The 121896-nt window shown below is 36.5% G+C and overlaps 1 protein-coding gene across 50 annotated transcripts; it reads left to right on the top strand.

The window, feature by feature from the left end:
• Positions 1-16005: 16005 nt before the first annotated feature.
• ptprc (protein tyrosine phosphatase receptor type C) lies at positions 16006-56590 on the top strand. 50 transcript variants are annotated; one of them, XM_067396232.1, is made up of 53 exons: positions 16006-16267; positions 16356-16450; positions 21803-21838; positions 22177-22227; positions 22885-22938; positions 29796-29855; positions 30317-30328; positions 31634-31696; positions 35278-35298; positions 35446-35508; positions 35982-36038; positions 36477-36548; positions 36650-36724; positions 36826-36900; positions 36997-37071; positions 37168-37242; positions 37344-37418; positions 37520-37594; positions 37700-37771; positions 37875-37949; positions 38051-38125; positions 38409-38480; positions 38584-38655; positions 40688-40759; positions 43940-44023; positions 44444-44536; positions 44640-44654; positions 44763-44999; positions 45675-45851; positions 46129-46230; positions 46357-46497; positions 47002-47130; positions 47386-47535; positions 48077-48285; positions 48398-48458; positions 48638-48740; positions 48841-48872; positions 48936-49066; positions 49153-49243; positions 49338-49405; positions 49484-49520; positions 49737-49834; positions 50114-50239; positions 50423-50580; positions 50685-50820; positions 52095-52241; positions 52336-52426; positions 52582-52712; positions 52975-53109; positions 54676-54798; positions 54903-55069; positions 55153-55288; positions 55683-56590. In XM_067396232.1, the coding sequence occupies exons 2-53, from the start codon at positions 16396-16398 to the stop codon at positions 56010-56012; spliced, it is 5070 nt and encodes a 1689-aa protein (XP_067252333.1). In that variant the 5' UTR covers positions 16006-16267; positions 16356-16395; the 3' UTR covers positions 56013-56590. The 50 variants fall into 50 exon arrangements, with proteins under 50 accessions (XP_067252333.1, XP_067252335.1, XP_067252337.1 ...); XM_067396233.1 differs by having other exon boundaries at positions 16010-16267; positions 48966-49066; positions 55683-56588; XM_067396234.1 differs by lacking the exon at positions 22885-22938 and having other exon boundaries at positions 16007-16267; positions 55683-56589.
• Positions 56591-121896: the final 65306 nt, after the last annotated feature.

Here is a 121896-nt window from a genome sequence, read left to right as displayed (position 1 = left end):
CAGCAAAGTACGTGTCCACTTCGGATTCTCTAAAGTGAGGCACCAAAGCGATTTGCTTACTAATATCGAATGTAGTGGTCGAATCACTACAGAATTTGCCGAATTTACTGACGCAACAACAGGGCTAACAGGATTAAGCCGCGCAGTTCGGTCAGAGACAGCCTTCGCTGATTCTAACTCGAGCTGTCGCAATTTCACCTGCGTCTCTGCCTCAATTTCCATTTTACGGATCTCTAAGCGTAACTTCATTTCAGCTTGGCTGCGTCTCAGCTCGCTCCTGCACTTCCATCTGGAGTCGGGCTATGCGAACCTTAAGTCGCGCGTCACCCCAGACTCTACGGAAGACGGAGACAGTGGGTAGAAGGGCGGTAAGACAGCCTTGGGCTCGGCCTCCGCCTCCACCTCAGCATTCTCACCTGTTGCCTCCTCCAAATTCCCCACGCTAGGCGTACGCTTTTCCACAGCCGAAGTGTCAGCTCGCTCACTTTCCGCATCTGAAATAGAAACACTTTTAATTCGACCAAACGTTTCAAAATCTCATTCTTAATAATACGCTTAGAGACTGCCTCACCACAGGAATGCGATAGTGGTCAGCTATCTGCAGCAACTCATCTTTTCTACATCGCTCAAACACTTGCAAAGTTGGATTAGCAACAAATGATTGCAAGTCAAAAGTACTATTGTGTCCAATTATCACTATACCACTTCACAATGCACCAAACAATGCCCTTTTCATTGCCATTTCCTGCACCATACAAAAACACACACATACAACTATCCTCCGAGATATTGAAAACAATATAAAAACTTGAGATCCCTTTCCCCAAAAGAGAAAGGGATCCCGGACGAGCCCCCAAATATGTTACGTCCCTCGTTAATTAGATGTAGTTTGTCTAGGAATATTATCAGACATAACAAAACAGTGGCAATGTGTATAATGGCAGTAACAGGATGGCAAAAAGAAAAGGGACAGACAAACCAGCAATTTCGTTGCTAAGGTTTAATTTCAGTAAATATAAGTGAAGTAATATAATAATAATAATAATAATAATAAAGTAGATATTTACAATATATACAACGTAACAAGAATAAACAAACAGCAAAAGATCTGGAGGAGAGGAAGGAGTGAGAGAGTGGAGCTTAAATCAAAGAACTAAGTATAACAAAACAAAACTAACTAAAGTTAAAGGGCTAAACTAACTAACAAAAGAAAATGCAGAAAGAAACATCTTCAACGTTCAAAACGCTATAACTAAACCACGCTGTCTAACCAAACAAAACATACAGAAATAGCACCACTGTTAAGGCTAGCGTGTCTAATACATATTTCTTCTGCGTGTGTAAATGTAGGTCGCGACCTGCTTACCTGACTCGCAACCTCTCCAGCCAGGCTACATAGCTTTAAAACAGAATATGAGATGAAGGTTTCACGGGTCAGCTTTGAACCGGAACATGAGATGAAGGTTCCGCGAATACAGCGGTCATAAACAATCGGCATCCTAGATAAAGCATGTATCGAACACACGAGCACAAACGAACATAAGCACTCCCAACACAAGAGAAACTGACCCAACTGCAAGGTAATAACAGCAGTAAAGTCGCAAACACTGATCAGTCTCTCAAACTGGTCTCTCGAACGAGAAAACCATCCTCACAGAGAATGTCCTATCTCCCCAACCCAGAGTCTGTTTTCGAGCTGCCGCCATTGAAGTTTTAAGCTGCTCACAAGCCGCTCCGTAACCCACGATTGGTAGCGCGATCCCTGACGTCAGACCCTTACGCCAGCAGATTGACAGACGGATCGTCCAATCAGAAGTCACACCTGAAATGGAGTACAGACACGCACATATATGCAGCGACATGAAAAAAAACAATTACATAGCGCAGCGTACGTAACATATATATATATATATATATATATATATATAATATGAAGAGTTTCGTTGCAAAACGAGATAAATCCATTTTTTTAATTTTTCAAAAATCTTTTTTGGTTGTGCATTCCAATTAATATTAATTCAACTGCAGTTGGTTTGTTTTGATTTAAACCTTCATAACTTAAAAAATACAGCTAAGTAGCACCATAATACAAAATAATAACATGATAACATAATAATAAACATGTTTTGACAAAAATGTTAAAAACGGATTTATCTCGTTTTGCAACAAAACTCTTCATACATATATATATATATATATATATATATATATATATATATATATATATATATATATGCGCTAATATACACACAGTAATGCTCTTAGAGAAAATAAATGTTTTATATATATATATATATATATATATATATTACATTTATTTTCTCTAAGAGCATTACTGTGTATATTAGCGCATATATATATATATATATATATATATGACATTTATTTTCTCTATTTGATCATTAAATATAACTTTTCATACAAATAAGAACAATAGCATCTATGCAATACACAATATTAGAGGTTAAAAACTGTAGCTGCAGTTTTCCCATGTTGTCATCAATCAACATTTCCTTCTGTTGCTTTTTAACACCTGCTTATTTGTGTACATGAAGTGTAATTTACCCATGTTAAAATGTGCAAGCAGGTCTGGATACACAATGACACTTTGACAGGTCTGTAGTTTTTTCCTCTTGTCTGTTTCATAGCATGCAGCCAGTCAGAGGACAGAGGAAGGTGTTTTAATGGCTCTTTATCATCATATCCACCCTGATGAGAAATGGTGAAAGTTCATATGTAATGTCACATTTATACCCATCTGACTGTGTGTGCCGGTGGAACAAGATAAAGACAAACACATCACACGCAGCCCTCTGGTGCATCATGGGAGAGGAGAGGGGCTTCAGGGCGTAACTCCTTCGCTTTAGGCTGTCCTTGTTAGGAAGCTGTCAATCAAAAAGACCTGGCGAACTTGCCCCACCATGTTGTAACCTTCGGGAAGAGAGAGATCTAGGAACGTATATAATATATATTTCCTAAAGAAGCCGATTTAAGCACAGTCCTACTTAATAAGCTCGGGCTTCAAGAATGGAAAACGTAGCTGATGACCCTTTAAAGGGCGAATGACAGAGTTCATGCCGACATGTAAAAAGCACAGGTCACCTTTTTCTCAGAGGCATACAGGCAAAAATTAGTCGAGGTAAATGAATAGAAGCTGTCATGGATGCACACTGCCATCCAGTGGTGGAGGTAGGAACTTCACTATCATTTAGGCCTTTTTATATCTGCTATTAAGATTTCATGTGAAGGGTCTAATATTTTTTTTTTGTTTTGTTTTATTGTAGTTTATAAAAGGCAAAAAGTACTGAAGCCATTTTGTGCATGTATATGTATGAATTTTTGTAATTTTAAAAGATGCATTCTTGTTTTAGTTCAGTGGTTGATTGACCAGTGAGTAGGCCGTCATTTGATGTTGCATGGGACATATCAGGACAAATTAAAGTCTACATTAATCCGATGTAGTCACCTGCTTTTTTTCATATAATTAAAGCCTATGTGTTTCACCAGTGACTGATTATTTTGAGGGCAGAGGCAGGAAATGGATATTTTCAGCCTTTGTCGTCACATCTCACAATATCTGCGGGATAGTTGATGTATTTGTTTGATTTTAACGTTTTTTTTTTATAGAAAGATAACTGTGAAATAGTGTCATCTGCTAATTGGCGTTGTCACGTGCAATCGCGGATTGCCCAAATTAAATGGACGTTAAAAATAGGTGTTGAACGGCTGCATTATGGGCTTTATCTACATGCTGGGATTAAAAAAAAATATATATATATATATATATATATATATATACACACACTAAAAAGTCCTTGGTATAGTTAGAAACAGATGTCCACATGCTGGAACTTTTGTTCCTATCAAACATTTTATTGAGTGAGGAAGTGAAACAGCTTCTGTCCTCGCGTCACCATTCGAGTTCTTGTAAATGAACAAAACTCTGAATGCAAATAGGCGTCCAGACATTTTCAACACAGATAATGTGTTAGGACTATAAAACAAATGAAATTTCACACATAGTTTTACATCTCACACTCTCACATCTGTTTCCTCATTTCTGTGAACTTCTTATATTCTTCTTTATCAGGCCCAGTTAGGCTATTTGTTTGACATAAAATGATAACTAACACATAAACTACAACATCAGGAGAAACTAATTATTTTCACACTGAGCAGTTTATGATATTTACAGTAGTTTGACACTTTCGGTTAATCTATATTGTGTTTTGAATATGGAGATGTTTTGTTTCCATTAATATGAAAGGAATGTTCTGGATTTGATACAGAGATGGTCCAAATATTGAAATATATAGTTAATTACATAGTGCAGATAAAACGTCTATAACACAGGTATCCTATTAGCAGTGTTTGCCAAGACAGGCATCACTATTACATTTTTATTATTGTTTGAAAAATTACTATACGCATAAAATCAAAAGTTCAATATTAAATTTACTGCAACGGCTCGACCAGTGCTAATTTAGGAAGCTAAAAGCTACTTGCTTAATGTTTCATGGATCAGTGCAGAGGTGTTGAACATGAGGGTTATTGTAGTTCTAAATGTGAGCATTTACTCATCTCACTTGCACAAAAACAGATTCTGTATTCCTCAAAATGAAATAAAAATAACCGTGAAATGCAAACTCAGGATATTATGCAAACTTGCAATGATTAAATGTTAACAAAAATATTTTTATTTAATCTCACTTCCTTAACCAATGTATTTGCTGCTAACCTTCGATAATCCAATTCAACCATACTAATAAGCAAAAACCGTAAAACATCACATTTGTGTTTTATTCTTTTTTTGTTTTTACTGCTCAAGTAATGCTGTGTCCCAATTCAGAAGCTGCATCCTTTGAAGGACTCGGACTTAAGTTCATTTGAAAAAACAGGTAGCTCCATTTTTCTCACAAATCATGTTTTTATTTTATTTTATTTTTTTTATTGTGCATTCCAAGTAATATCAATCAAACTGCAGTTGGGTTGTTTTGATTAAGTAATAATAACTCCAAAAATACAGGTAACTTACAAAATTAAAGTTCATTGAAAGTATGTTATTTTACATATTAAAAGTTTGTTTTTTAGCAAAAACTCCACATTTCATGTTTCAGAGTTAAACCGAAACCAAGTAAATGCTTTGTAATTGCATTTAAAACTCAAACACATGTGTACACAAAAACACACACACAAACGCAAAGGCTTCCTGAAGCATTGTTTTGAAATCGGCCATCACTATGTAAATCGCTATTTATTTATTTATTTATTTTGGCGCACCAAAAAAATTCTGGTCACTTTATAATATTAATATTGAACCACTGTACTCACATTAACTGATTTAAATATGTTTTTAGTACCTTTATGGATCTCGAGAGAGGACGTGTCATTTCTCCCTGTGCAGCCCTCGCCATCGGATTTCAACAAAAATGTCTTAATTTGTGTTCCGAAGATTAATAAAGGTCTTATGGGTGTGAAACGGCATGAGGGTATAATAAATGACAGAATTTTCATTTTTGGGTGAACTAACCCTTGAAACTCCCCTCAGCTAGCGTGTCTTTTTGAAGTGACTAGTAGCCTTGCACCTGACCTGAATAAAGCACGTTGATTCGCTACAACGTACTTATCGGTTTCTGTACACAAAAGCTGCATTCACGTCACCTTGTATTTACCGGAATCTTGAAATGACAATACGATTCGGAGTTGTTCGCGTCCTTTTGGTCCTTGGACTGTGAATAGAGGGTATGCATGTGACGTCACCGTCGACCGTTAGGACTGCAGTCACGCACGCTGAGTGGCAAAAGGCTGAGCAGCAGCATTGGTTTTTAGATTTGACACAAACCCTGAGGTAAATAATTTAAAAATTAGAGAAAGCAACAGAAAAGAAGCAAATGGATCACTGCAATTCACAGAAACAGCTGGACTCCAGCAGAGAAACATGGATTTGCAGTTATCATTTTGTGTCGAATTGTTGGATTTTGAGGTAAAATCATACCTTATATATTGTATTGTTATATATTATGTTGACGACTCATCAATTAAATATTTTCCATCTTATATTATGCATAATTGGGTGTTTTTAAATAAACAACACTGTCAAAAACTATACTATAAAACTATATATGTTTTAGGGCTGGACAATATGACAATATAAAATTGATATAAGTGATTAAGCAGATTTAAACCTACCGATATTGTCGTTATATAAAATATTCACAGCCAGATTTTCTTTATGTATTTCCCCGGCGTCAAATCAGGCACATATAAATGTCAGGAAATACGACTCCTGGCTGCATGTCAATATCCATGGATTAGGTTTATTCGACAAGTTGTAAGAAACACTTTCGAGTCCAACCTTTAGGGTAATTCGTTAGTTTTACTCGCATTTTCGCCGTTTCTCATATTAATCCAGTGATGCAGCAGTTCTTTTGCCACTCAGTCCAGCTGAGGGAGCGCGTTTTCGGCGGGAAAGTGACGTCGATGCATACCCTCTATTATGCGTTTCCATGGCACCGCTATCAACGCCTAATAAATCAATCTACAGCGGTTAGGTGGTATAGCGGCCACGTGGTACATGTGGGAGCTTTCAGAAAACTCCCAGCTTAGAAGCTGTAATTACGAGCTCTACGAGGACGTGAACGCTTTTTACAAGCAGGAATCTTGTAACAACAGGAATTACGAGGCCGCGTGAACGCATCTAAACAACAAGGGCGCTTGTCGGTTTCTGCTATAAAGAACTCGCGATGTCTTGACAATACCAGCTTTTTGACAAAACGTATTTAGGGTTCAGAACGTGCTATATGTGGAGAATAACGCACAGCAGTCAGTTGTTTTTTTTTAAAAGTGCCGTTTATTTTTTATTTTTTGCAAATGAACTCTTTACGTGTAATTCGGCAATTTATCTTTTAAAAAAAATGCATACACAATGAATTCTGGGGTAGGTAAGGCCGTGAAGGATCCATCTGTTGTATCCTTCATTTTACAGGAAACGAAGGCCACATTTGGAGGCCGCATTTGAAGGAGACTTAAAATTGGAACAGCCTTCGTCGCACCGCGGTGACTCGTCGGCCTTCGAATGCGGCCTTCGAAGGATGTGGCCTGAGTATTATGAACTTTATTCTCCTGTGCCTTAAACTTCTTTAAAGGGGCTCTATATAGGAATGACACCCAGTGGTCGAAGACGCAGATGGCCAGTTTGAGGACATGCAACTAGAGGGAGCGCAAATGACAATGAAAGTTGAGGAGACTTACATAGTGTAAGCTGATGAGTTGATTTATCTGTGTTTTAATATGCTGTCATTCATAGAGATTTTTAGATGGATGCAGAGGATTTTTGGGTCAGGTAGAATCTGCGATTCTCTGACCCAGTTTGTTTGCTGGTTTCCATGGCTGCAATACGCGGTGTTTTCCACCAACTGGCAACCTTTGATGTCGAAATACTATTGGATAAACTGGCAGCACGCGGTTTCGCACAGACCAAAACAAAGACAGACATTCTGACACGGAGCATACATTTCAAATTAGAATGTCTGGCTGTTGCATTGATTTGCTGAGAAACAAGTAGGTGAACTTAGCATGTTTCCTAAATATCTGCAAACATATCGGGGTATTTTTATGCTTTATTAAAGTGAAAATCTTACATATAGCCCCTTTAAACCAGAATGGCAGCACAGCTGAAAGGTTTGTTTGAGCTGTGCCCTGTAATATGCAGGCGTGAATTTGCATTTCCTTCCACCTATGCGTATTCACATAACTTTTGGCGTGAAAGGGACTGAACATTTGCCAAAAATAGATTTTTTTTTTTAATTATCATTATATATTTAAAAAAAGCCAAGGTGAGAAAATGTTACACAAAAGTAAAGTAACACAGTTGGTTACTTTTTTTTTTAGGGAGTTATGCAATATTGTAACACATTATTTATAAAAGTAACTCTCCTCAACACTGTCATTGACTCTCTCCTAAATTGCCATATTACTTCTTTCAACAGAAGTTGTCTGCATTTGCTGTTATGACTGTTGTGGTGCTCAGGTTTTGTGGGTGTCCCAGTATGTGTTTCACCTCCTGTCATGACCTCCATTCTCCACCTGACCTCATAATGATGCCAGCTGCACTTTCAGGAACATCCAGATGTCTTTGGTAGGTAAGAAATTAAGTATAAAATAAAAGCCAATAAATAAATAAATCTGATAACATAAAGATGTCCACATTAGGGGTCATTGTCATTGTCTGTGGGATCCTAATAACTGTTTTAGGTAACAACTGAACATTTTTACTTTCCACAGTGTAAATCCAGAGATTTCACCATGGAGAAGCATAGCAAAGAGGAAGAGTGCATGGTTTGCGTAATTTTGTGGTGCGGCGTTTCTCAGGCCTGCCCCTCCCGCTCATACTGCAGCTGCAGCACGCTCAGGTCACGCCCATTTATTTTCTCATACTTAAATGCTCCTTAGTTTAAAAATAGACATTTCATCAGCTTCCGACACATCAGTGATCAGGAATCTGTGAGATTTTTTTAAACATAAGAATAACCAAGCTAGCATAGATCATATGCTGACCATACAATGAGGAAATAGCTGTAAAACAGGATGTTAATAATACTGATAATTAATTTCCTATACCTACACCAAACATTAAAAATAAGCCATGTAAGGGAAAGTACATTGTGTTCTTTGAGGGAATAGTAGTACATATTATGTTATTAATGGTACATACTTTTATATGTGCGTCCAAAATCTCTTGCTGTCTGATGTACTACATCTGATGAGGAACAAACTTTGCAACTATTAAAAAGTATGTTCTATATAATATGAATGAAATCTGGGCGTACTTACTATTGCATTGTAAAGTGTCCACTGAATGCCTACTGCAAAATCTCAGTGGAAGTAGTAGGCCATCCAGGTACTTTTTGTCTGTTTCGTGAATTTTGACTTAATACTAATTTATTTACACTTTTTTGCCTACTATATGATAGGAAAGTAGGCATATTAGGCACAGCATCTAGCTACATTCTTTATAGTAATTCTGAATATTATATATACAGTATATATATATATGCACTGCCCTCCAAATGTTTGGAAATGCCCTAGAAAAGTGGGGTTTTGGACAATATTGGCATGAATTATTTTTAATTTGTGATAATTTTCCACTTATAAGGGACAGCACAAACTATGAAAACATATTGTATTATATAAACAGTTCATACATGGAAAAAAAACTTAAATTTTCGATTCCTCTAAATATCCACCATTAGCAGCTATCTGACTAGGGTTGCCAACCGTCCCGAATTAGGCGGGATGTCCCGCATTTTGGGCCTAATTGATTTGTCCCGTACGGGACCTCACTTGTCCCGTACGGGACCTCACTTGTCCCGTACGGGACCTCACTTGTCCCGTTTTTTTACTACTTCACTGATCTAACCCATAGACTGTAAAAAAATACAACAGCAGTACTGATCACGACACTTGAGAATGATCACCGACACGGCAACACACACACACACACGACACCTCACACCTGACCTATCATCATCATCCAATCACAGCCCCCCTCCTCTCACGCGCATCAGTATACGTTGTAAATGCGCCAATTCCTCCACACACACACACACACACACACACAAAAAGTCGATAATCGATCTGGCATGTGGGTAAAACTGCAAATATGGATAAACCTGCAAAAAAGAAAAGACTGTGCAGCTACAATAAAAATTGGGAAGTAAAAAACATATGGATTAAGCCCGTCAGCGGTGATTCAACAAAAGCCTTCTGTAGTTTATGTCGCAGGGAATTTTCAGTTGCCCATGGAGGTGAGAATGACTTGACTAAACATGCTTCCACAGAAATGCACAAGAAGGCCACACTAGCTAAAGGTGCAAGCAAAACTACAGCATACATAAGATATGTTATTTTTAGTTTGTCACATGATGCAAGATTAACATGAGTTTTTCTAACATATAGTGCAGGCGTCACAAGTGTTTTGTCTCAGTCCTTTAATTGAACCATTACCTATTACCTTTACTATTTGTCTGTGTTAATGCTGTTGTAAATGAACAAACTATTATTAAACCTACTGTACCTTGCCAAGGCATGAGAGTTATGTATTAATATTTTATTAAAGGCATAGTTCACCCAAAAATGAAAATTCTGTCATCGTTTACTCACCCTGAAGTTGTTCCAAACCTGTATGAGTTTCTTTGTTCTGCTGAACACAAAGGAAGATATTTGGAAGAATGTTTGTAATCAAACAGATCTTGGTCCCCATTGACTTCCATAGTATGAAAAAATATATACTATGGAAGTCAATGGGGACCGAGATCTGTTTGGTTACAAACATTCTTCCAAATATCTTCCTTTGTGTTCAGCAGAACAAAGAAACTCATACAGGTTTGGAACAACTTGAGGGTGAGTAAACGATGACATAATTTTCATTTTTGGGTGAACTATTCCTTTAAATTAGCTATCATTATGACAAATGGCTAAAAATCATACACTGTATTTTCGCACAAAACCAGCCCACCTTTTGTCCCTCATTTCATAGTGACAAAGTTGGCAACCCTATATCTGACCTAAACCTGGTTCTAATTGGTTCATTGTATTCTAAACTTAATTGGAAATCAGTTGTTGAAGCTATTAAGGTGTGCTGACCCAAAAATCTTTTACAAACCTTGGCCAAGTTTAAACCAGTAACCAGGCATCACAGCTGGCAAAGGGGCATGTCTGACTTTGACATGTATATATTGGCATTATGTAATCAAAATGAAAATTATTATTGCTGGTCTTCAATGATAATTTTAAGTTATTGTAATGTATTTGCACCAAAAAATGATAAGGATTTATGCTGATATCGTCCAAAATTACACTTTGCCAGGGGTGTTTCCAAACTTTTGGAGGGCAATGTGTATATATATTATATATAATATGTGTATATATGTGTGTGTGTGTGTGTGTGTGTGTGTATAGGCCACACACACACACACACACACACACACACACACACACACACACACACACACACACACACACACATATATATAGTGTACTATATACATATAAGTGTACTCTCTTTAACAAAATTGTACTTTAAAATGTCGAATTCAAAGTTTTACTTTAAAGTACATTTTAAATAATTGTTTTAATGATCTTTTAATGTGCTTTAAATAAGTACACTCATGTTCATGTGTTGCCTAACATGCTAAATCACATGTAAAGTACTTGATGTAAGTGTGTTATATTTAGTTCAGTTTTATTTAACCCAACTATTGTTTAAAAATGACTATATGGCTGGCTTAAAATTAACCCAAAATAGGTTGGAAATTGAAAATTAAACACATAATTACTAGAGGCAACAATAATAATCAAAAGGTGAACATTTATTAGTAAACAATTTAATAAATGCTTATTGTTTGATTATTATTCATTAAACTTATTAATAAATGTTAATTTCCAAAATACTTTGGGTTCATTTTGAAGAAGCAATATAGTAATTTTTAAACAATAGTTTAAATAAAACTACCCAGCAGGTTAGGCTAAAATTTAACCCAAATTTGCTGGGTTTGTCCATTTTTAACTAGGGTCATTAGTGCCTCTAAATACAGTTTTTGGTATAAGAAATTTTCTATGATTATGTGTGCAAGCTCCTCTCCTTGTTAAACTGTACAATTTTCAATAGAAATTAATCTTGCATACCATATAGGACAGAATTGGGATGCGGTCATCGTTAGCACACAACGCCATGCCCCTGAGATGTTTATGCAAGCAGGCGGTACACCATTGTGTGGACCAGTGCCAGACAGCCATGAAACATGATAAATATGGTTGCAAGTGCAACAAAGGTTTCTTTCAGGTCAGAGGGCTAGTTTTATCCTGAAGCAATCCCATGAATAGTAGAAAGGTCAGAGAAAAACAGGGAATGGTAACCAGCAGAATTAATTGGTACATGTGTAGTTATTTTCTGTCCACACACAGGTAACAGCTTTCAGCCCAGATTAGACTGAAGATTTTGGTCAAATGACACTTATCTTAACATAATTTATATTAAGCTGAATATTAAGATTATTTCTGTCAGCAAGGCACTTAAGACTACAAGGTCTAAAGAATAAAATATAGTTCATGTTGTATAAATAAAATGGTTATACTAAAGCATGAATTAGTGTTGTTTGCTAATGCTAGTGTCACTATTTCTGTTGCAACATGAGGTTATAAATATTTGAACTAAACTACCTCAGAGATGCCAATACTTATCTTAGTGATCCGATTAACAAATTATAAAATGGCGGAAAATTCCCATAAACTTTATTCAGTGCCTGATTTAAAATCCCACACAATGTCTTTTCGTCTGAAATGTTATACTAATTCCTCTTCTAATTTGTTATATGTAATAGTAACCAAAGCTATATAGACTAATAAATGAAACACTCGCGCTTTATTTATTTAGATTGCTTATGTTTTGCAAACTAACCTAGTTTTTTTATTTATACATTAATTCTTGAAATGGTGTCACATTTTTCTCTGTTGAAAAAAACAGCATATGTTGGTTAGGTATGTTTTGAAGCATGGAAGCCAGTTTATGCTGGTCCTTAGCTGGTTTAAGCTGGTTTATGCTGGTCATGAGCTGGAGCTAGTTGCTTAGGACCAGCATACACCAGCTAATGACCAGCATAAACCAGCTCATACCAGCATAAACCAGCTCAAACCAGCTTCCATGCTTCAAAACTTACCTTCACCAGGGTTATCCATATTAACTCCTATCTCCTCGCTAACTCTCAAGGATGCGAGCGAGATTTTCTACTCGCATTTTCTTTAGAAATGTAAAAATATACATTCATTTTATTGTGAAACACACAATCTCAACCACAGTCAACAATGTTGAAATTCCAGGTGCTAGAACATGTGCTGTAATGTGCCACATTTACATTGTTTTTAGTAAGTTCACTTGTAGTGAGTCGATTTTTTGCTTCACACCACAGTACTAGAATTACTCATCGGCCTTTGCAGTTTGTATAAACGTGTGTGTAGTTGACGTGCCTGATATGTATTTGCTTGTGCACAATTGCAAATGTGCTTTTGATACAGAGAACAGACTTCCGGAAGTGGTTGATCACCCTTTGAAGCAGGCAACTACCCACCGCCTACAATTTAATTGTAGGTACAATGACTGTTTGAGTTTTTTTTTCCTTGTTTTACACTTTCAAAACATTAATTTTCTTCAGTTTGACCAGCTGTAAAGCAAACTTCAAGAGATGAAACGGTGCAAAAAAAAAAAAAACCTGTCCCTCATCAAAGCAGATATATTTAGCCTATATTTAGCCCATGAACATTCACACTATACTTGGTATCAATGGCACAAGCTTTGGCAGGAAGTTGATTTTATAGTCTCCGGCACATGTCTTCTGAGCAATAAGTGATGTGAGTGGAAAAAAAAGTGGAAGAAATGATTCATTTTGCCTACAGTTTCTCTTAGAGTACTAAAGAGAAGTAAAGAAAAGAGGAATTTACACACGCACGTAATTCTCACAGTACTTTTATTGCATTGTTTTGGATTTGGTCTAAAAAATCTCTGAATAATCGATCTCTTTGAATTTTCTTCATAGATAATTGATCCCTCAGATATTTGAAGTTCATTACTGTCTGACTCTGTTCATGCAGTAGGTTGTCAGGTCGAGTTTTCATCTTTGCACGCCTCTTTGTCTCTGTGCTACTTCCTCAAACAGGCGGGAAACCAAAAAAAGTGAGGAGAGAAAAAAAAAGAACAGGCAAGGAAGTGGTATCTTGCAGCGCTGCCTACATGCAGGGCTTGGAAAGTGAGAAATAGTGAAAAAGCAACACAGCTCAAGTTTTGTAAGCTGCGTGAGTCATTTATAAAATATCAACATCACAATGTTTAATGAAACTTTTTTAAGTGTACATAAGGCATGTTTTGTTCAAAACTGTCTCTTTTCACAATATGGCTTCCAGTACCGTATTGTTTTTATAAAATATTTACAGCATAATAAAACTATTAAAGACACAAAGTGAAAGCAAAATGTTATTTAAGAAAAAATGGTAAAATATATAATACTTGGTATTTCAAAATGAGGAAACAAAGTCACATCACTAAGTTTGGGGTTTATTAATAGTGACCTTTTCGGATCGTAAGTCAGATCTTCAGTATATACTGCAGGTATCATAAAGCTTGCATGCACAGGGATGCGGGTGCAGAATTCATTTAAAAACCCTAGTGGTTGCTAAAACCCTCATCGTTTACAGATAGCAATAGTTTCTAACTAGCCCATCTAATGTTATTCAACCAATTTGCGGACTATTTTTGGACCTGATATATCATGTCTTGTGTGAATTTTTGCTTGTATTTAATCTCCCTCACATTCATACCACACTTTAAGATCTCAGTGAAAATGCAATAACAAAATTTGTTTTTTAAACACTATTTTATCTCATATTTTGAAATGTTTCTTGGTGTAATTTGTTTTCTGTGTTTATAATGTCCTCATCTAAAAAAATTTACAAGGCACCACCCCTGGAGAAAACGCCCTTTTTTATGGTACGGGATGTTCACCAAGGTTAGTAGTTGGCCTTAGTGAACATCTCAATATACCTAGGGTACATTTACATGACAACAATATAGTGTTTGTGTTTTTGAAAAGTTTTGCGTACAGACGGATCTGTGAAAATGATTAAAAGCACTGTATTATTCATGCCAGGCCAGTAGTTGGCGATGTCACATTGTAAAGAAACACTATGCGCCTATAGACTGAACACATGCGCATGACTTCCGCGTTTTCATGTTTGGGTTTTTTACATGGAGATGATGATGGTATCATTTTCAAAAAACTTGCACTTTGAATCCCATTTTCAAAAGCTTGAGTTTTCAGGCCCCCAAAAACGCAGTTGTCATGTAAATAAATGAGTTTTCAGTTTTTAGTTAGACCGTGTAAACGGCCCCTTAGTGATGACCAATCAGAAGCCAGGATTTGTTTTAATATATAAACTAGTAAAGCGAAATCCCTATTCCACTATTCATTCTAGTGCTATTCCAGATGGAGGTCATAGGAACGAAACATTGCTGAAATGTTCCTGATTTCTCTTTACTAATTTATATTGGAGTCAAATAAAATATTCATAAAAAATTCATATTTTTACTGCTAAGAAACACTACGCGCCTATAGACTGAACACATGCGCATGACTTCCACGTTTTCACATGTTTGCGTTTTTGTAGTTTACATGTAGATGATGATGATGGTATCATTTTCAAAAAATGTGATGACCAATCAGAAGCCAAGATTTGTTTTAATTTATTTTATTGTCTATTTTATTGTCTCTATTAATTTTATTTATTTTATTTTATAATATTGCTGTATCCTGTATATTTTGGTGAGTAATTTGTGTACTTGTAAAAAATATACAAAATATATGAAGGAATATGTGTGTGTGTGTGTGTATGTATATATATATATATATATATATATATATATATATATATATATATATATATATATATATATATATATATATATATTAGTAAAGAGAAATCCCACACACTATTCCGACAAAAATTGTCAATTTATTCAGCAATGTTTCAGTCTCGGACCTCCATGTCTGATGGAGGTCATGGGACCAAAACTTTGCTGAAATGCTGCTTAATTCTCTTTACTAATTTTTATTGGGTTTTAATTATTGCCATATAAATATAGAGTAAAATAAAATATTTATACAAATGTCATATTTTAACTGCTACTTACAGTCCTTGAATTTGACTACACTTCCCAAAGTACTGATATTTATTGCACCAATATTGTGCCCGGCTAATTTAATTATCTTCACTGCAAGAAAACTTGTTTATCTTTCAACAGAAGAAGAGGAACATTTAGGTTTTGTTCATGCTTAGATCGGTGAAGTTAAGTAACAATTTCTGCTTCATTGATGACATTTGAGTTGAATTGCTCATACGTTCAAGTTAAGGTGATTTTAATTCAAAATCTTCTGAAGGGGCTGCTCTCACTATGGATGCAGGTCGTCAAACAAAAAAAGCAAAAATGAGATCATTTTCTCTCATTTCTAATTTGAAGGACATGACACAGTACAAGGCGAGAGATGTGTGGCGTAGATGAAATTGCAACTTCCTGTTAAGAAAGGGCCTTAACGCAAAGCTGAAGGGGAGAGTGTCTCTGGCACTGCTCTGCTGTCTCTAGACCCTAAAAACAACTTAAGGATTTTTTTGAAGGTGAACACTCACCGGCAACAGGACCGACTGATTAGACGCATAAGAACACGTAAGATTAAATGAAAACAGAGCAAGAGATACCAGAGAGCCATTACGCATTCTGATGGTTAACCCAGATCTATGTCTGTTTCAAATAGGACATATGGTGTCTTAGAAGAGGCGTTTGAACCCTTGGATATGGCGAGATTTTATGCACTAGGACCCTTGGTTTTGGTCCTATGCTTGGTCTTATGTAAGTACAAAACTTTATAGGTTTTTTTATAGGTAGAAAGATTTTTTGACAGGATGTTTTTATGGTGACTAATTTTGTGAATTAATGATGTAGATTGATTCATAGTTTGGTCCAGTTTCTGTGTTGTGTAACATCACATCTATCTGAATAATAAATATAGTTCATTGAAACGTATTTACCATCACTAGTCATCAGTTTAAGTACTGAATTTAAGATGAATGAGTGTGTCCATAAATCTGTCGGACGTCAATGATGATCAAATCTTAGTGTGTACATTCAGGACAAACAATTTTATTGCCTGAGCCCTCAATTTATTTTAAGAATTTTATCTGTAATTATTAGCAGTGTTATTATTTTACTGAGAATCACCATCATCGTTGACTGAGAAGGGGAATTCTCTTTATCCTGCCAAAGTGAGAAGTTGTTGCTTTGTAAAGCATCAGAGTGAAGGCGAAATGTTGCAAAAGAGCGCTTTGTTGCAAAACTCGAGCTTTCAAAAGGGTCTGTGGCGGGACTCTTGCGAGGTGTGTTGGGTTCTAGTTTGTGTTACCTGGTAAAGGAGCTGTCAAAGATCAGGTTGCTTTGGGTGTGTCCTCTTAAACTTGCTTGAGGTTCTGCTAGATTTGACCGGTGCTGAGGCCGAGCTGACAGTCAATATTTCCTGCTTTCATCTGCCACATTTTGATGGGTGTTGTTGACAATCTATTTGTTATTTTATAGAGTTCTATTCTGCTGTCTTAAAAGTAAAGGCTCTTGGGCTGTTCTTGTGAAGAACATTTTTGACATTCTTGAGTTGAGTTCTTTGGAATTCTTTCTGGGGAAATTGCATCAGCCTGTAAAAACCTTTTTGGTTGCAACTGAAACTTTTTTTTTTTTTTTTTTGCACATTTAGTAAAATAATGTAATAATATAATACAATATAATATATGTACATTTTATAATTTTAAATAATAATTTTTTAATCATGTATTTTCATTAATGTAATTTACTAAGCAAATTCCTGTCCTTAATATAATATAATAATTATAATAATATAAATAAATAGGTTTTCATAGCAAATAACATTTTATTAAAAACATTATTTAGAAATAATGTACATTTTATAATTTAATATAATATATTTGTTTAATATTTTAATATTCTTATGTGTTGCTTAGCCTTATTATTTAATTTAATTGAATATTAAGATAACAAGGATAGAAACTTTCCTTAGTAAATTACATTTTATCGAAAATTTTATTATATTATATTTTTATCAGACACTCTTTTGGATGTCACATTGCATGATGCGATGCATTGAACATGATGTATTGCTGCACATGCCTTTGACCACTTCCTTGTTCCATTTTGAGCCGGTTTCTATGCCTCGTAATTTGCCGGCTAAAATGGTGCTCGTGAGAGTTACTGAAGACGTGCCGTGAGCCATGTATAATCTTAATATCTTTTGACTATATATAAAAATGCTGTGGGTTGAGACTGTATGAGAATCCTTGTGACTGCACTGTACATGCAAATCACATAGAAAAGGAAGCCAGAGATCGAAAGATGGGCCTATGAGTGAGACTGAGGCCCAAGAGTCAATGCTCAGGGGAATATTCATGAAATCAGTATATGATGCTGCTTTACAGGCTTATTTGGATGTTGTCTTTAATTGTTAAAGGGTTAGCTCATCTGAAAATGAAAATTCTGTCATTTTATACTCACTCCCATGTCGTTCCAAACATGTGTGACATTCTTTCTTCTGCTTTCTGTGGAATGCTAAAGAAGATATTTAGCTGAATGTTGACGCTGCACCTTTCCATACATTGAAAGTTAATTGTGACCAAAGGTTCTTAAGTATCAAAATGAAATACATCATAAAAGTAGTTCATACTGCTATATTCCGAGTATTCTGAAGTCAGACAAGAGTTTTTTGTGAGGAACAGACCGAAATTTAAGTCTTAAAAAAACTAAATCTGCATACAAATGTGTCAAGGCATGGAATATATACTACATGTGTCACATTGACTATGTTAAATTGACTTTTACTGCTTTTTTGTCATTTGTGGAGCTTGACAGTTCATGGCAATCAGCATCATGAATATCCAATATCATCAATATCATTTTGGGGTCCGCAAACCATAATTTTTTTTTTTTTTTTTTTGTGGTAAAATGTCTTTATGTAATATCAATCACTCAAAGATTCACAACTGATGTATGGAAATTTGTGATGTTACTGTATACACTAACTGTGGAAAAATCTCATTGAACTGGTCTAATGTGTTCAAAAATATTATTTAATATGACCAAATCAACCTGTCTCTATTGTTACACCAAAAAACTTAATTCAAAGGGTCAATGTGTGAAACCACTAAGGTAACAATTAATTAATTGTTTTAGCATTTTTTTCTCAGTGTCTTACATCAGAATTGCTCATGTAGCTTAACATGTCCAATTTCTATAGCTTCCATGCCTATTTACACTTAATCATCAAAACCCAATTTTCATATATTGTTAGATTTTTGTAACAAGCTGAGTTTTGTTGTACATAAAATCATTGAATTAGTGTTGACTTCATGTCTGCATGTCATGAATGAGGCCGTATAGACTGTACATATACTTGAACTCTGCGGTAACTAGGCAATTGTCACATTGCGTTGACCAAATGTGCCACCTGCATTATTTTTGATTGTGGGCGGTTGCCTGGCTAAATTGGCACAGTTTTTTACAAACCAACAATTATCCAGTAAACAAGAGTATTTGCTTGAATTCAAGTGTAAATATAATATCATAGGTAAAAAGATGTATGTTTTTTATCCAGTATGTTTCTTTAATTCACTCTCAAAATATCTTCAAAATCTTATAAGATGAGAGATACATGTCGCAACTTTGGTGTTAAAGTTATTTTGTGATTTTTAACTAGCATACAGGTTAAGTCTGATATGTCTGATATGTAACTAGTAAGGACTTTACTTGCATGTCCTGCAGCTTAATGGCCTTTAAATGGTTTTTACCAATTCTGTCAAAAAAAAAAAAAAAAAAAAAAAATAAATAAATATATATATATATATATATATATATATATATATATATATATATATATATATATATATATATATATATATATATATAAACGATGAAACACAACTGAAAAACATCTTTTACAATGTTGATAAAACAATTTGAAAGGAATTATTTGAACATTTATAGACTAAATGTGAATATTATTAGGCCTGTTATAATTGTTTTAAAACCAATGCGTATATGATATTTGCCATTATTACTGAATATAGTTGATAAACAGTACTGTGCAAAAGTTTTAAGCCACCAGAAGCTTTGTTGTTTTAATAACCATCCATATTTATTTTTCAGTCTCTTTATGATAAAAACATAAATACAGGAAATATGTACACAAAATGTAAAAAAAAAAAAAAAAAAAATTCATAACAAAATGGCTTCTTTAAGCAAAAATCAGTATTTAGTGTGACTTCCTGGACTGCTTCCAGTTTCTCAAAGAAGAAACTCTGAGAAACTTCTCATCAGATTTTAAAAGTTTTCTTGGCCTTCCAGTCTTTTTCCTTTCCATGTAGGTTTAAAAGAGCTGGTTCCTGCTATTGCTCAAGTGTAAGGGGAGGTCACTAAATACTTGCTACATTCAAATGTATTCTGATTATATTCTAATAAAGAGACTTAATTATAATTATATATAGTCATTATATCATAGCTAAAACAACATCTAATGGTGACCTAAGAATTTTGCACAGTAATGTACATTGTTTTAAAAGTCCATGTTTGTGGATATAGTGCAGTTTGGAGTTTTAGATAATACTTTAAATAACTAAGATTGAGGTTTATGCAAACTTCACTACCGTCACTGTGGTTTGTTTGACAAGGCAGTAAAATTAAAATATAATATTTTTAAAAAGAATCATCTAAAATGAGACATATAAAACTGGCATTTTAAAGTCATTATTCTCATGCTGTCATGTTCCATGTAATGGGTGGACCTGCTAAAACAACCAAGCTCAGACTGCACGCACCTCAAGTTGTGAACCAAGTCGAGCAAAACCACATCCGGCAAAGAAAATAAATGAAAAAGTACTGCTTGCTCTGACACTTGAGTTAAAATGCCAGTTACTAAAAGTTAAGGTAAGATTAAGAAGTTTTCAGAATGCTAAAAATAAGACATATAAGGGTTAAAAATCACCAGATTTGACATTGCATTATAGGTGAATGCATTGATTATAAATGAAACTGCACTAACTACTTAGTTGACATACATATGATGACGTCAAAGCTCTCATGTAAACGATAACGAATTGCATAGATATAATTTGCATATCTATAGATATCTTCTTATCTACCCCCCACTCCCAGAAGTTCATCTGACCCCTCCCCCTTCAGCACACGCTCAATATATGAGTGACACAACCATGTGCTGGCGAACAGAATAAAAAAGAAAGCAAAGTGCCTGAGCCTTGAGAACGGGGGAAGGGTTTTGTCAAGCTACAGGAAGTTGTGGTTGAGAAACTGAAATTGTTTGTGTGCGCTCTTCGTTTCCATGGCAGCCAGGTCGCGCCACATACAGACCACTGCTAGTAACTCCCTTCCCTTTTTCTGACCAAAGCCAATGGTTTTACAAGGAGCCTGTGTTTCACTTGGGTTTCAAAGAATTGAACTGCTGAATATACTGTGTGAGTGTTTTGGTTTGCGATAGTTGGCTTGTTTCTAAATGAAACCGCTTTTCAGTTGTCAGCGAACTTTTTCTCATTTTTTTGTTTGGTTACACTTCTTTTTGATGGTCCCCTTTAGACATTCTCTGTTAAATATAAGTAATGTTGCACCTAGAAGTCAACTAACTCTTATTAGAGTTTTAGTAGACTGTTAGGCATTAGGGTTAGCAGAATAAAGTTGACATGTACTTGCATAGTTACTTATAGTCGGTAGAACGTGTGTTGGGGAGCATCAAAATAAAGTGTAACCATTTGTTTTTTCTAAATGATTTGTACAAGCTGTTGCTTTGGTTGCTTTCTGTTGCAATGCTTTGGTAATTTTTTTTTTTTTAAATCCAGTTTTAGAGAACAGATTTCTACAAATAGGGCATTTTTCTGGACGCCATCCAGAATTCATTTTCTAAAATAAGTTTTTTTTTTTTTTTGTATGTTTCAAATATTGTGCTGTTTCTAGTGAAAACTGAGATTGGCTTCTTCTACCTTTCAGCATATAAGATATTGGCTTAATCAACCAAGGTCTAATTAGAAAATGTGCAGTTTGCTAGAGAAAATTGCTTCTTTGGTCTTAAATATAAATTTGTAGTGTTTGTATTTATATCCTGTAGTTGACTATCTAAACTGAACTTGCTTTTTCTTTTAGCCACAGGCCCCTTACCCGCACACATGAATGACAATGGTAATGATTATCCTTTTTTGACATTATGTGACATTTCATATCTTTTATTGTTGACCTTGACAGCCGTGCACCAAATTAAACTTTACTGTATTGTGGTGCAAATTCTTCTCTCATTTAAAATAGCTAATGCTAAAGCTAATACAATAATTAATTTGATATTGGCTTCTATACTCCTAACTTTTATCATGCAAGCTCTTCATAAATAGAGATTTAATTTGAAAGTGTACGGCTTGCTAGAAAAAGCTTCTTATGACCTTTTGTGTTGGTTTGTAGTTTTAGTGTGTTTGTAAGTCTTTCTTGTAGTCGACGATCTCAAATGAATTTGCTCTTTCCTTTAGCCGCAGGCCCCTCAACCGCACACACAACTCAAGCCCCAAAATCAGGGAAAGGTAATGTTCATCCTCTTTTGACATGCTCTCTTGCAGTCAGTGACGATTAAGGATGTACAACATGATGAAAAAGAAAATTACAAATTTAAAATCTACTTTACACACATGTGGCAAGTTCTCAGATTTAGACATTTGTAAGATATTTATTAATAGAGATTTAGTTTGAAAGTGTAGCTTCTTAGAAGCTTCTTTGACCTTTTTTTTGTAAGTTTGTAGTTTTACAGTGTTTGTAGTTATTTCCTATAGTTGACTATCTCAAATGAACTTGCATTTTCCTTTAGCCACAGGCCCCTCACCTGCACACGAGTAAAGATTGTAATGATTACCCCTTTTGTGACATTATGTGACATTTCATATCTTTTGTTGTTGACCTTGACAGCCGTGCACCAAATTAAACTTTATTGTATTGTGGTGCAAATTCTTCTCTCATTTAAAATAGCTAATGCTAAAGCTAATACAATAATTAATTAATTTGATATTGGCTTCTATACTCCTAACTTTTATCTTGCAAGCTCTTCATAAAAAGAGATTTCATTTGAAAGTGTACGGCTTGCTAGAAAAAGCTTCTTTGACCTTTTGTGTAGGTTTGTAGTTTTACAGTTTTTGTAGTTCTTTCCTTTAGTCGACTATCTCAAATGAACTTGCTTTTTCCTTTAGCCACAATCTCCTCACCCGCACACACAACTCAAGTCCCAATAACAGAAGCAAAAGGTAATGTGCACCATCTTTTGACAGCCTCTCTTGCAGTCAGTGATGAGTAAGGATGTACAACATGATGAAAAAGAAAATTACAAATTTAAAATCTCCTTTAACACACATGTGGCAAGTTCTCAGATTTAGACATTTGTAAGATATTTATCAATAGAGATTTAATTTGAAAGTGTACGGCTTGCTAGAAAAAGCTTCTTTGACATTTTGTGTTGGTTTGTAGTTTTAGAGTATTTGTAATTCATTCCTGTAGTCGACTATCTTAAATGAACTTGCTTTTTCCTTTAGCCACAGGCCCCTCACATGCACACACGAGTAAAAATGATGATTACCCCTTTTTGACATCATTTGACATTTCATATCTTTTATTGTTGACCTTGATGGAAGTGCACCAAATTAAACGTTATTGTATTGTGGTGCAAGGCCAAAATTATTAGAATAGTAAGATTTTTTTTATGTTTTAAAAGAAGTTTCTTCTGCTCACCAAGGCTTCATTTATTTGATCCAAAATACAGCAAAAACAGTAATATTGTGAATTGAAGCTTTTGCAACATCATACATTTAATGCTTGCTGAATAAAAGTATTAATTTCTTTAATTCCAGAAAGAAAAAGAAAAAAACTCATACTTACCCCATGCTTTTAAACGGTAGTGATAATGTTGCAAAAGCTTTCTATTTCAGATAAATGCTGTTCTTTTGAACTTTATATTTACCAAATTATCCTGAGAAGAAATTGTACACAACTGTTTTCAACATTGATAATAGTAATAAATGTTTCTTTGAGCAGAAAATCAGCATATTAGAATGATTTCTGAAAGATCATGTGACACTGAAGACTGGAGTAATGATGTTGAAAATTCAGCTTTACCAAAACAGAAATAAACTGCATTTTAAAATATATTCAAATATAAAACAGTTATTTTAAATTGTAAAAACGTCCAGATGATAAAATCTGACAAAAGTGGACGGCCAGGACCAGCCAGCCGCCTCACAGATGTCTTTAATGGAAACTCCATTAGACCAGGCCCAGGAGGAAGCCATTCCTCTAGTGGAATGGGCCCTAACTCCTAAGGGGCATTCAATGTCCAAGGAGGAGTAACAGAGATTAATCGCGTTGACTATCCAACATGAGAGACGTTGTTTTGAGACCGAGGACCCTTTGGTGCGGCCACCAAAACAGACAAAGAGCTGATCCGACTGCCTGAAAGGCTGCGATCGCTCTACATAGGTCCTCAATGCCCTGACAGGGCAGAGTAACTCCAGCTCCTGTTCATCTGCAGAGGGAGGAAGAGCAGAGAGCGAAATGACCTGAGCTCTAAACGGAGTAGAGAGCACTTTGGGTACGTAGCCATGCCTAGGTTTCAGTACGACCTTAGAGTCGTTAGGCCCAAATTCGAGGCACGCAGGGCTCACAGAGAGCGCCTGCAAGTCGCCAACACGCTTGACCGATGCTAGTGCAAGTAGCAGAGCGGTTTTCAGGGTTAAAGGCCTGAGGTCAGCTGAACTCAGCGGCTCGAAGGGGTTACCTTTGAGAGCCCTAAGGACCAAAGAAAGGTCCCAAGTGGGAACAGTAAGGGGACGAGGAGGATTTAATCGCCTAGAACCCCTTAAGAAACGAACCACAAGGTTGTTTCGACCCACTGACTGGCCAGCGATAGGAGCATGAAACGCTGAGATGGCTGCTACGTATACTTTGAGCGTTGAGGGGGCGCGCCCCAGATCCAAACGCTCTTGTAGGAAGGACAGTATCGGAGATACGTCACACTCCACGGGGTCTATGTTGCGTGTGGAACACCAATCAACCAAGACTGACCATTTCTGGGCGTAGAGGCGTCTCGTGGACGGGGCTCTGGCCTTAGATATGGTCTCTAGTACGTCCCTGGGAAGGTCAGTTGGCTCCCATCGAGGGACCAGAGATGTAGAGCCCAGAGCTCTGGCTGTGGGTGCCAGATTGTTCTGTTCGCCTGAGAGAGGAGGTCCCGCCTCAGGGGAATGGGCCATGGGGCTCTCGTGGAGAGCTTGAACAGCTCTGAGGACCAAGTCTGGCTCCTCAAGAGCGGGGCCACTAGAAGGACTCTGTGTCTGTCTTCCTTGACTCGCCTGATGACCTGCGGGATCAGTGCGATCGGGGGAAATGCGTAAAGGAGTGTGCTGGGCCAGGTGTGGGCCAGCGCATCGACTTCCTTTGAGAAATATGTTGGGCAATGAGAGTTGTCTTCTGAGGCGAAGAGGTCTATCTCTGCTCTCCCGAAGAGCTCCCAAATCTTGAGAACCATCTGGGGATGGAGCATCCACTCATCTGAGGGGACGTTGCTCCGTGATAGCATATCTGCACCCAGGTTGGTTTTGCCAGGTATATGAGTCGCCCTGAGCAACCGAAGCCTTGGTATTGCCCACTCCAGAAGACGTTTCGCCAGAGCACATAGACGGCTGGACGAAAGACCACCCTGGTGATTTATGTATGACATCACAGTCATGCTGTCCGATTGGACTAAGACGTGGCGTCCCGTCAAGTGAACCTGGAAAGCTTGCAGGGCTTTCATCACTGCCAACATTTCGAGGCAGTTGATATGGAGATGGCTTTCTTCGTGGGACCACGAGCCGAAGGCCGGTCTGCCCTCGCACAGAGCCCCCCAACCTGAGTTGGATGCGTCCGTCGAGAGCACCGTCCTTGCACCCAAGCAGGGTTCATCCAAGGTTTCAGGGCTAAAAGACAGGCCCGATTGACCTTGAGACATAAGCGGCCGTGCCGCCAGGCATGTGGGGGGACCCGGGATTTCAGCCAGAACTGTAGCGGCCGCATCCGAAGAAGGCCGAGCTGCAGAACCGGGGAGGCGGAAGCCATCAGCCCTAAGAGCCTCTGGAAGAGCTTCAGAGGAAGATAGGCTTTGTTCTTGACGGAAGCCGCGAGCTGCTGTACCGCCAGGGCGCGCTCTGGCGAGACTACTGCCGTCATGCGGACTGAATCGAAAACTGCCCCCAGAAACGAAATTGGCTGGGGAGCAGTGAGCTCTTGGCTAGGTTGACCCTGAGACCCAGGCATTGTAGATGGCTGAGGAGCACGGATCTGTGGTGTTCCAGCTCGACTCGCGAATGGGCCAAAATGAGCCAATCGTCGAGGTAATTCAGAACCCGGATTCCCATCTGTCTCAGAGGGGAAAGCGCTGCGTTCATGCACTTGGTGAAAGTGCGAGGAGCCATAGACAGCCCGAAGGGCAGGACCGTATATTGGTATGCCACTCCCTCGAACGCGAATCTCAAGAATCGTCTGTGAAGGGGGGCTATCTGGATGTGAAAATATGCATCTTTCAGATCCAGCGAGCATAACCAGTCCTCGTGGCAAATCTGTGCGTGGATCTGCTTCAGCGTCAGCATTTTGAACTTCCGTCTCATGAGGGAGCGATTCAAAAGTCTGAGATCTCGGATGGGCCTGGTGCCGCCATCCTTTTTGGGGACCAGAAAGTAACGGCTGTAAAAGCCTGACTCGCTCTCTGAAGGGGGAACTATTTCTATAGCCCCTTACTTCAGTAAGGTCATGACCTCGGCCCGGAGGACAGGAGCGTCGTCCGGGTTCACCAATGTTTGAAGCACCCCTCCGAAGCGAGGGGGCCGTCGTGCAAACTGGAGCGAGTAGCCCTGCTTTATGATCCCGAGGATCCAGCTTGACACGTCGGGGATGGCCTGCCAGGCCTCGGCCCGAGTGACAAGGGGTTGAATGATGTCGGATGACAGGCCGCTGGATAGGGGGCCATGCACCGAAGGAGGTGGAAGAGGAAATTTGCTCTCTTTTTGAGGAAGTAAAATAGTGTTCACCGTGAAAACGGCGTTTTGTTTGGGCGCAACATGTGTGGGCCCAGCTACAACACAGAGCATTTCTCCCACGCCCGGAATTAAACAAGGCGGAGGGGAGACTGCACGAGGGAGCTTTTGGGGTTGTCCGGTCGTAACGGGACATTCCCCAACCCTCTTCCTTCCTGCTGGATCAGGACGTCTTCAGAGTCACCGGGTCCAGCGCAATCTTGGGCCGGGGTCCCTGGCGTCTCGGGAAGGAGGATTGGCGCTTAGCAGGGCGAGGGCGCTGACGATGCTCCTTAGGCGGCGCTGCTTGAGAGGTGGATGGGGCAGGTTTGGTCTGCTGAGCCGGCGCAGTACTGGGGCGGCTAGGAGCAGACGCAGAGCTGGAGCGCTTGGGCAGAAAGCGTCTCATGGCCTGAGACGACTTCTGCGCTGCTGTGAAGTGCTCGGTGAAACTATCCACCGCTGGCCCAAAAAGACCGGAAGGGGAGACCGGGGCGTCCAGAAAGGCCGTCTTATCCAGGTCCTTGATTTCCGTGAGGTTGAGCCAAAGATGGCGCTCAAGCACAACCAGGCTGGCCATGGAACGCCCGATGGCCTGGGCAGTGGCCTTCGTGGCCGGCAGGGCTAGATCGGTGGTGCTGCGGAGATCCTTGAAGGCAGGTGCATAAGTGCCGGACTAGTCCAAAGAGCGGAGGAGTTTGGCCTGGAACACCTGGAGGATCGCCATGGTGTGAAGCGCCGAAGCAGCTTGGCCAGCAGAGGTGTAGGCTCTTCCAGCCAGAGTAAAGGTGGTTCTGCAGGGCTTGGAAGGCAGGGCTCTCTTGGTTTTCCATCCCACAGCCGCCGGAGGACAAAGGTGAGCTGCCACCGCTTCATCCAGGGGCGGCAAATGCTCATAGCCCTTTTCTTCTGCGCCGTCGACAGCAGTGAGGGCAGAACGGTGCGTTGTGTGGAGGCGGGCAGAGTACGGAGCGCGCCACGACTTCGTAAGCTCCTCGTGCACCTCGGGGAAAAAATGGAGCGGACCGCTGGCGAGGGGCTTTGCGGCGGCCTGGCAGGAACCACTCATCCAGGCGGCTGCGCGCTGGCTCCTCCGGCGGGGCCCAGTCGAGGTGTAGCTCTTCCACTGCTCTGGATAGGATGTGGAAGAGCTCGGCATCCATACCCTGGCCATGTTCAGTGGGCTCCAAAGGAGGCGGGGGAGCAGGTTCGTCCGGCTCGCCAGCCCATCCTTCCGCTTCAGAAGCCGCAAGAGACATGGAGTCATTGGGCTCTTCGTCAGATCCGAGACGAGACGAGGTCGCTCGCATCTGCAGAGGGACGCTGCTCTGGACGGGAGAACATGACGGGAGAATGTTCTCTCGGGGGAGAAGGCGAGGCACGCGGGGGCTGGGCCGACGTGAGCTTGCACAACTCCGGGCGCTGAGTCGCTCTACCCCGCTGTCTCTTCCTGGCCGGCTCGCGGGAGGAAGGAGACGGGAGGGTGCGAGCGGCGAGATCGCCTTCAGTGAAGAAGGCGACCCGCGAGCACAGAGAACCGAGGCTCATGCTCTCGCAGTGCGGGCATGAGGCTCCAGCGAGCGCGCCGTCGGCGTGGGACTTGCCCAGGCACGCGACACACTCGCTGTGTCCGTCATCATCGTGCAGAGGGGCTCTGCACGTGCTACAAGAGTGGCGCGGCATTTGCAGCAACGCCGCCGCCGTTATAACGGCGATTGGGGGGCTCTTTTAGAGCGGCGAGGGCCGCGGAAGCTCTTTTAGAGCGGTAGAACCGCTGAGGAAACGCTCTTTTAGAGCGGCAATAAGCCGCGGGAAAGCTCTCAAGGGGCGCGCAGGATGGCGGCAGGAGACACGCTGAGAAGGCGGCCGGAAGCGGGAGGCGGGCGTCTCGAGGACGGCGCTCGGGGCGGCAGTCAGCGAGCGCGCCGGCGCTGTCTCCGACCGGGGAGTTCAGCTGGGTCCGCTGCGGGGCCTCTTCAGACGGTGGCGGGAGCTTCTCGAAGCCGGCGAGCTTCCTCAGGCTTCAGGCGGAGATCAGCGAGGAGATGCGTTGTCGTCGCTGAAGGAGAAAGGACAGAAATCCTATGGCGAAACGCCTGCTTATATAGCCCTTTGCCCCGCCCATTTCGGCGGGAAAGTTTGCGCGCTTTCTCGCCATAGGTCACGCAGCTATGCCGCGCCGTCATTGGTTCAACGACTTGTCTATGAGTGAACCAATGACGATGCAGTTACACTGCGTTATTGAAAAAGGCTTCAGTGACGGGGAAAAAGGGAGACTTTTCCCCATACGCAGTACGAGTGAAGTATCGAAAGGGAACTATATCTTTTATTGTTGATGTTTCAGTTTTTCCCCATTTGATTGGCCTAAAATCTCTCATTTTGAAATGCTGGTCACAGACACAGGTTTTTCAGATTTTCCGTTGCAGCATTCTCTCCGTATTTACAGTTCTTTGTAGCCTTTAGCCACGGCCTGCAACTCTCTGGATCCTTCACTGGAACCGAAAGCAACTCACTCTAGCTAAATGTTTACACTTTGAATTCTTGCTCCTGGGAGCAATATAAGTCGACACTATGACTAAAAGTTTGCTAAGAAGTATTTCCTACTAAAGCAAAGCAGTATTTGACTCCGGTCAAGCGTTCCCATAGCAGACTGGTTGAAGTGGCCTTGGATGGCAACATGCCCAGTGCAAAAGGGAAGATAACAGCATTTTTTATTTCATTTTTTGCTCACCTTTCTACTGAAGAGGCAGCAAAGTTTTATTGAAAGCCCATTTAGCCAGCTGTGAAGTACCCCTTTAATAAATATACACTATCATTCAAAAGTTTGGGACCAAGGAATGGCATCCTTGCTGAATGAAAGTATCTTTCTGGTTCAATTAATAAAAATAAAAATAATAAAATAATAATAATAAAAAAAATTATTGTACTCATTTCTGTAATTTAGCTTGTTGTGATTTGTACTGCATTTCGTTTATTAATCATGTGGAAAATGTCAACTTTATTCATTAAATATTCATAGACTTTCATAGATCCAGTTTAAACTATATGATTATGTCAAACAGGTTCTTCTAACTCCACCAACAATACCACGCTATCCACTCCTGTCACACCTACGCCTGCAGGTAACCATGACAACACCATCACTACAGCAGACACTTACTTTCACTCATGACCTCTTTACTTTCACTTTCACTCATGACCTCTGACCTCCATCCTTCTATCGCGCTGCATTGCAATCTCACCACCGCTGTGTCCTTCAAACTCTCATCACCATTGTGGTTTACAGTAACTGCAGTTATGAATTAGTGTTATAGGCAATGTTACATTTTTATAACATTGCTAGTCTAAATAAATTGGACTTTTTTCCTCATGTGAAGTCTAAGACATGAATTAGATGTAAATAGTACTGCTAACAGATGTGTTGGTAAGGTAATGTGGGTAAGTAGCTGCACATCATGCAGTAGTTTCAGTTCAATCACCCTTTGATTCCTAGAAAATATTAAATTAAACAATTAAAAGTTCAGTTGCATAATGTGATTCTGATTCAGTTAATTAATAAAGTTTCATCTCACACTTTCCACAGGTTCAGCACAAGGTATGTGTCACTCTTTACCCATGCTATTTCTCTTATGCTGATGATGCTTCCAGTTAATTATAGCTATTAGGTGTGTGTGTGTGTGTGGGGAGGGGGGGTAGTTGGGTGTAATGGTACAGGTATTCATCCCAAACTGTACGGTATGGACCTCCCGGTTCGGTTCATGCAGTTAGATGACGAATACAGTAAGTCACAGGCGATCCACACTACAAACCAGAAGGCGGTGTGCACGGTAATGCATTGTAGCCTAACCAATTTTAACCAGCATTAACCACCAATAATCGCAATAAGCTCTGTGTTTTGTTACTTTCGATAAGAAGCAATGGGTACTTTTTAAAAATCTGCCAATTTCATCAAGAAATTCAAACAATAAATGCACAGACACGAGTGAACACGATCATCTCTTCCTCTTCACTACTAATTACAGAATGAACATGAATGAACATCTATACACAGGTATGTTGTAAGATACAGTACAACTTACCGAAAAGTATATTGTGTAATCGCTCAACCAGTGTTTCAACCGCGGAAAGACGTCAGTAAAACAGCTTGTAAACAATGTCACACATTTACCTCAGAAAAGCCATTCTGTGTCCACTGTTGTTCGCTAGAGAAATTAACTCTTTAAAATATGCAATATATTCACCTCTATATTAATTATATTTTATTTAACCTGTTAGTGATGCCTTAATTATTTAATGTATGTTTAAATAAATCCGTCATGAAAACAAGTTGACAGCCACTGTGCAAATGAATATATTTCAACAATGAATTGGAGAAACATAATTTTATAATTAGATATAGAAGTTATTGCAAAAACTGCTGCAATTTACCTGTTTACAATTTTATTTATTATTATTATTTGAGTGTTGATGATTATATCTAAAAAATAAATAGCAACTGAATTTAGTAGTATGAACTCTGTTGTTAATTGTAACCTTTAATATTATAGCAATGTGCAAGTAAGGGCTCACAATATAGTTTACAGCATTAGTATAATTGGATGAATTTAAAGACAGAGTTTGTTCAGCAAACCACTGTTTAATAATAATAAAAATAATAATAATAAAGTTTAGTTTCTCACCCAGCTGTACCAAACCCATACCGAGACTTCAAAACCGAGGTACATACCGAACCGTCATTTTTATGTACTGTTACACCCCTTGGTGTGTGTGTGTGTGTGTGTGTGAGAGGTGTGCCAGTTTTTCTTTTAAATAAGCTATACTCTTGGAAAAGAGAAAAATACATTTGTGAGATCTTGAAATGCTTGAGATATATTTTCATGGTGTCAATCCATCATTACAGACAATCAGTCAATCTCCTCCACTCTCATCTCTTCATCAAACACACCTGCACCTCCCCCAGAAGGTAAAGCTGACATCACATCATCAAACTCACACTCCTGCATATTATTATTCTCTCACTCACAATCTCTCACTCTCTGACCTCCATCTTCCCATCATGCCATGCTACAAGCACACCATCTCTGAGCAAAAGTTCTTATTTATTTAATTTTTAGACATTCATTGATTTATTTGTGTTTGTTTGTCCCAAGCAAGTAATTTTAAGCCATACCAGGCTTCACATTTACGATCAGGCAATATTGTAAATAATATTAAAAATTATTTTTATTTATCATAAAGAAATCCAGATCATGTGCTCAAACAACCCTAAATCCAAGAGATCCAGTTTAAAGCACATATAGCAAGTTCTTAGAAACTTAGAAACCAAAAAAATACCAAATACAAAAAAAAAAAAACTCTAAAAATATGGTATAGCCTTCAAATAAATAACATAAATTTTACTATTTATTACTACATTAACTTGCCCCTATTATGCTTTTTTGAATATTACTTTTGATGCAGCATGTAATCTAATTGTGAATGTAAAAGGTCTGCAATGTTCCAAAGCTCAAAGTGCACAACAAATAAAGTTATTTTCTCCTAAATGAAAGAACCGATTAAGTACTGCCTAAAACGAGTCATCATTAATTCCAGTCTTACTTCTCAAACCTACATTTGTAGCAGATTTGCATAATGCCACCTATGTTCATCATTAGCTGCTCCAAACGTCTCCTTTGACCCTCAAACACTGTAGTTGTATCTGAGGCCTGGAAGAGTTGTGTTTGTGTTGTCGACATGTCGAGAAGGTGCTGTGAAAACAAATTCACTTTGTGTGTGCTTCCAAAGGATGAAGACTCGAATTGATTCAGTAAAACCGATTCCACAGTTACTGTTCATATCGCTGAGCTGAGGAAGATCCGGAGCTGAAATAGGCCTTATTCAGGGTAGGCCCCATATTGAATTTAAAGGGTAGTTCACGCAAAAATTAAAATTCTGTCATTTATTACTCACCCTCATGGCGATCCACACCCGTAAGACCTTCGTTAATCTTCGGAACACAAATTAAGATATTTTTGTTGAAATCCGATGGCTCCATGAGGCCTCCATAGGGAGCAATGACATTTCCTCTCTCAAGATCCATTAATGTACTAAAAACATATTTAAATAGGTTCATGTGACAGTGGTTCAATATTAATATTATAAAGCGACAAGAATATTTTTGGTGCGCCAAAAAAAACTAAATAACGACTTATTTAGTGATGGCCGATTTCAAAACACTGCTTCAGGAAGCATCGGAGCACAGATGAATCAGTGAGAGAGGAAGTACCTTTGCCGTCTATGCAGGCCTCACTGAGCCATCGGATTTCAACAAAAATATCTTAATTTGTGTTCTGATGATGAACGAAGGTCTTACGGGTGTGAAACGGCATGAGGGTGAGTAATAAATGACAGAATTTTCATTTTTGGGTGAACTAACCCTTTAACAGGATGAAAAAAAAGGCTGTGAGGGATTGTCGGTATGTCATTAAACAACACTACAATCCATTTAACACACTGTACTTCAGTAGCCTCATTTTCATTCCTGTCAAAACGTAAATATGGCGCTACCCTGACTAAGGTCTATTCAGAAATCGTAATGGGCGTTTTGTTTCTGACCATAGACTGTAAAATAGATGGACGATGTGTCTTCTCTTCCCTTCACTGTTAGAAAAATGAAGCCAAAATGTCCCAAAAATTGGAGTTCACATCTGTTAATGCTAATGATGTAATTTGGAGCCGGAGTCTGCAGTGATCTTGAGGTGGAGCCGCGGTATGAAGGTCCCCACCCAAGCACAGACATTGCACACCGTTTTCACAGCATCAGATAACTAAAAACAAACATTGGATAAGCGAACTAGGGATGTCCAGATCCGATCATGTGATCGGAAATCGGGCCCGATCACGTTGTTTCAGACTCGATCGGAATCAGATATATATGTATTAGGGGTGCAACGGTTCTCCACTTACGGTTCGCTACGCACTTGCACCGCGGTCCATCTCGAATGACGACGCATCTATTGGTTAATATGGTTTGTTTAAAATAGCATCGTGGAAAACAGACAGACAGAGTTCAGATAATGTATGTTTCAGTCGATGGATGCACAAAACGTTACAACAACAATAATCAGAAAGCGTGGACAAAACAGTCACTCTTTGTAAACTGTTATCTTCGAGTGCCGTCTGCTCTAATGTCCAGTCGCCGTCATCACCCGGGTGTTGATAGCGCACGAGCGCAGGTGAGACCTGAACAGCACACGTTGCTGTCTGTGTTTAAACTAACTCATTTAAGCCTTGCTGATTTAAACCTTCAAGAACAAGACGCGAAAGAGAACTCGCACCCGCTGTGAGAAGATTTGTGTGCGCTCATCTGAAGCACGCACACGCTTATTCCAGTCAGCGTGCAAATACTGAGTTCTCTTTCAAGTCTTGCGCTTCAGCGGACAAATTCATACAAAAATGATGTCAACATGCCCGTCTTAGCGAGTATCCTAGCAAACATAGTCAGTTATGTCTTAAGTGAACGTATATTAGTCGAGAAAGACAGCGCATGTGGAACAGTATATGTACTGGATCGTGTATGTCTTAAAGGGCAAAAAAACTATTCCTGCTGCCTGTTTTTAATGTTAAATCAAATAACAAAGAAATCACTTACTGCTCTTGACTGAATAGTTTTTGTAACTTCAATAATGATTCATCTTTATTTACTTTATACAGTAAAGATGCAGTGATATTTTATATTTGATTACTTTATCCATTTTCTGTACGTGAAAACTACTGTTAGATACCTGAAAAACCTGAAAAGCACTGTTCCTGGATCCTGCATCTGTTTTTTCGCTCATCTTTATTCTTTTTTATGTATTATAAAAGTATCGGATCGGGACTCAGTATCAGTAGATACTCAAAATCAAATGACTCGGACTCGGACTCGAGGGCAAAAAAACGTGATCGGGACATCCCTAAAGCGAACACTTGAACGTAATTCAGCGTGATAAGAACTACCTAAAAAATGACATGGAGAGGGTGGGGTTTACGAAGTATACTGCAGTCAACCACCAGGGGGCAATCAAAACATTTTGGCCTGTTTAAAACACTTTGAGAAGAGAGGTGATGTTGCAGTGTACATAATGAGAAATGTAGTGTTTATTTTCTTTATTTTTTTTATTTTTTTTATTTTTTACCTTGGATGCATGTAAACCTATTGTAGAAGACCTTAAAAACAAAGTTAGGAACATTGTAAAACACCATAATAAAAATGTTTGTGAAAACATTTCCATCATAGAAAAGTTGTATTCAAGATTTTGTTATTATTATTATTATTCCCATTAGAAATTCTTAAGCATCATTTCTCTTATATCTATACATTCCTCTGTAATAGTGCTTTTCATTGATGGATTATATGTCTGAAAAAAAAAACATTGCAAAATGCAGCTAGCCTTATAAATTTTTAAAAAGCATGAGAAAACACTTCCCATTGGCATAAAAGCTGTTTACTCTCTTGATTCTCAGTGTGCATAATATAATTCTTATGATGTTAATTAATAAGGTTTTATCTTGCACTTTCAACAGAACCAACACGGAACAATACCGGTAAGTGTCACTTTATGCCTGTTATGCTGATACTGATGTCTGATTTGAACTTGTGGGTCAGATATATATATATATATATATATATATATATATATATATATATGATATGCTTGCATATTCTTTCACGGTGTCAATCCATCATTACAGACAATCAGGCAATCTCCTCCACTCTCATCTCTACATCAAACCCACCTGCACATGCCTCAGAAGGTAAAGCTGACATCACATCATCAAGCTCACACTCCTGCATTATTATTATTCTCTCACTCACAATCTCTCACTCTCTGACCTCCATCTTCCCATCATGCCATGCTACAAACACACCATCACTGAGCAAGAGGTGTTATTTATTTATTTATTACTTTGAGACCCAAGCAAAGGCTCCTGCAATATATTAATATTAATCATTTATTTTTGTTAGCCAAAATTCCAGTTCATTTGTTAAAATAAGCATTTGTTTATCCATTCATTCATTACCACAATATAATATGATTTTGGTAGAACCAAAATTTGTCCTGGGAACTTTCCCGCACTCATCAACACAGTGCAACATAGTTTAGCAACACAGTCTGCATCTACAAGTAGCCTTACAGGTTACATGTAGGTGAATATAGGTGGTCTGGTCTTCCAATAATTGTAGATCCCATACTGGATGACCTAAGTTGACATTGTTTTCCCTTCAGCCATAGGCCCCTTATACACACGCACGATCCCAGAACCCAAAAAAACACATAATGAAGGTAATGATTATCCTCTTTTTTTTCTTTCTTTCTTTTTTGTTTTTAAATTACTTTACTGCTGTAAATGTTTTATAGTCAGTCACAAGTAAGATTTTTCAAGGTGATGAAAGCAGAAACCTTATTAAAATCTAGTTTTAAAATCTTATTTTGAAGGTAAAAATATTTTTATATATTAAATATTAAATATTAAAAAATATATCATGGATATCTATTTATAGTACCTTTTATTGTTGACATGCAAACCGTGATGGTGTTTTTGTGCAAAAACCCTACAATATTTAATGTTAAATATAATTTAGATAAAATTCAGCTCTTAATAATATTTAAATATTTCATTCATATTTATATTTAATTATTTCATATTATATTTCATTTTTTTATTCATCTCTCTACATGAATGTAACATTATTTGATCATTAAATGATCAATATCATAAAGGGACCAGTTCTACAGTGAAACCGACTCTGACAGTCTTACCCTCACTCACCCCCTCGCAACAACACAACACAGGTAACAGTGCATTTAACATTAAATATACTGTTTTTATTCATATCTGTAAAAAAAGTATTTATATGATAAACATTTAATTTGATCAAATGATCATCATGTAGGAACCAGTTCTACAGTGAAAATGAATCTCACATCAATCTCACCCGCACTCACCCCCTCACAACAACACGACACAGGTAACAGTGCATTTAACATTAAATATAATGTTTTTATTCATATCTGTAAAAAAAGTATTTATATGATAAACATTTAATTTGATCAAATGATCATCATGTAGGAACCAGTTCTACAGTGAAAATGAATCTCACATCAATCTCACCCGCACTCACCCCCTCGCAACAACACGACACAGGTAACAGTGCATTTAACATTAAATATAATGTTTTTATTCATATCTGTAAAGTATTTTAAGATAAACATTTCATTTGATCAAATGATCATCATGAAGGAACCAGTTCTACAGTGAAAATGAATGTCACATCAATCTCACCCGCACTCACCCCCTCACAACAACACGACACAGGTAACAGTGCATTTAACATTAAATATAATGTTTTTATTCATATCTGTAAAGTATTTTAAGATAAACATTTCATTTGATCAAATGATCATCATGAAGGAACCAGTTCTACAGTGAAAATGAATCTCACATCAATCTCACCCGCACTCACCCCCTCGCAACAACACAACACAGGTAACAGTGCATTTAACATTAAATATAATGTTTTTATTCATATCTGTAAAAAAAGTATTTATATGATAAACATTTAATTTGATCAAATGATCATCATGAAGGGACCAGTTCTACAGTGAAAATGAATCTCACATCAATCTCACCCGCACTCACCCCCTCGCAACAACACGACACAGGTAACAGTGCATTTAACATTAAATATAATGTTTTTATTCATATCTGTAAAAAAAGTATTTATATGATAAACATTTAATTTGATCAAATGATCATCATGAAGGAACCAGTTCTACAGTGAAAATGAATCTCACATCAATCTCACCCGCACTCACCCCCTCGCAACAACACGACACAGGTAACAGTGCATTTAACATTAAATATAATGTTTTTATTCATATCTGTAAAAAAAAGTATTTATAATATAAACATTTAATTTGATCAAATGATCAATATCATGAAGGGACCAGTTCTACACTGAAACCGACTCTGACAGTCTTACCCTCACTCACCCCCTCACAACAACACGACACAGGTAACAGTGCATTTAACATTAAATATAATGTTTTTATTCATATCTGTAAAAAAAAAGTATTTATAATATAAACATTTAATTTGATCAAATGATCATCATGAAGGAACCAGTTCTACAGTGAAAATGAATCTCACATCAATCTCACCCGCACTCACCCCCTCACAACAACACGACACAGGTAACAGTGCATTTAACATTAAATATAATGTTTTTATTCATATCTGTAAAAAAAGTATTTATATGATAAACATTTAATTTGATCAAATGATCATCATGAAGGAACCAGTTCTACAGTGAAAATGAATCTCACATCAATCTCACCCGCACTCACCCCCTCGCAACAACACAACACAGGTAACAGTGCATTTAACATTAAATATAATGTTTTTATTCATATCTGTAAAAAAAAGTATTTATAATATAAACATTTAATTTGATCAAATGATCAATATCATGAAGGGACCAGTTCTACACTGAAACCGACTCTGACAGTCTTACCCTCACTCACCCCCTCACAACAACACGACACAGGTAACAGTGCATTTAACATTAAATATAATGTTTTTATTCATATCTGTAAAAAAAAAGTATTTATAATATAAACATTTAATTTGATCAAATGATCAATATCATGAAGGGACCAGTTCTACACTGAAACCGACTCTGACAGTCTTACCCTCACTCACCCCCTCACAACAACACAACACAGGTAACAGTGCATTTAACATTAAATATACTGTTTTTATTCATATCTGTAAAACAATCTTTATAAAATAAACATTTTATTTGATCAAATGATCAATATCATGAAGGGACCAGTTCTACACTGAAACGGACTCTGACAGTCTTACCCTCACTCACCCCCTCACAACAATACAACACAGGTAACAGTGCATTTAACATTAAGGCCCAATCCCAATTCTATTTTATACCCCTTCCCCTTACCCCTACGCCTACCCCTTCCCCTTGCCCCTTGAAACAGAGTGTCAAGGGGTAGGGCTGAAAATATTCCCCTAAGAAATGGGACACCACTACTAGACCGTTACACGTCATCATAAGTCGTCGTTAGCTCCTACGTCATAGATGCGCCGATGTTTATCACACACTTCTAAAGGCCAATAGACCCTTTTCACATGACGTCACACAGTTTCCGTTAGGACGCGAAGCAGTGTATCCTCACTTCCGTCAGCATAGTGGAATACTAGCGTGACTCGAATGAAGTGCACTCAATAGTTGTACATATGCCACAAATGTGGTTAAAGGATGGATGTGATTAAAAAAAAACATTGTCGTCATTCATCTCTTTATTGCAGAACAAGATCGTCGCATACAAAAATATACAGAGGATTTACAATAGTATACTCATTGTTATAGCAGCATTAAATTAACAAATCAAATTATTTCTCCAGGGAATAACATTAAATGAACACATAGGCTACTTCCGTTTTGTATTTTCAATACACTCCTTACAGATTATACACTCTTAATATATTGCAGCAGTTCAGTTTAAACTGGTATGATGTAAAATTATCTCAAATCTTCACACTATTAATTCTTCGGAGTATTATATGTGGATGTGTTACTTCCAGGTGTCCATTACTCGTATATAAATCTCACAAGAACAATATCCATTATTATAGCCTACCAATTCCTAAAAACAAAGATTTGTTTTTAAAGACAATGTTCTTGTTATTCCAAATAGGCTAACAGATTTGTGTGGACACACAATCGTTGTGATAAAACTCTGACAGCAATTCACGGACACAACATTGCTAAAGTTTCTGCTCGTGGAAACCCTAACCAAGGCAGTTACAGAAAGGAAATAATAAATATCATTACCAGAAGAACCCGAATGTGTAAATTCTTGACATAAACAGTACAAAAGATACAATAGTCCATAGTGCAATCCGTGCCATTCAGCAAGAGCAGCTGCTCCACTTCACCGAAATGGAGAGGTAACGTTAACCACTATGAGAGCAACGCAGGTTTACCTTCAGTTTCGTTTTTAATAATTTGTTTTGGCTTGTTTAGCTACATGGTTGTATATGCTTATGGGTCTCGTTAATAAAAGGGTCGCGCTAAAAAAAATGTTTGTTGGTGCGGTGTGAATTGGCCTTTTAAGATGCCATCGATAGCTGTAGTGATCTCTGTTGCTTGGGCGACAGCTATTTTTTTGCATTTGTCTTCAGTTCTTCGCATAAGACAAAGGAGACGAGCCTGCGTGTTTCCTCAGGAGTCCCTGGTTGATACAGAACATACAGTACTGATGAATAAGCACGCAAACTGAATGCACTTTTTGTTTATATCATGTAACGTACACGTATTTATGGACGTAACCACAACAGAACAATACATTAATCAGACATGCGGCAAAAAGACAAGTTAGCTGTCACCAGATTTGAATTTATGTTGTCAAATCAATGCGAGTTTCAATAAAATATAAATAAATATGTTGTGGAACTATCATAAAGTAAAAAACATTAGCGAACTGTTTTCATAGCGATTTTTACAAATCTTTTTTCGGAGAACATAACCGTATACATGAACACAAGATTAAAGGCAACATAAAACAAGTGACTATTTATTACTAAAATACTGTTTACTGTAAGAACATACTTATATTTATGAGTCTCTCTGCTCGCTCGGTCGGCCATGTTGGAAATTTATCATACCCCTTCGTCTGAAGTGTGGTCCCGAAAAATCTTCGTTTGAAGGGCTACCTGGCCCTTCCCCCTACCCCTTCCCCTCCAACCAAATGAGAATTGGGACACCCCTACCCCTTCACGTGAACGCGCGAAACAAAGGGGAAGGGGTAAGGGGTAGAATTGGGATTGGGCCTAAATATAATGTTTTTTTTTCATATCTGTAAAGTATTTTAAGATAAACATTTCATTTGATCAAATGATCATCATGAAGGAACCAATTCTACACTGAAACCGACTCTGACAGTCTTACCCTCACTCACCCCCTCACAACAACACAACACAGGTAACAGTGCATTTAACATTAAATATAATGTTTTTTATTCATATCTTTAAAAAAAAAGACAAAAAGTATTTATCCACCTTTTTCTTAATGATCCTACTGCGATTTAAATTATGGGATGTACTTCTGGTTATGGGAAGTTAAAAAGACTGAAACAAATAATCTTGAATAACAAATTCAAAGCATAAGGTTGCACTACAAATAATCTGTATCTTTCAGTTTGACTGAATGAGCTGTAAAAACAAACTTGAGAAAACATACGCGTTAGGTCCAACCCGATCTCACAGCAATTGGTACGTATTTTACGAGGTGGCTAATTCGGCTAATATGTAAATACGTACGCTTTAGCAAAAAACGTACAAATTATGTCATACGAATTTGTACCGTTTTTGCTAAAGCGTACATATTTTACGAGTTGCAAAATTCATATGAATTTGTACGAATTACCTACCCCTAACCCTGCCCCTAAACCTACCCATCACTGGTGTTTGGACAAATCGTATGAATTCATACAAGTGAGGTCGTACGAATAGCCACCTCGTAAAATACATACGAATTGGTCATGAGATAGCATTGGTTAGGTCAGTAGGCAAAGAGTAGGCATCTTTTGTGGCTGTTTAAACACATTTGACCACATGAGCATTTCCACTACAAAATCAATCTGGTTGAATACATTTTCGACTACCTCTGGAAGTGGTCAAAAGTGGACAATCTCTAAAAGTTTTACACCCCATTTACACCAAAAACAGCGCTTCGGTCGCTGCGTTCTTTTCCTCCTGATATTCTATTAATAATTCACTGGAATGCACTAAGAATCTCTTGTTTTTATCCCCATATACTCTGGTTTCTCTTTCCAGGTTTGTTTTCACACTTTAAAATGTAATTGTCTCCTCTTTTCACTTTTAATCCCTACTAGCAGTGTGTACTGTTTCTAAAGCAGGTAAATAGGAATATTTATTGTCTGTCAAAAAATACGAAAATCATTTTGAAATATTAACACATGATGTTCGCGGTTAATGAACATTTTGGTTAAGGTAACATAATGTTACAGCGATAGGCTATTTAACGTCCGTAATATTGCTGCGGAAATAATAAAAACTTTTGGGGTTATTCATGGTCTGTTGTAGTAATTTGTTAATGCTTTACATTTACTTTTAATGTGTAATGGTTGGAGGATGAATAGAATGTCTTGTCATTGTGCTCATTATTGTTCATTGAGCGAAAATTTTGCTGATTGTTTACAGTTTAACAGAAGTTACTTCCATAACTCACGCAAAGCATTAATGGACATAGGAAAAAGGTGGATAAAATAAACATTTTATTTGTTCAAATGATCATTATCATGTAGGGACCGGTTCTAGACCGAAATCGACTCACCCTGACGCACCTAAATATCTGAACGCATCAGGTTGCAGTGAATTTTGTTTTCTCAACAATTCCTTTTTTTACATTGTGATAATATTAATACATTTAAATTTTAAAGTCCGTAATATTGCCTCTTTGTCGCCATCTCTGTTTGAAACCTGCAATTGCAGTTGTTTGCGGAATTATTATCTTTACGTGCGTTGTGCATCGGCACGACTCATCAGCGCGGATGAATCTGATGTTTGCTCTCAATCACCACATCTGTGTGGATACTGTACTTCAGAATCACAGAATGTAGTCTTGAAGTATGAGCAAAATAAGAATTTTCACCAGAAAATATCATCGGAACAAGTAAGTAACATGTCTGCCACTTTTGTTCTGAATGAGGAAAAAAAGCTTTACAGCAAATTGCTCTGCCAGTAGTGATTAAATCTAACGATTGCTTAGCTTGGATCACATCAAACCGTGCAAAATAAGTTCACCATCAAAATGATAAGTTTAATTATTGCAGCTGCTGTGAGAAAAGGCTATAAATGATTTGCCTCGCATGCGATACAGCCTACTAGCTGAGACTCGTTCTTTATGTATACAGACGTGACGCAAAGAATTTCCCGCTGAAACCCACCAGTACCACCTGAATTGTAAAATACTATTACAAGCTTACCGTTGTGAATTCAGCTAAGATAAGGAGATAGTTTTGAACACTGGCTGGTTATATACTTGCTCAAATTTATTTTGGATAATTTTTAACCAAAAAAAAGTTACGGACAACAGTTTTAAGGACAGTTTTTACAATAAAAAAAAAAATATGATGTACTATGTTGGGTCGCCACGTGATGTCCAACCTTCTCGCATCTCATACAGGACTGTGTAAAGTTATTTACAGCTCAGGATAAACATTTGACCTAATAAGCATTATCATTTATGTCATACTAAAATAAAGCCCAGAAAGTCACATCAATCTCATCCACACGCACCACCTTGCAACAACAAAACACCAATCCCACTACAGGCGACACTGTGTTTAAAATTAAATTTCACTATTATTGTTGTTATTATTATTATTATTCACCAATTTTTTTTTCAGCTTATTTTGCTTAAATATATTCCCATATTGTTAAGGTTGTGCTTTTTGTGGTAATTACACATTTCGATTTAAGGATTTTTTTAAAATAAATAAATAAAAGAATCTGTTACTAAGTTGGGTTGATGTCCAACGTCCAAATATTCCACACTGGAATGATGTCCAACCTTCTCACTTCTCATACACGACTCTGTAAAGGATTTATAAAAATTTTTGATCAAATAATCATTATCATTTAGTGGACAATATGGAATATAATTACCTGAACTCCACATTAACCCTTTTAATAACAGTACCTCACAATAACACCCACCAACACCATTGCAGGTAACAGTATTTAATATTACATTTCATGTTTTACAGTTTTTTTTTAAATTACCAATTTATCAGTTTTTCATTGGCTCATTTTGCTTAAATATTTTGTCATATTGTTGTCGAGTTGGTGCATTTTTTGGTAATAATATATTTCAATTTAAGGATTTTTCTTTTTTTAAATAAAAGAATCTGTTAGTAAGTTGGGTCGTCTCATGATGTCCAATGTCCAAATATTCCTTACTGGTGTATTTATAAGATAAACATTTTTTCTTCAGTCTATATCATGTTAGCATATTGTTGAGTTTATGCAGAGTACGTTGGGTCACCATGTGATGTTCAACCTTCTCACTTTTCAAACACAAAGTATTTATAAGTTAACGTTTTTTTTTTTTTTTTATCAAATAACCATTATCATTTAGAGAAGAGTACGGAAAGTAATAACTGCACATCAACCTCACCCTCATGCACCACCTCGCAACAACACTCCTCAAAACCCACTGCAGGTAACAGTGTATTTAACTTTATATTGCATGTTTTTATTCATTTACTAATTTGTCAATTTTTTCGTAAGCATAAGTCATATAAATAATTGTGCATATTGTTGAGCTTACAAGTTAAAACACCTCACACCCACATGACAACACCACCACCACCACCACCACAGGTAATGGTGTAATATTAGTGTGTTTGTGATTTACATAAAGTAATGCACTCCATCACAAACTCCATCAGAAACCATTAAAGGTGACAATTCAGAATCATATCTTAAGAATCATGCTTTTTCAAAATTTAGCCATGCTGTATATTAATGCATTTATTTGTGTGAAGTATTACAGTGAGCTAAATGAGTTTGCAGTACTTCAATATCCTGGTCATTGAGTTTTAACTCTTTTATTGTCCCTTGCCACCTCAACAACATTTAGGGACTGAGGCCACCTCATCTCCAAACACCACCATCACGCTTCTCACCTCCACGCAATCCATCTCAGCCTCACCCGCACTCACCACCAGCATGGGTAACACCACGCTATCTGTGCTCTCTGCACAAATGATTACTGTTTATTGTGATAATATTGCATGTCTTACAACAATTAACATGTAAATATGTGCTTTTCACAGGTACCACAAAAAATTGTGAGTATTCGTTTATTGCATCTGTTGTGTGAAGTCAACTCTGATTGTGTTGTTGAGGACATGTAATTTGATTCTTATGACTTTGTGAATATTCATATGCACTTACAGGTGAATACACCTTTACAAAGACTGAGAACGAAGCAGAAGTTCATGTGTGGAATGTGAATGTCAGTGACTCCAATAACCAAATGTACACAATCAGGTTAATAAATGAGAATACGACTGTGTTTGAGCAAAAAGGATCTTCTCCCTTCACAATACCATTGAAGAGTTTAAAACCATGCACCAACTACACTGTTGAAGTTGATGAATGTCAGCTCAAAGATAAACTTATTAATTTCCAAGGTAAGTGATTTACAGGCAAATATTTCTATTTACAGTATAATGCCATTTTGCCAGATGTTAATGTGAAGTTCTTTTGAAAGGACTTTAGTTATTGATGTGCCTATATATTTCTCTCTACACAACGTGGTCAGAATTGATTTCTTGATGTGCATTCATAGCTGTAGGTTTCTATCAATTAATCGAACCTACATGAAGATGAACTGTGTAAATGTTTGGCCAAACATAGTAAACTCCTTAGAAAAAGGGTTCACTGTGATTCTACATAGAACACTAGGGTTCTTAACTCAGTTTTAAAGAACACTTTATGCCAAAAAGGTTCTATGTAAGGAGAAATGCCTTAAATGATTGCATAATATTTTCATGTTTAACTGGTTATTTAAATGTTTTCTAGTGTTAAATTATGCTTACAAACTGCTTAATTCATAAAATTGTATTCAAATTAAAAATAAACTAAAACTAAATTCATTAATGAAAACAAAATCCAGAAAGTTATCGCATGATGGGAATGCCTAAAAGATTCTATATATGATTTTTGTTTTTCTTCTAAGAGTGTGCTTACTGTATCATGATGTTGTGCTATGAGATTGTGTTTTATTTGATTGCATTGCCTCTTATTTGTTTTTAGACATGGAAAATGATGTCTCTAATATTTTGTAAATTCTAATTTCTTCTTAGTCAATAAAAGCACACACCATTCTGCAAAAATTGAGGATGAAAAAGTGTGTTTTACAGATGACAAATGGAATCTGACAAAATGTTTTACTATAAGCAATGAAACATCCTGCAAAGATATGCCCATTCCCTTTAACTTAGACACATGCAACTACACAATGGATGTCCACATGCCCCCAGGTAAGAATTTGATAAATTAAACTGAATCAGTTTTTTAGTTTCCAATGGTATGTGTTACAGTTAATTTCTATACAATTATATGTATTTATTTTGTTTATTTGATAATTATGATTATTTTATGTTTATATTGTACACATATTTACATTGCGATAACTCCTTTTGTCTTACATGGGGGAAAAAAGTCACAATTTTAATAGAAAGTTTCTAGTGACATAATTTACACTAGTAAAATATTAATTAAGAATGTGTGCTGCTTCTTTCTTTTTTTTTTTTTTAGTCAAACCTGAAATAACCTTCAGTCATACTATCCCCACTATGTTTAAGTGGAGTAACAAACCAGATCAATGTGATGATAGCAAATTTAAGGTCAATTGCACTGGTAAGTAATGATAATGTTTATGTTAAATGTCTTTTCCAAATGAATTATGTCTTTTTTAAATCATTCACACTGATGCATAAACACTAATACTGCAGAAGATTGAGTTTTCTCTTTCTACTTTTTCAGATAAAAATTCAAAGACAGAAACACAGCACTTGAATAAGAATGTCTTTTTGGTGCCTTCCGAAATGTACAGCTGCACTGGACAATACAAATCTAACAATACGTTCATTGAAAGCAATCCAAAACAAATTAACATCAGTTGTGGTGAGTTTCTGACTTATATGACTCCCCGCTCCTGCAAATATTTTACAATAATGCCATGAATTGCAAAATTAGATTATACTGTAGTTGCTGTAATACTTTTATTTATGAAGCTGCTTCTTCAACTATGGGCCCTGTGGACTTATGAAACACTAGTTTTCTAGTTTATTTTATATGTTGACAATCAATTCCAAACAGTACATGCATAAAGGAGAATCCTGTTATTTTATAAACTGTATTTTTCTGAAGGTTGTGATCATTCACCACCTTTCAAATTGTTTTAATAGTATTCTGTGATGGAAATTATACTTAAAAGGCATTTGAAAATAAAGGCTGAAGGCATGAAAAAATAGACCATTTAATTGTGACCTTCAAAAAACATAAAGAAAAATACAAAATCTGGTAGTTAAATAAAACATAAAGTGCCCAAAAACACACAGCTACATGTGTTTCTGTCTCATGCTTTATGTTTTGCTTTGATCCTGAATTCTGTTTTCTCTTTTACAGATTTTACAAATAAAACTAAAGTACTTTCAGTGACAAACAACTTAATTAAGATCGAATGGAGCCTATCCCCTGGAAATAATTGCTTAGGCATTCACTTTTATTTTTCAGGCAGTTGTAACCATGACAAAAGTAAGAGCTCATTTTTTCCCTCCTAATTCAGTATCACTGAAATCACATTTTGAAATGATCAGCTGTTTGCATAAATCCAGTTAAAGGATTAGTCATACACAAATAAAAATCCTATAACTATTTACTAACACTCATGTCGTTCCAAATATAAATGCTGCTATTTTGTCTATTTTGCCTTTAAATATTCTGAGGACTTTCATGCATTTTTCATTCAGTAAACTTGACAGTGTACATGTCTACCACTTGTCTTTTCAGAACTAAAATGTGACACATCCAAACCCACTAAAGTCTGCAAGAATGATGAGTTACATGCATTTACCAACTACACATGCAATATTTTGGCCAATTCCAGTATCAGTGACTTTTTTTATAGCATCTCTCATTCCATAAGAACACTTCCTCACAGTAAGTGTAATTTTTAAATAATTATTTCATAATTTGAACTTTTGTACATTTGTATGTAAAGAAACTTACAATCTATATGTTTACGACCTGCATAATGTTGGAAAGTGTGAGGCCAAAACAAATGACCAAAAGTCACAAAATATGACAGACTATGATCTGTTATATTAAAGACTTCTTTTTTTGTTAGTCTTCACAAACAGTGATTACATAAGATATTTTGTCCCCATTTTGGACCATAATGAAGGAAATTTTATTTATACTGTCCTTCTACTATTATTTTTTACTATCAGTGCTTACTGCATATTTCACTAATGATTCCAATTATTGTTTATTTTGTAGTTTTATGACTGCTTTGAGTTTTTATCTTGTAGTTCAACAGATTACTGGATTTTCTGGAAGTGCAGTAATGGGCAATTTTTAAATCCATAACTGCAGAAATGTCATTGAGATTATTATCTAATAGGAAATAAAGACATCTTATCAAATTATCAGTATAAAATCACATATGAACTGTTTTTGTTTTTTTTCTGTGTTTTAATAGAGCCCAGTTTTACACAGAATGATGTGAATGTATTGGAAACATCTCACAATTCTTTCACTGTTAGCTGCAAGAACTTGAACAAAGACGAATGGAATGGACTTCCCGGAAATTATATAGCCATAAATAAAAATTCACAAGAAGTTAAAAATAAGTCGCACTGTTCATTTAAATTTGACAATCTTTACTACCTCACAGAATATACTTTTGAGGTATTTTTATTATTATTATTATTTTTTTTTTGCTGTAGCCTGAATGGAATTAATAATGTTTTAATTTGTGTTTCACATTTAATAATTCATTTATTCATTCAATTAAATTCAGATAAAAGCCATGAATGGTAACCTTAATGAGTCCAGTGTTACAATTACCAGCTCCACTAGGTGTAAGAACAACCTTTTCTTACTCTAACATACCTGTATTATTATTTGCATATTTAGAAATGTTATCAAATAAAATTAAAACATAAAAAGTATTGATTTGTTTACAATAATAAAATGTTATAAATATAGTTATAGAGCAGAATAACAGGCCAAAATCTGAAGTGATGTGTTCCTTTCTCAGATAATGATAAGGGTGTCATTGGATTCTTGGCTTTCCTCATCATTATGACGTCACTTGCCCTCCTTTTTGTGATGTACAAAATTTTCCTGCTCAAAAGAAAACGGTCAGTTGTCTAATGTATCATTTTCGATTAATATAAAATCATGATGGTATCAACACTAACATAAATATTAATGTGTTTCTGATGGGACTTCTCACCACAGGAATGATGAAGATGAAGAGATTCTTCTTACACGTATGTAATAAGCTCCCATCAAAGTCGTTTCAGTGTATTTTGAAAGTAAATTAATTTGAGAAGAACCCTTTGGTTTTCCATCTCCTCTCCTAGAACCCCTGCGCCCAGTTGAGCCCATCTACGCAGACAATTTAATAGAAGCTTACAAGACCAAGATCGCTGATGAGAGCCGTCTGTTTATGGATGAGTTTCAGGTGATTCTCTAAATGATAAATCTGTAGTATCTGCTGCTTCTGTTTAAATGTAATGAGAAATGCATTCAGATTCTGTTTCTCCTCAGAGCATTCCCCGAATTTTCTCCAATTACACCATCAAAGAGGCAAAAAAACAAGAAAACCAGTCCAAGAACCGCTACGTTGACATTCTGCCTTGTAAATATCACTCCAGTATTCACAAAGACATCCATTTACCCACAATTCCTTGTAGTTTTCATATTTTTGTATTGTTTTATGCTTGAATTCGTAGATGACTATAATCGCGTTCCTCTCACAACTGGAGGTGAACGTGAATACATCAATGCCAGCTTCATCGAGGTGCGGTCATTTAAACACACATTTCAAAGCACAAGAATCACTTTCACAATTTCACAATTTGTTTTTCTTTCCATACAGGGATATCAAGAGCCGAAGAAATACATTGCAGCCCAAGGTATAAATCCACTTATTAAATGGATATTTATCATTCTAAATTGTGATTGGCTGAGGCACATTCAAAGTGGCCAATGAATGTCCAATTTGACCCCATATTCAATATTACTGTTGCTTGGCAAACATAAAATGCAGGGAAATTGTTTATGGAAACAATTAAGATTATTAAAGTTTAAATAATAGCTACATTTCAATTGTTGTTGGACGGATTTTCCAGGACCCAAAGATGAGACTATTGATGATTTCTGGCGAATGGTTTGGGAACAAAAGTCATCCATTATTGTCATGGTCACCCGCTGTGAGGAAGGAAACAAGGTGAGTGGTTGTGTTTTTTATATATATATATATATATATATATAATTATTATTATTATTATTATTATTATTATTATTATTTATTTTATTTTTTTTCAAGCTTTATTTTAGTTACCAAAAAGTATTATTAGTAGTTTTGGTTTTACCTTTTTGTTAACAATAACAATCTTTGCTACAGTCTCAGTTTATTTCTTATTGATATAGTTTTTTTTTTTTATCATCATAAAGACTTTGAATGTGAATTATTTCCACTGACTGCTGCTTTTTTTTGTCCTCTCAGATCAAATGCGCTCAGTATTGGCCATCTCTGGACAGAGAGACTGAGATTTTCGAAGATTTTGTTGTGAAAATTCGAGCTGAGGAACATTGCCCTGATTATATCATTCGCTATCTGGTCCTGGCCAATGTAAGTGTGTGCAGTCCGGTCATTCTTAGGTGCTTTATTTAGACAGTTTTAACTTACTGTGTGTGTGTGTGTGTGTGTGTGTGTGTGTGTGTGTGTGTGTGTGTGTGTGTGTGTGTGTGTGTGTGTGTGTGTGTGTGTGTGTGTGTGTGTGTGTGTGTGTGTGTGTGTGTGTGTGTGTTACAGAAGCGAGAGAAAGCCCCAGAAAGAGAGGTCACTCATATCCAGTTCATCAGCTGGCCTGACCACGGAGTGCCTCAAGACCCCAGCCTGCTTCTGAAGCTCAGGAGAAGAGTCAACTCCTTCAAGAACTTCTTCAGCGGTCCGGTCGTGGTCCACTGCAGGTAACGCAGGACCAAAGCGATTACTACCTGTCAGAAAGGTAGTTGACTAAAGGGTCATTTTGAGTTGATGAATCTTAATGTGAATGTTGGCATATCGTCTATAGTGCAGGCGTCGGCCGCACAGGAACCTACATTGGCATTGACGCAATGATTGAAAGTCTCGAGGCGGAGGGCAGAGTGGACATCTATGGATTTGTAGCGAAACTACGTCGCCAGCGTTGCCTCATGGTTCAAGTTGAGGTGAGTGAGACAGCAGGGGGAAAAGTGTTTTTAAAAAAAAACCTAAAAGCTCAATCTTGTCAGGTTTTCATACTTCTTTTAATTGTGTGTATATATAATATTAATTAAAGGTACAATATGTAAGATTTTTTGGATTAAAATATCTAAAAACCACTAGAACAGTGTGATATATTTTGTTGACTTGTGTACTTACATTATCCCACGTTTCCAAGAATGTGTTAATCCAGAGAAATAAGCAATTGTAACCACGGGGTCGCCTATCGATGACATCATACCCGAGTTACCCTCTATTTCTGGTTTTGTTTTGTAGAAAGCATTGAAACACCAAAGACACTATCTGTCTATCTAAAAGCGCTGTGTTACTCCACATACACAAGGCATAATAAAAGCTCCACTGCTTTCGAGTTGGTGTCGCTCGTGTCTCTCATTAACAATCGCTCCAGCGGCTGCATTCCCCTCCAACACCTTTCAGCCACAGCCTGCTTCACACTACAGTAATAATGTTAATAAATCTGTAATACATTAGCTTATCCGTGAATATGATTTTTTGTCAGTCTCGTCTGAATCTTTTCCACTGTCTGAAGATAACAGCTCCCATGATTCCACAAAATCAAGCTACGCCTTTTTTTTTTCAATAAGCGACCTCTAGTGGCAGAAAATTAGATATTGTGCCTTTAAATGCTAAATAAAAAGTGTAATTTGAATTATAAACCTTAAAAATATATTTTAAATGAAACCTGTAAGACTTTTGTTCATCTTCAGAACACAAATGAAAATATTTTTAATGACATCTGAGCTATTTCTGTTCCTCTATAAACAGCTACACAACTACCACTTTGACGCATCAAAAAGTTCATTAAGAGATCGTAAAACTAATCCATATGAATTGAGCGGTTTAGTCTAAAATTTCTGAAGAGACACAATCTCTTTTTATGATGAACAGATTAAATTTAGGCTTTTATTCACACATGAACATAGATCAGTGAACATAAACAGAAGTTCAAACATTCTTTGGAGGGACAGAAAGCACTCAGATTTCATTAAAAAGTTATTCATTTGAGTTTTGAAGATGGATGCAAGACTTACAGGTTTGGAACTAAATGAGGGTGAGTAAATAATGCCAATATTTTCATTTTGGGGTGATCTAACCTTTTAAGTCTGGCAAAATTGCATTGTTTTGTTGACAAAATCGGAAAAAACTTTTTTTGTAACACCCTTTATTTTATATTTGGTTTATTCAAATTTAAGTGTGTATGTGTTGTTGATTGTGTCAGCCCCAGTACATACTGATCCACACCGCTCTGATAGAGCACAACCAGTTTGGAGAGACGGAGGTCTCACTGTCTGAATTCCACTCAGCGCTCAACACCCTCAGACAGAAAGATGGAAGTGACCCCAGTTTGCTTGAAATGGAGTTCCAGGTTTGTCCTCCTCCTATGATTGTCACCTGGACACAGAAGTGTATTTGTGTATTTGATTATTAAAGCAGCATGTTTCCTTTTTGTTTTTATAAAGAAACTCCCCAAATTTAAAAACTGGAGAACACTTAACACAGGAAGCAGCGAGGACAACAAGAAGAAAAACCGCTACTCGTCTCATATCCCATGTGAGTGATCAACACCAACTTTACTGATCTGCAGATCCTATTTTCATATTCATGTTACAGTACTATTTGTCATATTTACAGTATAGATAGACCACATTATTTATTAATTATAAATTAACAACAAACAGAGTAACTAGCAAATATTTCTGTTGCAGATGACTTTAATCGAGTCCTGTTTAGACTTGAAATTGAGGGCAACCAGACCAGTGACCCTGAGGATGAGGACGAGTATTCATCAGACGAGGAAGAGGAATCTAATGAATACATCAACGCTTCATTTATTGATGTACAAAACTTGATTCCCTTGATTTTATATTATCTAATATATCATTCTTTTTAATTACACTAATTACAATGGTAGTAAAAATGTGCTGTGCTAAAAATGTTAAAGCTTTTTTTTATTTCATTCTTTTGTATGTGTGATTTAGTTATACACAATTAAAATGAGAAAAGGGAATACCAGCTCATATACCTATTAGTTGATTTCTAAGTGAGTGACAATAATATGTTAATCTCAAGCCAATATGCTTGTTACTCCTTTCCCACAGGGCTACTGGTGTCATAAGAGTCTGATCGCTGCACAGGGGCCTTTACCAAACACAACAGAAGAGTTCCTGCTCATGCTGTATCAGCAACAAACTAAAACTCTGGTCATGCTCACCGACTGCCAAGAGGACGGCAAGGTATGACCGACTTCAATACCAGACTGACAGATAGATAGATAGATAGATAGATAGATAGATAGATAGATTGGATGGATAGATAGATTGGATGGATGGATGGATGGATGGATGGATAGATAGATAGATAGATAGATAGATAGATAGATAGATAGATAGACTTACAGATAGATAGATAGATAGATAGATAGATAGATAGATAGATAGATAGATAGATAGATAGATAGATAGATAGATAGATAGATAGATAGACGTATGGATAAATAGATTGGATGGATGGATGGATGGATGGATGGATGGATAGATAGACAGACATACGGATAGATAGATAGATAGATAGATAGATAGATAGATAGATAGATAGATAGATAGATAGATAGATAGATAGATAGATAGATAGATAGATAGATAGACGTACGGATAGACAGATAGCTAGATAGATAGATAGATAGATAGATAGATAGATAGATAGATAGATAGATAGATAGATAGATAGATAGATAGATAGGCGTACGGATAGATAGATAGATAGATAGATAGATAGATAGATAGATAGATAGATAGATAGATAGATAGATAGATAGATAGATTGGATGGATAGATAGATTGGATGGATGGATGGATGGATGGATGGATAGATAGATAGATAGATAGATAGATAGATAGATAGATAGATAGATAGATAGACGTACAGATAGATAGATAGATAGATAGATAGATAGATAGATAGATAGATAGATAGATAGATAGATAGATAGATAGATAGATAGATAGATAGATAGATAGATAGATAGATAGACGTATGGATAAATAGATTGGATGGATGGATGGATGGATGGATGGATGGATGGATAGATAGACAGACATACGGATAGATAGATAGATAGATAGATAGATAGATAGATAGATAGATAGATAGATAGATAGATAGATAGATAGATAGATAGATAGATAGATAGATAGATAGACGTACGGATAGACAGATAGCTAGATAGATAGATAGATAGATAGATAGATAGATAGATAGATAGATAGATAGATAGATAGATAGATAGATAGATAGATAGATAGATAGATAGGCGTACGGATAGATAGATAGATAGATAGATAGATAGATAGATAGATAGATAGATAGATAGGCGTACGGATAGATAGATAGATAGATGGATGGATGGATGGATGGATGGATGGATGGATAGATAGACAGACATACAGATAGATAGATAGATAGATAGATAGATAGATAGATAGATAGATAGATAGATAGATAGATAGATAGATAGATAGACGGATAGACAGACATACGGATAGACAGACATACGGATAGACAGACATACGGATAGATAGATAGATAGACGGATAGATAGATAGATAGACGGATAGACAAACGTACGAATGGATGGATGATAGATAGATACATAGATAGATAGATAGATAGATAGATAGATAGATAGATAGATAGATAGATAGATAGATAGATAGATAGATAGATAGATAGATAGATAGATAGATAGATAGATCAATTAATCTCTGTCCAGTTTTTCAGGCCATGTCTGTGTTTTTTTCCAGGATTATTGTTCTCAGTACTGGGGAGATGAAAAGAAAGTGTTCGGAGATATGGAAATAGAGGTGAAAAAGACAGAAAGCTTCCCAGCATACGTCAGACGGCACCTGGAAATCCAGTCCACAAAGGTAACCAGAGTCCTTGTCCTCAGCATGAAGATCTGTCCTCATTAACTGCAGACATGTTTTCTGACACATATGAAGTAACTGATCCGTCTTGAATCCTGTAATAGAAGAAAGACATCTTGAAGGTGGATCAGTACCAGTTTCTGAAATGGAGAGGCACTGAACTTCCAGAGAACGCTCAGGACTTAATAGAGATGATGAAGAGTATCAGAGAGAACGGAAATTATGATAACAGCAAAATGAACCGGAGCATCCCTATTGTGGTGCACTGCAAGTAAGTCCCAGTACCAGAGACGTTTCTTTCCCAGATGGATGGATTGATGCATTTTTAAATTTCCTTAATTTTTTTTTTTTCAGCAATGGATCGTCACGCACTGGAATCTTCTGTGCCTTGTGGAATCTCATGGACAGCGCATTGACGGAAAAGTTGGTGGATGTCTTCCAAGAGATCAAAAACTTGCGCAAGTTGAGGCAGGGAATGGTGGAGACATTTGTAAGTTCTTGACTTATAAATAATAACAATAGAAGAATGACTTTATCTCACATTTGCAACTTTATTTTTCACAATTGAGACTTTTTCATCAATAAAAAAAAAAAAATACCTTTTTATTTTTACTCTAAAACAGGAGTGGACTTTCTTAAAATACCAATATGTTTCAAAAATCACTGTTTCAAAAATGTAGTTTTCACACAGAAAATTGTTATTGTAGTGACCCTGAGTTATCTTGTATCACACTTCATATTTTAGCCTGTGCTGATTCAATATGAAATTGTGAAATGTGGTTTCAACCCAAAATGAAATGTAGTATGCAAATGTACATCACATAAAAGTTCTTAAACGATCAATGAACAGACCAAATGCTCAAGCAGTTCTAAACTCTCCACAGGAGCAGTATAAGTTCCTCTACACGGCTATAGAGGGCGCCTTCCCGGTGCAGAACGGCGCCATTAAGACACCAACTGCAACCGACAGCGCACAGGTCATCAACGAAACGACGGCGCTCCTCAACGAGGCCAACAGCACTACCGGTGCTGACCAGAAGGAGGCGGAAGACAGCAAAGCCACGGAGAGCAGTGAACAGGAAGCCACGGAGAACAGCACTGCCGCGGAGAACAGCACTGCCGCGCCATCACCAGCAGAGGGAGACGGCGAGAAAACCACAACGGAAGGCCCCACCAACGGCCCTGCTGCCACCACCACCACCGTCGAGGTTTAGGCCAGTTTTGAGCTAAAATGTTTTCTCTGCATTTGACACCAAGTGTCTTAAAAAGATTTTACAAATGGTTATCATGCTTTTGTTTTCTTGTTTTTACATGAGTTTTACGTTTATTTCAGGTGGGATCACAGTGATCCATTACGACTTACGTTTCTGCCTCAGGTTTCAATACTGATTTTCTGTATAATGATGCTGTTTGTGTGAAATTTGTGCATACTGATAATGTGTTTTCACATGTGTAAAGGATTTGCTTTATGATTTGATTTTTAGGCTATCAAATTGCGTTTTTGAATGTATTGTAAAATAATTCCTTACAAACGATATTTTATTTTAATTTTCTAGTTTGGAAACTGTATCAAAGCACAAACTTATCGCATCTAAATTATGTTGTCTGAAATGACTGATGAGAGTGAGTGCTTTTATGTTCAAGAACAACAAAATAAAGAGGGGCAAAGATGACTTTGCACTACAGGGTTGTCATCAAACTATCTTTCATTTCCCTGTTTTTCAGAATTGCTTCATTATGTTTCATTTTAAGCAAATGTAAAATAACAAAAATAATAAATGATAGCTTTGAACAATGCGGCTGTTGTGTTTTAATTCACTTTAGTCAAGTGCACTGTGAAAAATCAAAAGTTGAGAAAACTTGAAAGTTTATGGCAACAAACTTCAGCAGATTGTTGAGTTTTCTCAACTTTTTGTTGAATAAACTGAATACAACAAGTTGAGAAAACTCAAAAACCTGCTGCCGACGTGCTGATTCAGGTCGGGACCCTCTTTATGGTTTATTTAACCCGATTCTGTCCTCGTCAGGTGCACAAACCTGTCCTAGAAAATTCAAATCATGTAAACCCAGCGTAATATGCCTAAAAACAAGCATTTGTAATGCAAACATGAGCCACAAGATGGCGCTTGCTAACAAGGAAGCGAGTACACATGCTTTCTATTCATATTCAAGCCAGTGTGCTTTTTTATAGTATGAATAATTGCTATAAATTTTAAATAAAAGATATTTTTGTGATGATAGACTGGTATAAGAAAATATGTGAAGTATTGTCACTATACGGATATATATTTGTGATAAAAAAAAAATATATATAGCCAAATATTTTAATATTATTTGTGAATGCATTCAAATATATGTATTTAGCAGAAATGTAAATGCAATTTGTTTTATAATGTTTTGTATACAATAATATATAATATTTTAATATAAATGTGAATAGGAGCATAAAGAAAATGTTTAATTGATAAAAAAAAAAAAAAAAAAAAACATAATGGAAGGATGTGAAAATGTTTTATTGACTGAAATGATGGTTTATTGACAGAGTGTCTGAAAAACTGTTTCATTATATTTCCCCCTTTAAGTCTGTGTAAGAAAAATGGGGCATCAATTGCCCTGCAGTGATTCAGGAGAAAGAAACGATTGTCTTCTCATAACACACCAGTACTGGAATAAATAAATAATAAACATATTCTTAAATATTCATATTAGTGTAGGCCCAAATCCAGAGGCCAATTGTGGGTGAGTCGTTGTAAGGAGGATTTAAATCTGTTTTATTGCTTAACCACCTTATTTATAAAAGTTTTCAAAATAGCGTTTTTCATGCATAAATATCAAAATAGCATTGAAATATAAACCTTGAAATTATCTAATTATACCTGCGGCTAAGTGTTTAAACAGTATGAGGTGAGCGCGAGCGGCTTTTACTGCGCGCCGCGTCTGTGCGGGTCAAAGAGGGAAGTTCCCTTTAAATAAATCATCAGGGAATCTGCGGAGCAGCATTTGCATTCAGCTGTCACATGTAACTCCACCCAGCCATGCAATTATCATACCATACTCCATGCTACGTTTGTGACGGATGTTTCCCTCTTACTGTAAGGTTTGTGTATTTATGTAAAAGTATCGGAATCAGTCCTGCCTTCTCTACTGTATCTCCAGTAGGTTATAAATATATGCCCTTATACTCTCTGTAATTAGTGTGTTTCTCTGTGACGGGTTTCGCCTCTAATTGAGCACTTCAAGCTCACGCTAAATATAGCAAATGAATTCAGAGATGTTCAAATGTTCTCTGGTTACTCGTTATTCATGTTAACATGTTATTGACCATCATGCATTTTTCGCCAGTTTTTCACGAACATGCAGCAAGTATGATCGCATTTAGCAGATGCTTTTATCCACAGCCACTTACAAATTCTTTCGTTTTAGGACTTTAAGGCACAGAAACTGCATTTATAATTAAATCGTTTTGTTTTAAATGTATAAAAAATATTTAAAAATATGAAATTATTAATTTCTTAGTTTCATTTTTGCTAGTAAAATTTTTGGAGTATGCTGTTTTTTATTATTAGTTGGTATTCTTAATCTGTAGCTGGGACTCACATTCACTTTAGAAACAACAACAACAACAAAAAAATGAATTTAAAAAACATGTTTCTCATGTTTGAATGGGAAACATGGTCGGCCTTTTATCGACTTTTATATGATTAATTTTTAAAATAATAAAATGTATTTTTTTTTTTTAAATTAAATTCAAACTCATAGTGCCCACATTTGAGGCACAAGTATAAGTTTTTTTTAATCCACATAGAAATTATAATGAAACAACTTTGGTTTAAATGTAGGCTACAATACAGTAGGCTCGTTGGGATAGTAATCTGAAATTATTACAATATTTATGTCTTATTTATTTTCTAGCAAACCATTTTTTTCTCTGTTCGTTTTGTGATTGGAAGAAACAAACAGATAGTATTCACTCAAGATTTTAATTACATAAAACATAAAGTATAATAATAAGCAGTATACCTTTTTTACGTAGGCCTACTGGAGTTAACAAACCGAATTTCAAAGACGTTTGTATTTAAACATGTTTTGCATTTAGTCCCGCCCCAAACCTCATTCTATTGGCAGAGAGCTACGATCTTTAGCTACAGTGTTTTTGTTTGGTTGGTTGGTTTCTTAAAGCATGCTATCTGTCAAATAGTCAGACATTTTATGGGATAAGGACTGTATTTATAAATATCCAATCAGAATCCATCCTGCTTTAAGAATTTACGCATTTAAAGTGACAGAAGACAAAATTCAGCAATATCTTCCGCTTGTGTGGATGTTAATGTAGTTATCATTATAGTTATTATTCTGGGAGTAAGGGGATTTTATTCCAAAAATAATAATTTAAACCAAGCTAAAGGCCCGTTCATACCAAGAACGATAACTATAACGATAATTATATTAATGCTCACACCATGGTAACTTTCTGTTTTTTTATTAACACACACACTGCAGTTTTGTCGTCTGCCGCTTTAAATGCTCGAGCTCTTTAAAGCGAACAATTTTTTATCATTTATCATTCATTAGCTGGAAAAAAAAAAATTTCCTTAAAGAGATTCCAATAACATCATTTCACTGTGCCATTATCATTGTGGTGGTGTGAACTCTGCTATATTTTTTATATTTATTTATATTATATTTAGAATGATTTACTATATCGTTATTGCTATAGTTATAGTCATTTGTGTTGATGGGCCTTAAGACATTAAACTCTTTGACATAAAAACTCTTTGAGCATATCAAAGATTCATTCATTGTAGGAGACACATGTGTGTCAAGACATTTATAGTCATAGATCCATCAGAGACATCCCATGTTTCTGGTGAGACTTTGAGACAGATTCAGACTGCCAGGCCTCAGGTGACGATCTGCTCCACAGCTGGAGACCCATAACATCAATAACAGCATCTGACTGTGGAGATGATGAGCAGGTCTGGGTTTGAGGGTGTGCACTTATTCCCCATTTTACATTCATATGGATGAAGTGACCTGAGAAGATGCTGTAACTGTGCTTCCATTGAGAGACGGCATGATGGAGCTTGCAGGGAGTGTGTTTTGTGGTTTCTGAGATAGGTGTGCACGTGACCGTCCGAGACGGCCCAGCCCCAGACTGAGTATTCTAATGCAAACAAGGTCTTTCAGCACACAAAGAGGCTACATATCTCATACAAAAGATGTGTTGAGCCCGGACACAATGTCCTCATACAGTCATGTTTTGTCTCTCTCTCTCGTTCTGTGTGAGTCTTGAGTGGTACAGGCCTGGAACAATGAGGAATTCACACACAAACACACGGGGGGTGTTTTAGTCTTTTCGGGTCATGTCTGGTATGAGTGTGAAACCAAGATGAAGTTTTTAAAATCATATTAGTTACATAACTGTAAATGCATCCCACAGTAACAATACAATTGATTAAAAGCCCAAATCTAATTTTTTATAATATAATTGGTGATGCGTACATTTTACATTCTTTTTACATCACCATGGTGTTTTGGAAATGGTAACATGGACATGTTTTTGGTAGTAATGTGCAAATATCAAGATCAGTTTCACAGCTGTATAAAAGTACCATGGTATTTTTTTTGTACATTGTTTTATTGTACATTTGTATCATGGTAAAACATGCAAATACAATAATACAAAACAATAAGATAGCATTGTAATGTATCAGATGGTAATACCATGGTAATTTTATATAAACCACAGTACTGAAATAAATGAATGTATGTATTCAAAGGCATATTTTTATGGACATGCTTTATGGTATTCTGTGAAGTACTGTGGAGTACCATATAAAAACATTCACTATAGAATGACAGCAACTTAGTTTTGTTTTGTTGGACACAGTAACATGCAAATACTATAATTATTTGGACATGTTTGTTTTGTGAGACTATGAAGTGCCATGTACAAATGACAGCCATTTTGTTTGTTTAGTTTAGTTTTGATTAGTTAAGTTTTGTTGGACACAACATGTCTCTGGTGTACCATGTTAATACTAATTACCATAAATGGTAGCCATTTTGTTTTGTTTTGTTTGTTTTGTTTGACACGATATTAAGCAAATACCATTGTTTTTGGACATGTTTTATTTTGTGGTACTGTGGTGTACAATAAGCATAAATGACAGCCGTTTTGTCTTGTTTTGTTTTGTTTTGTTTTGTTTTGTTGTCTTGTCTTGTTTTGTTTTGTTGTCTTGTTTTGTTGTCTTGTCTTGTCTTGTGTTGTCTTGTTTTGTTTTGTTTTGTTTTGTTTTGTTTTGTTTCGTTTCGTTTTGTTTAGTTTTGTCTTGTTTTGTTGGGCATGGTCACATGCAAATATAAATTTTTTGGACATGTTATGTTTTGTTTTGTGCTACTGTGGTATATCATGTAAGCACCAATTACCATAAATAGTAGCCATTTTGTTTTGTATGACATGGTAACAAGCAAATACCATTGTTTTTGAACATGTTTTATTTTGTGGTACTGTGGTGTGCACTTAGCATAAATGACAGACGTTTTGTTTTGTTTTGTTTTGTTTTGTTTTGTTTTGTTTTATTGGACACGCTCACATGCAAATTTTATTTTTTTGGACATGTTATGTTTTGTTTTGTGCTACTGTGGTATACCATGTAAACACCAATTACCATAAATAGTAGCCATTTTGTTTTGTTTTGTTTGACATGGTAACAAGCAAATATCATTATGTTTAGACATGTTTTATTTTGTGGTACTGTGGTGTAGTACTATGTAAACAAGTACAATAAATGGTAGCCATTTTGTTTTGTTTTATTTAACACAGTAATATGCAAATACCATTATTTTTGGCATGTTTTGTGGTACTGTGGAGTACCATGCAAACACCAATTACCATAAATGACAGCCATTTTGTTTTGTTTTGGTTTTTTGGACATGGTAACTTAGCAATACCATTATCAATTACCATTACCATATACCATTACCGGTCAAACCAAAAATTATTCAGACATTTTTTATATTTTTGATATATTTTTACTAGTGGGTGGAGGACACTATAGTTAATTTATGTAAGAGAGGATAGCAAAATAAAGTAAACTGTGACATATTATTCCCAAAAATTCTTTATACAGTGGACTACCAGTAAAATTGATAAAACATTTGAGACCAAAAATTATTCATTCACTTTGACCTGACCATGTTTTGCTCAAGTGTTATCTGAATTAAGATTATTTTTTCTGACACAGTTTAACTCTGAAATCTTGTCATATAACATTTAAACTATAGTGAATAAACTATATTGAATATAGTGCATGTTTGGATTTATTTGCTTTTTTTTAAACAGAATCACTAACAAAATATTTCAGGACATTTTCTGCAGTCATATGTGACAGTTAAAATAAATAAACAGCTGTTATTATTGTTATATTGCATTAAATGACCAAGCACGATGCCAAGATATGTGCTTCACCATTTTTGTTATGTTCTGGCCCTTACAGCCTGTATACAAGACCTTTTCAATTGAGTGTAGCTCACAGGACACCACGGCAGTAAATGATACATGTGCTAGACTAATTCATGATTGTATGTGTAGTGAATGGGTGTGCCTGGCAGGGCCACTGTCCCAAATAACTGTGACGCTCTATTGCATGGCTCATTGTTGCGCGATAACACAGCGCCGGGATGACAGACGCCCCCGCCCCCTGGAACACCAATCAGATTCCACGTTTCCAGCATATAATTCCCCATGTAGGGGCCATTTATGAGGCATTATGGGAGCACTTTAAAATCTCATTAGACGGGACAGCTGCACTTCGATACTGCATGCTGCTTTAGCCATTTCTATTATTGCTGCTGGGGATAGCGCTACCCCCTCTGTTTTGAGATGAGCCCCATTTTGGGAGCTTAAATGGAGCTAATTGTAAGCTAAGTCAAGAGTGTGCGTCTTTGCAGGCGGCATGATACATAGTAAAAACTGTAATGCTGCAGGCAGAAACAAGGCAGTAAAAAATGGTTTATCTGAAGTGTTTGTTTGTGTATGTACAGTGAGTGAGCAAGGGGTCTTGTAATTTAAAATGCAAAGAGATGGGAAAATATATTACTAAATTCATCAGCAGCATGTGAATTATGATGGTTTCTTTGAATAATTAGCACAAATATTATGAATCAAGCTCTCGTCTAGTTTCGTAATCTAATATTAACACATTTGCTTAGGGCAATCCAAAATTAACTAAGAAACTTGGTAAAACAACAAATATAATAAACATTTTGTATTTCTCTTGAGCCTGAAATGTTCTTTTTTGTTTATTAGATCTTGCTAATAATCTAAATTGCACTGTAAAAACTGCAAATATGTAATTGTAACTTTAAGGAGTTTTCTAATTTGACCCTTCAGTGGTTCATTCTTTCATATTTAATAATATTTCTGACTTGAGTCAGTTAAAAGTCTGTTAGTTTAGATGTTATAAGTACATTTTAAGTTAGCCAACAATACATTTTTACAGTACAAGCAACACCTAAAATGATAAGAAGTCATGAAGTGCACTAAGCCCAAAAATATATTGTTGAATAATTTAATATATATAAAAAAATATATTTCATGTGTTGCAAGTGTGTTTTACAATAAGTATTTGTAGGTGAGTACAAGCATTCTGAGTTGTTTGTATAGCCAGTCATAGAAATTTTATTTAAAAATAGAATTAACATAACTCTGACATGATTAGTTTTATTATCCACGCTAGATCTAATTTATATTTATTAAAACATTATCATTTAAGGTTTTTTGATGTCCTAACTCACATCACTTCATGGTAATAGTGCAGTGTCACTTTAAATACCTGAACAATCATCTTCAGTCTTCAGAAGAGCATGTTTAAAACCTGGTAAGTTCTGATTTAACATGTCGTTTTGTCACGTTTGACAAGATTTGCCATTGTCATATAAAATAAACTGTTTTTTGTACGATTTAAATCATATTGTTGCTAATGCTAATGGACCCATGGCATGGGGATAACAGTAAAACAACCATTTTATTTTGTAATGACAGTGTTTTATTCAATCAGTGCTGAATTTACATCTATACAAGACTTAGTGCAGTGATGTTTTTTAGTTTTTATGTTGTTTGTGACGATGTTCTCACGCCACAGGACCATTTCCTCACACAGTGAAAAAAACGTCGCGGAGGAAAGAGAACACATACAGCTGACAGACAAGACAGAGCAGGAACAAAGTCTCAGCTTTCAATTTCTGTAAGTTTTATAATAAAATTCAAATAATACCGTTTTGGCGCTCTTTAAAGGGTTAGTTCACCCAAAAATGAACATCCTGTCATTTATTACTTACCCTCATGCCGTTCCACATCCGTAAGACCTTCGTAAATCTTAGGAACACAAATTAAGATATTTTAGTTGAAATCCGATGGCTCCGTGAGGCCTTCATAGGGAGCAATGACATTTCCTCTCTCAAGATCCATAAAGGTACTAAAAACATATTTACATCGGTTCATGTGAGTTCAGTGGTTCAATATTAATATTATAAAGTGATGAGAATATTTTTGGTGCGTCAAAAAAAAATCTAAATAAAGACTTATTTAGTGATGGCCGATTTCAAAACACTGCTTCATGAAGCATAAATGAATCAGTGTGTCGAATCATGATTCAGATCGCGTGTAAAACTGCCAATGGCTGAAATCACTTTGGCGCTCCGAACAGCAGATTCGATACACTGATTCATTTGTGCTCCGAATCTTCCTGAAGCAGTGTTTTGAAATCGGCCATCACTTTATAAGTCCTTATGTTGTTTTTGTATTTGTTTTTTTGGCGTACCAAAAATATTCTCGTTACTTTATAATATTAATATTGAATCACTGTACTCACATGAACTGATTTAAATATGTTTTTTAGTAGCTTTATGGATCTTGAGAGAGGAAATGTCATTGCTGGCTATGCAGGCCTCACTGAGCCATCGGATTTCAACAAAAATATCTTAATTGGTGTCCCGAAGTTGAACGAAGGTCTCATGGGTGTGGAACGGCATGAGATGGTGAGTAATAAATGACATTATTTTCATTTTTGGGTGAACTAACCCTTTAATTTTGCGTGACAGATTGCTGTAATGGCTCAGTTTAAAGAAGAGTGATCCCGCACTCGTGAACTGATCATCTCTTTCTCTTTACTAGTTACAGCACAAAAATAAAAATGAATGAGCATCCGAGAGTACGTTGAAAGAATCAGTACAACTTACTGAAATGATTCACGTACCTTGATCACATAATCAGAGTTTCTACCGCATAAAGATGTCAAAGCGTGTAAAACACTCTACATTTACCTCAGAAAAGCCATTCCGTTTCCATAAACTCTTTAGTGAGAGAGAAAATGTACTTCAGAGAGGAGCATTTAGCAAAAAAAAAAAAAAAAAAATGCAGTTACATTACATATACATATTTTCTTATGTTATTAAAAGGTTATGTATCTTCATTATAAAAACGGCTTTAAATGCAAGTGTACACAAGTCAGTTGTTTAAGGTGCAATATGTCATATTTTTGCAGTAAAATATCCAAAAACCACTAGGCCAGTGTTATATATTTTTGTTCACTTGAGTACATACAATATCCCAAATGTTTGCAACTATTTGTAAATCGTGAGAAAATTGCAACTTTAATCAAGGCTCCGGGACGTGTGAGGAGTCGCCTGTCAGTTGCGTCATAACCGCGTTACCCTCGGTTTCCGGTTTTATTTTGTAGAAACCATGGAAACAACAAAGATGCTTTAATATATTACATATTTTAATAGACAAGGGAACAACTGTTTTGATATATTTATAGACAGAAAACTAATTATTGTTATATAGCTCAACATGTTTAGTCTTATTGTTTAAATGTAATTTTCTTGATTTTTTGTGAGTACCATGCTTTACCATGCCTCAGTGAAAAACACTATTTTGTGAAGCAGCTAATGTAGCATAATCAGATGCAGCTTTATTTTCAGTAACAGTAATATATAATTTTCTCCATCATACAATACATTTTAAAATTAATTGCATGCCATTTATCAACACAAGCCATCCAGCATTTAACCCTCAGGGGTGTGAGGATTTTTGGGGCCTTGGAGAAGTTTTGACATGCCCTGACATTTGTGCTTTTTTCAGTTGTTCATAAACATATTAATGGAAAAAGTGTCATTACACTGTATTCAGCACAAACTAGGCTACAATAATATGTGAGGAACATGTATGTACATGTTTGTGTTTTTGAAGAAATAACGTTTATGTGTGGTTATTGAAAAAACTAAAAACTTAAGTCACTGAAATAAGGCCAAAAAATATATATTAAATCTTTGTTCAAAAGATTTCTGGGTATTCGAGGTTGTAGACTAGAGTTTTTGCTTCAAAATGAGGTAACAATTATGCTGCCTGCTTGTTCATATAAAACAATAGAGAGATTTAAATTTTCTAAAACATCTTTGGTCAAGAAACACAGTTTGCGTGGAGGTGTGAATCATCATGAATAATGGGTGATTCTCACCTGAGAAGACAAAAGTATTGCATAAAGAGCTCTAATGAGCTGAATAAATAATGAGCTCTTTCAGTCAGGTAGGCTGTGAAAAAAACCCTCTGTTGATCATGTCTCAAATCTCATCATAATGTAAATCAAACATATAGAAAAAATAGCAATCCTGTGAAATATTATTACAATTTAAAATAATGGTATTCTATTATATTCTTTAAAATATAATGTATTTCTGTGATGCAAAGTGTCTGAACAATTATGTTACCTCTATGGCATTTCATATAGGCTTTTAGCTTAAAAGCATGCACATTTGGAGAAATACTGATGGATTCTCATATGTTTGTCAATTTTCTATACAGAGGAGTAATATTTATTCAGGATTTATTGTCATTACTATGAGTGCTGGATACTGTGTTTTGAATTCATACTTGCAGCCGGAGGGCGCTCTGTACACCTTTAGTCCACAAATGCCTGCTAAAGAAGAATAGGCAATCAAGGAACTAACCAAACTAACAGAGGCCAGAGATTGCTAATTATGGCTATTCAAAACACTTTTCAAGACAATAAAAACACAATTGAGACGATGAATGCATGCATTGACTGAATTTGCCTCTGAGTAGCGCTGGCTCTGTGGGTGTGGCCGCATTAGCAGATAATGAGCTGAATCACGGTCTTCTGACATGGCTCTCTTTTCATACAGATTACATAAACACAGAATATTTGTTTTCGATTTGACTTACACAAATTAAAACCTGACATTTCAATGTTTTTTTAGACATAAGTCTATTTTTTTTGTGATTAGTATTCACTAAGTTACAGTTCATTTTCTGAGAACTATCAGATTGGACTTCCTTCAGAGGGAGACGAGAGATCACGCATCATGTTAGTTTTCTTTATTTTACAAAAAGCACAACATTTTGTTGTTACTCTGAGTGTATACAAATAAAAGAAGATATTCCACAGATTAAAATGGTGTATAACTCTTAATTGTATGTGCAACATTGACAGAGTATTTTGAGTCTCTTTCACACTGGTTAGAAAAAAAACGCGGTGATCACGCCGGTGTGACCGCCGACCCGAGAGTGTTAATATGATATTCTAACATTGATCTATCTTACTGCAGTGTGTAACAAGTGTCTCAGCAGCCGCCGAGCGAATGTACAGAGTAATGTTATAACATCATCGCTCCAGCAGCCTCGTTCAGTAATGTTAATAATCGCATCCATGAACATGATTTCTTTCCGAGTCCTATCCCGATTGTTTCCACTGGCTGTGAGGTGAAGACCACATGTCCCAATATTCCGCGCTCAAACTTGGCGTCATCAAGCTACACCTTTGTTTTTAATAGGCTTCTAGAGACCTCTAGCAGACAGAAATCGTACATATTGAACCTTTAAACCTTTATAATAATACCAGCTGACAGGATTAGATGTATAGTTTTAGCATAGTATAGTATTTTTCCTTGAGAAAAAAAACCTTGGTATATATCCATGTATATATCTAAATAAATCAAGACTGAAATCGAATTACAATCTTAATTGAATCAAACGTTGGCCCTGGTTTATGATGAGATGTAAGAAGTATGGTGGATATATTTAGTCTTATTTTTCATATTTTTCAGAAATAAAGTCTGAGGTTGCATTTCTAAAAAGGTAAATTTTTCTTTATATTTAACATGTCAGAATAGCAATATGCTAATAGCTCTCTGTTCAGGGAATGGCTTAAAATCTATATTTAGTGTTTACTTGATACTTAAATGAAAATATATTGTTTTTACTCCGGGTTGAAGGAAAGCTGTCTGTATTGTATAAAGCATTCATTGGTTTTCTGTAGAACAAACCCTGTGAGAGAGCTGTCGTTGCGTTAGCAAAGACATGCGCTGCAGATGGAGGTGAGCACACTGGTGTTCTCTGTTCACACCTGATATTTTTGGAGCTCTCTTGTTCCAAATCGTGAGGGGAAAAAGAAGGAGAGAAAAAAATTGTCAATGTTTATGTGGAAAGCTCAGCGCTCAGATTCGCCTGCCATCTGAAGCCAGTGAGAGAGAAGAATTTGGCGGAGAGTATTTTTAAACCCCAGAGAAACCTCAAAGGCTGTACTTAGAGGGGGTCAGCCGAGGCAAGATGGAGGCACGCCATACAAAAACCTCCCAGGCAGATGGGCCTTTCAGAGCCCCTCTGCTACCGATGTCAATGTCAGGCCTACCTGTGAACCCACACTTCTGTTTTTCTACATTATCCTTCTTAATGCATCATTATTTCTGGATAAAGAGGCCCAGGTCAAGCTTTTTATTTTTAAAAGTGCCATTTTTCTAAGATGTACTTTTCATAGTGGCAGATTTAGTCAAGGTCATATGCTGAAAAAAACGAGTTTGATTTGAGCTCAATGGGCGACATGTATGTAATAAGTATTATCTGAATGAGGAGATATGCTGTGATCGCTGCTGTAGCATGAGACACGTTTAAGATATTGAAGCAGACGTTCTCATAATGTCACATCAGATCATTCCCTCTCATGCTCAGACTTGAGGAAGAGAGAGAGAGAGGAGTGAGATGATGACGTGCTGTTCGAGAGAAGCTACTTTTTTTTAAACGGCTGTTTCTGCTTTCAATCAACATAAGTGAAAATTGACTATTTACTTTTATATTTAACATTCCTAGTCTTATTGATGATAATAAACATTCAGATTCATGATTCACATGCAAATTTATTGCAAATAGGCATGAATTGATACATATTTCTTGATTAAATTCTGATTCACAAGCTTTTGATTCAATTTTGATTAATTTCAGTTGCAATGCACATTTATTTACATATGAAAGAAATTATCCTCCTCATAAAGGGAAATTTTATAACTAAGTTAATATTGAGTAACTTATAGTTTTGGTACACAATATTGCCATTTTGTTTCGCCCAACAAAGCCAAAAAAGAAAAGAAAAAAATTGTCTCTGCACTGAATGAATCAGTGTTATTTGTCGCCACCTACTGGTATCTTGATGTTGATTCAATAACAACTGTGGCGAAGGCAGTGAGCTCGTTCAGTTAAGGATTTGTCAAACTTATTCAAATGGTAACTATTGAGTTTGTGTGTCTTTTTGAAACATTCATTAAAAGGACAGGCTCAAAAATGTTTTTGTGAATTCTACCAGATGGTTGCGTGGTATGTTTTTAAGGAACCTGTTGTCATTTGTTCATGAATCAGACTACACTTGTTGCATGTTTATTTTTTGTTATTCACTATAAAGAACCTCATCATAAGAGCAGTGTTGGGGAAAGTTACTTTTAAATGTAATGCATTGCAATATTGCGTTGCTCCCTAAAAATTAACTAATTGTTTTAGTTACTTTTTAATGAAAAGTAATGCGTTACATTACTTTTGCTTTACTTTTTCTCACCTGGTTTGTTTGTTTTTTAATAACAACAAAATATATATATATATTTGCCAACTATAAAAAAGGCCCTTTCACACCAAAAGTAAAATGAATAAGCCTCAAGCTGAAGGAAATGCATATTTGCACCTGTACAGTAGAGGGCGCAGCTCAAACAAACCTTTCAACTGTGCTACCATTCTGGATTAAAGAAGAATAGGATACAGGAGAAGGAAGTTTAACACTCTTATTTCTAAATCTAATAATGTAATCTAAATAATGTAATCTAAGTCTTATGTAAAGTAATTTTTGCTTATTAGTATGATTGAATTGGATCAGTGTATGCCAGCAGCAAAGACATTGGTTAATAAAGTGAGATTAAATACATAAAGTGTAATTTAATATAGTTAATTATTACAGGGTTGCTTAAAGTTTTGAGATTGCACTGTTTTTCAGTGTTTTTGTGCAAGTGAGATAAGTAAATGCATGTTCACATTTAGTCTAGAACTACAATAACCATCATGTTCACACAGCGCACATAATGCCTCTGCACTTTATTTCTCTCAACATGGGGACAGGAGAGCTGTCAGTCAATAAGTGTGAAAAAGTAACTTGCGTTAAAGAAAAATAACTTTGGTATTTTGTTGTAAATTGAAAATGTAATACGTTATTTTACTAGTTAATTCAAAAAGTAATCTGATTACGTAACTCAAGTTACTTGTAATGCTTTACCCCCAACACTGCATAAAAGTAATTTATTGGTGAATAGGCCTACGCTGGTTGCAAGCGTTTGCAAGAGTGAATCAGAATACAGTGGGTCACACTGTATGTTAAAGCAGAACTAAGTAACTTTTTTTACCTTCATAAATAGTTTTCTAAGTCCTTACGATGGTTAATTGATTTGTAGTGGTGTGTTTGAGGCGTGCACTAACCCCCTCTGGCAAGTCTACACCAGAAAACAGCACTTGCAAGTTGAGATTCACCGACCCGACACAATCTCGCCTCATGTTCACGTTCACGCGAGAGTGACAAAATGCTTTACGGTAATTCAAAACAATGTATATATTATGACTTTATAAGACAATTTCGAAAATTACCCACCTCCATCGAGTGTACTGTATTTGCAAATTACCCACCTCCTCTTTCTTGTACTGTATTTGCAAAACTACTGCGCTGGCGAGTGTTGTAGTCGTTGTAGTCCAGAGCTGCACTTGGACTATTTACGACAGTGTGATTCACTGAAGGAACCTGTAGGGGGAGCTTCACAAATCTTACCGAGTTCCACTTTAATACATGCAAGACAGCTCAATATAAAAGACACGTTTCTTGCCTTTATTTCACCACACATTGCCTTTTGTCTTATCACATTCAAATATGATATGATTTAAATATGATTTATAGATTGGACAGGTATAGATTGAGCAGTGGGGAACGCAGGCATAGACAATAAAAATGTTCCCAGCCTTGAAATGTGACTTTCCTTCACACTAGAAATTGTTAACTGACAATATCCAAAACACAAGTAATTTGAGTGAACATTTGGAAAGGTTATTTATTAGTACGTGATTATTTATTATGGTTACATAACTATTATGCTATATATTTGTTGCTTTCCTTTCAGTCAGATTACAGGATTGGAACCAAAAGAGAACCAAAACATAAAGTTTCAGTAGTTCATTACTATGTAGATCTAATAGTTATAAGTGACCTAGATTGCACAGAAATGCATCCATATGTGCCGCATGCCTACGCATTTGAAAGAACACGCTATCTACATGCTCAACGAGCAGTGACCTGTGACAAGAGCACGTGAACTGTATCGTCCAGCTGACATTCCTCGCCATATGTTTCTTTTAGACACGCTGGATGAATTTGTAGTAAACCAAACGCCTATTCTTAACGTCGGCTTCACGTGGGACATTAAAATCCATTAGCGTTTTCATTGATTCACATTTAGACGAGTAGATTAAATTTGGACACGCTGTGGCTGTGTAAATATTGCATAAACGTTTTCTCGCCGTTCATACAGTACAGTATGAATGAAAACGAACTAATGGCTGAGGATTTATGCTGCCCGCTGATGGCTCACCCTAAGAGTTTAGTTCCATTAACCTAGAGTATTTTGAATAAAAAGCCAATAATGTGTGTGCTGGGAAACGTCCAAGAAATTACACGAAATGACTCTCGCGCTCAGCGCCTGCAATTCAGTCAAATGAAGTACATTTTTAACATAATGAAAAAGGCCGTTGCATTAAGTCAGTAGAGCGGTTTATAGTTTGGGAAACCGATGCTGATTTCGTAAAGGATGTTGAGATGACGGTATGCAGATCGGCACAGCATCACTGATATGATTGCGATCATAATTACTATCATTAATATGCCTGCGTATTCGCTAAAGTTGCGACCCTTCGACCAAATTGAGGATATGATGGCTACACCTTTATTTTGCCTAAATAAATACATTTCCAGGGCTTCTAGATATGTTTAAACAAGCCAGACCTGAATGCAAATGACCTGCAATTATTTATTCATGAAATGTGTGCAGGTTCAGTCAAGTGGAAGTGGTTAGCATTGCGCATTTGAACAGAATCTTTCAATAGCCCTTCAAAAGCAAATGAATTACAATCCAAAGAAAAACAGGTTCAGGGTTTGATTAATGGACTCAAGTGACGCATAAAATACGGGGCGCACATGATTAGCGACTGGTCAACAGTGTTGGTGAGTCTCAGCCGTGCTACCTAATACTCCCAGCACTGGTCAACGTAAACACAGCTGTTTAACACCCTCCGCGCGCGCACCCGTGACACATTTCAGCTTTGTGTGAGGTGAGGTCACGACGCTACCTTTCCCTCTGTTTCCCCTCCTTCATAAATTCCTTTAAAAACGCTAAATTAGTGGTCCGAGGACGAATGTAATGACAAGTAATTATAGCTATATTACAGTAAAACTAATTAGGCAATTATACGTGAACATAAACACGACGACGCGAATGTTACACAGCAGTCAGATTAACGTCAAAGTCGCTGTCAGGGTTGTCAGAGCCTTCAGCTCCATTTACCATGTCTGGCAGTCAAAGCCACATTTAAGTTCGTCTTTTGGACAAATAATTATTCACAGGCATTGACAAATCTAAAGCAACGTTAGAACAAGTGTCTGTCCTGATAGCCATGAAGTGCCTCTGGCTTATTCTCATGGAGTGTATTAATATGTACGAGATTCGAGTAGCTCTCAAAAACTTAACCAGCTCTATCAGCTATTTCGGTGTTTAAATAGTTGATGGAGCTTCTAAAAATGAAGAGCTACGAGTTGCCTTTAATATATTCGGTAAACGAGAAAATGCCAAGCTAATAGTGGTGTCTTTTACATACTAAGTGGGAAAAAAACACTATTTTCCTAGTCATACCCCTTTCAGAATCTTCTTAAATTATCTTAAATTAATAGTTTTTATGTTGTTCCAAACATGTGTTTTATTTTGTCTATGGAACACCAAAAGAGTTATTGTGCAAAATGTTTTTGCTGCTCTTTTCCCATACAATGTAAGTGAAGTTGGACTGATGAGCTGCAATGGAAGATTTTCAGAAAAGTCTTTTTCTCACACAAACTATCACATAACTTCAGAGGATTTGCAATATAGCGCATATCATATTTTTTGTATGCCTTTTTGTCATATTTGACAAATTTCACAATCCCCATCCATTTTCATTGTATAGAAAAAAGTGAAAAGGGAGTGAGCGCCTGCAAAATAATAACTCTGTTTCACAGAAGAAAGTAACAAGAAAAGACATGAGCGTAAGCAATTTTCATTTTTGGTTGTACTATCCCTTTAAGACCACAGTGACTATCCGTTCATAATTCTGTTGGGATGAGTATTAGCAAGTTTACACTTGTTTATAAAGGGAAATTTATTTTCAGCCTCTCTCAGGAGTAAACACAAGACGCAGCAGGCCCTAACGCAGAAAAAGAATATCAAACTAATTCAAATAAACAGCATGTCATCCAGCAGAGGTCAAGCAGGTTTAGGTCAACTCTGTTGCTAATGCTGTAGACGCAATGTGTGTGTGTCTGAGGTTCTGTAATTGAATTCATGCGTTCTGATGTGCATATACTTGCATTTCTAATCAGATTTTGTGGAAATTATGCCTAGAGATGGCAGCCAAAATAAAACCGCATATACTTTTACAGTATCACACCAGGAAAACAAATATTTTTATTTTATTTTAGTTGGTTGTTTTTAGGTCGCAATGTTGACAGAGTGCATTAATGTTAGGTGGTGATTCTGTATCAAAAGTCTGGTGGATTTTTAGAAAAACATTTTTAGCAAAAATACTGTGGTGGTACCATAGTACAGTGATGGTTGTTTATTATATATATATCGATATATGGCATGGTACATGGCATGCCAAAGAACTTTAAGGAATTCCATGGAATGTGGCAAATGTTAAACGATACAAGTAAAAAAAAAAAAAAACAATGTTAATGGGACACTGTAAAATGCTTTGTCAGCATAGTTTTTTTGTAAAAACAATATTTATAATATATAATAGAAATATGTCTTTTTTGTTTTGTTGTTTGTTATTATACTTCATCCGTTGGGGTTAAATAGGCTGCGCTGACAGATGAGACAAAAAATTGAACTAAATTTAGCTGGATAATGTCACTAAATCTGCACTGAACTGAATCAACATTGAACTGACTTGAGCTGAATAATGAGCTGCTTATAGCTGAATTTAACTGTTTTAATAATTGATGATATTTGCTACATTGACACAGTTATTGAAATGAATTGAATCAATGCTGAACTAAATTGAGCAGAATAATGACACTATTATGTGCTATAGAGCTGCTTTACTGCTGAAATGGAATTTGTTGCATAATTGATGAATTTTACAACATTAACACTGTTGACCCAAACCATCATGATGATAAAGGAATAGTTCACCCAAAAATGAAAATTATGCCATAATTTACTCACCCTCAAGCCTGATCATATATATATATATATATATATATATATATATATATATATATATATATATATATATATATATATATATATATATATATATATATACAGTACAGTCCAAAAGTTTGGAACCACTAAGATTTTTTATGTTTTTAAAATAAGTTTCATCTGCTCACCAAGGCTACATTTATTTAATTAAAAATACAGTAAAAAACAGTAATATTGTGAAATATTATTACAATTTAAAATAACTGTTTTCTATTTGAATATATTTCACAAAGTAATTTATTCCTGTGATGCAAAACTGAATTTTCAGCATCATTACTCCAGTCGGTAGTGTATAATGCTACAGAAGCTTGTATTTCAGATAAATGCTGTTCTTTTGAACTTTCTATTCATCAAGGAATCCTAAAAAAAAAAAAAGTAAACAACTGTTTTCAACATTGAAAATAATCATTAATGTTTATTTAGCAGCAAATCAGCATATTAGAATGATTTCTGAAGGATCATGTGGCACTGAAGACTGGAGTAACAATGCTGAAAATTCAGCTTTGCATCACAGGAATAAATTACTTTGTCAAATATATTTAAATAGTACACAGTTATTTTAAATTGTAATAATATTTCACAATATTACTGTTTTTTACTGTATTTTTAATTAAATAAATGTAGCCTTGGTGAGCAGACGAAACTTCTTTTAAAAACATAAAAAATCTTAGTGGTTCCAAACTTTTGGACTGTATATATATATTGCTTGACGGTAATAAGCTTTTATTACATGAAATAGCTTCAATCACACAAAACAAAACAAAAAATTGAAAAAAAGGAAATGCTGTACCACAATGGAAAATGGTTATATACTTGTAACTCAAACCAAAAATAAGTAGATCCCTATCATTTATTCCCTATCATTTGGCTAACTCATCTTCACTCTCATCACGCGGAAAAGCTAACTCTCTTCCTATTGCCCTTTCTGTAAAATATTGCTGAATTCATTTTATGAAAAGAAGAAATATTTTTTATTATTTAAACATGAATAAAACTATACTACAATAAACAAATAAATAACTTAAAATAAATAACTGCTATCATATTGTTGATGTTATATCTATCTATAACTATCTCCAGTGCACTGTGGTACAGCGTTGCCATATGGAAACATCAATATTTTCTTAATTTATAGTAAACTATGTTAGACAAAGTTGATTTGTGAATAAAAACATCCAATTTACTTATCAAAGATGCTGCAAAAAAATCCCCCTTGAGAAGAGATGTTTAGAAATGAGGTTAATGGAGCAATTTCTGGAGCACTTCAACAGGTATCTTTTGTGTGAGGGTGACAGTGGGAAAGAGAGTTTTGGAGGGACATTCAAATTGTCATTTGACTTAAAGGTGCCCTAGATTGTCTTTTCACAAGATGTAATATAAGTCTAAGGTGTCTCCTGAATGTGTCTGTGAAGTTTCAGCTCAAAATACCCCATAGATTTTTTTTATTAATTTTTTTAACTGCCTATTTTGGGGCATCATTAACTATGCACTGATCTTTTCAGCACGGCCCCTTTAAGAGATGCGTTCCCTCTGCCACACGAGCTCTCGACTATAATACAGTGCATTTACAAAGTTCACACAGCTAATATAACCCTCAAATGGATCTTTACAAGATGTTCGTCATGCATGCTGCATGCATGCTTCGAATTATGTGAGTAAAGTTTTTATTTAGATGGTTACGTTTGATTCTGTGTGAGTTTGAGGCTATGCTCTGTGGCTAACGGCTAATGCTACACTGTTGGAGAGATTTATAAAGAATGAAGTTGTGTTTATGAATTATAAAAATGAAAATAGCAACGACTCTTGTCTCTGTGAATACAGTAAGAAACTATGGTAACTTTAACCACATTTAACAGTATTAGCAACATGCTAATGAAACATTTAGAAAGACAATTTACAAATATCACTAAAAATATCATGTTATCATGGATCATGTCAGTTATTATTGCTCCATCTGCCATTTTCCGCTGTTGTTCTTGCTTGCTTACCTTGTCTGCACAGATCCAGACGTTAATACTGCCTTTCCTTGTCTAATGCGATGAATGGGCTGGCATTATGCAAATATTGGGGTCGTACATATTAATGATCCCGACTGTTACGTAACAGTCGGTGTTATGTTGAGATCCGAGTGTTTTCCGGAAGTCTTTTAAACAAATTAGATTTACATAAGAAGGAGGAAACAATGGAGTTTGAAACTCACTGTATGTCATTTCCATGTACTGAACTCTTGTTATTTAACTATGCTGAGGTAAATTCAAATTCTGATTCTAGGGCACCTTTAAAAACAGCACATCATTGGTTACCTTAAAGCCTGCCCTTTTAATTCCCATATTGCAATATATTGTATTTTTTTCTGAATAACAAGTAGAAATTAATTGTTGCCATATGGCAACACCGTACCATAAAAGTTTTTTTGTGTTATTTCTTCTTCTTTTTTTTTTGTAAAGGTGTATTTTGTTAGTGATATGAAGCTCACGCTGTCCAAGTGAAATAGCCCAGTAGCTTGTTTTAGTGCTAAATTCTTCAATTAATGCTTTCTGGAAGCTATGGTACATTAGAATGGGAGACTAGCTAAATATTTTGCTGCAAAGTTCCCTAACCTCTAACAGCAGTGTTTATCTCCCTCTCTTTCCTTCAGCAAATTTATAACACTTGTCAGTAATGAGAATATTCTTTTGTGTCTCCTGGACCATCAGGAACCCCAGAGGAATGTTGATTAACCTCCAACCTCAACTCGCAGTGATCAGTCTCTCAATAACTGTATTACTTTGGATTGTGCCTTGTCAGGAACGGACACAGTGGCTTTTAAGATTATTTTTTTTCTGAGTCGACAGCTTTGATTTGAAATATGTGTTTAATAGCCAGCGTCTAGTGTAAATAAGTTTCGCTGACCCTCTGAGTGCGATTGAGCTTTCTAACATCGCTGGTCTTGTTGAATCATATTTTTAATATTAACTGCTTTCCAGTCTACTAAAACAAAGAAAAGATTACAAATTGACACCAGATATAAAACTGTGTGACCCTGTGTACAGCATACGTGTCTCTGATGTGCCGTAGCTACAGGGCTCTCCGGAGACTTGTTCCAAGTTATTTATGATTCAGGAATTAATCTCACTTAGTGAAAGCTCCCGAAGAAGTGATCGTCTTGAAAAGCGGAGAGGGGGAGGGCTGCGGCAGGGGTAGGGTAGAGGCTGAAATGCGATTCAAGACTTATTTAAATCCCCCTCGTAGATTAGAAACCAGTTTGACAACCCTTTCACCACTTGTGATATCTGAGGGGTTTTTTATGCCACGGCAAAAGGAGGTAATCCATTCGGAATTTACAAATGATTTGAAGCAGAGCAGCAGACAAACTGCGCCGGCTGTTTCCGGAGAAATATTTCCATATTAGCGATAATTTGTCAACAGAAATGCAAATAAGGGCTACATTTGAGCCATTGTACAGCTGAATGCCATATTTTCCCATTGTTGGGGCTGAATCGTCCAAGGCTTTTCTTCCCGGGGCTCATCAACATTTCAAATATGGATTATTATTTATGGCTGGGGATATATCATTGGCATATCATAGGAGTAAATAAGGAAATATGATGTTGTCATAAAATAATATAGGGGAATGTATGGCTCATCTGAATGAGCTGTAATGGAAGTATTCTACTGGTGGAAGCTCAGCTGGGTGGGATTTCTGCTTAAAATGATGTCTGCACAGACCTTATATAAAAAGATAGAAACATTTATTAAAAAAAAAAAAAAATCGCCCCATGTTATTTTGTTCATCTGTGCAAGAAATAAGGACTTTACAAGACCCCCAATTAAATGCAAGTTATCAAATCTCATTTATTTCACCATTTCTGATAATGAACTGATTTTGCATCTTTGATTGCTCATTATAAGTTTATTAATTAAATCATCATCAATCTTGCTACGGTACGTTTGAGCCATAAGCACAATCCAATTAGATAATTATGTTCGTTTGTTGGTTGGTTGGTTGATTGTCCATTGCAGTTCGACTAATGCACAGATTATGTAAATATACCTACATATCATGGATTTTCATTTTCAAGATGTTTTTTATAAGCTTTGTTGATGTCTAATGAGAAAATGTTGAGCAAATATTCAAATGTGCATTTGGTCGTCTCTCATAGGTCATTAACAAGACAACATTTTCAACTAAAAATGGAACACGTTAATTTACACAACTACGGCATTTTGGGGGCCTGAAATGCAAACTTTTGAAAGCGGGTTTTAAAGTGCAAGTTTTTAAAAACGATACCATTATCGTCTCCGCATAAACTACAAAAACGGTGGTGTGACGCGCGAGTGTAGTGTGTATAGTGTTTATTCTATAGGCTCATAGTGTTTCTTTCCAAAGTGACATTGCCAACTACTGGCCTGGCATGAATAATCCAGCGCTTTTAATCGTTTTCGTCGATCCGTGTGAACAGGAATAATTTTTACAATGTTGTCGTCTGTACACAAAACTTTTCAAAAACCCAAAGGAAAAGCTTTTCTGTTTTAAGTGCATCTTTGTTGTGGAAACGTATCCTTCGTTTATATGTTGATATAGGACTGAGAGATTTCCTGTCACATGTTCTGGCGAGGATATGTTATAAAATTTAACTAGTTAGTATACTCTTTAAAATTCCTCATAAATAGCTTAACGAAATCCACTAATTTCAATAGGAATCCATGTGATTAGGAATTTTGTGTGAGGGCAAAAGATTTTCCCACATTTTTTTTGAGGCAAGTTTAAGTTGGTCGCTTGAAAGCTGCACAAAGAACATGGGAGCTTCACACATCGCTACACTACTGACAGGTCTTTTTCCCTGCAAAATATTATGGCTGGGACAATATGTCGATGCATTGTGATTTGTGGATCATTTCTGATATTTTCCAAACGCTCCGCAAATCGATTCTGAGCTTAGTTTTTAACAGCAGATAGCGCTCTAGGCTATTTTTTAACCACACGCTCAAATGCTCATGAAGAAGACCGCTTGTGCATTCGGCTGAGTCTGAGAATGTATACCTCAGAATGCTTTTATGACGTGAGATTAATGTAAACAGCCCACTGCAATCACCCTTGTAATTCACTTCAACCTTTTCGAACTTTATGAATGATTATTTTATAGAAGGTTCAAGTGGTGTGCGTAAGGAATTGGAAGAGAGCAGAGTACGGCTGTTTCTAAAGCACACAGTGCCATCTGCTGTTGAAAACTAAGCTCAGAATCGATTCGAGAGAAAATCGCGATGCATACGGAAAATATCAGAATCGATCTAGAATCATTTCTTGCTTTGTGATGCATCGGTGTATTCTCCCAGCCCTACAAAATATGATTTAATTGTTTATTTGGGATGCATAAAATGATAGCTGTGAAATTAGCCTTAGCGAGGCAAAGGAGTTGGGCGTTTTATTTCAGTAATGCCATTTTTATCACAGAATTTTATACGCATCCATAAATGTCTAGAACAAACATGTAGGCTATCCTTCTAAACATTAGTAGAATACTTTGCAGTATTAAGAAAAGTTCTCACTTTCTACTCAGAATGCTGAATTTGCATGACTTGTAAATAAATCCATTTTGATGTTTGCATCACATAACTAGCTCTAAATGTATGGCTTTTCTGATGTAGTAAATGCTCGGTAGCTCACCTGGTACAGAATTGCACTTGCGATGTGAAGTGCTCAGGTAGGAGTCCCTTGAAACAAAAGTCAGGATGATAAAATAGCTCAAGGATTTGTAGAAGCAATCTAAAATTGCATCGTTGCTTCAGCAAATGCATTTTTATCTCACATGTGCTTTCGGTAACACTATCGCTTTAACTTCTTTCAATTACTGAATGTCGCGATACGTACAACAACTACTGTACCGCAATACAACTTTGCCAGATTCGCGTTCATCTGTTTCAGTCAGATAAAACCAAAGTGCTTTTAGCAGCACTCAATAGTTTTGAAAGTATCACAAGATACAAGAAGCAACGTTATATCATGCCACTGGCATGTTTTTCCAATGAGCCTGGGTTGCAGTCTAAAAGTGTATACAGTGAATTTATACACCTAATTTGGTAAATCCACACTTTGAGCTTGAAAACATGTTGTAAATTCATCTCAAATTGACTGTGCATTGCATGTTGGATAGATGTGATTTACGAGATTTATGAGTTTCTACAGGCAGTGATTTGAACATGTGGACGTGTAGCGTGAGGATGTACAGTAGCCAATGTGTAAAGGAACGTTCACACCAACCGTGACACAAAAATCTTACCGGTGAAGAAAATCTTACTCACTGAAGGAAAAAAACAAGTGAGAAGCCCAATAGGAATTCATTGTTTCTATTTAAAACAATCAAAATATATTAGGGAATGTTCTCAGAACTTTGGCTAATGTTCTGGCAAGGTTCTCTCAAAGTTATGAACACACCTTCTAGTAATGTTAATAGAATGTTTGTTCTAACAAAGTTATGTTTTTTTATTTATTTATACATTGTTCATGGAATGTTTTTCTAAAATATTTTATTTGGAGGTTGGTCTTATGTTTTTTAAACATTACAAATTACTACTTGTTTCAGATGGTTCAGAGAATATTCAAACATAACATTCCCATAATGTTTGTAAAATGATTAAATGTAACATTCCACTAATGGTTGACACGACCAAGAATACGTTTTTTTAAAAATTTTAACATTCTAAGAACATTCATAAATACTGTTTTTAATACTTAAAGACACAATATGTAAGATTATTATATTAAAATATCCAAAAACCACTAGAACAATGTTATATATTTTGTTTACTTGTGTAATTACATTATCCCAAATGTTTCCAAGAATGTTTAAATCCTTATTGTTTAAATATTTAAAGTCTTATGGTTAAAATCTAATTTTCTTGATTTACTGCAAGTACCATGTTTTACCATGCCCAGTGTTGCAAAGTCCATGGTTTTCCTACTTTTACACGGTTGCCGCAGGTTGTTTTTCATGTTCGCAGGTTTAAGCGACCCCAAATAACATGATATTTAGCCCCTGCCAAAAATGCGTATTAACACGTAACACGACTTTTACCAGAGCCCCATCAGATTCTTTTCCACCGGCTGTAGACGTGAAGACGACACCTCCCATGATTCCTCAAAATCAAAGCACCATCAAGCTACATCTTTGTCTTGAATAAGCGACCTCTAGTGGTGAAAAATTACATATTGTGCCTTTAATGGGAACGTTAGCCATATTTTTGTTAGCTAGGAAAAGCTAGTGAAAGACTTGACAGAAATGGCTCCTTAAGGTAAAAACTACACAGTTTGGCTTTTTCCAGCGTATAAGAAGTTATTTGGAGCATAAACAAACTGCATTCATTTGCCTATATGTGTGTGTGAGTTTCACTGTGACTGAGCAAATGTGCTCTTCACAGTCATCTGTCGGTCACCCTCATCAGCTTGTCTATCACTCGTGTTCCCTCTTTTCTTCCTCTCTTTCCCCCCTGGGTGTATGTTGTTATTCTCATGTTGGTTGGATGCCAGCTTCCTCAAACACACATTACATGCCAGCGAGCTTCAGGGACGGCTGCGCCACGCCACAGTGGCCTTAAAAGTGTGCCTTACGTAATTGCCAACTGTCTCGAATCATTAGGGGCAGCCTTTAAAAAATACATGTTTCTGCCGACAGCTGCGTACTCTCGACTTTGCTTGCCTTTCAGATCGGATTTGCTTTAGAGGTTCCACTCAGTTATATTTAACCCAGGGCACAATGAGAGCTCTGGCGGCAAGGACCTCTGCTATCTGTTCCTTTCTCCTTCATGAACGAAACAAAGGAATTGTGGGTATTAGGATGTAATTATTCTCTGAATTTGACCAGGCACGGTGGCGTACTAGTTCGGGGTTCTGGCAAAATTAGCATTAGCTTTACTGCCATTTGTAACTTGAATGAAATGTTTGTTTATTTATGGCTAAGCAAATCTGAAGAGATTTCAATGTGACCACTTAGCTGTCATACTTTTATGACAAATTGAAATTGTCCTTTTGTGCTTTTTTATATAGGGAGTATTCATCGTTTTATGTATTAATTAAAGCCGGCGGTGTGTTTGTGCGTCTAAGCATGTTCTGTGTAGCATATGAGTGATGAGCACACACTCCGACAGCCATGTCACATCCTGTAAGAATGGGGGCAGTTCAGGCGCAGCTGCCCCGCAGACACACTCCCACAAACACACACAAACTCGCACGCACACATCTGTGAGCCAAAGATGCTACGCAAAAATATCTGTTCTACTTTAGTCCTTTATTTGTTTTTTGACCCATAAATATGATCAATATTTGGTGGCTTTTACAAATAATTATAAATTATATATTTTTGTGACAAAATATTTTAAACATTTAATTAAATTGTTATTATTTAGGTAATTGTTCATTATTTATTAGCATTGTTATATGCACGCGTGTGTGTGTAAATATAAATTGTAATGCTTAATATGCAATCATCTCAAATCCCATAAAATTATTTTTATAAAAATTATTTTTTTAATATTATATATATATATATATATATATATATATATATATATATATATATATACATGTTTTTTTATTAAATTTGTATTATTATTTAGGTAATTATTAATCATTAATTATTATTATGTAAAGCATGAAAATGTTTTGTAAAATGTATCTCAAAACCACCTAAATTATTTTTTTATAAACATATATTTGCATTTACATTAAGTTGTAAAGCATAAATTAATATAAGTTATATAAAACAAAATATAAAAATATATTTATTAAATTATTATAGGTGATTATTGTTAAATAATTTTTCCAATCTATAAATTGTATATATCTGTCTAAAAAGAATATATGTATTTGTTTTTGCATGCACGCCTTTTATAGATTTTTTTTTTCTTTGTTTTGGTGGCTCAGACATGTGGCTTACCTGTTTGAAGACTTCATACACTGATGCACACTTTGCTCCAGTTATTGTTGCTTGAAGGCACCTACCACAGGAAGAGGTGCTCAGTCAAATCCGAAGGTCACACAAAAGGGGCCTCTCGTTCCCAGGGTCAGATGATGTCACCAGGCTGAGACAAAGGGAGGTGTTGGGCAGGTGGTGGCCTCAGAGATCTCTGTGTCATTTTCATTCACCACAGGGGCGAATGGTGGCCGTGAGAAAGCAAAGGAAGATCAATACCGTTCAGCTAGAGGGGGCCGCAGGCAGCCCCCCAGAAATTATTTACACATGTGAGAGGAGCTGGTCTGACCATACGGGGGAAAATCTTGATAAATAACACTGAGAAACAGCTCAGTGTCATTTTTGAATTCAAGATTTTATTTTTTTTTACATTATGAGTTGCTACATTACTTACAATTTTTAAGATGCTAGCTTTTTTTTTTTTTTTTTTTGCAAATTTGTCAAATCTTTGTTTTAAATATCAGTACTAGAGAGAGATAGAGAGGGAGATAATTGTACATCATTGATTATTTTATATTTTTATTTTCATTTTATTTTATTTTTATTTTTTTAACAGCAACTAGACATGAAACGTTTGCTGCTTGTGGGGGAGTGTGAAAAACATCTGAAATATTTACGTCAATTTTTGAGTGAGCAGTGGAAAGATTTTTTTTTAAGACACCTGTTTCTAAATGAAGATCTGTTCTCAGCCTACATACATACACAAAGGCATAAACAAGAAAACAAACCTACTTAGAAACTTATGTTACAACAGTCAAAAATTCCACCACATCCTTCCCAAGTCCATTAAAATTTCTCATGTTAAAGCCAAAAAAATTATATAAATTTTTTTTTTTTTTTCATTTTTATCGTTGCATTTAGTGTCATTTTAGTTTTGTTTTCATTTAATAGCCAAAGTATCAAGGCATATTTATCATTTTTCAGCAGCTGAAAAAAAAGACCCATAATTGACCATTAATCTGTTTGCGATTCATCTTTCTGCCACTGCACCTTCCATGTTTTGACAATGGCTGAACAATTGTCATGCTAAAGAGGTCTCTATATATGAAAATAGCATTTAATTATGGGTGAGGGGCCTCGGACGCATCATAATGACAGAACACCTCCTTTTAGCAAAGGGCTTGTTTTATAGAGACCGGGTCGTAGCGCCATTAGCCCTTGTATGCGACAATGAAGCAGCTAACAATAGAAGGTCCATTATTGCACTTGTATGTTTGAGTTGGCTGTCGAACCCTCTCTCTCTCTCCACGCTCTAAGTAAGGGGAGGCAAGGCGTACTGCTCACAAAGGCACAGGGCCTGGTGGGAATAAGGGGGTTGGCTGGTTAATCACTAGCCTTAAACTACAGGAAGTTGTCTATTCAAAGAGCCCCTCGGGCAGCAGCTCAAACCTTTAATCAATGCTGGGATGAGCCCAGCCTGGTGCCGAAGGTTGGGACGGGAAGCTGGCGTGGTGTTTGATTACTCTCAGAAGAGAAATTGAAACCCTCTTTTTAAAGATCTATATTTGAACAACATGAAGTATTAGCGATTTAGCGTGTGTCAAGTATTGTTCGTACTGCATGTAGGGTTACAGATTCTGACACATCGTAAGTGTTAGGGCCGTAACTCTGTGTTATTACCTTCCTAGTCACTTTTTTAGCCTGGCGGATTATTAAACGCACAAAAGAGTTTCATTTTGAGGAAGAAACAGATCAGAATAACAGAATTTTTGGTTGCAAAATCCATCTCTTTGATGGGAATCCATGTGATTTTTGTATGTGGGAGAAAGATTTCCCCAGAGATTTTGCAGTGTTGGTCATGTTAGATTTCTTGTTTTGAAAATGACTTTGTACATTGCTACACTATTTACAATTTAAAGAGATAGCACCCAAAAACTCATTCAGTCAACATTTACTCACCCAGGTTCAATCCAAATCTGCATGACTTGGCTACTACTTCATTAATCTAGATACTTTTGAACAGTGTTTTCATTCCAAAACGCTCTACATCCACATTAGCATTTTCAAGTGAAAGTTTCTCGTCCACTGAAACATTGCAAAATGCAAAAATAATCTTACTACACATGCGTAAAAGGTGATAAAAGCTCACTGAGATGCTACTGAGAAACCAGACATACTAAAGTTCTGACACTATTCTTCTGGCACTATCAGTTCGTTAGCAAAATACATCACCACTTACTGGTGCGTCCAGGTCGCACTCAATCGCCATAATTGCCCAGTGGTGGAAAGAGTACTAAAAAATTGCATTTAATTAAAAGTATTGCTACTTAAAGGTGCTAAAGAGGATCTTTTCGTCGACTGAGAAACCAAAGACTGTTAGTGAGTTTTTGAAATGAGCGCATGCGTAAGAACAACCCCTCTCCTTCGAAGGAACGCCTCCCAAAACTCGTAAACACTCGTATTGGAACACGAGTGTTTACCACCAGCATTCGCTGTATCGTGTTAGTGGATTCATTATGTCGGACTCACCGCAGGTAACTCATAATCTGCAGTTGTTACTCCTGTCTCCTGACAAAAACATTGCATGCGGCGCCTGTGGAGTGTGGAAAGTTACTGGAGCGCGCAGCCGTGCACGTCTCTCACAAGGAACGTCACGGCAGTGATTGACAAGCCAGAGGGCCAATCGTTTACGCGATGATCGCTTAAACGATTGGCTGATGTTTTTAAGGCCCTACCTCGTGCACAGATGATGATATATTAATATTATTCCTTTCAGTGCACCTAATAAAGTCTTTTATCAGTTAGTAAAGACAGTTTCAAGTAATATTGCAAAAATGTATAAAACAAAACATCCTCTTTAGCACCTTTAAGAAGTAATTTACTTGAGTACAAGTAGAAGTACTGAAAAATAATGACTTGAGTAAGAGTAAATGAGTAGTTTGCTGAAAAACTACTCAAGTTACAAAGTACTTTAGTATTATTTTTCTATGTTTACACAAAATGGGGTGATGTTAGCAATATGGAGCACTAAACACTCTCATGTAATTTTTCTGTGTCATTCATACTGGAAGCCGGAGGGCGCCCTCGCGCAGAAAGTCCACAAGTGAGATTCATAGAAGTCTTAGGGGCCGTTCACATCGAACGCGTCTTTGCGTCTAAAAACGGCGCTCAGGAGTGGTTTTAAAAAAAAGCGCAGCATAGAACGCGAGGGTCTCGAGACGCGCTTTTGAGACGTGAGGCAATAACGACAATAACGGAAATAATAGAAATAGGCAAACAGCAGAATTGACAGATACAAGTTTTGACATGGAAAAAAAAGAAAATAAGATAATAATGAGCGCCCCCCCTCCGCCATGTTGCCGTCATATAACAGTTGTCATGCCAACTTGCTACTGTAAACAGAAGCTCGCAACGTTTGCCCCGCCTCCGAGTTCTTCTGATTGGTCCACTGTTTTGGGACTGACATTGATGAGCGGCGCTGCGTGTAAAAGTTAATTCTTTTAACTTGACACGGCGTCTTAAAAATGCGGCGCTCATGTGAGAGGCGCTGCAAAAGACGCGAGACGCGCGCGTAACGGTCATGCACGTCCGTCAAGCGCGTGTTTACATAGAAAAACAATGGGAAAGTAGCGCATTGGAATAGAAAAACGCGTTCTGTGTGAATGGCCCCTTAAACTTATGACATTCCAGGAAATCCCTTATATGGACATCAGATACAGCTAAATAACATGCAGATAGAGATGTTCTGACTAATGAAACTTGAAGACAGTATACACATGATTGTGAGGAAATATGTTGTTTACAAGTTGTTTACAGGTATTTTTATAAGAATAATGTACATCTATAATGCAACACTAATCGACATAGCCTGTATCATAGAATTTTGTAACATAATATATTTTCTGTCTCACTGTGTTAAGAAGCAACATGAAACCACAAGAATTTAAACCACAAGAATAAAATCTCATAAATTCTTGTGTTTAATGCTATGCTAAGCAAACATACTAGCTATCCCTATTGCCAATAGTGATTGTTTTATTATTAATTTTGAAAAGTAAATCCATGTAAGACAGTGGTCTCAAACTCAGTTCCTGGAGGGCCACAGCCCTGCAGAGTTTAGCTCCAACCAGCTCCAACTCACACCTGTTTAGAAGTTTCTAGCAAAGCCACTGGAATGGTAGGCAAGCCTGCAACCTTTAGCCAAAAAAGCAGGGAGGAGTTTTGAACGGCAACACGATAGGCTGAGAGGTGCTGCACGTGATTAAGTTAGCCGTTACGCTTTCTCCAATGGTAAGAGATACAGACCCTCTTATCTCCCTAAAATAATAGGATCTCTGGTTTCTAGTAATCCTGAAGACCTTGATTAGCTGGATCAGGTGTGTTTGATTAGGATTGGAGCAAAACTGTGCAGAGCTGTGGCCCTCCAGGAATTGAGTTTGAGACCAGTGATGTAAGATCATTTGAATGTTTTTTAAGAAGGGCAAAAGCAAAGAAGTGTGAGATGTCCGATTAAAGAAATGAGGGATTAAAACAGTATGAATAGAAAATGTGTTGCATGACTTAGCATACATCATTGTTTTCAAATACTTTGTTTTTCACAGTTCACACTACAATGCATAAACAGCATTTTTTTTTTTAAATCTATCCACATGGGAGAGCATCATCAAAAAGTTCAGTTTTCTCAGGACAAATGCATCAGTGTGGACGGAAGACCAAAACGTACAGAGAAAGACTCGTTTTTAAATGTATCTGGTTTAGTGTAGACTTGTGGAACAAAAAATCCTGTAATGAAATTCAATTTTTGACTTTAGCTGTATGGGGAAACAACGAGGGTGAGTAAATGATAACAGAAGAACTATCCTTTTAGGTTCACACACAGCTTTTTGTAAAAGGCCCTCTCTTCAGGCCACATAAAGAAACCGAAGAAGTCTTTAAAGCAAAACAACAAAATGAAACAGACTCTGCCACTCTTGTTCTGTGGGACGAGAGAAAAGATGTTTCTGACGTTACTGTTCCCCCAAACGCCCATTTGGAGACCCTTTTAGTGTCGGTAAAGATCATTTGAGCAAGCATTTTTTGAAAGTCCTGCTGGGTAAAACGGGTTTATTCTCACATTAAAAAATTACGAGCATGTGGGGGGACTGGGCTCGAATCCAAAAGCTTTTCTATAAAGGCTATAAATGCATTCCATACATTTTCTGCGGTAAACATGTAAAATGCACATGTATAATTTGACCTGGTATATATAGAAAATCATACAGTAAGTGAGTCAGGAAAGACCACCAACTGAAGTCTTATAGGAGACCCTTGTGTACTGCACACCTAACCCAAGAGTACATTCATTAATATATAAATACTGTGCATTGACTTACTGTGGATTATATAATCATCATAACAAAGTGCAAGAAAAGTTTCATTAAATTGTAATTTTAACATTGGATTTGTGACCTACTGTAGAAATACTGTGGAATCTTTTTAATTTTATATCATAAAACTTCTTATTTAAAATATTTCTTACAATTGAATATGATTTTAATTCCCAGATTTCCATTTGGTCTCATAATTCCAGCTAAACAAAAGTATGTTCTAAGAACGTTTTGCCAATGTTGCCATTAAGTTATTTCTGAAAGTTCTCAGAACATCCACTTTTTTCAGCGTTTTTTTTTTTTTTGCAGACATTACAGAAAGCAATATGGGAATGTTCCATTTTATCATTTTGCAAACATTAAAGGAATGTTACTAATGTTCTCTGAACATTTTGAAACAAGTACTTATTAACGTTTAAAAAACATTACACAAAGATTTTCAAAGCCCAGATAACCTGAGTGAACGTTCTATTGGCATTACTTTTCATAACTTTGACAAAACCTTGCCAGAACATTCCCTGTTAGCATTTTTAAAACTACATTTAGCTTATACATCCTATCCCATACCATGTTCTTGCCTTTATTTGTTCATTTAAAAAATTCAGAATGCTTATCTCCTCCTGACCAACCGCTGCCATAATGGGTGATATGAGACGAGACCGCCCAGAGGCCTGAGAGCCAGCAGAACAGGAAGTAATGTTTCAGGACGACTGAGTCCATTGGCCCTGGAGCCTCTGAGCGAGCACATGAAAGCAGGCAGCCATGAGAGTCATCGACCCAGAGCGAGATCTGTGCAGTAGCCTACATCTGAGGGCTGCTGGGAACAGCGAGAGGTGTTCAGCTTTTCAGGATGTGCCATATACAGGTCACATAACCTGAATCAGAAGGGTTTTAGTTGGGTTGTTTTTACAATCAATATTTTTTACATTTTTAACAATTTCCATTATAACTACTGGTATGATGTATCAATCAATTACAGAAGAACCCTTGTGTTGTTCTAATGCAGTACAGTATGTTCTTTATTTTTTGCACCACAAAAGGAGAAATAAAAAAAGAAAAAGTGCCACTCACACTTATCCATATAATGGGAGTGATAGGCAACCAGCATCAAGCTTTTTAAAAACTACACAAGTATCACAGAAGTGTCCCATGCGACACATGTTGTATAAGTGTACACACACTAGATTTTAAGCCCAATTTGGAGCCTGATTTGCACCCCCCGAACGATTATTTAACTGGTCCTGATCTAGACAGAGCATCCCCGATCTCAAATAGAAAATATCAATCATGTTTGATATTTACGACTCTTGATCGGCTGCCTCTGACATGATACCTGCGATAGCCAATGAGAGTGAGCAAGCGCCACCTACCGGATGTTGTGTGATTCTTTAGCAGAAACTTTGCAGCCACAAACATGCCACAAAAGTGGAGTATTGAGAAAGAAGATCACCCATATTCTTTTTTTTCTATTTTTTTCTATTTTTCACTGTAAAGCAGAACGTGTGCAGGAGAGGCTGGTGACAATGTCAATTGTCCTCCATTTTTTTTTTCTTATCGAGTCACGTTTGATCTCGCGAGTTTCCGTGAGATCTCATCTCACTGTGAAATAATTTCGTGTGTGGTCTCGCAGTCCGGTCGAATCAACTAGTGTGTGTGTGTTCAGAGGATTATAATGCTAAAAATCTGTTGAAAATCTGTCTGTGGTCTCCCACAGTTTTGAAATCGGTTAAGATTTGAAAATCCTTATCTGATCCATCCGTTTTATTGTACGACATAAAATGCATCAGTATTGCCCCACTCGTGTTTTTTTTTTTTAAAGCTGTTACGTCTTGCTAACAAGTGGCTAAATGGGACTACAGAGGCTGTTAGGGTCATTAAAACTCATTGCGCCAAACAAACACAGTCCGCTTTTACAGCCTTGTTGTGCTTATTATCACACTCTTACAAACTATTCTAATTCAAACTTTCAGGAAAAATGTTTTTTAGATAAAAACTGAAGGAGTTGTTGACAGGGCTTGACATGAATTATTTTGCTTACCAGCCACTGTGGCTAGTGGTTTTCCAAAGTTACTAGCCACTCAGCATATTCACTGTAATGGGGATATTTTTAATATTGTCTCATAATTTGGCAGCATATATATTAGGCTGCTGTCACTTTAAAGGTGCCGTAGAACGTCTTTTTAAAAGCTGTGATATAAGTCTAAGGTGTCCCCTGAATATGTCTGTGAAGTTTCAGCTCAGAATACCCCATAGATTTTTTTTAATTCATTTTTTAACTGCCTATTTTGGGGCATCATTAAATATGCGCCGATTTAGGCTGCGGCCCCTTTAAATCTTGTGCTCCCCCGCCACCGGAGCTCACGCTTGCCTTAAACAGCATAAACAAAGTTCACACAGCTAATATAACCCTCAAAATGGATCTTTACAAAGTGTTCTTCATGCAGCATGTCTAATCGCGTGAGTACAGTGTTTATTTGGATGTTTACATTTGATTCTGAATGAGTTTGATAGTGCTCCGTGGCTAAAGCTAACATTACACACTGTTGGAGGGATTTATAAAGAATGAAGTTGTGTTTATGAATTATACAGACTGCAAGTCTTTAATAATGAAAATAGCAATAGCCTAACCCTAACCCAATCTATATTTTTGACAAAAATGTAAATATATAAATTTCAACCCACCAAGGAGTGACTGTGTTACACGCCACTGCTGAAATCCACCCACATTTAGTGGGTGTTAATGTCAAGCCCTGGTTGTCGGAAGCTTAGAGGTGGTAATGGTGAAGTCTTGGGATTGTGGTGTAGTTCATTCCTTTTAGCTTTTTACTTCTGCCGATTTATATTTAGGCTTCAAAATTCATAAAAGTTGTGTTAATTTGTGAAAATTATTTTATAAATGATTAGTTTCATAGACTTTTGTTGATCACAGTGCTTTATTTTTTTACAGCAGCAGAAAAACACACCTGGTGTCACTCCTGTCAGCTAAGAACAGGAAACTGAATCTTCAATTCACACGGGCTCACCAAAATTGGAAAATAGAAGATTGGAAAAGCATTGCCTGCTCTGATGAGTCTCAACTTCTGCTGCGACATTCAGATGGCAGGGTCAGAATCTGGCATAAACAACATGAAAGCATGGATCCATCCTTCCTTGTATCAATGGATCAGGCTGCTGGTGGTGGTGTAATGTTGTCTGGGGTATTTTCTTGGCACATTCTGGGCCCCTTAGTACCATCTGAGCATCGTTTAAACTCCACAGCCTACCTGAGTATTGTTGCTGACCACGTCCATCCCTTTATGACCTTCTGATGGCTACCTTCAGCAGGATAACACTCTGTCACAAAGCTCAAATCATCTCAAACTGGTTTCTTGAACATGTCAGTGAGTTCACTATATTCAAATGGCCTCCACAATCATCAGATCCAGTAGAGCACCTTTGGGATGTGGTGGAACGAGAGATTCACATCATGGATCAAAATCTGCAGGGACTGTGATGCGATCGTGTCAATATGGCCAAAATCTCTGAGGAATGTTTCCAGCGTCTTGTTGAATCTGTCACGAAGAATTGAGGCAGTTCTGAAGGCAAAAGGGGGTCCATCTCCATACTAGCAAGATGTACCTAATAAAGTGGCAGGTGAGTGTAGGTACATGGATTATTTTTTTTTTTTTCTGCTGAGTAGGTTGTTTTTCGCTCCATGTCCATTTCTCTCAACATTTATGAAGATCTGCAATAAATACTGGCACATTTAACAAATCCTAAACACTCTCAGCACTGTCTTCAGGCAACAATGTGCTTTGCTGGTGAAGCCAAATATTGAGCTTCAGCACAGAGAGAATTCTGTTCTCATTCTGGCAGCTGGCAGAGTATAACCACAGTTGGATCATCCGATTACTCTGATGATAAGTCTGCCATTGACTGTCTATAGGCCCTTTTACACTGCCTTGAATTGTTGGTGTAAAGTGGGAGATGGCACAGATATATCCTCCTTGTTGGAGTGACTTTTGTACTGAGTGTGCAGAATGTGGACTATGTATGTGAAGGGATGTAAAAGAAATATTTTGTTACAACCATTTTAATTTAGTGTATAAAATCAAGATTTTTTTTTTATGTTTGTAAATGAATTAAATTACGGCATCTTATCCACTAATAATCATTTTAATTAGTGAAGTACTCTGTTGCAGGCATGGATTCACATTTATTTCACTGCACTACAGTTTTTTAATTGAATGTAGAATGTAGGGGAAAAAATGAAATAATTATTGCAATCCATCAGAATAATTGGCAGCACCCGAATCCTTATTCAAAAACTGAAATTAATGTCTAAATATCATTAAAGCACAGACTTGCCATGGCTAGGGCATGCGATTTAATCAGTTCATCTTGTTTTTGTACAAAAAACTGCTGCTGTTCTTTATGAGTTTATTCTGTGGTACAGACTTTCAGTTTCAGTAAGTGTCTCTTTTTTCACCTAGAGTAAAAGATTCACAGAAAACAGGGGGTGATGCAAAACTAGATATACTAAAATAATTAAACTAACAACACTTTGACAATAAATATCATTTAGAGCAACAAAACAACAACAAAAAAACTAAAGAAATGTTAATCTATGTAAATTGTATATGAAGGTTGTATATGAATGAAATACTAACATTCTGAACGGTGCACACTGTATGTGAAACCGTGTATTATGCAATACTAAATATTTTGGCTGTCACATGACCTCATTATGTGCATTACATAAAATTCTTCACAGTCTGATCAAATAAGTCAAAAGGGAGATCTGATATTAAAAAGTTATTTCCAGTCATTTAAAATGGAAGAAAGTGCAATGCATTGTGGGAGACAGCCAGGGCTGTAGCTAGGGTATTCGATGTGCAGATTGTAGCTGGGGGTCCCCTTCAGTTAAAATTGTGGGGCCCCTCTGAAAACTTGGGGACCCAAGAATCTTCACCACCTTTCTCCCCTTTAGCGAAGGCCGTGGATAGACAACTCTATGTTACATACTGTCTTTTGGCTCATCCAAGTAGTATACAGTATGCATACAGAAATGTGCATCATATACATACTATATACTGTCTGAATATATTTGCCCTTGTTATTGATTGGGAACCTTGAATCGTTACCTGTTTAATACAGTTTTATGCGAACACATACTTAAACATTTGAAGGAAACTACACATGAGAGTCAGTGGATGTGTGCTAAGCTTACAGTGCTTGTGGCTAAAGCGAGTGGTTTTTCCAGTGTACATGAGTCAGGTACAAAATGAAGCTCCGCCACAGGCTTAGCTGTCACTCAGACCTGAGGTTAAAATAGAACGATCTCCTACCCAAGGCAAGGACAACAGTGAGAGGATTCAATGTGTTATGTCATGCCTCCCAGATGGAGAATTACGGCAATGTTATTTAAAGAGTAAATATGATTCAGCTTCAACCATTGTTGTACATGAGGCTGTACTGACTGTTTAACTATTTGATACAAACCATTACTCTCCCTTGAAAAGATTTACAGTGGTAACTAGTTTACACCAAAAACACTTTACACTGATTATTGGTATTTTTGGTTGGAAGAGAGCATGAAGAATAATTTTTACACATTGGCAGCTCAAAGTCCAGACCTTAAAGGGTTAGTACACCCAAAAATAATAAATCTGTCATTTATTACTCACCCTCATGTCTTTCCAAACCCATAAGACCTTTGTTCATCTTCAGAACACAAATTAAGATATTTTTTTGATAAAATCCGATGGCTCAGTGAGGCCTGCATTGCCAGCAAGATAATTAACACTTTCAGATGTCCGGAAAGCTATTAAAAACATATTTAAATCAGTTCATGTGACTTCACATGAAGTCAGACTTCACACATCAGTTCATGTGCTTCAACCTTAATATTATAAATCGACTTTTTGGGCCCCCAAAAAACAACAATATCTAGTGATGACCAATTTCAAAACACTGCTTCAAAGCTTTACGAACCTTTTGTTCGAATCAGTAGTTTGGATCAAACTGCCAAAGTCACGTGAATTATTGAAATTCCGAAATGCTTATGATGTAACGAAGCCTCGTTTACTGAAATCACGTGACCACTGATTCTAAATAAAAGATTTGTAAAGCTTCGAAGCTTCATGAAGCAGTGTTTTGAAATCGACCATCGCTAGATATTGTTGAATGAAGACTTTATTTTGTTTGTTTTTTTAGCACAAAAAAGTATTTTTGTCACTTTATTATATTAAGGTTGAACCACTGTAGTCACATGAACTGCTTTAAATGCGTCTTTAGTAGCTTTCTAAGCATCTGAAAGTGTTAATTATCTTACTGGCAATGGAAGCCTCACTGAGCCATCGGATTTTATCAAAAATATCTTAATTTGTGTTCTGAAGATGAACGAATGTCTTACTGGTGTGGAACGACATGAGCAAGGGTAATTAATGACAGAATTTTTATTTTTTGGGTGAACTAACCCTTTAAAATCATTGAAAGTCTTTGGGATGTGCTGGAGTAGACTTTACAGAGTGCTTGACTCTTGCATTGTCAATTCAAGATCTTGACCAAAAATGTATGCACCTCTTAATGGAAATAAATGTTGAGATGAGACCTCTATATTTTTAAAAATTGTATTGTTTATAATAATGTTAATTTTATCATTTATTATTTAATTAAATGTATTAATTTAATATAGTTTTCCATTATAATATTTTGATATTTTATTTATATTCTATTTTATATAAATATTATTAGTACATTTAACCACAATTGTATTGCCGTAACAGTAACTATACATTCTAGTTTAGTGGGAGCTGTGGTTACTTTTGCTGTTAGGCTCTCAAAAGCCAAACATGTGTATACCATGCAGTTTAATATTCTCCATGAAACCCATTATGACAAAAGCAAGAGTGTGACTTTATAGATGCGATTTTCTTTTAGGAACACACTAATACTTCAGACAATTCTGTGAGAAACTGCTTTGACTGTGTCGCATCACAAAAGGCAAGAAATTCATAGGTTATGCACAAAGCAAGGGAAATATGTATACAAGAGGACAGTTGCAAAGAGGCAAGGTTGGAGCCACACTGCAGTGTGCTTGAGTGAGCATGTAGGCCATGCACGGCTGCTGATGCATCGCTCACCCCCAGGAGCGAGAGGGGGAGTTTGTACACACGAGTCAAACAAGCCTCCCTGCATTCATGTGACATCCTCTGCCCCGGAGAAAGATAATACTGGTTCCACAGTAAATAAACTCATATTCAAGAAGACAGGTTTGGTTTTGTAGGATTAATGGTTCATTATTTCTAAAAATAGTATGGATAATTTTGTCATGCATGAAATAAAACAAGTTATATAATGTGCCAATTTACGCATTTTCGACCAATGGCAAATGGAAGGGGACTTTAAGGTAACAGAAATGACATGTTTGACCTTTAAATTGTTTGCTAAAGAAGGTCAAAAACATATATGGATACAAATGCAATATGTGTGAAAGAAAATGTTGAGGCGAATTCTTATCCATCAATCAGGCGTCACAACGTTAAGGACTGTGTTTCTTCAACGTTGGATTAACATACATCAGAAAGGCCAATTACCCTCAATATCTTAAGCTTAAGACGAGAGGCCTGAGGTGGTTTCGAATACGGAGGGATGTGGGTCTAATTATACAGTATGATCCCCTTTTCACTTGTCGGCGATGAATGGCTTCCTGCAAAATCAAAACCTGTGAGGGAGTCATGGATCAATCCAAGCTTTGGATTAAGACTTCTCTGATAGCCCCCTGTCGAGATCAGGTTTAGAGAAGTAGGCTCTTACGGTTTTCGTTTTAATCGTCTCCTTTACGCAATCATCCTACTTTTATTCTTGAGCCTGTGATGGTCTTCAAATGAGCTTATCCAACGCCTCAGACAAGCTAGCACCTTCCCTCCGTTGATATGACTAACCCTGAAGCCAGAAGGTGGAGGTGTGAAATTATCTTTAAATAAAAGTGCAAGAGCTTGCGCCTACTGTACTTTTTTTGCTTTATGTTAATCGTTGGTGTAATTTATTGTATGAATCATTTTATTGTTCATATGCTCCCTTCTTTTTGGCGCTTTCCACATATGTGGTACACTTTAGTGTCTGATTACTTTTTAAAAAGTATAAGAGGGTCAAAGTCCATGTTTTTGTTGTGAAATCTATTTGATTTTAATCTATTGTCTGACATAAAATTAGCCTAGCATGAGAAGAGGTCAGTTTTGAAGACCTGTATCCCATATTAAAGTAGATTTTGGCCTGTCCCTCTTCAGAGGTCTTGACTGTCTCGACTTTATTTAACTATTAAACTCATACGTCATAATTGCAACATTTTCAACCCTGTTACCAAATTATTGAAATAAAAAATATAAAACAAACATTTTTATTGTAATTCCATCAGTTACTACAAGCTAACATTGGATTGAACTTGCTTACTTCTAGGCTAAATTTGCAACCCTGTTACCTGCAACTGTTACTGTTGTGACATAGTTTATTTTAATAAGTGAATGTATTTTTGATATTTATGTAATGTTTATCACTACAAAATTGCACAATGACTAAATCAGAGTTTTAATCTATCTTCAAAATGTCTTAAATTGTGGTAACAGGGTTGCAAAAACTCATATAAAAATAGAAAATAAATATATATAAATATATTAAATATACTGATAATATAACACAAATAATATTTAGTATGGATTATTTCGAGATTAATGCCTGTATCCCCTTCTTAAAGCCTGAATTTTTCTTAAAGCCTGTCCCACCTCAGAATTCTTGACTTTATTAAATATATCTAACAATTAAAAATCATACAACATTATCATTTTGACAACATCATCCCTGTTACCCTTTAAAAAAAATCAAACATCTTTCATTTAGGAATTAAAAGTTCATCAGTCACTATAATTTTGACATCTTCAATCCTGCTACCCATTTTTTGTAAAAAACAAATGATCAAACTTTTTTTATTTATTTATTTATAGGAATTCAAAGTTTAGTTACTACAAGCTAACATTGGATCCCAAACTCACTTCTATGCTTAATTTTCAGCCCTGTTACCTGCAACTGTATTACTGTTGTGGCATAAGTTGCGTCCCAAATGACGCACTATACGCTATGCACTTATACACTATGTACTTGTGCACTATGCACTCATCCATGTAGTGCGTGAATTGTATAAGGTTATTTTGTCGTTTAACAATGGAGTCCAATCCTCCCTTCCCCTCCACTACGTAATTAAAGCTGCGTTACTTGATTATTACGCCTGAATGAGAGTATAGTTCCTAGCCATATCAGCCTAGAAAATCACAAATTTTTATTTTCCGTCGGTCTTAGTACACGATTTAACTACAGAAGAGTCAAGTTTTAAATAGGAAAAATATCAAAACTCTTTGGTCATTTTTAAGCGCGATGCTAACGGTCTAATCAGATTCAATGAACTATGCTAAGCTATGCTAAAAGTGGTACCGCCAGAACCGGAGATCGGCTGAATGGATTAGAAAACAGTAAAACTCAACTGTTTAACTCTAGGGGAGTTGGAAAATTAGCTTATTTTCAAAAAAAGGTGGAGTGTTCCTTTAAGCTAAGAGAACGGGTGGGGTTGACCACGTTGCTATGGATGATGTCAACACACTTATTAACTATGCACACAGTGATTGGCTGATAGGGAAGGGGTCTCTGTCAGTGATTTAACCATAGAAATATTGTAGAACAAGATATCATGTTGCCATATTCAAATAAAGATTTTAAAATGTAGGCTAGAGTGTCATTAATTAAACAAGTATATGTTCAGCTTGTCAGCCTCTTACATGTCTGTATCTTGAGATTGCAGAATTCAAGCGACAAATGATGTTTTATAAAAAGTTTAGGAGGAGCATGTTCAGACGGTCCATCTAATCAGCTCGAGAGGAGGCATATATACACAGCCGACTCACCTCGTTATCTCGACAGTTTTCTGCATCCCTCCGCCACCCTGACTCCTCACTCTCAGCTGTTTCCTATTCCCAGGATACGGGGGAGTACTCTGAGTTTGAGCTAAACTATTCAATGGATTTTCCTGTACATACATGAACCTTTACGTTATGCCATCACAGATTAAAATCTATAAATCAAAATATTTATTGCATTTTTTGAAGAAAATGCTCAGCACTCAAGGTTCCTTGTCTTTGGCTGCATTGCTGAGGCAGATTACCATCAACAGCCATTTTAGGATTGTTTGTGATTTGTTCTTAGTGACTTAGGAGTCTCTTGACTACTCCTAACTTTTCACAGATTTCTAGTTTTGTAAAAAATACTCTTAGAGCAAAAATTTAGGAGTCCTAAAGTTAGGACTGATACACCCATTATTTTTACGAGTTTATCCTAAATCTGCAAATTACGAGCTACTTTTAGCCTTATGATGTTTTGTGAATACGGCCCCAGATTTTTATTTATTTATTTTTTAGTTAAATAAATGTAAATTTGATGTTTTATTTAATGTTTGTCAAAGTCATACAAATCAAAGTTTTAAACTTTAAAGGCTCAAACCGTGGTAACAGGGTAGAAAATAAAAATACAACAAAACATATATATAATATTTACTTAATGAGAATAAGCTCCTTTTTTCACTTGTTAAAAATCTATACATATTTTACCAACAGGATACAAAATTAATATGTATATAAATATATTATTATAAAAATATATATTGATTTGTACTCTGTTGGTAGAAAGTGTCAATTTAATTTGTTAGAGAATCAAAAGTGTCTGTGTCATTGTGAGTGTGATGTGTGATGTGTCATTCCAGGCAGTAATTTGAAAGCAAGACACATATGTGAACTTGGTAGTTAGCACATTTTTGGAACGAATCTGGTCTTTCTCACCATAGGCTGGCTAAAAGATTGGCCTGTACCTCTAAGTTTCATCTCTGTTTTGTTATGAACGAAATAGTGACTTTTACACCCAGTTAACGACTGTTTCCCAGCAGTGGCCGCATGACACTACCTCCTCAACCACGGCCTCAACGGTTTTAACCACTTCCACATCCTCTCTGCATGCTCTACCTCCCCCAGCCTTCGTGTTTTGGATGGCGCCTGCTAGCACAACGCAGCTGCCAGGACTGATAGCATCGTGCTGGTTAAAAATCGCTGCCAGCCTTTATGCTAGGTGGGCTTACGCTTCACGTGCTAGAGCGTGTTTGGGGGTTTGCCAAGTTTTAATAATAGTAGACAGGCGGCAAACCATGATGAGGACATGCGTGTGAATCTGGTTGTCTTCTTAAACATCTAGCACTAATGGACATGAGCGCTAACGTTAAACAATAAAGAAGCCCAGAAGCCCTCACAGAAACAAAACCTAAACAAGTGTTTTCACGAAACATGGGGACTTAAAACGAGCTAGCAAATCAACACCACCTCTGTTTATCCGTGAACACCCTGCAGTTATCTCAGTGATTTACAGATACTAGTCTATACTATTATAAAGTATGCAATTCTTTGTCATGCATTTATGAGTAAGCATGTTTGGAGAGATGACTAAGTTCCACTTTACTGTAATTAATGATTCACCATCTTGTTTAGTGTGAGAGTGTACACAAAGTGAGAACGAAACAGATATTTTTTCACCCGAATCTAAATTCACTTTGTTACTGGAGACATTAGTATAAGCTTTATATGGAATATTTAAAAATACATACTATATTAGATGTCAATACAAGTTAAGCTCAACTGAGGTTAAGATGACATTGAGATCAATTGAGAATTTTTGGAAGATTTAAATTCAGATATATAAAAGCACTAGCATTAATTCTTGCTTTAAAACGTGTGTATTATTTGAGCTAGGAACAATCTTACGATCGCTATTATACTGTCTTGACATCAAAAGTCAAACTTAAAAAATTGAACACCGAAAATTAAATATAACTCTACACAGAAAAGATTAGTAAGTTTTTTTTTTTTTCACAATAATGTTAACAACACACACATTGTTTACTTCCATTGTAAGTGCCTCACTTTTGCACAAAAAAGGGGACATGTCAAAATAAATTTTACCACAAATGTTGTCTATCGAACTCAAATTGTAATTGTAATATTAAAGGTGCCCTAGAACCAGTTTTTACAAGATTTAATATAAGTCTAAGGTGTCTCCTGAATGTGTCTGTGAAGTTTCAGCTCCAAAATACCCCATAGATAGATTTAATTAATTAACTGCCTATTTTGGGGCATCATTAACTATGCACCAATTCAGCGCGCGGCCCCTTTAAATCGCGCGCTCCCTGCACCCCCCTGAGCTCTCGATTATAAAATAGTGCATTTACAAAGTTCACACAGCTAATATAACCCTCAAATGGATCTTTACAAGATGTTCGTCATGCATGCTGCATACATGCGTCGGATCATGTGAGTATAGTATTTATTTGGATGTTTACATTTGATTCTGAATGAGTTTGATGGTGCTCCGTGGCTAACGGGCTAACATTACACACTGTTGGAGAGATTTATAAAGAATGAAGTTGTGTTTGTGCATTATACAGACTGCAAGTGATTAAAAATGAAAATAGCAACGGCTCTTGTCTCTGTGAATACAGTAAGAAACGATGGTAACTTTAACCACATTTAACAGTACATTAGCAACATGTTAACGAAACATAGAAAGACAATTTACAAACATCACTAAAAATATCATGTTATCATGGATCATGTGTTATTAATGCTCCATCTGCCATTTTTCGCTATTGTCCTTGCTTGCTTACCTAGTCTGATGATTCAGCTGTGCACAAATCCAGTTGTTAATACTGGCTGCTCTTGTGTAATGCCTTGAACATGAGCTGGCATATGCAAATATTGGGGGCGTACATATTAATGATCCCGACTGTTACGTAACAGTTATTTATGTTATGTTATGTTGAGATTCGCCTGTTTTTCTGAGGTCTTTTAAACAAATGAGATTTACACAAGAAGGAGGAAACAATGGAGTTTGAAACTCAGTGTATGTCTTTTCCATGTACTGAACTCTTGTTATTCAATGATGCCATGGTAAATTCAATTTTTGATTCTAGGGCACCTTTAAGTTAAGTGATGAGGCTGTGCTACACCAGGCTTGTTTGAGATACATCTGCTTCTCGCAACGCGATCGGCGCATGACATCAAAGCTCAGCGAGAACGATCCAAAAGTACAAGGAGTCGTATGCTCTACAAATGCTCCCGCGGATCCGCGGCACTCGCCGAATCGTTCCGCGCTGCTCCGATGCATCTGGAACAAGCCTTCTATCAACAATCACGGATGTTTAGACGGAGATTACGATTGAGCTGCTATTAGCTCGATTAGCTGCTATTTCAAAAATGGCGGTCTCAAGTTTCTTGTTGGTCACGGTAACCCCGCCCCCAGTCCCTGACACAAGCGGTTCTTACTTCTAGCCCAGCATTGTTTTGGTGCTACTTACGAACCACTTTTTCTGGTTCGGAGCTGGTGCTTTGTGTGTCGAAAGACAAAGAACTGATTTGAAACTAGGCTCTGGCTCCGAACCAGCACTCAAACTGCCTTGGTGGAAAAGGGGTATAATATTAACGCGGGTTCTAAAGCTCTTGCCCAGCCATAACCCTTCATTCCAGTGATATTCTCCTAAGCCTTTCTGTTTTGTATTATGTCTCATCTCTCTTTCTGCAGTCTTTCTTCAAATCTCCCTCTTGCTCATTCTCTCTCCTCAACTGTTATACGGCCCCTAATGCTGATTGGCTACACGTTTGTTGTTGTTTGCTGGTGTGTCAGTCTGACTAACTTCCAAACAGCGTTTTTGAAATATCGCTTACCCCACCTTTAAGTACAATCCTTCTGCTAGAAGGTATAGTTTCTGACATGTAAACTAAAAGTACGTTTACACAACGACAATGTACTAAAAACAGAAAAGTTTTTCTTTTGCGTTTTTGAAAGGTTTTGTGCACAGACAACATCGTTGTCAAAACAATCCCCGTTCACACAGATCTGTGAAAATGACTAAAAACGTTGTATTATTCATGACAGGCCAGTAGTTGGCGATGTCACTTTGTAAAAAAAAAAAACACTTTGAGCCTATCGAAGGAACACATAATACGCATCATGTCATTGTTTTCACAAATTTGCATTTTTGTAGTTTACACAGAGACGATAACAGTATCCTTTTCGAAAATTTGCACTTTGAAACCTGTTTTTATCCTGTTTTCAGACCCCCAAAAGGTATTTTTAATGCAAGTATGGGCATGGATGATTTTAACTTGAATGTGCAAGGCTTTCGAATTCAGTTGCTTAGTTATTTTATCTGTACCAAAACAGTCAGTTAGGCTGATAGATGTTGCAAACAGGTACTGTGCATGTTATATGATTTTTAATTTATTATCATATCCATAAACACACAGATTTGCAGCACAAATAGTTTTACTGTTTACTGGACTTTATTCTTATCAACTAATGAAGTCTCTCGCACATTCACAGGAAATCGCTTACTTCCGCATTGTAAAATAAGGTGGATATCATGACTGAAATGCAAAACATAACATCATTTAGAAGCAGAATTACACATTTTATAATTACAAAATATTGTCAAATTCGCTTAAATGTCACCAAAAATGTAGAGATAAATATTACTGTAATGCATCATGCTTGACAATGAGTATATTTTCTGCAGCACATGATTTTAATTTCTTTGGGGCACAGCATACTGAAATATTACATTACTCTGAATTTCTCAACTTCCCTTTATTGCCTCCTCTCTCTTTCTCTACTTTTTTTTCTGTGGTGTTTCCTAAAGACCACAGATTCTATTTTTGCCCTCCTATTTACTTTCATATATTTTAAATGTAGGCACCCAGAGTCCCTCCCTGTTAAAGACCCAGCCCTGGTTAGCAAACCGGAGGCTGTGACACAGTGCTTCCATTCTTCAGGGGAACTGTGTGTGTGTGTGCGCCGCGACCCCTCCCTAACCCAAACCCCAAAACCAGCACTGACTGTATCCAGGGTCATTTCCTGTCACGGGAGCCTGTCGTTCAGTTTTTTAGGGTTGGGATTAGTGATCTTGCTTCAATATTGATGCGGATCTGAAGCAAATGAGTTCCATCATTAAATTACTTGTACTGTGTGATTAATTATACAGTATGGGAACCTTGGGGTCTTTTTGTTTTCATTGTTGATCAGCCACTTAATTTATTCACCTAATTGCACAGACGTGCTGAAAATTCGTGAAAAGGAGTCTTTGATGGTCAGGTCATTAAAAGTGCATGAACTTGTATTCTATCCAAATCGACATCTTTATTCATTTTTATGAATTGTTAAAACACTATCAGCTTAAATAATGTTTCGGCAAACGACTTTAGCTGCAGGTGCTATTTGCTAAATATTACGATTATTCTATTACTCAACAACGCAGTCTGTTGCTCACACACAATGTCTAGTCTCACATGTCTAAGTTTTGCTATTAAAACTGGTACATATTGCAGATTAATATGGCCAAAAAACACCAGTTCAGACTGGGGTGTCACAATATATCGCAATACAAAAATGCAACAATATCGTATCATGGATAGTGACAACATGTGTTGTGCATATTTCACCCAAAATACAAACCCGATTCCAAAAAAGTTGGGACACTGTACAAATTGTGAATAAAAACAAAATGCAATGATGTGGAAGTTTCAAATGTCAATATTTTATTCAAAATACAACATAGATGACATGTTTAAACTGAGAAAATGTTTAATTTTAAGGGGAAAATAAGTTGATTATAAATTTCATGGCATCAACACATCTCAAAAAAGTTGGGACAAGGCCATGTTTACCACTGTGGCATTCCCTCTTCTTTTTTATAACAGTCTGCAAACGTCTGGGAACTGAGGAGACAAGTTGCTCAAGTTTAGGAATAGGAATGTTGTCCCATTCTTGTCTAATACAGGCTTCTAGTTGCTCAACTGTCTTAGGTCTTCTTTGTCGCATCTTCCTCTTTATGATGCGCCAAATGTTTTCTATGGGTGAAAGGTCTGGACTGCAGGCTGGCCATTTCAGTACCCGGATCCTTCTTCTACACAGCCATGATGTTGTAATTGATGCAGCATTGTCATGTTGGAAAATGCAAGGTCTTCCCAGAAAGAGACACCGTCTGGATGGGAGCATATGTTGTTCTAGAACTTGGATATACCTTTCAGCACTGATGGTGCCTTTCCAGATGTGTAAGCTACCCGTGCCACACGCACTCATGCAACCCCATACCATCAGAGATGCAGGCTTCTGAACGGAGCTCTGATAACAACTTGGGTTGTCCTTGTCCTCTTTAGTCCGAATGACATGGTGTCCCAGTTTTCCAAAAAGAACTTCAAATTTTGATCCGTCTGACCACAGAACAGTTTTCCACTTTGCCACAGTCCATTTTAAATGAGCCTTGGCCCAGAGAAAACACCTGCGCTTCTGGATCATGTTTAGATATGGCTTCTTTTTTGACCTGTAGAGTTTTAGCCGGCAACGGCGAATGACACGGTGCATTGTGTTCACCGACACCGTTTTCTGGGGCCTGAAGATCATGGGCATCCAGTATGGTTTTCCAGCTTTGACCCTTACGCACAGAGATTGTTCCAGATTCTCTGAATCTTTGGATGATATTATGCACTGTAGATGATGATAACTTCAAACTCTTTGCAATTGTTCTCTGAGAAACTCCTTTCTGATATTGCTCTACTATTTTTCGCTGCAGCATTGAGGGAATTGGTGATCTGCCCATCTTGATTTCTGAAAGACCCTGCCACTCAGAGAGGCTCTTTTTATACGCAATCATGTAGCCAATTGAACTAATAAGTTGCAAATTGGTCCTCCAGCTGTTCCTTATATGTACATTTAACTTTTCCGGCCTCTTATTGCTACCTGTCCCAACTTTTTTGGAATGTGTAGCTCTCATGAAATCCAAAATGAGCCAATATTTGGCATGACGTTTCAAAATGTCTCACCTTCAACATTTGATATGTTATCAATATTCTATTGCAAATAAAATATACGTTTATGAGATTTGTAAATTATTGCATTCCTTTTTTATTCACAATTTGTTGGGATCGGGTTTGTAAATTACTGAGAAAATATTCAAGTTTACAGAGTTTTAGTGTCAGTACTACATTAAGCTAGCAAGGAATAATTGGCCATTGAATTCTTAGAAAATAATGCATTATTGTGTGTATTATTTTCTAAGAATTCAACGCCTGGAGTCAATTATTCCGCTTATACTATGGTTACCACACCTCAAGACACTGTTCTGATGTTGTATTTCAAAACATTTGTCAGGTTTTTGTCCTTAAAACACCCTTGTGTGTGGGACTAATTTCATACACATCTCAACCCAAACCTCCGCTGCTAATTCCAAAACGTCATTTCAAAACTAGTAATGAAGGCTTGAGCCTTGATAGCAGAATAATACAGTTGATACAATTATTAACGCAGTTAGAGAGAGAGAGAGAGAGAGAGAGAGAGAGAGAGAGAGAATAATCAGTATCTGTGAATTAGCCTCTCTGAGTGTGCGTCTCTCATGGCAGCAGTGTCTACTAATAGCGAAACTATAAGTTTATCTCAAGAACCGCACAGTTATTACCTCGCTGGTGAGTCATGTATCTTAAGTTGCTAAACTATTTTATTGATTAATTAATCAGTTTCTGTGTGAGTGTGTGTCTGTACTAGAGAAAGAGAGAGTATGAGGACACAATAAAACCTATCTTATTGCAAAAACCATGACTATAATTTGTTGTTTTCATATTTATTTGTTTTGTCTGTGTCGTTGTGGGTTTTGGTTCTTTTGTGGTTGTAGGCTGTAAGGACCTATTGAAATAACTTAAATCATTTGGTGAAGTGATATGGAACTGTAATGCAGTCAAGACCTGCTAGAACTACTTTAGCCGTGCGTTTCCCTGAAAATAATTGCACACCTTAGAACATCGGTCAACCAATCAGATTCAAGCATTCAACAGCCCCGTAGTATACTATAACTATATATAATGTTGAATATTATGTATAATAATGTAATGGGGGAATATTTGTGTATCCTGATAATGCCAAATATCTTATGTTACCAGTAAAAATGGCCTACATTATTTTAAATATATTTAGTCAGCAACAAACATATTCATCTAAAAAAATCTGTATTTCAGCATTAGAATCATGAATATATAATATAAGTGAAAATAGCACTATATTCTATTAAGTGAAAATAGCATATTAGCAATAGATGCTATTTACACTATGTGACAATAGCAGCATTTTCTTAGCGATATACTATTTACACTAGGTGAAAATAGCGATAGATTCTATTTACACCATGTAAAAGTATCAGTTCTTTGCAATAACATCTAATTTACTGTTATCTATACTTTATATTAGCAGATGCTATTTGCACCTCAGTATTTTTGTACATTAACATGATGCAATAATATTATAGAGTTTAAATGATTATATTTATTCAAATTATTAAATGGATGCTGCCTTATTGGGAGAATAAAACCTTCCCTACACCTTCCCCTAACTCTACCCAATAAACACTTACTATTATTAAACACTCGTTCGCAGTTTATATATACTTTTAGAACATTATTTAAATTTTTTCATATTTGCACTTAGTGTAAATAGACACTGATGTTTATATGACAGGGTTTATATATATATTTGATTAAAAAGTGTATATATATATTGTGTGTACATTATATATTTATGTATTTTTATATATAATACATTTTAACGTGTATATATATATATATATAAAACATGTATAAATATATATATATATATATATATATATATAAAAGAATGTATATATATATATATATATATATATACATTCTTTTATATATATATATATATATATATATATATATATATATATATATATATATATATATATATATATATATATATATATATATATATATAAATATATATATATATATATTTATATATATATATATATAAAACATGTATAAATATATATATATATATATATATATATATATATATATATATATATATATATATATATATATATATAAAAGAATGTATATATATATATACATATTCATTCTTTTATATATATACATATATACATACTGCATTTCAGACTTTAAGCACTGACTAAAGGTAATCATAGATATGACATCATGAGAGGAAGTCACGACTATCACTGTTTCCTAATATTTCTTAGACTGTCATCATTTCACACCAGAACTTTTTGTTTGCACAGAGGGGTGCAAGAGAAATGGTGAAATGAAACGACAACATAGACTTGAGTCACATAGTGCCTTGTATATGGAAAGTAATTGCAAAACAATTGTTGAGAAGAAGACTATCTGTATGAACACTATTTTGAACTGCTCTCAGCTTGTGGTGAAATCAATTAAAACTCATGCTGTTTATTACCAATTGACTGAAATTAAGTGTTCTTGCAGTCGGAATGCAAGTCGATTCAATTTTTGGGGAATGAATATGTGAAATGAGGCATTACTTTTACAACCATCTGATGCAAAAGAGGCATCTGGCTTCTCCAGAAAAGAGATTTAACCAGAGTAATGCTCTGCCATTTATCTACTCCTCCACTTTTACCATCAACATTATGCTAATAGGACGACTCAGTAGCTCGTTACACACTTCTCGTGAAAATCCGTGCTGCGAAATCCATAGGATTCGTTGAGTTTCTTTTCTCCAGATTGCCTGCTCACTCTCGGATGTATAGATCTGCTTTGAGGTTCTTATCTTACTCTCCCAGCTCCGGGCGTAATGCGTTCGCTTACCAACTCCACACACTCGTTCTTAGGGGGAAAAAGACAGAATAGAAAGACTGACACTACAGTCTTAACTTTACAGTCAGCTCAGAGGAGAGCACACAGCTCTAAGCTGCCCCTGTTGCTGCCTGCAAGGTGGAGATATTACAACTCACTGTAGGACAGATGCAAAGATCTGAGCAGCACTAGTTAACCTGCATCTGTTGTGCTTGTTTCCTCACTTCCAAAATATATGGAACATCCTAGGCTTGATTTGAAAGCAAAGAAAGACATAGTTTGCAAATGTTTCTTATTGTGACATAAGGGCCCTGTTTACACCTGGTACTAAGATGTGTTTTGGTCTCAATAGGTTCAAAATTGGATGACGCTAAATACAGGTGGAAACGTTTTGAGCTTGTCCACTTTCAACCACTTCCAGAGTGTAGATCAGTGGTTCTCAACCCGCATGCAGCCCGTCATCAATGCAAATGCGGCCCGCAATATGCAGACCACATTTTAAAAATAAATTCCACTTTTACAATGTATTTTTGTTTTTAAATTAAATTAAAATATATTAAATGAATATAAGTTTGAACTCTAATGTTTTTTATCATATTAAATCATTTTGGTGATCATTTATTATTTTCAGACATGCGCAGATCTAATATATACTGAGTACTCATTAACGAACACTTACAAGCACTCGTTTTGGCAGAATTCCAATACTAGCTGTTATTTTTTGTAAATTTAGGGAACAAAATGGACAAATTTGTTATTAGAGAAGAAAAACTAAATGAGGAACATACTAATAAAGCAACACATTGCAAACAAGAAGAGTCGTAGCATTAGCAGTGAAAGTAAGATGAGCGAGATGGCCAGCCTTTGTTTGCTCTGTAGTAAAGTACTTGGCATGCAAAACCTACAATGTCAAAAGACATGTGAATTCAATGTGTTTGTTTGATGTAAGCCTACTTGTATTTTAAATCGATAAAAATAACTGCATCGGCGCACCCACGGCTGCTGGCGGATGTCGCGCGTGGGATTGCGACAAGACAGAATGCTTGATATTGTCAGAGATTCTAATTACAATGCGCTTAATGTTGTTTGTAAAAAGAGTTGAGGAATATTTGCTTACTAAGGCATTTGTGGCCTATATAACATTCTGTCATTGTTTGGTGACTTGGAGAGAATTTACATCCAGAGTTAAATTACTTAAAGTGCTTGTATACATTTTGTGTATGTTCATTGAGCAATATTATCTGATGACTGTAAGGTCAAGTAAGTTTAACCGTAAACTGTGAGTTAGTCACACTGCCAGTCATTTCAACACACTGTGAAACAAAAACAAATTTCTTATAGCATTTGTTGATTTTGCAGAGTGTGACAGAAATAAAATGTGTGTGTGTGTGTGTGCGTGTGTGTAACATACTTGAATTAACCCCGTAACAGAACAGGTGGAGCTGGGGAAGGAGGGGGGTTCTGAAAGCAGCCTGCAGGCTTCATGGCAGAACTAGCTAAGTATAAGCTAATTACTATATACTTTTTTTTATATACTGTCTAATGTCATGTCAGAAATGGTAAAAGTACTATGTTAGTATGCTACTAGTATCTGTGCAACTTGCTAATGCTAGATATGCCTCGTCCAATAGGAAATACGTCATCACGGTAAACAAACTTCTCTTGACTTTAAGAATAAAAGTAATCAAATGACATGGCAAGCACCATCAAACATTTTTACTTGCAATGCTGAAAGAATCTACTTAGTAAAATAAATCAAACATTCCAGGTGGTGCTACTATGGCTCCGGCAGGCTGAATCTATAAGGAGATCCTGACTTGATTTCATATGCACTTTCATGTGGCTTGCCATTTAATTATACATTAGTTTAGGGCCTCAGAATGAGACCCCGTCACTTCACAGGTACAAACAGTTGAATTATTGAGCAGCGTACATGCTGGAAATGCAGCGGCATAGCTGTTTCAGTGCAAAAACGGGAAAGACTGCAGGGTGATGTATCCCTTTATTCTTACACTCCCAGAGTTACTCTTAGCTCTTTGAGTCAACTGAGCTGCTTTTCTATCACATTCAGCTCTGGAGGGGTGCGATTAAACTTGGTCAGACAGCCTCACATGAATTTTGGTCGTTAGCATTTTGGTCTTGTTCTATGTTGCCTGAATATCCATGAATTTTCACAGCACCGAAGCAGAGACTTCGAAAATGTAAGACAAAGCCTTTTGGCAGATCAATTATTAAGCTTGAAATGGCTAAATGTGCCACTGACACTAGCGAAATGAGGTTTAATTGAGTGTACAGCTCAACCTACAGTCAATACAATTAAAGTATATATCCTATTAGGTACAAATCTCAAAGAACTGTATGCAAAAAGCATTGACATAGAATTTAAGCATCTGAAATGTGGAATGTAAATGTAAAATGTAAAGCTGAAGTGTGTAATTATTTTTTGATGTTTAATACGTATTCCTATCCACGCTTAATATGTAGAGACAACTATAAGTAAGCCAATTGTAGGTTGATTCTCCCTAAAAGTGTAAACGCTGCGTTGTTATCAAAACATTGCTCTGTTTGTTTCAGCATCTCAATCAGCCCAGCATAGCAACTGTGGCTGGACCAATGGCAAATGGAGTTTGGGGCGTGGCTTTTTGTTTGTAGACCAATGACTGGCGGTTGCTTTTGCAGTTCTTTTTGATGGTAGATCTGAAATTACAAACCTAAAATGTTAAATAATGTTCAAATTTATCTTTAAACCTCGAACTCGGTTGACTGAAGTAGGGCAGCAAACTTTTGAGTTTAGCTTGGAATGAGAATTACGGATTGTTTTTGGTATTTGGTTAAAATTAACAACTGTTTGTATACAATTGCAAATAGGGAAGTTTTTATAATAATAATGTTATAATATTTTTTTAATAATATAGGAGAAAAAATATAACAAACATGTAATATAGTGCATACATTTAGCATTAGCAAAATGCTCCTTTGTAGAGTTTTTCTAGCTAACCAACATGCCGGTCATTGAAAGGCTTTCCTGTGGTAAATGTAATGTTAAGTGACAAGGCTATGGTTTATAAACTGTTTAACTCTTTTCTTGGTTGAACCATTGATTGAGTGATTCCATGAGACATGATACATTTCAGTGAAGCCCTGGGTATACTGTTTTTTTTTTACCCGTACGGTAGTGTATGCGCACAGTCGAACACACAGCCTTGCAAGGTATACTTCATTTGACTCGTACGCATACACAGGCATTTGACACATATGCAGTTTTGAACAATCTCTCATCACTAGTTACAGCCCATGTAAACATTTCATTTCATGCTAGAGTTATACAAACAAGGGTACTTTCTAACCTCTTTGCACAATCTCTTGTCTATAGGCCTCTATTGTTGCTGTAGCTTGCATGCGTTCCGGTCTGTTCTGTTTATACAGTTTTTCCTTGAATACCTTGTGAATTGACGCCCCCAGGGCATGGTAGCCACCTTGTGGATAAACTAATTACTGCAACAACAAAAAAATGAATAAAAAAAAATGAATTAATTGCGCATGTGCGACCTTACAAAAATTTGGCGGTGCGCCTACACTTCTGATGACGAAATTCGCGTCACATGCACTGTACACTGACCCTCGCGTACGCATAAAAAGTGAAGTATACTTCAGGCTTTAGTTGTACTGTATCTTTCAACAAACCTTCTAATGTTCATTCTTGCAATTTTTTTTTTCACTGCATGAGAAAATGCATGTGTGGAGAAATGCACTTGAATACTGTCTCAAAAATATTATCATAAATTCAAGGCCATTGTGTATTTTAAATATACAGGGTATGTGCAAAAATGTGACTTTAAATCATTTAAATTATGTAGTTATGTAATTTGTGACATCACCTAACTTTTAAAACTTAACCTCTTAATATTGGAAATCTATCAAATGTAAATGTAAATTCAGATTTTAAAAATTTGCATGCATTATATCCACCACAGACATCATCATTTGGGAAAGTACACACTAAAAAAATTCACTCAGTAGACTGAAAATTTTTTGGAATGCAGTCACCCAGCACACATCACTATCTTTAATTTACACCTCCAGGGTTTCAGATGTGCGATATACAGCTGATTGGGTGAGGGGAAAGAGAGAGAGAGTGAGAGAAGAAGAGGGGTGTAACAGAAGCTGACAGACTGAGTGTTTTTCGAAGCAGGATACGCATGAGTGGGCTGGTTAAGTTGATATCTACTGGGGGTGGTGGGTGAGGGGCGTGTGTGTGCCAGGCAGGAGGCCTTATGGCCGATGACAGGTGAGGCCTATTACTACAGCTGAGACCTCGCAGCTGACCTGGATCTACTGTGGATCCTCTCTGCGGAGCACATGCCATGTTCCCAGGATTACTACAACCCCTTTGAGACAACAGTATGCAGCTCATGCTTTAAGAAAGATGGTAAATTGAAGAGTGCATGGTCAGCCCCAGAGCTTAGTTTTAGGATGATGCAATCGTTAATAAAACTATAACTTACTTTAAAGTCAAAAAGTCAGCCTGAAGCTTTGCATCAAGTAGGTCGGCTTTGAGGTGCTTAAAGACTGAGAACTGGAACGTAACATCTTCTTGCACTCATTTCTCTCGAGCACAGCTCAGTGTGACATAAATGAGCACTTGAATACCTTTCTATCGTTGACGTAAATGCTTTTGAAGGTTTATCCCTTTTAACCGTACCTATCCTCTGACTGTATGACTATTACAGTTTTAACCTTCTTGGAAATATTCCAGACTTCTCCACAAGGCATTAAGAAGGAGACCACCAGAAGTTCTGCAGAGCAACTCAACCTTGAATAAGCTCTAAAATCTGATTGCTTGAGCCTGTTCGAAATTGCCATTATATTCACACCAGGGATCGCACCTCAAATACATTTTATAGTAATGCCTAACCTTCTTGGAAAGCTTCAGAGCTTCTTTGCAAGACATCAATAGATAAAAAGAGGCCACTAAAAGTTCAGCAAAACAACCCAACCTTATGACAAGGTCTTAAAGAGTCTCTTGAATGCTGTCTCAAAGATGTGTGACCCTTGCTGGCAAAATGAGTTGCAGTGAGCACATTTTCAAAATGTTATTTTTACATTCTCTATTCAAAAAATGATGTATAATTTGTTGGAATCAGACAAAAAATGACTGAGCTACACCTGTTTGAAGTCAACAGTCAGCAAAGTCTATTTTGAGAAAAATGTAGAAGGTTCCAAAACAAAATCACGTAGCAACCAAAATCCGTGGTAAAAACACTAGATTTGGCACAAACCAAGTCGAAACCAAATATCTATGGAAAAATTATATATTAAAATTATTTTTTCCACAAAACCACAATTGTTTGATTAACATTATTGAAACAGACAGCCTAGGCTATATATTAAGACCTACTCTATCACACGGATTTAATATAATATTACACATCAGATGTTTTCCCCAACAGTTAACCAAATATTTGAAATACTGTCATTTTGTGCATAGGTGTATATCAGGATTGCGCGATGACAGAGGCGTCTTTGTGCATGCGCTTCGGATCAGTCAGTCAGCGCGAGTAAGATCGTTTTGTTTACATCATCATGAGTATGAAAATCTAATTTCATTGGTTCAGACTCATGCCATCGAGAAATTGGCATGAATATTCACAAGTTGGAATGCTGTGCTTTAAAATGATACCAAACTTGTGCTGAGGGGAAGTGCAAGTTGTCGAGAAGCGAGCAGAGAAAAACGGCAATTTTCATGGACAAGGGAAAGGTACTCCTCTCAGAAAACGTACAAATAAAGACACTTTTAGATGTTTAATTGCTATTTGGAGCATTAGGATCACTATATGAGGGCTTAATGAATTCATTTTTGTGAAAATCTCTAATTCGACCAAAATTGACGTTTCACTTGTTTTGCCTGTAGCTCAAAATGAGCATTTTGACTCCTTTTGCCAGCACGGGTCACATATGATGGTTTTTTCGAAGCCATTGTAAAGTGCCAATATAGTGGTTAGGTGCAAACTTGACCTTCAATTACTATAAATTCAATTATATAGTAATGTGCCAAGTTGCAACATCGTTTTGCATTGTGCCTAATTTTCACACAGATCCTCTGGGCTTCTCTGCAAGGTTTCAAGTGACAAAAGAAAACCACCAAATGTTTTCATAGCAACCCAAACTTATGACTGTTTTTGCAAAGGGTTTTAAAAGATCTCTCGAACACTGTCTCCAAAAGATTATTTTATGTTCAAAGCCATTTTAAATTGCCAATATACATATTCCCTATTGCGTCATTTTGCATTGTGCTTAACCTTCTTAGGCCCTGTTTACACCTGGTATTAAGATGTGTTTTGGTTGGTCGGATCACAAGCGGACGACGCTAAATACAGGTGTAAACGGGGTGTAAAATGTTTTGAGCTTGTCCACTTTTGACCACTTCCAGAGGTAGCTAAAAACGCATTCGACTGGATTGCTTTCGTAGTGTAGACGCTCATGTGGTCGAATGTGTTTGAACAACCACAAAAGGCCGTCTACTCTCCGCCTACTGAACTAATGCGTAAAGATTATGGGAAGCATGCTAGCCAGATGGGATAGCTAGACCCAAGTTTGTTTTGAAGATGAAAAACATACCAAGTACAATGTTCTGTCAACAAACACTCCTGATTTCTATCACACTCCGCATTCGCTGTGGTCTTGTGTCTGTCAGAGCAGAAAAACAAAAGCTGATACTCTCTGTATGTTTTCTGTTTTCTCCTTTCACGTTCATTATGTAAACTGTGTGAGCTTATTTCATCCATTAAATTGAAAGATCTGAAAAAGCATTTACCCGCCCATAGACCCTCCCTTTGAAGAAATGAGGACAGAAGTGGTTGAAAGTGGATAAAAGAGACGGATTAAGACATCAGGTATAAGCGGGAATGTGTCTTCCTTGTCTACTTGTGATCCATTCGAACAAAACGCATCTTAATACCAGATGTAAACAGGGCCCTAGAAATCTTCTGGGCTTCTTTGCATAATAAGGGTTGGAAAAATGAAGAATGCAACATATATACTATACAGAGGTCAGTAAATTGAAGGGGGGCCAGATCTCCCACCCTAACCAGCTTCCTCCTCAACATATCCACCTGATATTGCATTGTTGCTGCTTGGTGTATGGCATCAGGAGACAGGGACCACTCAAATTTCTGCAAAGCAACCTATCCTGCTTTTGCAAGGTGTCAAAAACTCTCTTGAGCCCTTGCTCTAAATTCCAATTGGATGACCCAATGCGGAAGCCCCTGTAAAAGTTTGTTAGGTCATTGAGAATGCTCAAAGATCCGGAGAGCTGCCTGAGACATTGCAGTGTTAAATCTATCTGTCTTGACTTTTTCTCGTTTGGCCTGAAATTGGGAACACCTTGCGCCTCAACACTCTGAGAATGATGATTTTCAGTTCCCACATGTGAATCATAATTCGGTGTCTTTATGAAACCTGACTGACCAAAATGACAACCGAAACCTTTAGCTCCACTTCGTCATCCATCAGTCCCACCGAAATAATTACAGCGACTGCCTGAGACCCAAATCGAGGGGTCGAATCTAATAACCTCCATTAACTCCTCAGACATCTCATACGGCGAGTGCAGCGTAATGAGGTTAGGTCTCCTTCGTAACAGATAATGCTCGGTCTCAAGGCATATTGCGCTCATACGCCAGGCTGCTTTTAAGGCCCTGGCCGTTTTTCTGGAAAAATGGCATTCTTTGAAGGTGTCTACAGGCAAACCCGGGTGGATATTATCAGCATCTCTCAGCTGAACCGTGATGCCTGCCAGGGTCTTCAGTGCGGTCGACTGGCAGGCTGTCGCTCTGAGCAGCAGGGTTTTTCTTTCCCCTTGTTTTGGCACTGAGTCCGGGGCAGATGCCACACTCATCCCTCGGGGTTTTGTGTGCGTATGTGTGGATGTATGTTTGTGTGTTTGGGATGAAACCTGTGGCTGCAGTGTCATAAGGCAGAGGAGGCAAGTGTTAAATAGCCCATCTATGGCAGAAATAGCGAGGTCTTCACAACAGATGATGTAGCAAACCTCCATGGAGTAGATGAAGGGAATGTTTTGAGCTCAGAACCGGATTAATGCAGATAAATCTGTGTGGAAACAGTGCCATTTTCCTTTCTTCGTCTCTGATTTTGAGTGAAACTGCCAATGCAGCACTTTAACAATTGTTTTTTTTTTTTTTTTGAAACGCATACCCAAATCTTGAGGTTTGCCATGGATGTTCTGATTTTGACTCATAATTTTGACTCTTGGTGTGTTGGTTTTTAAAAAAACATGATTGTATTCGTAGGTGTACGGAAAGTGTGGTTTTATATCCAGTCAGTATATTGTAGGTATGTATCCAAATGCACCGTGAATAACGAGATCCCCCATTCTTTGCGCTAATGTGTTTAATTCCCTATCGCATTAGTTCCATGGAAAGAACTGAGGTTTATTTGAAATATGACACTGCTATTTATAGTTACAGATATCTAGATATTTCTCAAAGGGAGGATATGTATGGCACAACGCCTATGCTGCGGCTCAAGATAATGCAATTCATGCACGCATTGCCACTGCAGATACTGCACAGACATATGCGCATATTTGAATTGATTAAACATTAATATTCATAAATATGTGCGCTAATTTTTAAAGGTGATAATCACACGTTGTAGAAAGTGGAAAATTATTATTGTGCTTTCAAAAAAGTCTAAAATTAAGCAAGAAATATTTTTTGAAGCCTACAGGGGCAAGACTGTTTTACGTCCTTGCATCAGAGCTAAGGCTAAAATTAGACCTAAATCATCATGCATTAACGGTTCTCCGAATCCTCTTTGCTCTCTACAATTTATGCTAAGCATTGCAAAATGTCAGTCTAAATTTAGGAGTGGAACAAAGATAAGATTTTGCTCATTTGTGATGAGCAGTATGCTTTGCTGCTGATCTTCTTTATTTTGAATTCTGTTTGTTGATTTGTTGCCCCCTCCAAACACACACACACACACACCTGCAGCAGGATATTGACACATAACTGACAAGCCCTTATTGAGTGAATAAAAATGAAAGCAACAAGGCCATTTCACATATGACTGTGCTGCTGATTTGAGATTAATGGGAAAATATCTCCTTAATAAATTTCCACAAGCCTGTTCCTTGACATGATACATGACTATCAACTGAAAATGATGCTAGCTATCCTTAGGCAGCCATTTTAAATGGAGCATGAATGTGGCACTGCTACATAAACGTCGCTTTTTCACAGCTTGCATAACAAAATAATATTTACTCCTTTAACAAAATCATCTTCTGTTGCTATAAATGAAATACTCTCTTTTACAGAAAATTACCTTTTAGTATCCGAAGGGTTTCAAACTAACCTTGATTAATCATGGGGTCCAGATGCAATTAAGTAGATTTTGCTAGTAAATATAATAGCTTTTTTAGCACCTGCAATTGAGTTGTCTTTTTGTATCTTTTTAAAATGTCTTTTTTTTCCCCATAGGGACTTTGTCTAGGGTTCATAAAGTGTCATATTTTTCTCCAGAGCCAATATATGTGGAATATTCTTCACATAAGATACAAAAATTACAAAATATGAGAAGCTAAATCACATTTTCATGACAGATGTATGTATATGATTTGATTTATGATCCAATGACTTGCACTGGCACTAATATACAAGAGAGAAAAAAGGCTAAGTAATCAAAATATAAATTCACACAGACATAATTGTGATATATCAATTCGATAAATTATATCAATTTGATAAATAATCGCAATTAATCGATTATGATATCAATTCGATAAATAATCACGACTAATCGATTGTGATATATCAATTCGATAAATAATTGCGATTAATCGATTGGACAACATGGATGGATGGATGGATGGATGGATGGATGGATGGATGGATGGATAGATAGATAGATAGATAGATAGATAGATAGATAGATAGATAGATAGATAGATAGATAGATAGATAGATAGATAGATAGATAGATAGATAGATAGATAGATAGATAGATAGATAGATAGATAGATAGATAGATTTTTAAATGGTAAATATTCTCAGTTTATTAGCAGAATGAACAATTGGTTGTTCACTGTTGAAATATTGAAGAGTCTTAAATCTTGATAGGAAATGCAAAGCTAAGTTCTGGTAAACATCTCCATTGGAGGGATGCTTTTGACACCACATGCTATAAGCGGCTACCCAGAGCTAACTAACTAACAAACATGAGAAACACGTAATTCTGAGAGTGAAAAAAGAAAAAAAAAAAACGCTGCTGATCGTTCTGCCAGTAGCAGGTGCGGCTCGATTCAAATGCCTGTCAAAGCTAATGTACGCTAATCAGCTGTTGGATTTGCCTTTTTTGGCTGTCACACGTAATGAAAGACAAGAATATGTCATCAGACACTCTTGCAGAACTATCAAAGCATGAAGGTGGTGGGCCATTCAGATGAGGGAGAGAGAGGGGGCGTCACAAAAATCAGAAAACAACTGCACAACCCACGTGGTGGATCATGACAGCAGTCAAGTGAATAAGTCAAGAAGGGGAAGCTTTGCAGAATATTGATTTAATGCTGCATTCATGCAGGGAGGATGTTCACCCGCATTACGCACGCTCTAATATTCCCAACATACCTTGGGCCTTTGGTTTTCCGAGCCGTTCGGAGAGAAAGCGGCCGAAATATTCCTCTCGCATGAGCATTGAAGTACAATTCAGTGTATCGAAATCGAAGCGTGAACCGAATCGAGGCTCCAATGCTGGGACGCCAGTGATTAGCACTCATTTTGTGGAGAATGGGGTGAAACTAAGCAAACAAGAATGCTTTATGAAGCATCCCAAAGAATTTTGGACAATATTGTGCGTAATGCTATGTGCTATGTTCACCCAATTAAAATAGCTCAGTGAGTGAAGGTTAAATGAGTTTTTAAGTGCTAGATAGACAGATAAATGGATCTTATAAAGAATATGTCGGTCTTAAGAAAAAGAAAATAACACCGGATATTATAAAAGTCCCCTTTATAGCAAGATATTATAGCCTTTTGATGCATGGTGTCTCCTTTGTTTGACAAAAAGCCAGGATTCATTCAGGATGTGATGTTACAACCAAACCACCATGAGGAGATTTACTTTTGAGCCTTTTTGTTCGTTTTTTTTACATAGCTATGTCATTTTGATAACATAATTTAATCAATTCTGATGAAAGAGGTGCCCAAAAAATTATCTTCTACTGTAAATAAAAAATGTGATTGTGAATGATTATATATTTTTTAAAAGGTTATATTCTGCAAAAGGTCATTTTAACAGGAATAAATAAATACAAATGCTAAAGTTAAAACCTTTATTTAATTAATTTACCTTAAAATATAAAATAAAATTATATTTTGAAAGACTATATATGAGTTTTTTATCTTTAAGCTTTAATTTTACAGTAAATTTCTAGTAATAGTTTTCATTTTTTATATATATATTTAACAATAAAATGAATACAGCGTTGTTTCTGCAGTAAAAATAAACATTTTTTTTTTTATTTCATCAGAGGGTTAAAAGTGTTTACTAATAAAATTGTCCATCTTTGACTATTTAGTTAATCCCGTTTAAAATAATATATAATACATGTTAATATATTTGAATACTATAAAGACTTTATCTGTCTAGATATAAATTCAAAATGCATGAAAGCAGCATTTTTATCAGTAATGCAAACGATTGTGAATAAGTAATCAATAAATGAAACTACCTACAGCTGATTCTTACTGGTGCATTTTTTTGTTCCAGGAGCTTTGAAGCAGCATTGACCTCAGACATCAGAAGACATTCCCCATTTTTCTTCTCACACATTCTTGCGCACAGAAATCAGCGAGGAGGAGCGTCTGTCCCTCCGCTTGCGTCCAATGGAACAAAGACCAGCGTTATCAATGTACACGCGTTCAGCCAATAGGAGCGCTTCCCTTGTGATGACGCGACGCAGCGGCTCTGGTCTCTTCCCACTGCGCAGGAAGCGAGACGCGCAAAAGAATCAGAAGTTAAACGCAAAGGTAACGCGGCACACTCAACAGCAGCAGCAGTTTTTACTGTAACCGCTCGGAGTTTCCCCGCGAATGCAAGAGGAACCCGGCGACTAGAGCAGAATGAATGGTTAGTATCGATATTACTTTTTTTTATTCTACGAAAAACACTTTGCAAGATGCGTTAGATGTTTATCGTGGTCGCTTGACGAATATCACTGAAAATTAGATTTTGCTTTGATGTTTAAAAGCGTATTCTGGAATGGCAAAACTAATTATAAAAGAAAAAAAATCATCATATTACAGGACTGTTTTATAGTACTATCGATTTTGTGTATTCATGCATGCTTGAACTTTCTTTTTAAATTTGATTCTGTTGATTCTGATTCTTCTTCTTGTGAAATACATCTTTATTATGTTCTAAAACATTTTAAACCTGATCAAAACCACTGACCTGTTCAGTTAGTAATTAAAACAAGAATTGTATTTCAAAAATATATTGAAAATGTAAAATTTTTATTTTCGATATACAAAGATTTATTATCATCCCATGTGAAAAATCTTCAGCAATTTGTCTGTTTTTGTTAAATTTGACGCGTGTTGTAAAGTTGTGACAGCCGGTGACCTCTGTCAAGCAGTTGTGTGTTTCTTTTTTCTTCTTTAATCATATGCAGACTTCTATATGCATGCTCATAAATATAAATAATACTTGTATTAATATTAATTTAACATCTTGAGAACTGAGCTATCAAGAAACCTGAGTTTAGAAATTAGATTGCAATGCATTGCAATGAGACCTTGCGAGACTGTTTGATGTCTGAGGGTCTTCAGATGTTTTTAATTAGGACCTGTAAAAAAAAAAATCAGTCTGTCCTGTTCTCTGGGGCAATGCTTTGAAAAAAAAAAAAAGGCTGGAGAACACAGAAAGTCACTTCAGTGGAGGATCGTCTAATCAAATTTTTATAGCATTTTCTCATTTTTTCCCTCTCTCTGTACCCTCCCTCCCTTCTTCGCTTTCTTGATCCCGGTGAACGAGTTTCTCTTTGTCTGCTTCTTTGGTAACCACACCTCCCCCCCAAAACGCAGCCGGCTCAGACACCTGAAGGCTAGACATAATGATCAACGCAGTCCCCATGAGTCTGGATGCCTGCCAGTTGTTTTCGCTCTTTTTTTCACTACTTTGTCTCTTCTTCTGTTT

This window comes from Chanodichthys erythropterus, chromosome 10, assembly GCF_024489055.1.
Source record: "Chanodichthys erythropterus isolate Z2021 chromosome 10, ASM2448905v1, whole genome shotgun sequence".
Lineage (NCBI taxonomy): Eukaryota > Metazoa > Chordata > Actinopteri > Cypriniformes > Xenocyprididae > Chanodichthys > Chanodichthys erythropterus.
The sequence above is the reverse complement of the archived record's forward strand: the minus strand, read 5'-3'. Positions and strand labels throughout refer to the sequence as shown.

Bases quoted from the DNA above. Each gene is read 5' to 3' on its own strand.
- ptprc (XM_067396232.1), top strand. From the start codon at position 16,396: ATGGCGAGATTTTATGCACTAGGACCCTTGGTTTTGGTCCTATGCTTG. The intron at 22,939-29,795 runs GTAATGTGCACC...TATGTCAAACAG, and splicing joins CCCAATAACAGAAGCAAAAG to GTTCTTCTAACTCCACCAAC. The intron at 37,772-37,874 runs GTAACAGTGCAT...ATCATCATGAAG, and splicing joins CTCACAACAACACGACACAG to GAACCAGTTCTACAGTGAAA.